The sequence below is a fragment of the Paroedura picta genome, unplaced genomic scaffold (genome assembly GCF_049243985.1).
Source record: "Paroedura picta isolate Pp20150507F unplaced genomic scaffold, Ppicta_v3.0 Ppicta_v3_sca21, whole genome shotgun sequence".
In the NCBI taxonomy this organism is placed as follows: domain Eukaryota; kingdom Metazoa; phylum Chordata; class Lepidosauria; order Squamata; family Gekkonidae; genus Paroedura; species Paroedura picta.
In genome coordinates, this window is record NW_027518618.1 from 2265078 (window position 1) to 2380833 (window position 115756).

Below are 115756 nucleotides of genomic sequence, written 5' to 3' on the forward strand. Positions count from 1 at the left end.
TCCCAAGCCAAAGGGCCTCCTCCTCAGCTGGATTCAGCTTCAGTCCATTCCACTGGAGCCAGTCCTCTCCAGCTTCCAGGAGAGAGTGGGGGTGTGTGTGGGGGTGTCAGCGGATGGCCATCCATCAGCATAGAATCATAGAATTATAGACTAATAGAGTTGGAAGGGACCTTATGGGTCATCAAGTCCAACCCCCTGCGCTATGCAGGACACTCACAATCCTATTGCTCATCTACTGTCACCTGCCACCCCTTTGCCTTCACAGAATCAGCCTCTCTGTCAGATGGCTCTCCAGCCTCTGTTTAAAAAATCTCCAAAGCATATACAGCTGGGTGTGAGCGTATTGATGAGCCCAGAGCTCCGGATTAGCTGGGCAAGAGGCACACATGGATGTTAAACAAGGTCAGGGAGAAAACTGCTCCCTGCAGAACTCTCCCACTCATCCACACATCATTCTGCCTCTGCGGATGAAGGCCCATGATCGTCTTCGTTTGCCCTGGTGATGCTGTTGAGACCACGCAGCAATTCGAAACGTCGTTTTAAGGAAAAGGCCAAATTGATGAGAAGGTCAGAAAAATGCCTCAAATGCCCGACTGTAAAGTGACTCTTCTGCAGGAAGATTCGGAAGAGGTCAGGGTCCCCATCAAGTTCCAGCAGTTTCCGGATGCTATACTTCATCCTGTCCAGTTCCCAAGCGTGGGCCTCGTAAACATGCAGTAACCCTCTGCTGTTCCTCTCTGACGTTTCCCCCTGTGAGCATCCTTGTGCATTTCCTGCGCTGCCCCGCAAGGCCTGCCTCTGGCTTCCTTCCAGTCTTCTTCTCTGGTGGTCGTCCTCAACACATTGGAGAATCCAGCTCAGACGGCAAGGCCAACAATTGGCAAGGACTACCCAGTCGATCAGCTGTTCGATGATCTGTTTCTCACCTTCCCCAGTGGTTTTGTGCTCTCCTTTGGGCCGAAATCCCATTTTGATCATGGTCCATGTAGTCAGCACCGTGTTCACGACCCTCTTCATCTGGACAGAATTCCCTGGGAAGTAGGCATCAAAATCCCCATTGCGTAGGTAGTCACCGATTTCCTCAACTTCCGTTCTTGTTAATGCCCTACCCGTGTTCTTCTTGGCGCTTTCTGCATGATAAAAGTTACTGAGATTGATAGCGGAACCCTCTTTCGGCTGGTTTTTCAGAATCCGCTCGAGTAACCGTGACTTGGCCGTTGGACTCATCTGCGGCAGAGAGAAGGGCAAGGAAACAATTCGGTCCAAATACAGGTAGCCGTTGCTGCAGGTATTACTTGACCACTGAATGCATTCCACAAGGATACTGGGGTCGGCAGCCAGGATGGAGATGAAGGGAGCGTTTGGGTCACAAAGAAGAATGTTGATGGCATCAAGAACCGCCACCACCTTGTCCGGTGCGCATAAATCCAAGCTGGTGATCTTTAAGACCACCCGGACCTCCCTGTCCTCTTTGAGCGCCATGAAGCGGAGGAAGTTGACGGTGGTTTTGACCTCCTCCTTGACAGAGTGCATGAAGCCCAGTTGCGCGCTGAGATCCTTTCTGTCCATATCTGTCTGGAGCTTCTTTTTCATTGTGAAATGGAAATTCTTGGCTACCAAAATAAAAGGAAGACCAGATACGGCAGCTGACACTACTAGGGTCATGTACCCCATACTCTTCCATAACTCATTCTCCATAAGTTCCTTCAGCACCACCGTACACAGAGTTAAACCAACACAAATGCCCGAGAAACCCCAAAGAAAGAGGTGAGTCCATCTTTTAGGGACCCATTTCTTTCCCTGTGTCACGGACCCCTCAACGGATTCCCCGCCAAAGGCCCTAACAACGCTGAAGAGGATTTTATGCTTCTCTTCGATTTCGTCCAGCAGAGTCGTCACCAGACCGGCCCAGGTATGGTCACTTCCGACGTACTCCCAGGCATCGAAACTTATGAAGAGGTATCGGGGCCTTTGGGATGACGTTGAATTGAAGGCAGGGAGATAGAAAATGACGTGCCAGATGAGGGAAAGCAGAGAAGTCCCGTTTCTTCTGCCACCTTCCTCGTCCGTCTCCTGTTCAGTTCTGCTGGTCAGGGCCTCTGCAACAGAAAAATCAGAGTCAAACATAACACGTCTGAGAAGGTACCTTATGGCCCATCGAGATACAGCTATTGTGGCAAAGGCAAAATGCGGAAATCCTTGTTGAGGGACTTGGTTGTCAAAACACTGTTCAAACGTTTTAATAAAACCTTTTATTAGTTTCCTGATGCTGGTCAGTGACCGTCAATAAATAAATGAAAAGAAGGACTCATCAAGATGACCTGTCAAGGCACGCAGGTTGGGGTGACAGGAGCACGATATGTGATGGGCGTCGGCTATAAAATGGGACGGGACGTTATGACCCAAGCAGAAGGCCTGCCCCTCATTTACTGCATGGCTAGGTGGATTCTCCACCCTCCTTTATTACAGGCAGAAGCATTGACAGGATTTCCCACCTGCAGCCAATCTGGCTGGATTTTTCATTGCCACAGACTGATATCGCCTGCCTGCCTGCCTGCCTGCCTGCCTGTCTATTTTGCAATTTATATACGACTACTCACAACAAGTCACCTCATGGTAGTTCACAAAATATCGATAAAATACAATGAAATCCCCATAAAACCCCAGCAACTTCAACAACAATGACAACAGATGGAGGATCACTTCAATAATCTGTCCCCAAATACTTCCAGTTAAGTCGCTTTGGTTAAGTGACTTCTCAGCGGTTTCTCAGTGGAACAGGCTTCCTCGGGAGGTGGTGGGTTGTCCGTCTTTGGAGAGTTTTAGATAGAGGCTGGAGAGCCATCTGGTGGAGAGGCTATTTCTGTGAAGGTTCAAGGGGGTGGCAGGTGACAGTGGATGAGCGATAGGTTTGTGGGTAGGGTTGGGTGCTTCGGTGTCCAAAGCAGCTAATGGTGGTGGTGGGGAGGCGCAGGCGCTGGCCACGGTGGCCTAGATGACCCAGGGGTTGGACTAGATGACCCAGGAGGTACCAACTTAGAATCGGAGTCCTTGCATTGATTCAGATCATCACAAATTGCCATAAGTGAACCATTTGGACCAAGATCCAGACTGCTGAGCGTAGCGACAGCAGGCCAGGGCCTACGGAAAGATTGTCACAGTCAACATACACAAACACCATCTTAATTTATTTATTTAGATTTAGATAATGGCAGTGGAAAGTTCTGTCGAGCCCCATCCAATGTATGGCAAGTCTGTGGGCTTCTCAAGGCAAGAGATGAACCAAGGTGGTTTGTCCTGCCTGCTTCTGTGTATGGACCGTGGACTTCTTTGGTGGTCTCCCATTAAGGTTGCTATCTGCAGGTGGGGGGATACCTGGAGATTTTGGTGGGCAGGGTTTGGGGGGGACGAGGGACTTCAGTGCCAGAGAGTCCACCTTCCAAAGGGGCCATCAGGGGAACTGATCTCTGGAGGCTAGTCGTAATAATGGGAGGTCTCCAGACGCCACCTGGAGGTTGGCAACCCACTCTCCCATCCAAGCACTCACCAGGGCTGGCTCTGCTTAGCTTCTGGGATCTGATGAGATCAGGCTAGCTAGCCTGGGCCATCCAGTTCAGGACAAAAAGTGGTTTCCTGTTGCTTTCCACAAGAGGTACTTTTCCTTTCCTTTCTGCTTAGAGACCCTGGACTTCTTTGAGGGCCTCCCATCCAAGGACTAAGCAGGGTGTATTTGATCAGGTTACTGTGGGTCATCAAAGTCAGGGCAAATAACCTTATTAGATATAGCCTAGTGTAGTTAATTTATGGAAGACCTTAAATAATCTCAATTAAATGATATGGCCTTCAAAGGTATCTAGAGGCGTTTTACCTTTACTGCCAGGATAATAGGTTATTGATTAACTGTACTAAAGGCAACATTTTAGTGTTTTCAGAAAGCTGGCACCCCTTGGAACGCAGCCATGGAACTGAGCAAGTCCTTTAAATCCTTTAAAATTGAATTATGTTCACCCATAATCTTTGTTGGGCAACACACAGAAATAAGGCATTCAATTTGGCCAGTGGCTTGGCTGCCCAAATTACACCGTTCTATTTTTCTCAGAGGTAATCAATGTATTCCTGTAGCTATCAAGATCTTTAAGGCCAAAACCTTCTCAAATGTTGTTTGGTATCCCTGTTTGGATTAAGGCCCTCAACAATTATATTGAGGGCATCCAAACTTCTTTCCTTTGCCAGATCCTGGGAGCCCCTAAATGTGTTTCTTATTTTTTCCATCAGTTCTGAATTGGGTCAAAACCAGGTGGGAACCAAAGCCTGACTCTTATCGTTGGAATCGTGGCCAAAAACACATTTCGGACCTAATCCCAACCAATATGTCATCCTTATTGATCTACTTGGCCCTCAGTAATTGAGTCCCAACCCAAACAAATTGGGATATGCCTGGATGCCTTATTACATCTTGACGAACCTTTTATTTCTCGCTCTATCAAACAGAGACTGTCAGGCCTTGAGCATCCCAAATTTCAGCCCGCAGTTGGTTTTGCTTCTAGAACTGGACTGCAAAAAAAATGGCCAATGACTTCCGTACATCAGATGCTTCCTCTCAAAGTCAGGCCTTTTTGCTAGATCGTACCAATCCCTTCTAAAGTTCTACTGGGAAGGTACCGCCACACCCCTTCGCACGAGAGGCCTAGTCCCTGTGGCTTGCCTGATACGATACAGCACCTAATCTTAGAATGCCTTCTTCACAAGTATCTCGCTGGAAATTCCTCTCAACCATTCTGCAGAACAAGAATAACGTAAACCAGTGGTTCTCCACCTTCCTAATGCCACGACCCTTTAATGCAGTTCCTCATGTTGTGGTGACCCCCAACCATAGAACTATGCAAGGGTTCGTTCACAGAAATTAGACCAAAACTGATCAATGGCTTGAAGATCCATTGTTCATGATTGTATATAAATTGGTTTTCTTCCGGGGTTTCTCAGTTCAGTTCTGCCTCTTGTCCCACCATGTTGATCTCGCTCTTTTCCACTGCTCCATACAGACAAACGTTCTATCTTGAGCTACACCACAAGGCTGTTGTGTAGATGGCCCCCCTCTGGCCAAGCTACTTGCCCTGCCGCAACCCCTGTGAAAGGGTCATTCAACCCCCAAAGGGGCCCCAACCCCCAGGCTGAGAACCACTGATGTAAACAAAGGTATCATGTGTTTATCTGTTTATCTGTTATTTTATACTGCTTGAGGCTGTGATTTTGTATTCGGTTTCCAATATACATTGTCTGTACATGCTTGACATGCCATTAAAGGTTTTGATTGATTGAATCAAATGAAATTGGAATCTAGCCCGCCCGCTGCTAACTGGATGGCAGGCCTCAGGTACATTTTATTCACATCTCTCTGTAAGTCAAGGGGTGGAGGGCTTTTCTGAGCTGAGCGCTTTAAACTTTTGAATGGGAGTCTCCGGCTGCAACTTGCTTCTTGCAGGGTTAAACCTCTGAGATCAGTTTCTTGCAAGAATCAACCAGATTGTCTTGCATGACCCAGAATACCAGGATCACACCTACGCTGCTGAAAACTCGTGGGAAATAGAATAAAGAAATTCCCCCGGCACTGCTGGCCAGTTATCGCGACAAGCCACTGTGCTTACCTTCGATTTTGCCTAGGAGACCTCTCTTGTTTCGCCCCCATGGGGCATAAAATCCCACCATCACGGGGAGGGCGATGTGATGCAGAGTTTCCGCCAAGGCTTCACAATAAATGTCTTCATTGGTGTTTTGGTCTTTCGTAGCCCAGAAGAAAAGATAAAGGAGAACAGGAAGAGGAGAAGAAAGGCAGGATTGAACTTAAGGGGCTCAACAAGCAGGAAGGTAAAACTGGAGAAGGCAGTAGAAGACCCACAATTGTTTCTCCCAAGAACATTTTTTTATTGCTGAATAGCAACCTGGTAGGGACCTGACTGGGCTTCCTGGTGGGACCGTTTTCTCAACCGTAAATGCCCTGCTGGAGAACATCAGAAGAGCCCAGCTGGATCAGACCAGTGATGGTCCAGCATCCTGTTTCACATTGGCCAACCAGCTCCGCTGGAGACTCAGCAACAGGGCACAGAGACCAAGAGGCCTTCCCCTGATAAGAACGTCTCTTTTTAAGAGAAAGTTACTCCCTTGCTAGATCAGGGGGATGCTCTGGACCAGGGGTAGTCAAACTGCGGCCCTCCAGATGTCCATGGACTACAATTCCCAGGAGCCCCTGCCAACATTCGCTGGCAGGGGCTCCTGGGAATTGTAGTCCATGGACATCTGGAGGGCCGCAGTTTGACTACCCCTGCTCTGGACATCGTTTGCCTTGAATTCAGTAAGGCTTTTGTAAGGTTCCTCATGAAATTCTTATTGACAAGTTGCTAAAATGCGGTATGGATCCTATTACTGTTAGGTGGATCGAGAACTGGTTGACGGATCGCACCCTAAGGGTGCTTGCAAATGGTTCGTCGTCTTCTCGGAGAGGAGTGACAAGTGGAGTGCCCCAGGGATTCTGTCCTGGGCCCTGTATTGTTCAACATATTTATAAATGATTTGGATGAAGGAATACAGGGGGTGATTATTAAATTTGCAGATGACACTAAACTGGGAGTAGCAAACACACCAGAAAACAGAATCTTGATAGGCTAGAAAACAGCTGAAATGAATAAAATGAATCTCAATAGTGCTAAAAGTAATTTTTTTCATTTAGGTAGGAAAAAGACTGGCAGGGGCTCATGGGAATTGTAGTCCATGGACATCTGGAGAGCCACAGTTTGGCTACCGCTGTGTTCTAGAGGCTGCATGCGGGCAGTTTGATTCACACCAGCACAGGGCCAGCCAAATAGGGGATGCTTGATTGGGGAGTTATTTTACAGACCTGCCTCCTTGTCTTCCCCCACCGTTGTCACCTGGAGTACAGAGTAGTTTGCCTTCCTCATTCTGGCGGCATAAAAATAGGCCAGGTTCTCCAGCTGCTGGGCTCTGCCAAAAATATATATAAATGAGCAACTCAATTCAATAGAGCAGGGGTAGTCAACCTGTGGTCCTCCAGATGTCCATGGACTACAATTCCCATGACCCCCTGCCAGCGAATGCTGGCAGGGGCTCATGGGAATTGTAGTCCATGGACATCTGGAGGACCACAGGTTGACTACCCCTGCCATAGAGGGCTGCTCCAAAGAAAGCGATGGGGGCAGCTGGACCAGGACTTTCCTGCAGCCGACTGGACACATTCTTCTCTGGCCCCCCGGAATAGCAATAGGGGTAGGGGACAGATGTTCTCCCAGGGGGGTTGGAGTCGCTCAAGGGACTCCCTAGACAGGTCACTAGACTGCCAAGGACACATGCCAAAGAGGAAATTCACAGGTTATGATGGAGGAACTCTCATCCCATGGGGGCAAACTAGACAAAGTTTGAGTTGAAGGGTTACCTTTCAGAGTAGGAAAGTTAAATTCTGGGTTGAAGCTTTCATCTGCAGGCACACCAAGTCATAGAACAAAGGGATAGGACAAAGTTTGAATCTAGTGGTATCCTTAAAACCAACAAAGCTTTATTCTGGGGAGAAGCTTTTGTGGGCATTGAAACAGAAGTCTAAAAGATTGGTCCCAGAGTGAGGAGCCCTGCGGGGGGCGTAAGGAGACAAGCACTCCCTCAGCTAGGCAGGGCCCAAGCCGCAAATGTCCTTAAAGGTTAAAGCCAAAACCTTGAACCTGATCTGGGACAGAACTGGCAACCAATGCAGCTGCCTCAGCACCAACTAGATATGGGCCTCCAAGATGTGTGTTTTGCACCAACTTCCAGGTCAAGGACAAGGGGACACCAGCATAGAACAAGTTACAGAAGTCCAGTCTGAAGGTGACCTTGGCCTGGATCACTGTGGCCAGACAGCCCAGGGGCAGGTAGGGCACTAGTAGCCACTCTTGGTGAAGGTGGGAAAATGCTATGCGTGCAATTTCTGTGACCTGGGCCTCCATCCAAAGGGAGGCATCCAAAATCACCCCCAAATGCCTCGCCATGGGTGAGATGTTAAGCCGAGCCCCATCAGAGGTGGGGAGACGTGGTTCCTGTCTTTCGTTACAGTCTTTAGTCCCAGTTGTCAAGGTTGGGGGGTTGTCTACACAACTATCTTGCAATCACTGCTTTCCCCTCTGATCTGATTTAGGTGCATTCCGTCCCCTTGGTCTTCCTGTCATTTAAACAGGTACAGGATGGTCAAAAATTCTCCAGCAACAGGTAAAGGTTTGCCCTGCTGAATTCCAAACAGGCACACAGCTGGTAAAGACACAGGAGAGTCGCTCAGAAAAATGGACCCTGCACAGTTCTTCAAATAGATTGATGACTGTGCTCTACCATGCAACCCTTGCCCTTGAAGTATAGAATTTGCATTGATCTGCAACACTTTCTGTGATATTCCTCGCGGCATCATTTAGAACATTAGGGAAGGGGCTATGGCTCAGGGGTAGAGCGTCCGCTTTGCATGCTGAAGGCCCCAGGTTCAAACCCCAGCGCTTGCAGTTAAAAGGACAAGGTGGCTGGTAATGAGAAAAAACCACTGCCTGTGGGTGGCCACAGTGAATGCTGGCAGGGGCTCATGGGAATTGTAGTCCATGGACATCTGGGGGTACAGCAGTTTGACTACCCCTGGAGTAGATGCTACTGACCATGGTGGACCAAGAGTCTGATTATACACGAGGCAGATTCATGAGCTTGACCAGGCAAGGGGGCCACTGCTGGCAGACTCTAGTTACTCTCATGTAGTTCTTAGGAGGTTAATCCCCCTGGGATGGACTTATATTTAGATAGACTCTCACCTTGTTCCCCAATCTAGACCATCCTGGATTCATAAATTCTCTAAAGAGGAAAGAGACGTTCTATCTAGCCGTCTCTCTGTCTGTCTATCATCATCATCATCATCATCATCAATCTATCATCAGACTATAATGTTTAGATATTTGTTTTACTTACACAGTGGACTTTGGCAGGACTCCTCTGCGTCTCTCATAGGGATGACCGACAGGAATTAGAGGCGAAGAGGAATAACTTTGGATATCAACTTCTGCTCACAACGGCGGGACACACAGAGGCTTCTGGGGCGTGGCCAGGTATCGCCTGGCCCTCTCAGCTAATCACCACCTACCCAGGATCTTACCAAGTGTCATTTTCTTTGGTTTACTCGTTTTCAAGAGAGCCAGTTCTCCGTGGCCGTGAGCAAAGGTCACTGCAGAGCCAACTAGGCAGCTCTGCTGAGAAGCTCTGTATGAATTTCCACGCAGCGTTGTTAAATCCTCATCCAAAAGCACACCATAAAATTCTCGTTTATCTTTATAGCAATCTACCTTGTGGATTTCATGGTTTGACTGCTGCAATTTTGCCGCCTCCAAAGGAAGCCGGTTTACTTTTTTCAGATATTTCCGCGTTCCTCCGTGTGTGTGTGTGAAGCGCCATCCAGTTCCTTCCCATTTGGGCAACCCTATGAACGAACGCCTTCAAAACATCTTCTTATGAACAGCCTTGCTCAGGTCTTGCAAACGGAGGGCCGTCGCTTGACAGCAAATGTTCAGGAGTGTGTTGTTTTATTGTTGATATATGAGACACACTATTCCCCCATCCAGAAAGAAGAAGCTGTTTGCTACAATGTGATGCAGCCTGAGTCGGAAGATAATCTTGTGCTCCAAAAGCCGTGTCGGGGAAGGCACCCCTTAAGATGGTGCTGTTAGTTGCTGGTACCCTAAGTCTTCCACCGTGCAATTTTCCATGGCCTGAGACGGGCACATCGCCGCATAGGATTGTACAGTGCTAGCCTTCATCACTGAGTGCTATAGGAGGGGTAGTCAAACTGCAGCCCTCCAGATGTCCATGGACTACAATTCCCAGGAGCCCCTGCCAGCATTCGCTGGCAGGGGCTCATGGGAATTGTAGTCCATGGACATCTGGAGGGCCGCAGTTTGACTACCCCTGCAATTATTTTGTCCCCCTAAGCTTGGGTAAGTTTTGGAGTTTTGGTGAAAGGTGCTGAGTTCTTAACGTATCCTTTCAGCTCTTTAGGTTTTGTTGATTTTTTAGACTCTGTATCCTGATCTTAGTTTACTGATCAGGGTTCCTGGCGCCCACCAATGTTTTAAGAAAGTGGGTTTTGACGGAATCCCGTTCATATGCTCTCATTCCTTTGCCATGTAATGCTGTTTATGTGTTTCCCTGTTCTTGCCATGATGACCTGTTTCCTTTGAATGGGAAGAAAGAGATGGGTCCATCTTTTAGGGACCCATTTCTTTCCCTGTGTCACGGACCCCTCAACGGATTCCCCGCCAAAGGCCCTGACGACGCTGAAGAGGATTTTGTGCTTCTCTTCGATTTCGTCCAGCAGAGTCGTCACCAGACCGGCCCAGGTAGGGTCACTTCCGACGTACTCCCAGGCATCGAAGCTTATGAAGAGGTATCGGGGCCTTTGGGATGACGTTGAATTGAAGGCAGGGAGATAGAAAATGACGTGCCAGGTGAGGGAAAGCAGAGAAGTCCCGTTTCTTCTGCCACCTTCCTCGTCCTTCTCCTGTTCAGTTCTGCTGGTCAGGGCCTCTGCAACAGAAAAATTCAGAGTCAAACATAACACGTCTGAGAAGGTACCTTACGACCCATCGAGATACAGCTATTTCTTATGCAGTGGCGAAGGCAAAATGCGCAAATCCTTGTTGAGGGACTTGGTTGTCAAAACACTGTTCAAACGTTTTCATGAAACGTTTGATTGATTTCCTGATGTTGGTCAGAAAGACCCATCAAGATGACCTGTCAAGGCGCATAGATTCGGATGACAGGAGCACGATATGTGATGGGCGTCGGCTATAAAAAGGGACGGGACGTTATGACTCAAGCAGAAGGCCTACCCCTCGTTTACTGCATGACAAGGTAGATTCTCCACCCTCCTTTATTACAGTCAGAAGCATTGACAGGATTAAATGCTTAATGCTTTCCTGCATTGTGCAGAGGGTTGGACTAGATGACCCTGGAGGTCCCTTCCAACTCTGTGATTCTATGATTTCCCACCTGCAGCCGATCTGGCCGGATTTTTCATTGCCACAGACTGACGTCACCCGCCTTTGGTTAAGTGACTTGGCTCCTGAGGCTGTGTTTCCATTTGTTCTGGGTTTGGTCTATTGGAAAGGCCACTCCTTCCTTACCAAGCCCAGTTTTCCGCGCTCTTTGGCTCGTGGAAAGCTCCGACCTGGCGTGACTGGAAGCGGCTGGCATGGGGGCCCCTCCCTCTCAAAAGTCCTCTCACTCCCCAGTCTTTTACTGGATGGAGTGGGGGCTGGGGAAAGGTACGCAGGTAGAGGAGGTGTCCGAAGATCCCTGGAAAGAGCTGTGTCCCTTTCCTGGCCCTCCCCCACTTCCGTGACAGGGCTGCCTCCCCCCCCCCCTCCATTAAAAGGCTGGTGATGAGAGGACTTTGTCCAGCATCTACATCCTCGGCCCCCACCCCCTCTTCTTTCTGCCTTCTGCAACTGCGGGGAGCATTTTATTTAGGAAACAGTGGAATTGCATTATCATTATTATTGTGTAATGGCTGTTTTTTTTAAAGCTCGTGCCTGGAATAACTCTTTGTTAAAGGGGCCATCGGACTCGGTTTTGTTGTGCCACTTCAAATCAACACAGCGACCCACTGGAATGAAGCAAAAAACGTTTTTCTTGGGAACAATCAAATCCCATAGAGGAGAAGGGCTGCTGCATTGCAAGCTGCCAGGAGAGGGTGCAGAAGAGATGCTGATGAAAGATCCCTTTGCACTCAGATATGGATTGATCTTAATAGTCTGCTTTATTTAAGAAGGGATTCTGAGGGCCTTTCCGCACAAGGACCAATGCTGCCAATTGGTCCCGCAAAGCGGAAACGCTATTAAAAGTGCGATCTCGGCGTTACGCATACCTGCTTTTTAAGTGGAATTCAGTAGTGTTTCATTCGTTTGCCACAGGTTTCCGGTCTCGCAAAAATCGCTAGGCAGGAAGCAATTTTTTCTGTGCTTTGTCCCGCCCCTGGTCGTCAATCAAACGTAGCCAATGGGCGGTTGTTATCATGCCCCGGGAAAGCCCCTTTCCCTTTAAGAACAGGTTAAAAAAAAAAAAACATGTTGCAACGAATATGCCTTGATTCCTCCTAACATAGAGACCCATCTAGCTGGCAGCTGGCGTGTGAGCTGGCGATTCATCGTTACGACGCTTCCCCGAGTGAAAAGAAAAATCCCCCCCCCCAACGGGCGTGATTTTCGGCCGAAAATAAAGGGAACTTGCAAACGGGGCTGTGTTGTGCTTGGTGACTGAGGGGAGCTTTAAAGCCCTTCTGTGGAGGGACTGTGGCCAGAGAAGCCTCGCTGGGTGAATGAAGCCTCGCTGGTTCGTTGCTTTCTGCTCACTTCGAGAAAAAAAAAATGGCGATCGCTTCGCCGGAAGTTCGGAGGAGAGAGCCAGGGGGAGGGACTTTGCTGGAACCGCAACAATGGAAAAACATAGGTCTTTTTCGCTAGTGTTGCAAATTGTTTGCAGGAGTGTAGCGCTTTTCGGAGGGTGAATCCACTTTTCCCGATTTCCCTTTAAGTGCTACAACAAATCGCTTTTTGCCGGACTGTTTCAGGAGTGTGGCAGATTGTGTGCGACGTTTTGCGGAACTGCAAATTAGTAGCGTTTACAATTTGCAAGCCTTCTGCTACATTAAAGTCGTGCGGAATGGCCCTGAGTGTTGTTTGAAGATGGTGATGGCGGAGTGAAATATATGGAGTGGAAACTCAAGACAAAGGGGATTGATTGATTGGATTTATTACTTGCCGCTATCGAGGAACCGTCTTGCAGCGGGTTGCAATCAAAAATTAAAATCTCACAAAATAGAAGTATTAAAACCACAACCACTATAAATACTCAAAAGCTTATCTCCTCAACCCCCCATTTTATCTAGAAAGCTAGCATTGTTTATTAAATACGGCATAATGCCATTCACAATAAAAGGATACAGAACACAAAACTAGAAAGCTAGATAGAAAGCTCCTTTAGGCTTTCTTACTCTTACCTGGACGGCCCAAACTAGCCCCACCTCATCACACCCCAGAAGCTCAGCAGGGTTGGCCCTGGCAGGTATTTGGATGGGGCACCAGACGCAGGCAGTGGCCAGCTACCTCTGAACACCTTAATGCCTTGAAATATCCATGAGGTTGCCAGAACTCAGCAGAAACTTGATGGTGCGTTCCACCGCCAAATTGAAGTGTGGGTTTTTTAAAATAAAGAGCATCCATTTATTTCTTATAGCCACAAGCAATTTTATTCTACAACAGTATTTAGCTCTTCTCCAACATTTCTTTACTTTCAAAGTCCCAGGGGATTGGCAGAATTTATTCCGCCGTGCATATCGATTTTTCTGATATCTAGCCGGTACCATCTTACATGTAGTTTAAGCTCATCCAGGAACCTTTCCCTGCCCTCCTCCAAGTGACAGCCTTTCAGGTGCTTCAAGAGAGCCATCCTGCCCCCTCTCAGCCTCCTTTTCTCCAGGCTGAACATTCCCAAGTCCCTCAAAGGCTTGGTCCCTTGGCCCCAGATCATCTTCGTCGCTCTCCTCTGCACCCTCTCCATTTTGCCCACGGCCTTTTTGAACGGAGGCCTCCAGTACTGCACAGGGGACTCCAGGTGGGGTCTGACCAATGCAGTATACAGCGGGACTAGGACAAGCTTAATTACACTGTTAAGATATTTTCTGTGATGTTAGGCAATTTCTCCTCTTTTTTTCAACCCCCATTTTGTGAAAGCATCTTTAAACCGAGCAGTATAAATAAAAGAGTAAGCCCTAAGGGGGAAGGAGAAAGGACAGGCCCTGTCCATATAAAAACTCGCAGGGCCCAATCAGGAACCGCAAAGCGGCTCCTGATTGGGCCTTCCAAGTGTTACTCCAGGTCCAAGCAGCCAATGCGGAGCTGCGCAAAGTGCGGCTTCCCGTTGGCTGCTTGGCCCGGCCTGGGGACTCGCCACACACAAGGAGAAGCAGCCTTCTCCGACGGCGAGTCCTCCCACCGACTTCCCCTCGTCCTTGGGAAAGGAGCAGGGATGCCGCGTCAAAGACACGTCGGCCCTGCTCCTTTCCCGCCTCTCCCCCACCAGCTGCCTTTGGCAGGGAATGTGGGGCCATGGCCCTCCCTTCTCATCCAGCAGCCACCGCCCAGGCCCATGCAGCCCACGTGGAGCCTCTCGCCGCGCCACACCAGCCACCCGGAGGCTTCCTGGGGCCTGGTGTGCCTCCGAGAGAGGCTCCATGCGGCCTGCGCGTGCCTGGCCCACAGCTACTGGCAGGGAAACAAGCCCCAAGCTCCGTGTGTCCCGGCGAAGGCAGCTGGTGGGGGGGCCAAGGCTTCGCCGGGGACAGCGCCTACCGGTGAGGCCCACCAACGCCGCCCAAAGCCTCCTGCCACCCCAGCAAGGCTTCGCTGGGGAGGGGGCCTAGCGCCCATTTTATTTTAAAATGAAATGGGCTTTCCCCCTAGTTTCAAATAAAACAGTCAAGCCAAGTGCCTGCCAACTGGGCATGAATTGAGGCTTAATTGGCAGCTATGAAAAACTCCAAAGGGGGGAAAAAAGGCATCAGCCACAAAAATCTGAGCCAAAGGATCCCATGTTGGCTTTTCTTACATTACAAAACTGCAAATATTTGGTCTTCAGGCCCTCTAGCTAAAATACACATCCAAACACACGCTCAGCGCAGGTCTCATTCATAAAGTGAGTCATGACGAGGACGGAATTACATCTGAGGTGCTGCTAATCACCATCCCTCAGAACTGCACAAAGATGTGTGCCAAGCATCTAGCTGGCTTACATAATTTTGTACCATTCAGATGCCGTGTTTGCTTTTCTAAATTGTGAGCTTTAAAAAAGAAGATATTTCAATTGGATCTGAAGAAGAAAAACTGGGTTTTTGTATCCCAATTTTCACTGTCCGAAGGATTATCAAAGCCGCTTCCAATCGCCTTCCCTTCCTCTCCCCATAACTGTCCCACTCTGTCTGTTTACAAGAGACAGCCACAAACTGTTTGTTTACAGTTGTTGCTCGTGGGGACAGGCAGAATGGGTCGAATGGTCTCTTTATAGATATGCAGATGTGTTTATCAGGAGCCATTGCCTCATCCTTGTTAAGACTTTAGGCAGATGATCAGATGCATCTTGAATCTTCATCATGTAACAGCGAAGGCAGGGGTAGTGAACCTGTGGTCCTCCAGATGTCTATGGACTACAATTCCCATGAGCCCCTTCCAGCATTTTCTGGCAGGGGCTCATGGGAATCGTAGTCTATGAACATCTGGAGGACCACAGGTTGACTACCTCTGAGCTAAGATGTAGAACTGCTGAAATGAGCTATAGGAAGCTATGCATTTTCTTGTTTTGTCTTCCTGTTTAGCCAGTAAAAACAGTGTATACCTGTCTTGGCTGGTCTCATCATTTATACATTAACTCTGCTATTTTTTATTACATTAACACAGACAGCTATATATATATATATATATATTTTCCCCAACAGTAACAGACACTCTGTGACATGGTAGTGAGAGAGGTCTGAGAGAGAACTGGAGACCACCCAGCTGGCTGCATGTGGAGGTGCAGGGAATCAAACCCGGTTCTCCAGATTAGAAACTGCCACTCTTAACCACCTCGCTACGGTGACTTTCCAGCTGCGCCTCAGAGACCAAAGAAAGAGAAGCCATCTAATGGCACCAAAATGCAAATTGCAATCTTATATGAGAAGGTGAAGAAGGTTGATTTTATACTCTGCTTTTCACTGCCCAAAGGAGTCTCAAACCGGCTTACAATCACCTTCCATTCCTCTCCCCACAATAAGACACACTGGGAGGGAGGTGAGGCTGAAAGAGCTCTGACGGAACTGCTCTAGGAGAACAGAACTTTCAGGACTGTGATGAGGCCAAGGTCATCCGTCTGGCTGCATGTGAAGGAGCAGGGAACAAACCCGACTCGCCAGATTAGAAGCCGCCACTCTTAAGCACTACACTAGGTGACTGCTGGAGATCTCGAAAATTACCGCAGGTCTCCAGACGACTGAGACCAGTTCTCCTGAAAGAAATGGCCGCTTTGGAATCGGCAACCCCACGCTTCATAGCCTTGCACGAAGGGAGCTTTGATCCCCAAAACCCCGTGTGCCAAAAGTGTGCTTGGTCTCTGAGGAGTGCCTGGACTCCAATTGAGCTGGAGACCAACACAGTGTCCCTCTGAGCAAACGATTCAAGGAGCAGCAGATTTAAAAGCCTCAGAGCTTTCCATTTGCCTACAGCCTGGCAGGATTAAATCGAAACGTACCCAGTTTATGTATCATGTGGATAAGACACGCCCCCAATGCGGGCCCTCCCGTTTCAGAAGGACGTGGAGGATTCCCACAGGCCCAGAGCTGCCCAGCTGTGCTCCGGGGACTGAGAGCATGCATTGAACCCCAATGCTCAGCCTGCCGGGCCACGGCTAAGACAACACCAGTGCTCGAATTCTGCAGCCCCAAGAAGCCCGATTCTCCCGTCCGCCTCGGCCGTCCATCCTGGCGCACACCCAGGGTCTTGGCCCCGAATCATCGGTGGAGATTTTCCTTGGAAATATTCAGGGACAAGCAGCTCCCTTGCAGCATGTTCTCGTGTAAGTCTAACCGGGTCTTCTCCTTGCTGGCCAGGGCCGGAGAAGCTGCGGCAGGGAAGAAGCCCTGCGGGACAGCCGCGCCAAAGAAATACACGCTGAAAGCCATCCATTCCCCCAGGCCCATCCCCAGCGCCTCCCGGATCTCGTTTCGGTCGCTGTAGACCAAGGCCCTGCCGCTCAGGTTGTGCTCCGTCAACCTGGCTTTGTACCGCTGGGCGTTTTCCTCCTTCAGGTCCAGTTTGTCCAGCTGCAAGAAGACCAAAAGCAAAAAGTGGGAAGAACAGACAGGCTACAACCAGCTTGCAAAAATGAATAAACATCTGTATCACCTCAGGCTAGGATGCCAGTCTCCAGCTGGGGCCTGGAGATCTCCCGGAGCTATGACAGATTCCCCAGACTACAGAGATCACATCCCCCCAGAGAAAAGGGCTGCTTCGGAGAGTGGGCTTGAGGGCATTCTCACCCCACTGAGGTTCCTCCCCAAATCACGCCCACATCAGCCTCCACCCCTCCAATTTATTTATTTGTTTATTTTGTGGTGTATATGCCGCCCGTCTCGGGATGGTTTACATAATCTAAAATCTCAAGCCATAATAATTCACATAGATAAAACCACATTAAGAGTTCTCTAAAACCACAATTCAACACGGTTATGTCAGTAAGTAGTTGCCAGCCAGAAGATAGCTTCTTGGGAGGGGACAGGGGAGGAAAGGAGGGCAGAGGGGGCAGGAGGAAGGCCCAGTATTTACCATAACTATTGTCTAGCTGGCCTCACCCATAGCCCCGGCGGAAGAGCTCCACCTTGCAGGCCCCGTAGAACCCGGATAGTTCTGGCAGGGTCCAGATCTTGCTCAGGAGCTCATTCCGCCAGGCAGGACCAGCGCTGAAAAGGCCCAGGCTCTGATTGAGGCCAGCCGTATTTCCCTCGGGGCCAGGGGTCCTCAGCTGGCTGGTATTGCTTGACTGGAGAGCTGCCTACAGCAGGGGTAGTCAATCTGTGGCCCTCCAGATGTTCACGGACTACAATTTGCATGAAAATTGTAGTCCATGAACATCTGGAGGACCACAGGTTGACTACCCCTGCCCTACAGAATCTCCAGGAATTTCCTAACCTGGTGTTGGCAACCTCAAACCCAGGAAGGGGCCGAGAGCCACAGCTGAGCACGTGGCGAGGCAGAGTCAAGGTCGCCATTTGAGACTTCCCTCTCCTCTTTTGCAAATGTAGCCCCCGGGATGGCTTTCTTCAGACAGAGACCAATCTGGGGGGCATTGACCCTTTATTCTCCCTGTCCTTTCCTTGCTGGGAAATTTAAAAAACATGCACCCCAATGCTGCTTTCATTCCTTCCTACTGGGGGAATCTGACAGGTCCCTGTAAAGCTGCCATTCTCAACAGGGGCCTTTTTTGGCTGAAGTCACCTCTCAAGCAGCCAGCCTACTGCAGGAGAGCGCCTGAAAGGAGCATGGCCACAAAAAGGTGGAGAATGGCTACTGCACAGTACCAACATACCTTATTGCAGGGGTAGTCAAACAGCGGCCCTCCAGAGGTCCATGGACTACAATTCCCATGAGCCCCTGCCAGCATTCGCTGGCAGGGGCTCCTGGGAATTGCAGTCCATGGACCTCTGGAGGGCCGCCGTTTGACTACCCCTGCCTTATGGTCTGCCTTCTCTCACCTGAACCTACCAAACACTCTTATCACTTTTAGAAGCCCACGATTGGAAGCCAGACGAGCAACAGCCTAGACAGGGCCTTCTTGGTCACAGCACCAGAATTTTGGGACTCCCTCCCCAGGTAGAGCTGTCCATCTCCTCTATTATCATCTTCCACCCATAGGTGAAGCCTCTTCCGTTTTGTCCGGCATACCCCCGTTTGCCTTGATTGGCCCTCATCCCCTAGCTCTGGTGTTATCTGTTTATGTGCTTTATTGAACCATTTTGTCATTTTAAAGGTTGCTTTTTTAATGGTTCAATGCCATGTTTAATGGTTCAATGCCATGTTTAATGGTTCAATGCCATGTTTAATGGTTCAATGCCATGTTTTTATATGCACTGCCTCAGGGACCCCCGGCAGACCACAAGGCTCCCAGACCCCGGCCCCGAGAGACACGATCCTGCGTCTGCCTACCTCCCAGCAGACCTCTTCCACCGACATCTTCATGAGCGTGCACGTGGGGAGCCTCGCCGACTTCTCCGTTCGCTTCAGGGTGCGGCTGCCTCGCAGTAGCTCCATGTGCCTCTTCAAGGACGAGTCCAGGTTGACCGTGAAGGGCAGGAAGAAGAGGGCGTCCTTCACCTGGAACCGGCCGCAGAGGAAGCTCTGGAAGAGCTCGGGGTCCCCGTCCAGCTCCAGCAGCTTCTCCAGCGGGGCTTTGAACATGTCGAGCTCCTCCACGTACTTCTCGTACACCTCCCACAGGAAGAGGCTGGGAGGCAGGGGGCACGTGTGGGGCAAGCCCAAGTGGCTCATCTGCTCGTCGTCCTCGATGCACTGCATGATCCAGCTCAAGCGGCAGGGCCACTGGTTGACCAAGAGGACCCAGGCTGCCGCCTTCCGCGGGCACAGCTTCTCCCGGGGGACTTCCGTCGCCATGAGTCTGACCGTGACGGAGACGGTGTTGACGATCCTTTTCATCTGCACCAGGTTGTCGGTCATGTATTCCTTCATGCTTTCGTCCTGGAGGAACGCCAAAGCCTCCCGGATCAGGTCCTTGGCTTTGAAGCCTTTCCCGCATCTCACTCTTGGCGGCTCTTGCCCTTTGGGAACGGCCACCAGAGGGATCTCAGCATCATCTTTGGCCAGCCTGGGTCCTATGCAGTCCACAGAATCTCTACAGGGGCACAAGGCTGATCCTGGAGGAGGCCCCGACTGGTTTCCCCGCTGGTTTCCGTGCTGGGAATCCGCTCCCGGTTCTTCCTCATCTTCGAAGCTCTTCTCCAGCTCTTCTCTCCAGTCCACGATGTTTTTAATCATCTGCATCTTGGTCTCGCAGTCCATCTTGGGAACCGAGAAGGGCAGAGTGATGATGCGGTTCAAGAAATCGTAGCCGTTGTTGGCCATGCCTTTCATGTACAGGGAGCTCTCCACACAGGCCACAATCACGCTCGGGTCCACCGCCAGGATGGAGACGAAGGGGGCCTCGTAGTCCGAGAGAAGGATGTTCATGGCATCCAGGACACCCACCACTTTGTCAGGGCTGCATCGGTCCAAGCTGGAGATCACGAGCACCACGCGGAGCTTCCTCCGCTGGAAGATCTCCATGAACTGGAGGAACTTGGCAACGACCTTGACTTCCCTCTTGACGTTGCTCATGAAACCCAGCTGGGCACTCAGGTCCGTCCGGTTCATCTGCCTCTCCAGCTGGGCCTTCTGAGTGACGATCACGTTCCTCGCCACCACGACAGCCATCCTGATCCCTGCCGCGACGGTGAAGCCGACCGCCGTGGCGCCAATGCCCTCGACGAGAGCGATGGCATCTCCTGAAGCGTCACCAACAGGGACCCCAAAAACAAGGATGAGGACGGCCACGCCAATGGCCACCCCGGAAACCAGGAGCACCGCAGCCCACAATGGAAGGCAGAGGTATTTCTTGCTGACCCATTCTTTATCGAGAGGGGCCTGAAGGATGCCGCATTTCCTGCCGACGGCCCGGTAGAGACTCATGGGGGCAAGGCCAAAATAGCCCTCGATGCCATCACACAGAGCAGTAATCAGGCCTGCCCACAGCTGATCGCTGCCCGCAAATTCCCAGGCGCTGAAATGGATAAAGAGGTGCCGCACGTTCTTCCTTTGCTTGTGCCGGGGGGTCAGGACGGGACGGAAGAAGATCATCAGGAAGGCAAGGGAGACCAGAGCCCAGCCCGAGGTCTCACGCTGTTTCGCCCCTGTCCGCTGAAACTCCTGCTGGTCCTTTTTCAGCGACTGAAGACGCATGTACTCTGGGGTGAAAAGGAAAAGATTTGGATCACAGATCTTGCCAATTATAGAATCATAGAATCCTAGAGTTGGAAGGGACCTCATGGGTCATCTAGTCCAACCCCCTGCACTACGCAGGACACTCACAACCCTCTCGCTCATCCACTGTCACCTGCCACCTCCTTGAACCTTCACAGAATCAGCCTCTCTGTCAGATGGCTCTCCAGCCTCTGCTTAAAAATCTCCAAAGATGGAGAGCCCACCACCTCCCAAGGAAGCCTGTTCCACTGAGGAACCGCTCTGACTGTCAGGAATTTCTTCCGGATGTTTAGACGGAATTTCTTTTGAATTAATCATAAGCCTGTTTTGACACCTGTTCATTGTATAACACTTTGATCTATGAACGCACTTTAGAACTGACCAATTTTATTAGACCCGGCTGTTCAGCTGGATGCTAAGAGTCCTGGGGCCCTGCCAAATTTTTTGTTTGTTTATTCCCTTCATTTATAGATTGCCTTTCTCAGCGAAGGCAGGTTACATAGCATGAAGCAGTGTAATCGAATAGCACGAGAGATCTAATAAGCAATGCAATAGAATTGGGATTACAAAAACGAGAAAGCGCAAGAACAAATAAGTACCAGGGAAGTGATGTAGAAAACGGAATTCAAATGGAAACAGATTAGCCCTCCATGGTCTCCCCCATCAAGGAAACGGGCAGGAGATGGAGGACCAAAAGGGAAGGTTCCCCAAATTGTGGATGAGGGCCACAACAGGAGCGGTGTTTGGGGGAGGGTTTCCATTTCATTGGGTACTGGGGACCTCCTTTGCCAACGTTGGGCAGGAGAGCTCCACCCACGAATTGCTACCTCAAATTATTTCCTTTTCTGTGCCTGCCCCCGTGTGGGGCTGGGGAGTTGGGAGCTCTGGGGACTGCACTGGCTCAGCTGGCTGCATCCAACCCCATGAGAAAAGGATGCCCCTCTGGTGGTTTTTACACTAAGAAACTCGTCCTCTGCTCTCTTCTTTCAACTCACTCTTTCTAATGCAGCCTCTCCAGCTCGGCTGATCATAGAATCACAGAATCACAGAGTTGGAAGGGGCCACACAGGCCATCTAGTCCAACCCCCTGCTCAACGCAGGATCAGCCCTAAGCATCCTAAAGCATCCAAGAAAAGTGTGTATCCAACCTTTGCTTGAAGACTGCCAGTGAGGGGGAGCTCACCACCTCCTTAGGCAGCCTATTCCACTGCTGAACTACTCTGACTGTGAAAAACTTTTTCCTGATATCTAGCCTATATCATTTTACTTGAAGTTTAAACCCATTACTGCATGTCCTCTCCTCTGCAGCCAGCAGAAACAGCATCCTGCCCTCCTCCAAGTGACAACCTTTCAAATACTTAAAGAGGGCTGCCATGTCAGCCATTGCCTCGTCCAACAGAAATGTGTACCCTAGCCTATGGAATTCCCTTCCCCTGGACAAGGCCCGTCCTCGTCTTCCTCTCTGCGGCCGAGTGCGAGGACTCACCTTGGATCCTGCCCAAGAGGAAGCTTGTGCAGTGTCCCCACGGGGCGTAGAACCCCACGGTCACAGGAGTGGAGACGCTGTAGAGGGCCTTAGCCAGGGAGAAGCAGTAGGCGTCATCTTTGTTCTGGAACTCTGCGGGTGGAGCCAGGTGGGTGAGGACAAAAGACAAACCCGCGTTAACAAGCGAGATCGAATAAGCACGAGAGATCGAATAATATTAGGAGTACAAAAACGAGATTAGGATTACAAATAAGTATCGGATAAAGGATGCAGGATATGGAATTTAAATGGAAACAGATTAGCTCTCTGTGGTCTCCCCCAACAAGAAAAAGCACAAAGGGCAAGTTTTCCAAACTGTTAACACTAGGCAGGGAGTGGTGTGGAATAACACTATGGGGCTATTTTTAGTGGAGGTGTTAATGAGGGTAACATTTACACTTCAGATGGCTGCTTCAGGCTGGAATGGCCACTTCAGCAGCCAAAGCACACAGCCCTGACATGTTGAAGTTGCAAGAACATCTTACAGAACTCAGTTAGGAGACTATGTGATGGTGGTGAAGTCGGGAAAATGCAAATTTTAATCGCCCACAGTCGTGGCTGCTAACTCAGGCCCAGCACAATTATGTAGGAAAGCTGGAGGGAGGGTGCCAAAATAACGACCAATTGGACATCAGGCTGAGAGGCATTTGTCGTTTTGAAGACCAAATCTTGACACTCTGCCACGACCTCCCTCCAACTTCAGACACAGAAAGTGAACTAGAGGCCCCTCGGCCGTCTTTGGAGAGAACACTGAGTCACTTCAGATGACTCATGACGACTTTAGCGGACAAGATGCTGAAGGCAGGGAAGCCGACCACTTGCCCTTTAGACCCATGTCCATCGTGGCTGCTAAAAACAATTGGTAGAAGAGTAGCAGCCCCCCCTCTAGGAAATAATCAACCTCTCCCTCTCAGCAGGAGAATTCCTGGAAGGGCAAAGAGGCAGAGGTTTACCTGCTGCTCAAAAACCCATCTCTGGACCCTGCAACAGCTTATTAACTTGTACTTGTGCTTCTGGGAAGATTCTTGAAAGGGCTGTCGTGGAGCCACTGTCAGCATTCTTGGTCTTAGACCCATCCCAGTCTGGTTTCCAGCCTGGCCATGGGGTAGAGGCAGCGCCAGTCACCCTGGCCCTACCCCATGGCCAGACCTCCATCGCCAGTTGGGCCAGGGTGAATTAGCACTGCTTGTATTACTAGGCCTCTCAGCAGCATTTGGTACAGTTGATCATGAGCTTCTAGCTCGCCGAGGCTGGGATTAGACGGACTGCCCTTCAGTGGCTGATCTCCTTTCTCCGGGATCACGGTAACAATAGGAGAGAGTGCGTCAAAATGCCACCAGCTTGCATGTGGAGTCCCTCAGGGAGCAGTTCTCTCCCCAGTCCTATTCAATATCTTTATGCGCCCTCTTGCTCAACTGGCATGGAGGTTTGGGCTGGGCTGTTGTTACCAATAAGCTGATGACACCCAGCTCTTCCTCCTGATGGAGCCACAGTTTGGCCACCCCTGCTATATAGTCTATAGCAGGGGTAGTCAAACTGCGGCCCTCCAGATGTCCATGGACTACAATTCCCAGAAGCCCCTGCCAGCAAATGCTGGCAGGGGCTTCTGGGAATTGTAGTCCATGGACATCTGGAGGGCCGCAGTTTGACTACCCCTGGTCTATAGTTTTATGGTTAATAAGTGTCTGGTGTGCAGTTGCTCCGTCTCAAAAACACGTATCTATTTTTGTAATCAGTTTACATCCAGTCTTTTTAATGCTCTTTCTATTAATTTTGTAATAATTTTACTATAGAGTCTTTACATGCATTAAATACAAAATTGTATTTTTATCGCTTCCCTGGGCAAAGCCTGCATGGTGAAATGCTTTGCAAACTAAATCTGTTGTTTATCACCTGGCATAATCTGCCAGGACAACAAGGGGACATGTCTGTCTCCCTCAAACAGGATACAAACATCATTCATTCATTCATTCATTCATTCATTCATTCATCCATCCATCCATCCATCCATCCATCCATCCATCCATCCATCCATCCATCCATCGGCTTCTCTGAGACGTCAGGCAGGTGCACGAAAGCCCAGTTGCCCCTTCAGTTACCTCTGGGCAGGGAGGCCATCATCGATAGCCGCTACGGAGCACTGAAGATCATCGGATGTTGGCAGCTGAAAGAAGAAAGAGGAGACGGAAGCGTCAGCCCAGGGTGAGGCAGGGGGACAGTATCTCTGGGGAACATGCTTCACACCCATAACCAACGCAGGTGAGTCCCTGCAGCAAAGAGGGTCTCAGAGATTGCCTTGAAAGGGGACTGGTGGGAGAGTGAACTGGGATTCTGGCTATGGCCCTCGTCACCTTAGAGCAGGGGTAGTCAAACTGCGGCCCTCCAGATGTCCATGGACTACAATTCCCAGGAGCCCCTGCCAGTGTTCGCTGGCAGGGGCTCCTGGGAATTGTAGTCCATGGACATCTGGAGGGCCGCAGTTTGACTACCCCTGCCTTAGGGAGTGTTAGGCTATTGTTGCCAGCTCCAGGCTGTGTGACCCTGGAGATTTGGGGGTGGAGCCCAGGGTATAATGCCACGGAGTCTACCCTCCAGAGCAGCTGCTTTTTCCTGGAGGGACATCTTTGTTGTCTGGAGATCGATTATAATTTGTATTTATTTGTGCAACTTTTTGGCCGCCTCCCCTCCAAATTCTGGGAAATCTCCAGGCGCCAGCTGGAGGCTGGCAACCCTAGACAATGCCTTGCTCCATATTCTACCTCCCCAAGAGGGAAGCAGCGTGAGGGTTCCTCTCCTCCTTCTCTTCCCCTCCCTTCTCTCTTGTCTCTACCTTCATTTTCCGCCACGGGAGCCGTAATGGACGGTGCAGGTCCAGAGGACTGGCAGTCCAGAGGACTGGCAGGTCCAGAAGACTGGCAGTCTTCAAGCAAAGGTTGGATACACAATTTTCTTGGATGCTTCAGGATGCTTAGGGCTGATCCTGCGTTGAGCAGGGGGTTGGACTAGATGGCCTGTATGGCCCCTTCCAACTCTATGATTCTATGATTCTAGGATATGCCTGTTGCCTCCCACATTAATGCACGCACAAGCACTCCCTTGTCACCTCCTTCCTAGTCCCTGGGGTGGCTCACTTGGAAGACCAGCCCTGCTTTGACAAATTTGACACTCGTTTGATGAAGATTTTAAACGAGTTGCAATCCAGTTGGGAGAGAAGGGCCGGGATTCTGAACTCTTTGGTTTTTCACCATTTTGGAGAACAGAAACCTCCCCGCCCAAGTCGCTTTTCGCCCCACAAGCGAGGAAGCACACAACCACAATGCAAACTGGCCGTCTGATACAGCTCAGTCTGGCTCCTGAGGCTGCTTTCGGTACAGGGAACACCATGTGTTTTTGCTGAACAGGGACCGTAAGTCCAACGTAAGTCCTCCTCCGGCTCTGAGGCCCATTCAGAGACACAAGGGCCGCCTTCTCTGCACTCACAGCGACCATACCGCTCCCGTCAAAGAGCTGAAGGACAACTTAACGCCTCTCCCGTGATTTAAGAAACTGAATCAAAAGCAGGACTATGGGACAGATTCAGAAGTTACCAGCTGGCTCGGAGCAAACCTCTGCCTAGTCCAGCAAATGGCTCTGCGTGCAGTTCTGTGTTTGCTTACTTGCAAGGAAGCCGACTGGAAACCAGCGAGATTTGCTCCCGAGTAAACACTCCTCGTGTTTTTCCAGCGAGGGAGCCATGATTGCCCTGGGGACCGTCAACGAAACAGAGGTCTGGTGGCACCTTGAAGCCCGGACAGACTTTAGACCACGGAAACAAGCCTGAGGCCAGAATAAATTTTGTGAAGTCTTTGAGGAGGATTCGTTTTGTCACCCATCGAGCCAGCCTGGGAATGAAGGGTGCGTGTTCTCCTGCCTGGACTTTGAACCACAACAAACCCTGATGGTTCAGGATCCGGCGTCTGCTTGGGCAGAGGTGGGTGGGACGAAGAACAGCCTCAGCAGAGCCACACCTGTAACCCCCCCCCCCAAAACAGCAGGAACAGGACTGAGAAGGAAGGATGGTCTACTTACGGGCAGGAAGGATGCAGGCAGCACAGTGCCCGGTTCCGGCTCAGGTGCGAAGTTCGCCCACTTCCGTGCCAGATAGCGTTATCAGATTCAAACATACTTTTTGCAGGTTTGGTTGGGCAAGGCTGAGAGGGCCGGCGTATTTCAAGGGCGAGGCTGGGCAGGAAAGCAGAGCACTCCCGTTGCTATGATTGAGAGCCTTAAAGAAAGCAGAGGACCAAAAAGCTCCGGGGGGGGGGGGCAGGGGGAGCATGGGCTCCGGCATCTCTGGTTCACTCATGGCACTTCCAGGAACGGTGCAAGGGACCCTTTGTCATCTCAGCAGGTGCTCCACCACGGGTAAAAAAGCATGCCACAAGAAATTTGCAGAGTGATCGGCCTTCCTAATAATTAGGGGATCTTGGCTCCAGATTTCCCCCCACTTCCTTACTGAGAGGGATTCAGATGCGGGAGGCTGCCAGAGGAATAAACAGCCTGAAAGCGACATTAAGGAGGATAGAGTGGCTGCTAGCCATGGGGATTGAGGGGAGCCTCCACATTCAGAGGCAGTCAGCCTAAATCCCAGAGCCCAGAGGCAACATCAGGGGAAGGCCTCAGCCTCTATGCCCACTTGTTGATTGACCCCTGTGTGAGCCAGGATGCTGGATTAGATGGACCAATGACTTGATCCAGCAGGGCTCTTCTGAGGTTCTTATCAGGGGAGGCCTCGGCCTCCCTGCCCTGTGGCTGTCCCTACAGAGGAACTGGCTGCCCCTGGGTGAGACGGGAGGGTGGACTGGATGGGCCCTCCCTGGTCTGACCCAGCAGGGCTCCCCTGATGTCCTTAGGAAGGCCTCAGCCTCCCTGCCCTGTGGGTGGCCCTGCAGAGGAACTGGCTGGCCCCTGGATGAGATGGGAGGCTGGACTGGATGGGCCCTCCCTGGTCTGACCCAGCAGGGCTCCCCTGATGTCCTTAGGAAGGCCTCAGCCTCCCTGCCCTGTGGGTGGCCCTCCAGAGGAACTGGCTGGCCCCTGGATGAGATGGGAGGCTGGACTGGATGGGCCCTCCCTGGTCTGACCCAGCAGGGCTCCCCTGATGTCCTTAGGAAGGCCTCAGCCTCCCTGCCCTGTGGCTGGCCCTGCAGAGGAACTGGCTGGCCCCTGGATGAGATGGGAGGCTGGACTGGATGGACCCTCCCTGGTCTCACCCAGCAGGGCTCCCCTGATGTCCTTAGGAAGGCCTCGGCCTGCCTGACCTGTGGCTGGACCTCCAGAGGAACTGGCTGGCCCCTGGGTGAGACGGGAGGCTGGACTGGATGGGCCCTCCCTGGTCTGACCTAGCAGGGCTCCCCTGATGTCCTTCTGAAGGCCTCGGCCTCCTTGCCCTGTGGCTGGCCCTCCAGAGGAACTGGCTGGCCCCTGGGTGAGACGGGAGGCTGAACTGGATGGGCCCTCCATGGTCTGACCCAGCAGGGCTCCCCTGATGTCCTTAGGAAGGCCTCGGCCTCCCTGCCCTGTGGCTGGCCCTCCAGAGGTGGGTGTGACGGGAGGCTGGACTGGATGGGCCCTCCCTGGTCTGACCCTGCAGGGCTCTTCTGAAGCTGAACTAGATGAACCATTTGTCTGATACAGCAAAGCTCCTCTGTTATCAATGGCTGCTAGCCAAGGCGGTTGAGGGGAACCTCCACATTCAGAGGCACCAGTTCCCTGAATCTCAGAGTCAGGAGGCAACATGAAGGGACACCAAACTGGCTCTCTAGAAACAGGAAGCCCCCTCCCCCTCCGTGCGTATTGGGTTGCAGGCATTCTGCTATTATAGTTATCATTTTCAGCAAGTGTTAAGATTGTAAAAAAAATGACAATGGATTTTTAAAAGCAATAGATAATCCATTTATTGGCAGGAAACGGCACATCAAATACATTTTCTGGTATGGGGGGGGGGAGTTAGGATAACCATTGAGTGTCCAAGGTGGCTGTGTGAGTCTGGCTGTAGCAGGAGAAAAGAGGCAGAATCCCAGATCACCTTAGAGATTAACTATATTGGTGGCCTTTTTTGGGCACGGAGCAGGGGTCACTGGGGGAGAGGCAGTTGTGAATTCCCCGCATTGCATGGGGGGGGGGGTTGGACTAGATGACCCTCAAGGTCCATTCCATCCAACCCTTTAAGATTTTAATGGGCAAGGATGCACCCTCTGCCTATGACAGGTAAATCACACCTGCAAAGTCAACACTGGTGAAGATAAAGTTATCGTGGCAAGTAGCTCTTCCACATAAGAAGCGCTCAGGTCACTCCTTTTTACTGTTGAGAAACCCCTGTGGAACATGCTTCAGGCTTCGAGACCCTCCAGAAATGGGCGATGCTGCAGAACAGGGTTGGGAAGCAGAGCCGTGGACACGCCCACCCAAGCCCCTCCCCTTCCCACCCACCCCAGACCCATCATTGGCCAGTTTGAGAGGAGGTGGGTGGGAATTAATTTTTAAAAATTTGTTAAACATTTATCAGATGACATATGGTCATGCCACCTGATAAATGTTTAACAAATTACAAATATATACTAAACATTAATTCCCACCCATTCGAGGAACCCTTCCAGGGCCATCAAGGAACCCCAGGGATTCCAGAAACTCTGCCTTGGAGAAACATGCCTGTTTCAGCTATTTGCACTGCAGCCTGGCTGGGGCACCCAAAAAACCAAATGCCTGTGGGCCCACACAGCTCAGACCCCGCTGAGAGGTCATCTGTGAGAAGCACTGGTGGGCTCTCATCTATCACCTTTTCTCCCCCTCTTCCTGCTAAGAGCTCAGGGCCATGAACGTTGTTCTCTCAGCTTCACAACAGCCTTGCGAGGAAGGCTACGCCAAGCACCACTGCCATACCTGGGGGGGGGAAGTGGGGGGAGCCTCTGGTGCAGGCAACAAGGGGGGGGTCACAATAATTTCAGTTTCCCCCCTCCACACACACACCCTGGCTTGAAAGAACAGGAGGCTAATTAGGGTGGGGTGCACAGGGGTCAACAGGCTGAGGGGATTACCTTAGAGTAGCGATCCCCAACCTGTGGGCCGTGGACCACATGTGGTCCTTCAACTAATTGGAGGTGGGCCGCGAAGGACGCCTTCTCCCCCCCCCCCGGCCCTTTACTTCGTCCCCCCCGGCCCTTTACAACACACTTTGGGTGTCCTTGTCTCCCATCACTCCCAGATGGGACTATCTCGTTGCAGAGAAACAAGCTCAGGGTTCCCGTTGATTTGTCATTGTCACGAGTTAAAATTTCCATGAAAATAAAATGTTCCTTATGTTCATTGTTGTGGGGTGTCTGTATCTTATTTTGAAGGGATGTTTAAACATTACCATAGCGATCAGAGAGCGTTAGGGCAGTGGTTGAGAGTAGAGGAGTAAACTACCCCCCCCCCCACTGGGCCTCAGTAAAAGCGTTGAGTGGTCCCCGGTGTTAAAAAGGTTGGGGACCACTGCCTTAGAGCAAGGATCGCCAAACTGTGGCTCTCATGGTATTCATGGTATTTGTAGTCCATGGACATTTGGAGAGCCAGCTTGGCCACCCTCGCTTTAGGAGTGGCCAGATTGTGGCTCTCACGGGGGTTGTCGTCCACAGACATCTGGAGAGCCAGTTTGGCCACCCGACTGACACATTTGTGGGAATCGACCAGATGGAAGTCAGACCGGCTATCTCTGATCCCTTTCCCAGGGAAGTGAGGAGGTGGGAGGAAGTCCCAGGCATCAGCTTGCGTCTGACAAAATGTGCTTTGAAAAAGAGCTGGGCTTTCTTGCCCTGCTTCTCACTAGCTGAGAAGAGGTTGACAAACACCTCTCCCTTCAGTTCCCCACAACAGACCTCTAGGGCAGGTAGGGCCAAGAGAGCTCTGAGAGAACTGCTCTGCAAGAACAGCTCTGAGAGGACTGCATCTAGCCCAAGGACAACCAGCAAGCTGCATGTGGAGGAAGAGGGGGGAATCAAACCTGGTTCTCTAGAGAATAGATAATTCGATTCCTCTGTTTTTTTTTAACTGCTCCACCACGCTGGCTCTTGAAAGATCCCCCCTTGTTGATCTCTAAAGTGCTCCTTGATTGGAACGGCTGTGAAATTCCAACACAGCAACTGGCTCAGTTTGAAAAAAACATTTGGCACCTGACCCCTCCCCCTACATCATCCAATTTAAGGCTGTAAACCAGGGGGAGTCAAACCGGCCCTCCAGATGTCCATGGATTACAATTCCCAGAAGCCCCTGCCAGCGAATGCTGGCAGGGGCTTCTGGGAATTGTAGTTCATGGACATCTGGAGGGCCACAGTTTGACTACCCCTGGCTTAAGGTGCCTCTAATGCCCCCTTCACCCAGTAAAGCCAAGGGTTTAATCGGGTTGTGTGCTTTGTGTAAAGCCAGCCTTCTCTTGATAAGCCCATTTACCTCCTCCTCTCTGAGTAAATAAATCGGTGCTATGTGGCTCCTATTTTATGACACGGTTCTTGAACTGACATTTGCCTTCCCACCGCTGGAACTGGAGCAGGAGAGAAAAACTCACCTAACCCCTCATTCGCTGTGTTTATTCAGTGCCAGCCGGGTGGGCTGTACCAGGTCCCCCGACAGCTGGCTCCCGACCCAGAGAACAAAATCTGTACTAAAAGAACAAGGAGGAGCCAAGAGAAGAAATCAAGGCCTGGGAGAGGAATAGGGCAACTCACAGCCTCCTGCCAAGAAGCAGGGCTGGTGAAGCCGTAAAACAGTTGCCTCAGCTTCCCTTCACTCAGACAGTGGAGATCCTTGTGCAGGGATGCCAAATCAACATGTTTAAAAGATATATAACCAATTAAATTCCCGGTAGCCTGTCAGAAGCCTTGCTGGGTGACACCCCCACACTTTCTGAAAGCACAAAAGATGCAGGCGGCAGTCCTGCTGGTGGAGATCTCAGACAGGACCAAAGGAGACGGTTGAGAACTGTTTGCAGGTGAAATACACACACCTGTCAGGGGTGTGTGATTTTTAAATCGTCAAGGTGTGGGGCTGGACCTTTGGGGTCTCTTCCAGATCTGTGATTCTGACTCTGAGACCGTCCGGTTCAGTGAAACGATACGCTGCTAGGCCTCAGGCCCCCTCCCTTACAGCAGAGCAAGAGACACAGAACAAGCAGAGCACGCAAATAACTCCTGCGTGGAATGTATTTCTCCCCCCGCACTCCATTTTTAAAAATCTGTTAATTACCACATTGCATCAACCAACAGCACAAAACAATAAAATAATTCTTAAAACAATGGCAAAAAATAATACAACACAGTCACAGAAATGTCTTGGTTTAGATTTGCAGAAAGGAGACAGGATCGGCATCAACCTGGTTCGAAACGGATGCCGGGGCTGCTCTCCTGGGGGACTCTAAGAGGCACCCAGCTGCTGCCTGCACACTGCAGCGCCAGGGACACAGAGCTGCTCTGGGCGGGCGGCAGCTGAATTGGCATGAGAGATGCCCCTGGAGCGTAAAGCCTCGGTGGCTGCAACACCCGTCAACCAAAGCCAGCCACTTCTGGAACGGCTCGGCTGTGCCACCGGAAGCAACGGGAGAGCAGACCCCTGGCCAGGCCCTCCACCGATTGCTACTACGAAGGACAGTCACTCCAGTACTCTCTGCCTTACTAAACCGGCACAAAGAGGTGAGCACAAAAGAACAGACAGGGGGGTCTGGCGTCTTCATGGAACGGGACACGCACGGCCGGGGAGGGGAAAAGAGCAAGCCAACAAAAAGACAGCAGCCATCAGGTTTTCTGCCGCAGAAACACGGCGCACGGCGGCAGCAGGCCCCAGGAACGGCAGTCCAAAACGAGAGGGTGGCCGTCCCCTGCGGGTCCCTTCGCCTCCCCCCCTTCACATCTCATCGTCCAGCCCATAGGCCTCCTCCGGGAAATCTCCCACGGTGACGTGCTGCGGCTTCACAAAGGCGCCGTATTTCGGCTGGCACTCAAAGTAGCGCTTCCCGCCGACACTACAGGAGGAAAGAGACAAAGAATCAGGTGAGCGGTGGAAACCAGAGGATGCTCGCTGGACAATGTTCAAGAGTGTGTTTCCGTAAAATGGATGGCACCCAACAAACCTTGCAAAAATGAGATCCACTCAATTGCATGCAGCACTAAACTCAATACAAAGCTGGAGGGTAGGCCTGGAAATTTTAGAATCCAAAACAGAGAGAAATCTGATGGGTTTTCCAGTGGCATCATGCCTTCCCCTATGGAGGGAAGGTTTAAAAGCTCCTTGTCAAGGTTAGAACCTCAGGAGAGCCCTGCTGGGTCAGACCAGGGAGGGCCCATCCAGTCCGGCCTTCCAGCCAGTTCCTCTGCAGGGCCAGCCACAGGGCAGGGAGGCCGAGGCCTTCCTAAGGACATCAGGGGAGCCCTGCTGGGTCAGACCAGGGAGGGCAAATCCAGTCCAGCCTCCCATCTCACCCAGGGGCCAGCCAGTTCCTCTGGAGGGCCAGCCACAGGGCAGGGAGGCCATGGCCTTCCTAAGGACATCAGGAGAGCCCTGCTGGGTCCGGCCAGGGAGGGCCCATCCAGTCCAGCATCCCGTCTAACCCAGGGGCCAGCCAGTTCCTCTGCAGGGCCAGCCACAGGGCAGGGAGGCCGAGGCCTTCCTAAGGACATCAGGGGAGCCCTGCAGGGTCAGGCCAGGGAGGGCCCATCCAGTCCAGCCTCCCGTCTCACCCAGGGGCCAGCCAGTTCCTCTGCAGGGCCAGCCACAGGGCAGAGAGGCCGAGGCCTTCCTAAGGACATCAGGGGAACCCTGTTGGGTCTGACCAGGGAGGGTCCCTCCAGTCCAGCCTCCCGTCTCACCCAGGGGCCAGCCAGTTCCTCTGCAGGGCCAGCCACAGGGCAGGGAGGCCGAGGCCTTCCTAAGGACATCAGGGGAGCCCTGCAGGGTCAGGCCAGGGAGGACCCATCCAGTCCAGCCTCCCGTCTCACAGGAGGGGTTATATTCCTGCACAATATCAAATGGGCCACTAGAGGGGGCAAAACTGAACCTTCCCCAAGGAAGGAACAGAAGGGAAAATAAGAACAGAACAACTCTATTATATTTATCTCCTGCCGCTGCTGCTGCTGTGCTATGGCCGTGGTATTTTACAGCTTTCTACTTGCAATATGATTGTGTTTCCATTTGTACTGTCCTTATGTACACGTTCATTTCACTTTCAATGGTTTTAGGATCGATGCTCTGCATTTTAATGAAAAGAAACGCGTTTACCTGCCATCGTGCTTCCCCAAAGGCTCGTCGTACTTGATGCCGATCCAGTAGCCAGGCTTGAACTCTGCGACCCCTGCGGAAGGCAAAGAGCAGGCATCAGACGGGCCAGGACGCTCCCGAGCATTTGGTGCAGGTCAGCAGCAGCATCTCTCGGGCCCCAGAATTGATTCCCATTTGGGGAGACCCATTAATCCCCCCCCCCCCCGGGTAACTGTGATCTAACTAGTCCACATGGTCGTGGTCAAAATATTAAGGATACAGTTAAACAGAAATCAATCTAACATTCAACTGTTGTTGAGGTTGTTATTGTTGATGATGCAGTTACTGTTATCGTGTGTGTCACACCGTTTCACGTGTCTCTGAAAACCGCCCTGGAGCCACAAGGGAGGGCGGAATATAAAGAAGAAAATAAATAAAATCCAGGCCCAAGTATGCTCCTCCAAGCCCAGCCCCACCCAATCCAAGGGGACTCCTCCCTTAAGATGCACACCGAGAACTAGATCCTTAGTTTTGCCTTTCAGGGGCCAACTTGTTTTGCAGATGCAAGAGGAGCGCACTCCTCGTTCAAGCCCTGAATTCCAATTCTGCTGAAACCGGCCTTCAAGTCTGCGCTATCCAGAGAGCGTTCTTGACGATCTGCAGCAAAGTGGCTGGATTCGAATCCAGGATATCTTAGAGACCGACAAGATCTTGCGGGTGGAAGCCTTTGAGAGTCCAACGGCAAAAGCATCTTATGAGGGGAGCGTGGACTCTCTCTCAAGCTCAGCCCCCCAAAACCTTGTGGGTCCCCTCCAAGGTGTTACTGGATATGAGCCTAGTTGTGCTGCCTGAAGAAACACACTTCCAAGGTCAAAGAGAGCCAGGGCAAGGAACGGATACATTTCCCCTGCGGCATTCCACAGACTCTTTCCAAACGCCCCGCTCCTCCCCCCACCACGACGGGTACGGGTGTGGGGGGCCCCCCCAGCTGTACTCACCAACGTACATCACCGTCCCACGTTTGTTTGGCTGCCCTGCCACCCGCACCTCACACCTGGCGCCCACGGGGATGGCCTCCGACAGGGCCTTCTCCTCCGCCTGCTTCTCTTTCAGCTCCGCTTCTTTCTTCACCATCTCTTCCTCATTGTACTGCCCCAGTCTGTTGCGCTTCAAGAAGGAGCGGGCAGAATCTGCAGGCCAGACAGGATGCTTCTTAAACGGGCCCCGACTGTCAATCTGCACAGACCAGCAGCAGGGCTGATCTCTATCCTGAGAGGCGTTCACCTGGCCTCGACCAGGGTCAGGGCCTTGTTGGTCCTGGCCCCTACCAAGTGGAACGATCTCCCGGAGGAACTGTGGGCCCTACAGGAGCTTTCACAGTTCTGAAATCCAAAAGAGAGAGCTGCCCGTCCACAGGGACATGGCCGATATGCGCCTACCCCGATTAAAGTCCTCACACCCAGCCCTAAGATCTGCACAAATCCTGCAACCACAAAATTCTGATCAGGGAATGAATGGTGGCAAATACGGGTGAAACCAGGCCCATAACCTGATCCACGACCAACGAGAAGCCTGCAGGGTTGGACTTAGGCTCAGGAGCTTTGTGATCGCCGAAGTGCACCAAAGCCCCCAACCCTAGTCAGACTTGCCATGTTCAGTGTGAAGATGGCTGATGGAGCATGAACAGGCTTTGGCAGCTGGGCAGACCTGCTGTTTAAATGGAGCAAAGCCCCTGGTCCTGAAGGCTTTTAAAATGTATTTGCGATCACTCAAATGTTTCCACGTTTTTACGTGCGCCTCCCTGGAGACCCTGAGTGGGTGGGAAGGTGGCAGGAGAATGTTTCCGATCACTAAATCCAGGTTTGCCGGAGGACGTTCAATATCGTTGAGACATGGGGATCAGAAGCCTCACCGAAACCTAGGACGTATGCAGCAGCTCAGGAAGATGGAGCTGGAGAGGAAAAGAACCTCCTGTTTTGAACAGCTTCCCTTGAGTCGGTTTCGGACAGGATGAGATCCCCTGAGCAAATATATTTCAGGAACAAGGAATCCCAAGGCCTGATGGATGGACTGATGGACAACCCAAGTAACCCAACCCTTGCAGCTGCCCCCATTTTAAGAGGAAGAAATGCTTCCACAGTTGCTGAGGAATGCAGATCCATTGTGGAGGGTTCTCTCCAATCTCACCGGTTCTTTTCTCGTATTCGGAATCGGGAATCTGGAACTTTTCTACCCTCGAGACGTCTTCGTACTCCCCAAGCTGCGCACCGCTCCGGTCGATAACCTGCAGGGCCCAAAGCAAGGGAGCAGCCTCACCTTCCGGCCATTGCTGTTAGGGAGGTTGTCACAACAAGCTTTCCTGCTAGCTTTTGACGTCTGAGCTCGGGACCATGGCCGGGGAAAGAACAATTCCTGCCCGGCAGTTATGCTCTTCACTGGAGGCCCTGCTCCGCCTCCCTCTGAAGGAGGGAAGCCGGCAGTTACAAAAAAGAGCAGGGCCTTTTCAGTCCTGGCCCCACTAAATTGCAGGATGAGCTGTCCTCAGCCATTCCCCAGTCGCCATTGCTTGAACTTTCTGGACCAGGTGAAAACAGGATTCCCAGGGCCTGCTCCCACCCTCTGCTGTCTCCTCAAAGAAGACACTGGTTCCCCTGGTATGTCACATTACTGGCTGAACCTAGCTGCCATTCGCATTATGGCTGGCACCGCGACAGAGCAGCGACTATAGGCTGTGGTTTTAGGGAGCCGTAACCTCTGTCTCCACTCCCGCCTCAATGGTCCTTTGCTCCCAAGTCTCCCAGGGTGGCAGGCCACACGTACCCCACAGGGCTTAAGAGGACAATAAGAGGGATTACATTCATCAAGAGAACTCAGGAGCACACACTTATGCAACAGTGAAACCCTGCCTGAAAAAGCAACCTGGAATTAAAAGGTCACGTCTTCATCCATGTTTTGCTAATAATGGTTTTTAGCATTTTGTATCTAATTAATTACTGAGAATTCTTTTTTCCCCCTCCTTCTTAGCAACCTCTACTGCAGGGGTGGCCAAACTGGCTCTCCAGATGTCCATGGACTACAATTCCCATGAGCAGGTGCTGACATGGGCTCTTGGGAATTGTAGTCCATTGACATCTGGAGAGACACAGTTTGGCCATCCCTGCGGGTCCTATCTACTTTGATAATACTTACTATATGCCTAGAGCTACTGTATTTTGCCATCTACGTATGCCTGACCACTGAAGAAGGTTAATGTGCCAAAACATAATTGGTTTAGGTTATTGGTCCTCGTTTGGCCTTGTATGTACTGGCTTTGCACGTGAAACCGATTATCGAGGCCTCCTTGTGCTTATGGCTGCGTTCCGACACTCACGTGGATCCGGCACCCGTCATCGATGGGGTAAGAGCCCAGCAAGGCTTCGTCGCTGTCCAGTTTCATCATGAATTTGTCGTCGGGCGTGTAGAGTTCCAGGTCCATGCATGATGCCGGGCTCCCCACCACCAGCTCCAGTTTACACTGTGGACAGATGGGAACCCATCAAGAGTTGCACAAATTTCTCTCCTCTCTTGCATGTGAGAGCCCCGGGGCCAAAGGGGGCGCAGCTGGCAATCCAGGGGCAGCATTTGGACACCACAAGGTATCGGCTGAAAATCAGGGTGCCAGGACCCAGGAAGGACGATGAGGGAGAAGGTGGGGGCCTCTCCACCATCCAAATCCCATCTCTAATATTTTACCCTTGCTCCTCTCTACTGGGAGGAAATTAAGGTGGAAAAGACTGGGACAGTACTTGGCACAAAGCTATGTGCCGCAGGCAGGGCGGGGAGGCAGACTCAGGGAGAGGGAGCGAGAGAACGGCTTGGCAGGCTCACGCAACTGGACATCGGCCACAGCCAACAAGCCAGAATTAATCCTGGCCACAAAAGGGTTTTGTGCTTGCAGGGGGACTGCAGCTACAAATGAGGCCCAGCGAGGCATCGCCGTGCACAGAGAAAAGATGTGCAAGGCAAAACAAGCAGAAAACCAGAAGGGGAAACGCACATGCAATCGCACACATGAATGCCCAAAGAGATGAACACTCTTCCAGGAGGATGGATATACAGAGAAGCAAATCTCTAATTTGGAACAAGCGCAAGATGAGGGACGGCTAGTGGAAAGTTAGTACTCTCTGTACCAGGGGTTGTCAAACTGCGGCCCTCCAGATGTCCATGGACTAGTGTTCAGCATTTTCTGGCAGGGGCTCATGGTAATTGTAGTCCATGGACATCTGGAGGGCCGCAGTTTGACTACCCCTGCTCTACACAGCAGAAAGGAAAGCGGATCCAACAGGGCGGGCCATTTGCAGGGATGTCCTGCGAGTGTCACAGAGCTGCATGGCCCCCAGTGTGCCACATCGTTCTCAAGCTAGCCGTTCTGCACACAAACTCAATCTGTGTCCTGACATGAAAGCCTGGGGCGTGTGTGTCCCCCTGCCCCACCAAGGGACACCTTCTGTTTAGTGCTGGATGGACAATGTGGAAATCAACCTGCATGGACATGACACACAAAAGCAGCCACCGGTAGTGAAAGGGGGCAGGCTTCTGCTTGGGCGGATGACGGTTTACAGACACCTTTGCCAGCATCTTTGGGGTTGCTTTTGCCACACTGTGGGCAGGACCCCGTGGAAAGGAAGCCTGAAACTTAAGCAGTGCCAATGTTCAGGACTGGAATCCAAGCCCCGCTTAGATTTCAAACTCAGCAGCAGAGTCATACTGCCTGGAAGGGACCCAATGACCAAAACCAAGACTGTGTGCATGCCGCACAGCCAGAGTACCAGCTCAGTACCAGCCATTTAGCTTTTAAGGTAAACTCAGCAATCTTCTAGTCCTCATGGCTACAAAAGCAGAAATCCTACTTGGAGAACCAGGGCAGACTGATGCCCGAGAATCCCCCACCCAAAGCAGCCATTTTCTTTGGGGAGCTTTAATTCTAGAGGACCCCAGGTCCCTCCTGGAGGCTGGCATCCCAGAACCTATGAGGTCCAAAGCCTTAAGAGTCCAAAGCATCCATCTTCTCCAGAGGAACCAATCTCTGCAGTCTGGAAGACAAGCAACCATCCCTGGGGATCCCCTGGACCCACCTGGAGGTTGGCATCCCTAGTCACAAATCCTGCCTGGCCTACCTCGCAGGTTTGTCCTTCCGAGAACACAAGTTATGCTTTTCCTGCAGGTTGAATTCCAAGATGTTTATTTAAGGAGGGAGGGAGAAGAAAAAAAAGGGCAGAACACATGTGCACACAAACATATCTCCAGGAGTGTCCGAACTGTGGCTCTCCAAGGACTACAATTCCCATGATCCCTTACAAACTGGCAGTGCTGGCAGGGCCTCATGGGAATTGTAGTCCATGGACTTTAAACCCACCACCCACTGTAGCCCCCTCACCCCACCAGCCAGGAAAGAGGCGGGGGCAGCACCCATTTTAGGAGGGAGGGGGTGGGGGGGTCCCACTGGGGGGCTCGTTGGCCCCGCCCCCTGGCGCCTGGGCCCCGCCCCCATCCGGGTACCTTGAACTCGGCGATGGTGAGGCCGCGGGCGTAGCGCTTCAAGACGCGGAAGGCGTTGAGGCTGCTGCTGATGGAGACCGAGACCACCGCGGGGGTCCCCACCACGCTCATCGCGCCGCTCCCGCAGGCGACCCCGGACATTCGCCTCGCAAGGCCTCACGCCGGACGCTGCACCGCGCGGCCAATCCGACGCCGGCTTATCCCCGCCGCCGCCCAATCGCGACGCGCCTCCGCCCCGGCCCGCCCCTCCGCTGGCTTCCCGACCAATCACGTGATGCTGCACCAGGAGGCGGGGGGGAAACACGCTTCACCGCTAGATCGCCTTTGCGCCGTTCCCCCCTCCCGTCCGCGAAGCCTTTTAGGGGCGCGGACCAATGGCAAGCAGCGGCGGGTCGCGCTCCAGGCGAGTGCCCCAATGGCGACGCGCGATGTAGAGGAAGAACCAGGGCGGAAGCACAGAGGAGGGAGGGCAAGCTTCAGAGCGGGAGGTCACGCATGCGTACAACTGCTGACGCCTCAGGATGCGGCGGTCCTTGCAAATAAGCCTAAAGGCGGTTTCTCGTGGGGTTGCCAACTTTGGGTTGGGAAATGGAGATTGAAGGGTGGGGGTCGAAGGAGGGGAGGGATCACATAAATAAATCACACAATAATAAAGCACCTCTTTTTCTCCCGTTGTTTATGTAGTCCGGGCATCAGTTGTAATTCCGGGAGATCTCCAGCCCCCACCTGGAGGATGTTTCAAAGACTTGTCTCCTGCCTTTCTTGAGGCGCCGGCCTCCAGGTGGGACCTGGGAATCCCGCAGAACGATGCTCCTCTCCAGCAGGAGGCCAAACCACTTTCCAAACTGCTCCCCATCCTCTGGGACAGGGATAGTCAAACTGCGGCCCTCCAGATGTCCATGGACTACAATTCCCAGGAGCCCTTGCCAGCATTCGCTGGCGAATGCTGGCAAGGGCTCCTGGGAATTGTAGTCCATGGACATCTGGAGGGCCGCAGTTTGACTACCCCTGCTCTGGGACGTCTCGTGGTCCTCAGCTCAGAACGCCCCACTGTCGCCGGGTCGAAAAAGCCAGCTGGAGAGAACGCTCTTTTGAAGTGGCTTTCATTGTACTTTTCCAGGAGCTGCTTATTGTTCAGTCTTCTCCGGTTCTTTGCCAATTTGTACTTGCTGTTAATGGCCATCATACTCTGCTGTGGCCTTACATCTCATATTCCAGGCTGCCCCTGCCCGATCTCCAGGGATGCCCCAATTTGGAGCTGGCCCCCAGATGCCTGCCTGGCACAGAATGGCCTCCCACAAGGAGTCGCACAGCAAGCCTGACCCTTCGTCCATCTCAGAACTAGGGTTGGGAATACCTTTGGGGGTTTGGGGAGGGGAGGACTTCAATGGGGCAAAGTGACATATTGGTTGTTAGATCCATGGTGGACCTGGATTCCTGCATCTGCCACAGCCACGGTCCGTGGCCCCTCCCCAAATCTACCTGCCTGTAATGATAAATAATCGCCCACTTTGTGTGTGAAGGGGAGGGAGAGTGAGCCAGAAATAAGATTGCCAAGAATGGCAGAGGACGGAATCAAAGCAACCAAGGTCAGATCCCTGCCCTTGAAGGATTATCCCTTACGATGATTCTGGCTTTGTACAGCAGGATGTGGTGCCAACTATGGGGATTCCACATCCAAAGGAGTGCACTGTGTGTTTCAAGCAGGGCCGGTGAGGAAATGGGTCGAGAGGTGGTCATTCCAGGCCCTTCCTACCACGCCCAGAAGTGGGTGCATTGACGACAGCGGCTCCAAATGGTGGGATCTCATGCTTCCTGCTTTCAGCCCGGCTTAATCCGGATGGATTCCTTGTAGGGATGCCAGTCTTTTGCAGGCCCTCATCAGAAATATCCATGCCAAAGCTGTTAAATGGCTTGAATGTGTTTGGGGCAGTTTCTGGATGGAAAATAAACTATAAGGAGACAAAATTATAATGTATGGGCAAGATAAAAAAGAGCAGACATTAAATACTAAAAGAAATTTGCTGGAGGAATTCGGTTATCCCCAAGTAAAAGTTCAAATAATTACACAATAAATGGGCATTTTAAGTAGCCAGCTTGACAATGATTTACTGAAAAATGTGACAAATCTTCATAGCCATCAGGAAAGAGCTGTCAATGATGAGAGATGAAGACTCTTAGGAATCATAGAGTTGGAAGGGACCTCCAGAGTCACCTAGTCCAACCCCCTGCAGAATGCAAGAAACTCAAAACCACTCGCCAACCCACATTGACCCCAGTTCCATGCCCAGATGATGTCCACCAACCCCCCCCCCAAAAAAAAAAACACCCTGAATCCCCGGCCAGTCTTGTCTGGATGAATTTCCCCTCCTGACCCCAAAGTGGTGAGTGGTATTTCCCTGGGCCTGCAAGAAAGGGCCACAAGAACCAAGCTCAGATACACTCCCTTCCTGCACAGCCACTCACAATCTGCCTAAATTCACAGAATCAGCATTTCTGTTTAGATGGCTACCTAAACATTTCCAAAGAAGGGGAACTCACCACCTCCCAAGGAAGCCTGTTCTACAGAAGTTCCTCCTTTCTCACTGTCAGGAACTTCTGGATGTTTAACTGAAAATTCTTTTAAATTAATTTCAGCCCATTGGTTCTGGGGCAACAGAAAACAACTCTGCTCCATCCTCTATGTCAGTGGTCCCCAACCTTTTTATCACCGGGGACCGGTCAACGCTTGACAATTTTACTGAGGCCTGGGGGGGGGTAGTCTTTTGCCGAGGGATGTCGCCGCTGTCACCTGAGCCCCTGCTCCACTTGTTTTCCTGCCGGTGCTTCCCGACGCCCACTGGGGGTCGCTGCCAGCAGCAGCTGCGCAGGGCCACACTGAAGGGGAGCCCCAGTCACGGTGGCCCGTGGAGAGCATCAAAAGTGAGGTGGCGGCTGAGTGGCAGGGCAGCCCCTGAGGCAGCAGCTGGGGAGGAGGACGAGGAAGAGCCGCGGCCCGGTACAAACTGATCTACGAACCAGTCCCGGTCCCCGGACCGGGTGTTGAGGACCACTGCTCTATGTGACAGCCATTCCAATACTTTCCTCATACAACTTGGTCTGCAAACTCCTCCCCATCTTCATTGCCCTGCTCTGGACACACTCCAGTTTCTCTACACCCTTCTTCATTTGTGGTGCCCAATATCACTATTTAAATCAATTTTATTCATTTTAGCTGAGTTTTCCAGCTTGTCAAGATCATCCTGTATCCTATGATTTAGCACGGGTTTCTCAAGAACAAGTCATGTCAGACTAACCTTATCTTTCTTTTTTGAGAAGGTTAGTCCCTTGCTGGATCATGGGAATGCTGTGGACATAGTTTACCTTGATTTCAGTAAGGTTTTTGACAAGGTTCCACATGATATTCTTGTTGGCAAGTTGGTAAAATGTTGGTATTACTGTTAGGTGGATTGAGAACTGGTTGACAAATCGCATGTTCTTGGAGAGGAGTGACAAGTGGGGTGCCTCAGGGATTCTGTCCTGGGCCCTGTGTTGTTCAACATATTCATATTGATTTGGATGAAGTCATAGAGGAGGTCCTTATTATATTTGCAGATGACACTAAACTGGAAGGGGAGCAAACATACCAGAAGACAGAATCGGGATACAGGATGATCTTGACAGGCTGGAAAACTGGGCTAAAATGAATTTCAATAGTGATAAAGGTAAAGTTCTTCATTTAGGTACGAAAAATCAAATGCATGACTATAGGATTTGTCTTGGCAGTAATCTGTGTGAAAAGAATCTGGGGGTCTTCGTAGACCAGTTTGGTGTAGTGGTTAGGAGTGCGGACTTCTAATCTGGCATTCCGGGTTCAATTCTGCAGTCCCCCACATGCAGCCAGCTGGGTGACCTTGGGCTCGACACGGCACTGATAAAACTGTTCTGACCGAGCAGTGATATCAGGGCTCTCTCAGCCTCACCCACCCCACAGGGTGTCTCTTGTGGGGAGAGGAATGGAAAGGCTTTATGTGATTCCCCAACTACTGCTTTGAGCCTCCTTTGGGTAGAGAAAAGCGGCATATAAGAATCAACTTTTTAAAAAAAGATATAGAACATGTGATTCAGTGGCTAAAAAGGCAAACGGGATTTTGGGCTGTATTAAAAGTATACTATCCAGATCATACAATGTGATATTACCGTTTTACTTTGCTCTTGTAAGACCTAATTTCAAGTACTGTGTTTGGTTTTGGGGACCACAACTGAAGAAAGATGTAGAGAAACTGAAAGTAATGTCCCAGCTCCTGTTTGGATGCCCCTTATGGGTTCCTGCCTTTAATAAATCTATTGAGGGTGTTCAATCTGCTTTCTATAGGCAAATTGCAGGGGTTCCCAACTGTGTCTCCTACCATGCCATTTGCGCAGAATTTGGCCAAATTAGGGTAGAGACAAGGGCCTGGATAGCTACTTTTAAATTTTGGGTCAGACTGTTTTTTAGAATAGAAACTGGCAGCCTTTTAACTTGTCTAAAAAGTGACCCTCTTAAATTTCAATGGTTCCAGGCTATTGAACAAAAATTAGTCTCCATTGGCATCGATCTGAACTCCCTACTACCTCTGGAAGAAAAATGTATCTTCCGGATTATTAAACAGAGAATATTAGACCATGAGCAGCAGGAACTCATACCTACCCAGCCTCGAGTCTGCTCACCAGCATTCTTTGGCATTATTATGCAGAGAAATATTATGCCTACATATTTGCATCTCCTTGATGTCCCACCCCTGAGAAGAGCTTTTCTCCTGGCACGAATGAATGCTTTCCCCTCAAAGGTCTTAGAGGGAAGATTCCACCATATCCCATACCATGCGAGACTCTGTCCGTGTGGTTCTGGTTGCCCTGACTCTGTCTCACACATTTTGTTAGATTGCCCCTTATATGAGCAGTGTCGGGATGACAGCTTTGTTGCTTTGCTGGGAAACAAGCCTTCTGTAAGTAAATCTATGACCTTGCAATTTCTGCTCTCTGACAAAGACCCAGAGATAACCATTTTAGTTGCCAGAGTTTTAACTAAGATGCTTTTATAATATGCTGCCTACCTTGTATTTTAACTTTTATAGTTTATTTAATCATTTTAAGATCTGTTTGGTTATGTAACCCCATTTTATTATTTTGTTGAAATTTTAAACCCTATTTTTATATGTCTTATACATTTTATGCCAATAAAAGGTTACTGACTGACTGACTGAGAAACTGGAGAGTGTCCAGACAAGGGTTACGAAGATGGTGAGGGGTTTGGAGACCAAGTCCTATGAGGAAAGGTTGAGGGAGTTTGGTCTGTTCAGCCTGGAGAGGAGGTGACAAAGAGATGATATGAAAACCATCTTCAAATACTTGAAAAGCTATCATATAGAAGATGGAGCAGAGTTATTTTCTGTTGCCCCAGAGGGTCAGACAAGAACCAATGTGTTGAAATTAAGTTTTAAAAATTTCAGCTAAACATCCGGAAGAAGTTCCTGAAAGAGCTAGAACAGGCTTCCTGGGGAGGTGGTGGGTTCTCCTCTTTTGGAAGTTTTTAAGCAGAAGCTAGATCAGACACAAATGCTGATTTTAAGGACTCAGGCAGATGGTGAGTGGGTGGGCAGGAAGGGGTGTGCCAGTGTTTGTCTCTTGTGGCCCTTCCTTGCATACCCAGGGAATTGCTGATGGCCCCTGCAGGATGGTAAGTGAATTCCGAAGATTAGGATCTGGATTCTGGAGATTTTTGGTGGGGGGATCACTTGGGCATGAAATTGGGGTTACTGTGGGTGGGCAGGTAGTTGTGAGTTTACTGCATTCCGCAGGGAGTTGGACTAGATGACCCTGGAGGTCCCTTTCATCTCTATGGTTCTATTACTCTATGATTCAGTGACTGATTTATGATGCATGCTTACGTTGGTTTTAGCACCCAGGACGGGCAATGATTCCACGTACAAGCAGTGGTCTTCCCAGATTCCAGAATCCTGAGGCCCTCCATCGCCATAACCGGATCGAAGTGGGTGGGTGTGAGGTTCCAAGTGTCTTGGTTGCAGCACTTTCCTGCTTAGTCACAGATTTACCAAGGAGGGCATTCTGTCCTTGCATATCTGTCACCCAGAGGCTAGTAATTTTATGAGTGGCATGGGCACACCTGCCAGTCTCCAAGGTGGCAAAGAAGTGCATTAGCCAAAGATAGTAATCCTATGAAGAACCTCCATATTCAAACGCAATCTACCTTTCGCTGCCTGCTGTTAGGGGACGCATCCTGTGTAGGGTATCTAGATGGCCACTGGGGGGTCTGACGCCAAAAAGAGAAAAGGGACTAGACTTCTTCAGGCTAATAATAATTTTTAAAACCTTTGGAATTGGAGGAAAGGGGGAAAACGCGGTTGAAACAATTTCGACTCCTGGTGGCTTCCGTAGGCGAGGAAAAAAATGCGCCCGGCCACCAGACGGCGCGCCTGCGCAGTTGGGGAAATAACGGGCCCCCTAGATGTGCGCGTGCGCAGTGTGGGGGCGTCGCATTTTGCGCGTGATTCTCCCGCGACTCCGCGGTTGCCATGGATTCGGAAGGGGCCTACGAGCCGGGCTTCGTGGGGATCCGTTTCTGCCAGGAATGGTGAGGCGGCGAGCCCCTTCGCCCCCCTCCCTCCCACGGGGGCTCCCTTCCCCGAAATGTCCCCCCCTGGGCCCTCCCCTGCAAATGAGCCCCATAAAGCGCTGCTGGAGGAGGAGGGGCGCCCTGCGTCTGTGGCTGCCAACCTCCAGGCGAGGGCTGGCGTCCTCCCCCCCCCCCATTGCAACTGATGTCCAGCCTCGGAGGGCCAAGCCTGTGGGAGGCCTCAGATGAGGGGGGCCCCACCGACGGTTTTCCTGGACCCCTGGCAAGATGGCTGTTCGTGTTGTATTTAAGGCCACTCTGACATTGGGGGGTTGGCTCCCCTCTTGCAAAAGCCATTTAAGTGACTGTGTCACTGGCCTTTTTTAGGAGTACAAAGGTGCCCCCTTCAGGGGTAGTCGAACTGCGGCCCTCCAGATGTCCATGGACTACAATTCCCATGAGCCCCTGCCATGTTCGCTGGCAGGGGCTCATGGGAATTGTAGTCCATGGACATCTGGAGGGCTGCAGTTTGGCTACCCCTGCACTGGGTGAAATCTTATTATCTTGCCTATTTTTTTTTGTGATGCTTACTGTTGTGGTTATTGTCCTCTTACTTTAGTTTCTTTTAAAAATTTTATAAGGATGTTGGGGCTTACAGCTACAGCCTCTGATAATCACACAATGCTGGGTGAACTCCATCCCTGGAGTCTCCCCCTCCACCAGGAAATCCAGGGGAGGTACAGCCCTGACCTGGACAGCTCATCCCTGCTCCAAGTGTTGCAAGTTGTTAAGGTGCTACAGCCCTCTGGCTCTTTTCTGCAAGATCCCACATTCATCCCAGATATGAAGAGAGGGTGTCCCAAGTCCAGGCAGTTCTGGAGTCAGAGGCTACATTTGCCGCATGAATCTGTCCGTGTTGCACATGGCTGTAAGGAAATCCTCCTGTCCTCAAGCAGGCCCCGGCTCTTGCCTGCTGGAATGAGGTCCCAAGAGAGTTCTGACAGGCCCGCACAGACACAGCTCTTCTGCCGGGCCTATGGTTGAGGCTGGCTGGATAATAAATAAAATTATAACCAAATTTTCGGCCACCTTCCTGTCCTCTACTTCGATTCCTCTAATTTAATATCTAACTGGCTACAAGCCATTTACTGTTTGCTGATGAGACAGTGATTTTAAATTGTGGTTTTAAATTGTTTTAAACTGTTCAGTATCTTGATTGTCAGCCTCTTGTGGCGCAGAGTGGTAAGCAGCAGACATGCAATCTGAAGCTCTGCCCATGAGGCTGGGAGTTCAATCCCAGCAGCCGGCTCAAGGTTGACTCAGCCTTCCATCCTTCCGAGGTCGGTAAAATGACTACCCAGCTTGCTGGGGTATAAATGGTAATGACTGGGGAAGGCACTGGCAAACCATCCTGTATTGAGTCTGCCATGAAAACGCTAGAGGGCGTCACCCCAAGGGTCAGACATGGCCCGGTGCTTGCACTGGGGATGCTTTGACCTTTACCTTTATCTTGATTGTCAATTGTATTGGTTTATTGAATTTGATATTATGTAAACTGCCCTAGACAGTATCATTGAGAGGGGTGGTATATAAATCTCCAAATAAAGAAATAAACATCCTTATTGGTGTATTAAGCTCATCTGCTGTTTCTTGGTCCCTTTTAACAGCAACAACATGTTGTATCCCAAGGAAGACAAGGAGAACAGAATCCTCCTGTACGCTGTGAGTATATAAATGGTCAAAGAGCTGGTCTTCCTTGTAGGAATTGCCACTGTGAGATGGTAGGTGAATTCCCTTCAGACCAGGTGGGATTCTGCAGTTTTTTGGTGGGAGGATCACTTGGGCATGAAATAGGGGTCACTGTGGGTGGGCAGGTAGTTGTGAGTGTCCTGCATAGTGCAGGAAGTTGGACTAGATGGCCCTGGGGATCCATTCCAACTCTGTGATTCTATGATGTTGCTTAACCTCTGAGATCTGATATGAATGGGCAAGCCAAGGCCATGCTTGTCAGGGCAGAGGCAAGCAGTATTCCGTTGTGTTCTGTTCTTGCCTGCCTCTGCTTTGCATCCCTCGGCTTCCTCGGTTGGCCTCCCCTCCAAATGCTAAGTAGGGCTGACCCTGATTCACTTCTGAGGTCTGACAAGATCAAGCTAACCAGGGCTATCCTCGTCAGGACCGGATCCGCTGACAGCCTTCTTTTTCTTCCCTGCCCCGCAGTGCCGGAACTGCGACTACCAACAGGAAGCCGACAACAGCTGCATTTATGTCAACAAGATCACACACGAAGTTGAGTGAGTATTGCCACTGCTGGATGGGGCTGTTGCAGTCCTCTGGAGAAAGGGACTGCCAGGTTTTCTCAGTTGCCACCACAGTTTGCACCGTAAGCTCTGGGTAATCTACCAGACACCACTTGCCATCCCTTGTTGTATGTAAACCCTGGTGCGTCTGCATCTTGCCCTTTTGCCTGCCTCCCTGCAGGGAAGACTTTCCTGCCTGCCCTGCAATGTCTCTGGGCCGGTAAGCTCTGGATTGCAAATTTGGATAACCCCAGTGAAGTGCAAACTTTGGCATACGAACCAGCCACATGCCATAGTTTGTCGTCCTGGTGAAGCCAGCATGGTGCAGTGGTTAAGAGCGGCAGCCTCTGATCTGGAGAACCGGGTTTGATTTCCCTCTCCTCCTCAGCATGTAGCCTACTGGGTGACTTTAAGCCAGCCACAGTTCTCTCAGAGCTCCCTGAGTCCCATCTGCCTTACAAGGTGCCCGTGGTGGGGAGAGGAAGGGAAAGGCCAGTGTAATCTGTTTTGAGACTCCTTGAAGGTTGCAAAAAACGGGATCCAAGAACCCAGCTCCCCTTGTTTGGTTCCACCCTTTCTATGTTCAGCCATTGCAGCTAACCAGGATTTGAACAAGCCCTAGTTTATCAGGATGCCTCCAGGGCGGATTGCCAGTTGTGAGTTGGGGAAATTCCTGGAGATTTCAGAGGTGGAGCCTGCAGAGGGAGGGTGGAGTTTGGGGGGGGAGGGGCTTCCGTGGGGTGCCAGGCCACAGAGTCCACCTTCCAAAGCCGCCATTTTGTTTGCTGCCAGGAAATCAGTGGCGATGCCAGGAGATCTCGAGCCACAACCCTGTGCCAACCCCCCACGTGCCCCTTTCAGCTCGGTCTGTGTGGGTGGGTGGGGAGCACTGAGAATGGGCAGACGGAGAGGAGGCTCCAGTGGAGCGTCTGGATCCAGCCCGGGTGTTAGCTCATGCTGAGGGTGGAGCTCTTGGTTCCACCAGCACCTCCGGCCACCACCACCAGCGTGCCCATATTTGGGCTGGTGTCGTTTCCCTAACATTCCAGATGCTGGTCCCTGTGCACTTGAGCTGCACATTCTCCCAGCATGCCCTTGTGGTGATAAGATCTCCTCCGCAGACTCAAGAGCTTCTCAGGTCAGCTTCTGCCAAGCAAGGCTGTGTCTTGCCCATCGGAGACTCAGCTGGCTGGGCAGTTTCTTATAGACGTGGCTTTGACAGCAGCACAAGACTCTTCACGGTGTGAGCTATGGCAGCCATTTTGTGGCTTCACCCATCACACTGTCAGAATTCCAAAGGCTCCTGCCACTTCAGAATGGCTGGGGAGCCCCCACTGCAGGCCCTTGAGTCTGTGGAGAAGATGGGCCTGGGCCGGGACCCAAAGCGAGTGAGGCTGTGAGAATATTGCTCAGTCGTTGCTTCCCAAGCCGTAGTGCTCCTTTCCCCCTCGCGGCCTGCTGGCTCCTGGGGTGCTTTCCAGAAGTCTTCTGTGAACTATTAATGCACAAAGGGTAATGATTTTGCATCCCAAAGTAACAAGGTGCCCTGTAGCAGCAACCGTCAGCGAGTTCTCTTATCCCAGGAGCAGTGTGTACAGGATAAGATGGGATGGGTCTAGACCAAATGTGCAAAGAACCATCAGAGGCAGGAGGGTAGGGAGTTGGGGAGGCCTCCTGGGGGAAGGAGAGAAGGGCAAGGAAGGGCGCTTAGAGAAAGGGAGCCACGTTGACAGAAGCCAGGCTGTCCAGGCCGGAAAGCACAGAGGCAGCTTCTACTTGCCAGGGATTGGCTTTTCTCGGGGGCTTCAGCCATAGCCTTTACTTGTGCATGGGTTTGTGCAGTAGCTGGCCCCAGGGCAGGCTGCCTAAATGTCAGATTTTATTCATATTTTGCCCTCCCCTGAAGGCTCACGGCAGGTAAATACAGCAGTATAACAATGGAAATAGTACAGTAGCCATGAAATGAACAGTGATTAATATGAAAACCCTAAAATATAGTTTGCATTCGGTGTATTCTAAAGTGCTACCTCCTTCTCTCCGGTGAGAGGAGTCATATAAGCCTGTTCCATGGTCAGTAGGGGAGTAACTCAGCTGATGTTTTGGGCAGAGAATTTCGGTATCATTTCAGGCCTGGTGAGAGAATTTTGTTTTACAGAACCTGATCTCTCCAGGCAGAGCACTTCACTGGGGTGGGGCCTGAGCTGAAAAGGTCCTGGCCCGGTTGAGGCCAGTTTTGATTCTTTGGGGCCCGGGATCTTCTCCACAGGGACTAAGGTCCCAGGCTGTTCAGGGCTTTGAAGGTGGGAACCCAAACCTTGGACCTGATTCGGTCCTGCATCTGGAGTCGGCTTGTGCGCTTCGGCGCTGGCCACCTCGGGCTTGAATGGCTGCCGAAGCACATAAATCTAATCTGGAGCCAGGGCTGTGGGGGGAGAGCGCCGGTGGGAGGTGTGCTCTCCTGCAGGTCCTGGGGGGGGGAACCTGCCCTGTTGTCTCCTGGGCCAGCTGAAGCGAAAGAAATAAAATGGAATCCTTAAAAGTCACTTCTTTGATTTCAGTGAATTGACCCAGATCATTGCTGACGTTTCCCAGGATCCGACTCTGCCCCGAACGGAGGACCACCCCTGTCAGAAGTGAGTTCCGAGCCCTGTCTGGTTGCTAACAGGCACCGGGAGGCGTTTTGCGCGGCCCAGCCTGAAACTCTGTTTAAATAATGCTTTTGGGGATGCAAATGCAGCCCTGGCTTCTCCCATTCCCCTTCTCCGTTGATCGGGTTCCTGTGTTCTGAATTCCAGGTGTGGCCACAAGGAAGCTGTGTTTTTCCAGTCGCACAGCGCCAGGGCTGAGGTGAGGAGAAGCACAGAATCCACAGAGCACCCAAAAGCTTGTAATTGCCGGTGACAGTCCCTCTGAAGGGTTAAAACATAAAGACAATAGACTCCTTGTGCTGGAAAGGCCATAGGGACCAACCAGTCCAATGCAGGACCAGCCTCAAGCACCCCCGGCAAGAGTTCGTCCAGCCACTGCCTGAAGACTGCCCAGAAGGGGGAGCCCACTGCCTCCCTCAGCAGCCCATCCCACCACAGACCTTGTCTGACTTTAAATCCTGCCCAAATGTCCAGCCACCACCAGCCTTTCCCAATGTTTGTACCATTGAGAACCCCCTAAAAAGTGATTCAGCCTTCAAGAAGCCCCAGAAGTGGCGCAATCGTGCAGGATGTGGTTGGGAGGCAGAGCTGTGGACATGCCACCCGGGGCCCCTCCCCTTCCCACCCTCTCCAGGTCCATCACTGGCCATTTGGGGAGGGCAGAGTGGGTCGACATGACCATACATGGTCATTTCACCGAATAAACGTTATAACATTTTTAAAACGTATTTTAAATTAATGAACTTCCATCCATTTGGGAAATCCTTCTGGGGCAGTCAAGAATGCCCAGGGTTTCACGAAACTCTGGTTGAGAAAGTTCCAAATGTGTCAAGGAGCTGGGAGACCCCGGGACTAGGAGGATTCTTAGGAACTCTACCCCCCCCTCCCCCAGTATCATGACTTCATTGTTCTCGCCCCTTTGTGTTTCAGGACGCCATGCGGCTCTATTACGTCTGCACAGCTCCACACTGCGGCCACCGCTGGACTGAGTAGAGGTCCATGGTCGCCAGCCCTCCACCAGCCAAGCCTCAAGCCTTTTGACTCAGAAAAGTGCTGTGTTCCAGAAGCTCCTCCTCTTTGTGTTGCTAGGCTCTGTGAGCTGCCGTGTAGATTGTTAATAAAACTGTTTTTATTTTTTAAAAGAAGAAATCACCGGCACCTTGCCAGGACATTCTGCCTACATGTTATCAGTGTCTTGCCAGGCTTCAGGTTTGTGTGTTATTACCACCGACTCGTGGCTTTAAGAAAGGAAGGACTCAGGGTGGTTGTAGTGGGTGGATTGCTTGTGGCAGCCTGCTCAGCCTGAAAGGCAGGACTGCCAGGGAGAACTGAGCAGCTTCTGGGAAGAAAGTAGGAGTCCTGGTGCCTTGGGAGCAGAAAGAGGCTCAAGCATTTCTCCAGGCTGCTTGGGCAACAGGGAACCCACCAATTGCACAGGCCTGAGCGTTCAGTAGCCAGAGAATCGTGGCCTGCCAGTGTGGCACATCGTGCTTAGTGCCCTTTCCTGGTCCCCTTCAAGTGTTTTTAGAAATAGCCGTGCTCTGGGGCTTCTTTTTGTGCGGGGGCTCTGCTGGTTGTTCCCACCACCCTGTATCAGAACCCCAAAGGGGCCCACAGGCTCAGAAAGGCCGGGGCCTCCAGAGTTAGAGTGCTGAAGCTGCGGGGCTTGGGTTTGAATCACTGCTCTGCCGTGGGATCTCCCTGGCTGGCCTCGAGGCCAGTGGAACCCTCTCAGCTTAGCCTTCCGCACAGAGTAGCTGCAAGAATGAAACGGAGGAGAAGAGAGAGATGCCAGCTGCTCTGGAGGAAAAGAGAACAAAAGACCCTCAAAGAAGCTGAGCGAAGAAGAAAGTGACAAGGCGTCAAAAGCGAACCAAAGAATCCTGCTTTATTGTTTATAAAGTATCAGCCAGGTTTGATTCCCTGATCCTCCACTTGCAGCCAGCTGGGTGACCCTGGGCTAGTCACAGTCCTGACAGTGCTGATCTCACAGGGCAGTATTATCAAGGCTGTCTCAGCCCCTCTTCTCTTCTCCTACCAGTAAAGTAAGTTTCTAAAAATTACATCTTTTACTAAAGGAAACTTTGGCACCAGAGAAGCGGTTTTGAAACAGACACGTCCTCAGTGGACTTGTCAGAAGGCGAGTGCCTCCTCCCAAGAAAACACAACCCTGCTTAGGGCATTCTCAGTTGATGCTTTGTAAGAACACGAGGTATTTAGAAGATCCTAGAAGTGAATAAGTGCAAGGCACATGGCTTCTGGCTGGAGCGGAAAATGTACATTCTAGAACGGGGAGTCAAACTGCGGCCCTCCAGATGCCCATGGACTACAATTCCCAGGAGCCCCTGCCAGCGAATGCTGGCAGGGGCTTCTGGGAATTGTGGTCCATGGGCATCTGGAGGGCCGCAGTTTGACTACTCCTGGGTGACAGCATCCAACCAGGCTCTGGGAGTCCCGAATTCGAATGTAATGTATTCCCCAGATCCTCCCCTGGGGCTCCCTGCAGGGCCACCAAAAGCAAACGAGAGAACAGCTTGATGCAGTGCTTAAAAGTGGCGGGTTCTAATCTGGTGAACCATATTTAATTCCCCACTCCTCCCCCACAAGCAGCCAGCTGGGTGACCTCGGGCTCATCACAACACTGATAGAGCTGTTCTCAACAAGCAGTTCTCTCAGAGTTCTCTCAGTCCCACATACCTCTCAGGGTGTCTGTTTCGGGAAAGGGTGCTTGCACTCGAAAGCTCACGCCCTGAATAAATCTTTGTTGGTCTTAAAGATGCTGCTGTTGGCCTTCCAGGTGCCCCTGGCCTCAAGCACTATCCTGCTGCTACAGACCAACACGGCCACCCACCTGAATCTTGTTTTATGTAAACTGGTCAACTCCTAGATCAGGATCCCCAACTGTCTTGAGCTTGTGGGCACCTTTGGAATTTTGAGAGGGGGGTGGTGAATGCCAGGCCAAAATGGCTGTCAGAAAAAGGCAGAGCCAAGGGTAAAATGGCTGCCTCCAGAGGCGGCACCAAAAGGGGGAATGGAGCCAAGCACTGACTAAGGAAAGCAAGATGCTTATCCTAGTCTTCCTCAGCCACCAGTGGAAAACCCTTTCATTTGATTGGGGGCAAAGCCAGTAACAAGTACCGCCTTACAAGGACTCCAGCTGCATTCTGAAAAGCTTGGTGGGCGCCATCGGTGCCCAGGGGCCCCGCCTTGGGTAAGCCCGGTCCTGGGTTTCTGATTGTTCTCAGCCAAGGGGGTTGAAACCTTCACAAACGTTTTTTGAAGCCGAGCTTCGTCATCCGCAGTAGGGAGAAGGGTAGAAGGCGTGGAGGTCGTTCTGGAGGGTGGTGGTTGTGGCCTTGCCCATGAGGCTGCCGGCAGGGTGGCACTGGTGCACATGACGGTAGTAATCCTCGCTGGTGCCAGAGGTGAAGCCGCAGTCCTCACAGACGAAGAGCTTGGAGCGGCGCTGGCGGTAGGCATAGTGCTGCTGGAGCCCGTGGATCTTCCCCAGGTGGGACTCTAGGGAGCAGCGCTGGGTGAAGGCCTTGTCACAGGCCAAGCAGCGGAAGGGGCGAATGCCTGTGGGAGGGACAGGGAGGGACGGGTTGGAGCTCACCCCAAGCGAAGGGGCTCTCTGGTGGTCGAGATGCACCTGATGGGCCTCAATCTGACAGCCGGCTTGTGTGGGGCCTGGGGACCCACTGGCCCATCCCACCTCGGTAACCGAGCTTCCAAAGGGCAGCCTGAAGGTGAGCCTCCCGCCCCCCTCAAACTGCAGCCCCCCGTCCGCTACTAGCACAGCTGCAGATCACAGTCCAATTTGAGAGCAAGAAAGTCAGATTGCGGGTAGAGGTTTTATGCACACATAACGTAAAGCCAGAATGAAACTTGTTTGTTTTTCAAGGGGCCCCTGGACTCAGACCAGCATGCCCTCCCACATGAGTCGGTCAGAACAAAGTTTGACTTCAGGGGCCCCTTGAAAACCAACAAAGCTTGATTCGGGGTATTTGCTTTTGTGTTCGTGCATACTTCTTTGGGTGCGCGTGCGCCAAAGCATACCCAGAATTAAACTTTATTGGCCTTCACCTTATTCAGCTGTTTCAGATCAACGTGCCCTCCCACCTGAGGCCATCCGGCCAACTTTCAGACCCACCAAGTTGAAATCCGGATGGAAACACTTCTGTGCATCAGACAGACGCGAACATGTTTACTTCCTTGGTCGGACTCAAAGTTTGTTCTGTCATTTCAGACCAGTGTGGAGACCTCCCACCCGACCTGAATCCACAAGCAGAAGGGTGAGGGATGTGAGAGACTTAGCAGGACTGTGGCTCAGGGGAAGGGCCTCTGCTTTGCACACAGAAGGTCCCCGGTTTGATCCCCGGCATTTGGCCCATGGAAAGGAGCCCAAGGGACACCACTCACGATCTTCCTAAATGGTATTGCAGAAAGGGGGAAGGTCAAGAAGATTTCTCCTTTTAAGACCATCACTACCGTTGGGTGGGAAAAAAGCGGGGTATAAAAAACAGCTCTTTTGTGTGGCAGGATAGATTCCCCCCCTTCTCTCCTGCTAGGGAAGGAACAGGCCTTGGCGTCTGCTGCACTTCTAGTTGGGACCTGATTGTGATCGGCTCCAGTGAGCTTATTCCGAATTTATGTTTCAATTCAAGTTAAAATGCACACCTGCTAAGCTGGAGTCTACTAGGTGAGCAGAATGTGTGGGGGAGCCTTCAAAGAACTTTGGCAGCCCCCCTCCCTCAGCTTTGCTCTGTGCCACCATCTCCTCCCCCCTTCTGCTGCCCCTTGCACGTTCCTTCTCCCACCTGGAGGGCTGGCCGTACCTGTGTGCGTCCTCAGGTGCCTCTTGAGGTCAAAGGTGTCGTTGAAGCCCTTGGAGCAGTACCTGCACACGTGCTTCTTGACGGAGTTGTGGCACTTGAGGTGGCGGTTCAGCATGCGCTGCAAGGGGAACCTCTTGCTGCAGACGGAGCACAGGAAGGCGGCCTGCGAACTCCTGCCCTGCGGGAGGCAAGGAGGAGGGTGAAGGCCAAGGGCTGGGAGCCCTCGGAGGAGAAGGCGGCACGAGCAAAGAGAGGGGAGCTAAGTCAGGGACCCCTGGCCTCTGGGAGCCCCGGGAGGCCTTCAGGAGTCCCATGGTGGTGGGCGCAGCTGCAAGGTGGCTGCTGCGAGGGACCAGCCCGCCAGCCACAAGGTGACAGGGAGCAAGGTGATGCATAGCTCTCAAGGCCTCAACACTGAGGCTAAAGCCCCTACCTTGCCAGCTTTCTAAGGATACTGATGGGCACTGGGAGAGGTATTTGTGGCCACCGCCCTGGGTTGGATCCAGATAGCAGTTGGGCTCCCATCTCGGGCTCCTTCCCCTCCTCCCTCCATCCCTGCCCTTTTCACCAGCTGGGTAGATCCGACCCACCGAGATATAATGTCATAAAATGCTGGAATCTGCCTCATCCGCAGTCAGAGCCTCGGTCCGTCAAGGACAGTATTGCTTAGTCAGACTGGCAGCGACTCTCAAGGATTTGAGGCTGAGGTCTTCCACGTCACTTCCTACCTGAGTCTTTTAACAGGGGATGCTGCTGGGGACTGGACTTGGGACCGTCTGCATGCGGAGCAGGCCCTCCAGACATGGGCACAAGTGATGCCGCCTTACCCTGAGCTGGATGACTGGTCCGTCAAGGCCAGCATTCCCTACTCAGGCCGGCAGCAACTCTGCTCTCTTCCACTGCCTCCTGCCTGGTGCTTTCAAATGAGAGATGCCGGGGACTAAACCCAGGGCCTTCTGCATGCCAAGGAGAGGCTCTTCCCCTGTGCCACGACCCCTCCGCCTTGTAAAATGCCTTGAACCATTCCACGTCAAATGAGCACATTTGGGCAGGTGTCAAAAGCCTCTCCGAGAGAGCCCCCAAGAACCTTAAGGGTCCCAAAGGACATGGCAGGGCTGATGGAGAAGGCGCCCACCCCTCGGGCCCCGTACTCTGTCACTCCGCGGGTGTCTTCCCACGGCGTCCTGTGGAGAATCAAGCGGGCTTGGGGGGTCATCGTGGCTCCTGTCCCACGCAGCCGCGTCCCGGAGGAGCCTGGGGCCTGGACGGTTTTTCACCAGGCTGCTTTCTGGAAAAACCAAATAGCCCAAAGTAGGGTCCTGTTCGCAAGCTTAGCATAAAAGGCAAAAAGGAGAAGGAGCGTTTTTTGGGGGAGGGGGTGAGGTCACTGGATCCCGCCCCCCCCAGCCACTGGTGGGGGGTAGGGTTGCCACGTAGAGTTGGGGAACAACTAGAGATTTGGGGTAGAGCCGGGGGGGGGGCAGGGACTTCAGTGGGATATGACACCCCAGACTCCACCCTCCAAACCAGCAATTTTCTCCAGGGGAACCGATCTCTGAGAGGGAAGAAAGCTTTTCAAAACATAAGTTCAATAGTGCTGGGCAGGGGGATTTATTGGCACTGAAGAAGAAGGAGGAGGAGGAGGAGGAGGAAGAAGAAGAAGAAGAAGAAGAAGAAGAAGAAGAAGAAGAAGAAGAAGAAGAAGAAGAAGAAGAAGAAGAAGAAGAAGAAGAAGAAGAAGAAGAAGAAGAAGAAGAAGAAGAGGAAGAAGAAGACGAAGAGGAAGAAGGAAGAAGGAAGAAGAAGAAGAAGAAGAAGAAGGAGGAGGAGGAGGAGGGAGGAGGAGGAAGAAGAAGAAGAAGACGAAGAGGAAAAAGGAAGAAGAAGAACAAAGAGTTGGTTCTTATATGCCGCTTTTCCCTACCCAAAGGAGGCTCAAAGCGGCTTACAGTCGCCTCTTCCCTTTCCTCTCCCCACAACAGACACCCTGTGGGGTGGGTGAGGCTGAGAGAGCCCTGAGATTCCTGCCTGGTCAGAACAGTTTTATCAGCACTGTGGTGAGCCCAAGGTCACCCAGCTGGCTGCATGTGGGGGAGCGCAGAATCGAACCCGGCATGCCAGATTAGAAGTCCGCACTCCTAACCACTACACCAAACTGGCTCTCTCCAGATCCTCTGCAGGGCCAGCCACAGGGCAGGGAGGCCGAGGCCTTCCTAAGGACATCAGGGGAGCCCTGCTCGGTCAGACCAGGGAGGGCCCTTCCAGTCCAGCCTCCCGTCTCACCCAGGGGCCAGCCAGTTCCTCTGGAGGGCCAGCCACAGGGCAGGGAGGCCGAGGCCTTCCTAAGGACATCAGGGGACCTCTGCTGGGTCAGACCAGGGAGGGCCCATCCAGTCCAGCCTCCCGTCTCACCCAGGGGCCAGCCAGTTCCTCTGCAGGGCCAGCCACAGGGCAGGGAGGCCGAGGCATTCCTAAGGACATCAGGAGAGCCCTGCTGGGTCAGACGAGGGAGGGCCCATCCAGTCCAGCCTCCCATCTCACCCAGGGGCCAGCCAGTTCCTCTGCAGGGCCAGCCACAGGGCAGAGAGGCCGAGGCCTTCCTAAGGACATCAGGGGAGCCCTGCTGGGTCAGACCAGGGAGGGCCCATCCAGTTCAGCCTCCCATCTCACACAGGGGCCAGCCAGTTCCTCTGGAGGGCCAGCCACAGGGCAGGGAGGCCGAGGCCTTCATAAGGACATCAGGAGAGCCCTGCTGGGTCAGACCAGGGAGGGCCCATCCAGTTCAGCCTCCCATCTCACACAGGGGCCAGCCAGTTCCTCTGGAGGGCCAGCCACAGGGCAGGGAGGCCGAGGCCTTCATAAGGACATCAGGAGAGCCCTGCTGGGTCAGACCAGGGAGGGCCCATCCAGTTCAGCCTCCCATCTCACACAGGGGCCAGCCAGTTCCTCTGGAGGGCCAGCCACAGGGCAGGGAGGCCGAGGCCTTCCTAAGGACACCAGGGGAGCCCTGCTGGGTCAGACCAGGGAGGGCCCATCCAGTCCAGCCTCCCGTCTCACCCAGGGGCCAGCCAGTTCCTCTGGAGGGCCAGCCACAGGGCAGGGAGGCCGAGGCCTTCATAAGGACATCAGGAGAGCCCTGCTGGGTCAGACCAGGGAGGGTCCATCCAGTCCAGCCTCCCGCCTCACCCAGTGGCCAGCCAGTTCCTCCGGAGGGCCAGCCACAGGGCAGGGAGGCCAAGGCCTTCCTAAGGACATCAGGGGAGCCATGTTGGGTCAGGCCAGGGAGGGCCCATCCAGTCCAGCCTCCCGTCTCACACAGGGGCCAGCCAGTTCCTCTGGAGGGCCAGCAATGAGGACATTCGCTTGGCTTTGACCAGGGCCAGGGTCTTTTTGGCCCTGGCCCCAGCCTGGTGGAATGAACTCCCAGAAGAGCTAAGGGCCCTCCCAGAGTTATCAGCTTTCCGCAGGGCATGCAAGACGGAGCTCTTTCGCCACACTTTTGGTTGAGGCCAGGCTGAGGTCCTGGAGTTACCATCAGTGGATCCCCTAGAATTAGAGAGATCAGGACCCTCAGCTCCTAAGGAAAGAGCTCCTGACTGCAGCTGGACAGGGGAGGGGAGATGGGGAGTTAACTCCAATGGAAGAGCCATCTTTTACTGTACTGGGGGTTTTATGGGTTGGGTTGTTTTATTGTAACCGCTGCGAGTCGTTGAGAGCAGTGGTAGATAAGTTAAAATTTGATAGACAGACAGACAGACAGACAGACAGACAGACAGACAGACAGACAGACAGAAGAAAGAGATGGGCTAGGCAGAGACCAGAGACCTACCGGGAATGTACGAATCTCCACGGAGCTGGTCCGAGAGTTCTCCCCAGTCGGGAGCTTCCCGTTGTGCCGATCTGCGGCTCTTCACCAGGAAGGATTTGGGCATGGCTGGCGCCCCGGCACTCTTGACGTTCCCAGATGACCTTTCACTAGTTGCTCTGCTTGGATCTCCCTGTCTTGAGGAGAGGCCTCGGAATTCAGCCCTTGAGCTTCAGAAGGAAGCAGCTGGGCTCAAAGCTGGAGATGCGGTTTTGAATCCTCACTCTTCTCTGTTGGTGATTTCTGGGATCGGGGGACGGAATCCAAGAAGTGCCCGGCTGTGGGCCATCCTGCACCACGTTCGATTCTGCTGCCTCTTGTATACAGGTAGATTAAAGCCCAGGATCTAAGCTGCCTGCCAAAGATGACTGAAAGATTTGATTAAAAGTTTGAAAAATGAGAATTAAGCACTGTTAGACATCTCTAAGTGGCAAACCTGCCTACTCTTCTTTTTAAAAGCAGATCCAGTCGAACACCCACCCACCCTTCAGTAAGGGCTGAATTGGGTTCCAAAATCTCAGCTCCCACCAAGGGTGGGTGGGGGAATAAATCTCAGCTGGAACCTGCTCAAAGCCAGAAATTCTGGAGATGATCACAAAAGCGTGTCTGCTATTTAAATCGGCTGGATCTCCTGGCAATTTGAATCATCCTGAGTGGAGGGGGGGGGGTCTGAAAGAGCTGCCCCCCTCCTTTGCATACCTTGTGCTCATAACTGCAAAGGAAACAAAGGCTCTCCATCCGCCCTATGCAAATCCCACGCGTGAATACAGAGAGGAGAGCAGACAACGGTTACCTGGTTGGTCTCTCTGGCCCACCAGCTGCACAGCCTAGAGACGCACCACATCTTCGACTGAGAGACGAGAATCAGGTCCAAAAGCCATAGGTGGAAGCAAAAGCAGGTCAAACAGGATGTGATAAGAACCTAAGAAGTCCCTCTGGAGGGCCATCAAGCTCACCTGCTTTTGCAGATGCACTGATTTCATGGCCACACAGCAGAATTTCATGGCAGCCTGAGGGAAGGGGACTATTATCTGATAAATGGACATTTCCCATCCGATCCTTGAGCCAGTTTGGTGGAGTGGTTAGGAGTGCGGACTTCTAATCTGGCACGCCGGGTTCGATTCTGCACTCCCCCACATGCAACCAGCTGGGTGACCTTGGGCTCGCCACGGCACTGATAAAACTGTTCTGACGGGCAGTGATATCAGGGCTCTCTCAGCCTCACCCACCCCACAGGGTGTCTGTTGTGGGGAGAGGAATGGGAAGGCGACTGTGAGCCGCTTTGAGCCTCCTTCGGGCAGGGGAAAGCGGCATATAAGAACCAACTCTTCTTCTTCTTCTTCATGTGTACGTCAAAAATTAGACCTGTGAAGAAGCCCCAGTGTAGGTTGAAATGCATCAGGTCTCAGGCCTAAGATTTTATGGTGTGTATGATAGTTTTGGCCTATGGACATTATGCATGTTTTTAACCTTAATTAGAAAAAGATCTGCACACAATAAATGTTTATACAACTTTATAACCTTTTCTACAGACATCCAGCCTCCCAGGACCCAGCTAATTCCAGTGAGGTGTTTTGCTTTCTGTCTCATGCAGCATTTCCCCCCTCCTTGTGCTTTGTTTCCATCCCCAAATCTCCAGAAGTTTCTCAGCCAGCAACCATGACCCCCCCAGCCCCTGCCAGTAGCCTGGGGGGGAACCTGACAAGGACCCCACAGTCAGAAGATCCATGTGCGGGGACTGAAGCTGTCGCCAAAGTAACATTTAAAAAAACCTGACCAGCCAATCCAATCTACAAAGGTGGATAGCCCCTCCCCCTGGAACCCCCCCCCCCCCCGGTTTCTCAGGGCCCTTTGGTAGAGAAAACATTTATTTCCGTTCCTTGGTGAGAAAAATGGCTGCTCTGGAAGGGGAACTGTGTGGCCTTATGCTCTAACAAGGCCCTCCCCCTCCACAGGTGCCCAGGTATTTCCACACCTGTGGTTGGCACCCTGTGTACATGGTCTCCATTTGTTTTTGGTTTTCGAACGGCTTGGGATCCTTAATGGCAACTTTTAAAAGTTTGAGAAGACGGGAGGATGAGCTGGAAGGGCCAGAATTGTGCCAAGCCTGGCAGTCACTGTGCCCCCTCAGCGGGGTTACCACCGAGACATGCATTGCCCCCCCCCCCCCCCGCAGGCCCTCTGCTTGGGCATTCTTTGCTTGCTGGGTTTTTTCCACCTCTCCCAGCGGGTGCTTCAAAGCAAACAATCTCCCTTTTCAACGGGCATTTCCATGTCTCGCTTGTGGCTCGCATTTGAATAAACCTGTTTCTCCTGACAGCTTACTGAGCGGTTTGATTTTTTAGGCAGGCACGGTCTCTTTTTGGTTAACAAATCACACAGGAGGGGAGGTCAGCTGAGGTTCTTCTCTGTCCAAGCAGCCAACTCGGGGCGGGGTAGGGAGGCCAGCCTGCAGAGGGGGCTTGGGGATCCCCTGGCATGACAGCTCAGGTCCAGCCTGGAGAAAGGGGCTGCTTGGAAGGGGGAATTCCACTGAGGGGGTCCCTGCCGTCCCAGGCTTCATCCCCAAACCCCCAGGTGTTTCCCAACCTGGAGCTGGCAACCTGACCTCCCAGTCTCACAGCAGTGGGGCGGGGGGCTGCTAACCCTCTTGGGGGGGGTCTCCAGATCCGTTCATCAGTCAACAGATGGTGCCTGATGCATTGTGGGAAATTCCCTGGCCTGAAATGAAAACTCTAATGACATGTCGATTTCACTGTTCAAAAACTAAAGCTAGAAAGAGAAAGCAAACACAGTGCTTGAGACCGGGTGTCGCTCGCCAACTAAGACTGCCAGCTGGAAGGCCCCAAGTTCAAATCTTGCTCCAGGTGGGCCCGCCCAGGCCAACTGAAGGCTACACCAAATCTGGCAAACAGATGAGCTCTTGCCAAGCAGGGTTGAAAATGATCTGAAATGCTGGGGACAAAACATCATGGACACCATAATTACTATAAGGGCAATTCTTGTGCCTTTCGATCGCCAGTCCTTGAAACAAGGCTTGTCAATTCCCATATCCTTATCCATCCATGGTTTCTTTATATATTTGTGAAACAGCCTGGGGGGTGGAATGTGTCCGGCTGTCCAAGTTGGAATAGGGCCCCTGCAGCTCCCACCCTCCATCCCTGGACTCTAGCCTCCTTGCTCTCAGACGCTCCTCAGTGCCTGGAGCCAGCACCAGGTAAGGGCAGAGGGCCCTGGGCAAAGGTTCGTGGAGGAGGGCTAACGAGGGCCTCCCTGCCTGCTGACTGCCTCCTAAAGAGTTCTGTCCCGGGCCTGTGGCTGCCAGCTGCGGCCCAAAGCCACTTGAAGCTGCCTGGCCGGGGGCCAGGGGAAGGGACCCTTTCAAGGCCCATTCTTAGGAACGGGCTTTGAAGCTAGTACACTATAATTCCCTTGCCTCTCTCAGCAAAAGAGTCAAGCTAGGTATTGAGTTAGGAACATCAGGAGAGCCCTGCTGGATCAGACCAGGGGGTCCATCTAGTCCAGCCTCCCGTCTCCCACATGGGCCACCCAGTTCCTCTGGAGGGCAAAGCCTTCCCCTGATGCTGCTTCCTGGCCCTGGGAGACAGAGGTTTCATGCCTCTCCCGCCGCCACTGATAGACTTCTCCTCCATCAACCTATTCCGTTTTGAAGTTGTTTATTCCTGGCACTATCCCGACATCCTCTGGCAGCAAATTCATTTCCTCAGCCTTGGACTTCCGCTTCTCCCCGAAAGAAGTCTCTTTCAAGTCTGCTCCCTGGGATTACTTTGCTGGAGATGGCCTGTGGAACAGTTGCCGATCAAGTCCATCCCTCTGCATGCGCTCCCGTCCCACCTGAGGCCGTGCCCTTTCAGAGTGAAGCAGAAGCAGCCGAGCATCTCCACTAGAAGAAGGCGACTCAGGCTGCAGCAGCCACTGAAGGTTTATTGTCCCCTGAGGCAAGCCCCACTCCCGGTTTCCCCCTCGGATCTGGCCCCCCTGCTGCTTCCGTTCATTCTGATTTCCACACCTGCGCCTTCAGTTTCTGCTTTGCTTTCACTCCCTACACCCATTCTCTTGAGACCACTTTGACCCCAATCTTTCCCAGGAAGCCAATTTTGAGTCGCCTTTTTCCTGGTGCTTTATGTTTCTTCCTGTTGTCCTGCCCACTCCCAGCCACCTCCAGCCCACTTTTCGAAGCTGACTGTTGTCATCGTCAAACTTATCCTGCTCCCTCCCTGCAGTGAACAACAAAGACAAACGAGAGCGCGTAAAGGCCGATCTGCCACTGGAAGGCGGAGGGGGCAGCGGAAGGGGCCCAGCCCTGGTTCAAAGGGAAGCCCCGATGCCTCCCCCGCTCGAGTGCTGAAGGTTGTTGCCAGTGAGGCCCCCTGGTCTTTACAAGGCAGGAACTTTTTATTATTATTCTTCCAAAGGAACACTTCTTTTTTTGGCAAAAATGAAACAGTCCATCGCGTACCCCCACTTTCAGAAGCTTGAGATTTCTGTGACTGCACCCGCTTAACTCATTTTCCCACAGAATGCTTTTAACAAAATCGGGCCCTTTCTAAAAAGCTCAGGCGGGGGGAAACGGTTGCTTTGGGAGGGGGAGAAAAAACCCTAAAACATTTACACCCAGAGAGATGCTGGTGAGGACCACTCAAGAGTCTTTTCCCTCAGGAGTTCCACAGAAGCATGCATCTCTCAAGGAAGGGGCCTTTTTACACGGGGGGGGGGGGTGTCTCTCAGGTGACCTCTGGGTTGTTCCTTTCATCCAGCTTCTTCTCCACCATTTTCAGCAGGGAGTCAGAGTAGTGCTGCAGAAGGGACTGGGTCTTGTCATCGCGGAGATGCCTCAGGCCCGGGCTGGGGCTGTCCGTAGCCGTGGCCACATCCAGGCGGTCCTTCTTCACCACTCTTGAGTCCAGCTCCTTTCTCATCCAGCAGGCGGCGCTGAACAGCAGCCCCCTGACCCGGAGGAGCTCTTCCCGGCCGGAGTCTTGGCAGGACGTCACCTACAGAGGACAGGAAATCAGCACCAATGCTTTTCTTCTGCTTCCAGGGGCTGCCTTCCCTTGCTAGGAGCTGTGAACCTAATCCAGATGTGGTGAAGCAGCTCTAGAGCAGGGGTAGTCAAACTGCGGCCCTCCAGATGTCCAAGGACTACAATTCCCAGAAGCCCCTGCCAGGAAAGGTTGGCAGGGGCTCCTGGGAATTGTAGTCCATGGACATCTGGAGGGCCGCAGTTTGACTACCCCTGCTCTAGAGAGTCTGAATGTGCACCTCCTCGACAGCAAGCAGGCCCGTGCCATAGCCAGGGGAGGGCCACAGTGGCCCAGCCTGTGTGGGAAGTGAGGCATCCATTCCTGGGATATCCATACCTGCTTCTCTGGGATGAGGAGGGGAAACAGACAGAGGTGGGTGGCCCACAAGCCAATAAGGGCAGAGGGGGCTCCTCCAGCCAAGAACCACCACCGAGCTGCTGGGTACCAAAATGGGGTTTGTGTGTGTTAGTGTGTGCTTATGCGTGTGTATTCTCATCCAATTTAGGAATCTAAGCAAGGTTGGCCCATCCAGAGGTGGGCCATGGGAAACGACCTGTGTTGGTCTGTCCTGCTCTGAATGGCCCAGGCTAGCCTGATCTTGTCAAATCTGGAAAGCTAAGCAGAGTCCGCCCTGGTCAGCCCTTGGATTAGAGACCAACCGAAGAAGTCCAAGATGACTATGCAGGCAATGGCCAGCCGCCACTGAATGTCTCTTGCCTGGAAGACCCTACGAGCTGCTGCAAGTCAGCTGGGACCTGACGGCACTTTCCACTGTCCCAAGGGAAGGCAGGAGATTCTGGGGGAAGACCCCACAGCCCCCAGTGGAGTGACCCAAGCCACAAGTGCGCAGTGTCAAAGCAGTAGTCGCGCTGCTCCCCCCCTTCCCCAACACCACTGCACATCTTTTGTTCTTCGCCAGACTTAATGCTTCCAGTGACAAAACACAACCAGCGCTCCACTGCATCAAAGCTAGGGCTGCCCTGCCACAAAGCTCACCGCCAACAAAGCCAACAGGACACGAAAGAGGCGTTGGAACAACAGCTAGCCCAGAGGAGTAGTGCTTCAGCTTCCCGGGTGGTTTCCAGATGGGCAACCCATATTTCAAGAAAGAGGCCGCCAGGCTGCTGCCCGCCTGGTGTCTTACCTTATCATAAAGCTGCAAAGTCTCTTGAAATCCGGAGCGCAGGGACTGCAGGCTCACTTCAAAGCTTTCGACGAGAACCTGAGAACCTGAGGGCAGAAAAGAGGAGTCGTTTTATCTTTTTAAAAAATCAGCAGTTATATCCCGCTGTCTATATCAAAGAGCAGCTGGGGATTCATTGACAATTGCAACCATCACCAACAATTGCAACCACTAGCAAAGATTTTTATAAACACAACACATCAGCCACGCAAAACGCGTAACAGCAAGACTCATGCCAGATCAAAGGCCTGACGGTGCCGCTAAAGTCTTCCGATTTCACTGATGGGTAGGAGGGACGAGGCCAACCTCCGAGGTGTGCTCCCCTTTGGGAAGCCACAGTGGAGAAAGAAGGTCCTGGCCTGCACACCCACCAACTTTATCTCACGTATAGAGGGTGTACAAAGCCCCCCCTCTGCCCACCAATCCTGGACTCAGAGGGGTAGAGAAACTGGCAATTGTGGGTTAATACGTCTCAAGATCATTCGCGTGATTTGTAAACTGTCTAGAGATGAGTGACTTTCCATGGGATGCAGCTCTGAATCAAGTCTGAGAGCTCTGAGAGGCATTTAGCTGCACTGGATGAGTTCAAATCCCCTGGTCCGGATGAAATGCACCCAAGAGTGCTCAAAGAACTTTCCGGAGAACTTGCACAGCCCTTGTCCATCATCTTCGGGACCTCTTTAAGGACTGGAGATGTCCCGGAGGACTGGAAGAGAGCAAATGTTATTCTGATCTTCAAAAAAGGGAGGAAGGATGACCCGGGAAACTACAGACCAGTGAGTCTGACCTCTGTTGTGGGGAAGATAATGGAGCAGATATTAAAGGGAGCGATCTGCAAACATCTGGAGGACAATTTGGTGATCCAAGAAAGTCAGCATGGATTTGTCTCCAACAGGTCCTGCCAGACCAACCTAGTTTCCTTTTTTGACCAAGTAACAGGTTTGCTGGATCGTGGAAATTCGGTTGATGTCATTTACTTGGATTTTAGTAAAGCTTTTGACAAGGTTCCCCATGATGTTCTGATGGATAAGTTGAAGGACTGCAATCTGGATTTTCAGATCGTTAGGTGGATAGGGAATTGGTTAGAGAACCGCACTCAAAGAGTTGTTGTCAATGGTGTTTCATCAGACTGGAGAGAGGTGAGTAGCGGGGTACCTCAGGGCTCGGTGCTCTGCCCGGTACATTTTAACATATTTATTAATGATCTAGATCAGTGGTCCCCAACCTTTTTGAGGCTGGGGACTGGCAGGGCAACTGCCGGTCTCATTGCAGGGGAGGTTTTCTTGAACATGTTTTGTGAAGCTGCTTTAATTGGTGGCTTATGGACTTAGGTCTTCCTTTAATATTTCTAGCAAAACCCAGGAAGGACTCCGTAGTCCGAAACGGAGGGCTGACTTGTTCATCGACTTGCTTTTTGCCGCATTATATGACCAAGAGACTTTTTGCGTGCAAATACTGTTTGTGTGTCCTTGGGGATATTATGCAAGAAGATTCAATCGCCATCTCATGTGAGATGGAGATATTCTTGTTGGGAACCTGGGCCTCCATCGAAAGAGAGGCAGCCAGGATCACTCCCAAATTCCTGGCCAAGATGTTGAGCTGCACCCCAGCCACGGTGAGGAGGCATGCTTCCCGATCTGCCACCTTCCTGCCCAGCCCCAGGACCCCCATCTTGGAGGGGTTGAGTTTCAAGCACCTCTGCTCTAATCATCCAACCACTGCTTACAAACATCTGGCAAATGTATCTGGGGGGGGTGTCCATCATCAGGAGATATAAAAATTAAATTACTACTACTACTACTACTACTACTACTGGGCCTGAAACAGAGGGGAAGCCAGCGGAATTGACTTTTGTTATGTGCCCACTGACATTTCTGGACATTTCTCAAGGCAGCACCACCAAGGAGTGCAGGAGTGGAAGCTGCTGCATCCTTTCAACCCCGGAGGGATGCCGGAAGAACGAGGAGTGGCATTTCAGTTAGAGGGCAGAAGTCAGTGGCAGCACCAACTCAATCCTCACTTTAGATAACCTACAGGCACTACAGAGATGGAAGTTTCTGCTTATACAAGGTGGCACAAACCGCTAACCCCTGGCCAGGGTCTTACCAGAAGCGCGGCACGTTTCACCACCCGGCTTGTCTTCCAGCAGAAGTCCCTCGGACAATTTCTGGAACGGATTATTACACAAGTTATAAATCAAACCTCAAGAGGTCTGACTTCTACATTAATATTTGAAGAAGAACATCCTCAGCCATTTCTTTACAGAATGCAACCTTATTTCCATGCAAGCACATTCATGCCCTCTGGCACACTCCAGAGATGCTGGGGATCTGTGACCAAGATGCCTTACACAAAAGATTGGGTTTTATTCCCCGCTTTTCACTGCCAAAGGAGTCTCAAAGCGGCTTCCAATTGCCTTCCCTTCCTCTCCCCACAACAGACACCCTGTGAGGCAGGTGGGGCTGAGAGAGCCCTGGTATCACTACTCTATGAAAACAGCACTATAAAGACTGTGACGAGCCCAAGGTCACCCAGTGGGCTGCATGTGGAGGAGGAGGGAATCAAACCTGGCTCTCCAGATTACAAGCTGCCACTCTTAAGCACGACACCACGCTATAATTCCCAGAAGTCTGTGGTGGAAGCAGCTCACCTGTTTGCATTCCTCCAGTTTGTGATGTAGTTGGACCTCTCCCCACTACGGGAGAGACTTCCTGCTGTGGCCTGATGCCGAGTCAGACTGTCCTCGACCTGTCCCAATGGCAGCAGTTCCCCAGGGTCTGCCCTGGTCCCAGAAGAGCCCCTCCTGTCTGGCCCTTCAGGACTCAGCAGCTCAGTGCCACTCACTCAGTGATGCTCTTTGACACGCCACCCATGGCTCTTCTGAGACCTGTTCCCCAATGTGCCCCTGCAGGCCTTGGGGTCAGCGGGTGGTTTCCGCCTGGAAACAGCCACCACTGGAGGAACAGGTAAGCCGAGAGCCTCCCACAGGGGCAGGCCTCAGGCGGGGGGAGTCAACGGGGCTTTCTGGGAGCTACAGAGCTGCAAGCGCTCCACCTGCCTCTGCCGCCTTGGGCTCTCTAGGCATCGGACTCTCTTCCTTCACCTGGTCTGCAACACCCACAGTGGACAGAGCTGGCTGACGCAGCCTTGGAAACCTGGGCAAAAACGAGCTCAGTATTAACACGGGTTTTCAAGTCAGTTAATCTCTTTAAGTCGTTGTTACACCCTGCATTTCTCCCCAGTGCTGCTTATATAGCATTCCCCTCTCCTCCCATATTCATCCTCACAACCACCCTGTGAGGTAGGTTAGGCTCAGATGTTGTGGCTGGCCCACGATCACTCAGAGACCTTCCGGGGCACAAGTGGGGATTTTAACCCAGATCTCCCAGATACTCTTCCGGCACTCCTAACCGTTGGCAGAGTTTAAACCTGCAAAGAGGAGCCCAGCACCAGGCCAGTTAACAGACCATCACAGTTTTAAATGTGAGGAGGAACAACTATGTGGAGAGGAGAGTGAGACCTAGCCAACGGCTCCATTCTGTGTCTTCATTCTGTTTGACTGCTGTTCTGGAGGCAAGCTGGGAGGAAGTGTGCTCAAAGGAGCAGGAAGCTTCCCATGGAGCCAATCAGAAGGAGATTATTTGAAAACTATCAGGAAGTTTCTGACTTAACAGTCAGTCAGTTGTTTATGCCGGTCCTTGACCAATACAATGTACAGCAACAATCGTAGTCCCCAATCTAACTATGCTAAAGACACATCACCTCTGATGCCCCCTGTGGGGCACTCTCCATATGCTGTTCTATCATGCACACTGGAGATCTTGCCTTTTCCAACACTAACCACCACACCACACTGTATCTCCACTACTGTATATAGTTTACTAATTATTTTTGTAAAAATAGAGTTCCCGACCTGCAGCGTGAAAGAAATCTGGCCGAGATGCTCAGGCGAGGGTTGAGGAACAGGGCAGCCTCCTCGTCTTCGTCTTCAGGCGGCTTCAAGTCCTTGAGGGTGGCGTCAAACTTTTCTGCGTCAGAAAAGGAGAAAGAGAAAGCTTTCTGTAGTTCACAAAAGAGGTAGGTGGGCAGCCGCTTGGCCTCAGCCTTCAGACCTGGGGAGGGGCTCCCTTGCCAAGAAGGTGGGGACCATGGAGGTGCCCTTCTCAACAGGCCCTTCAGGGTGGAATAGGGCTAGACAAAGGGCTTCTTCTTGGGGGGGGCACTGACTCCTTCAAGCAACCCCCCAGGGGCCACCATAAACTGTGCTTTGGCAGACAGCTTGAGTTCATCCTGTGCGGGAGCTTTGCAGCAGGCTGCCGGTGACTTCCGCAGGCCATGTGCAGGACATGGTACCTTCACTGTGAGCATCAGCCAGAGTCTCAAAATGGTGCTTGAGGTATTTCTCTTGCTCTGGGGTTTGGGGCAAAGAGCCGGTTTTCTCCTCCAGGTCGGTCAGTTCTGCTTCAACTTCAGAAACCAGAGACTCTTGGTCTAAAACCAAAGAAAGAGAGCGGCTCGGGGATTAGTGCAGAATGCCCCCCCCCTCCCCCAAGGGCTGAGAGGCCAAGTCCTGCCAGTGCTGCTCAGACTATTCCATGACCCCCTTCAGTGTCTCTTCCTCTTTCCTCAATCCGCTTTCGGCTACTGCACACCTCATCAGTTTGGGATGATTGGAGCAAACCTTCTGGCAAACTTTGCCAGAAAAACAAGACTCTACGAAAGACCAAGATGGCCCCGGATAAAAACAAGATATTCATATTGAGCACATGAAGTGGCCTTCTACTGAACCAGACCCCTGGTCTGTCCAGGGCAGTACTGTCTGCTCAGACTGGCAGCGACTGTCCAGGTTCTCAGGTGGAGACTATCACGGACATTTGATCCGTGGAGACGGAACCTGGGACCTTCTGCATGCAATGCCGATGCTCTGCCGCGGAACCACAGATTGTAAATAAGGGTGGAGTGGCATATAAAACAGCACAGCATGTCAGGCTTCGAGAGAGAAAGGGAGGGACAGATAGACAAACAAGCCAATAGCTCTTTTCCTCCAGGATGCCAAAAAACAAAAAGACTTCTGGGGGACAAACTTACTGCCATACAGCCCAAGCCTAATCAATGGTTATGATATAGATCAGCGGAGTCCCAACGCAGATGAGAAGTCTACCTAAAAATCTCCCAGCATCCAGAAGATCCACAGCTTCTCCTTTGCTCCTTGGCTAGTCCACCCATGCCCATCCCCATGATTAGGGAGCAGGACAAGCACTATAAGGGTTAGGATTACTCTGCCAAGAGATTTATGGCCACCAGCATACAAATTAACCCTCCTCTGGCAGAGGGGAGTCTGGCAAATGTGCTCTGGGGAATCAAGCCAGCCTCTGCCCAAACTCCCACTGCTGGCTGTCCTTTGGTCACAGGAATCCACCAGGGGCAGAGGAGAACGCCCCCGGGGTTAGCCAGGCCTCCTCCGGAACCTTACCCTCCTTTGGCTGGCCAAACAGGGACGCCTCCAAGTCCAACGAAACAGCCGAGTACATTTTCTCCGGCTGCTTGTTTGCGGCTTCCGTCTGGAGAGACAGCTCAAGATGCGAGTCTTTCCCGGGCCTCCTTTCAAAGAAGAGAGGAAGTTCAAGGAGCTTGTTGGGCGATTGTTCATTTGTTGGCACAAGTTTACCGAACACAAGGGCTGAGATTTAGGGGGCAAAAGCAGCACAAGGGCTTTCTTTACTTATTAATTGCATCACTTGGATGACCAAACTGTGGCTCTCCAGATGCCCATGGACTACAGTACCCATGAGCCTCTGCAGCAGCATGGCTTCTAGGTCTCAAGACGGATTACACATCCATGCCATCGACAGGTCAGGGCATTCAACAAATGTGAATGAGGGTTGCAGAACTAACCGGAGGTCTAAAAGCAGGGCAGAAGCAAGGCCTAAATACTAGCATGGCACATGACATGCTGCAGGCACCGTAGAGTAAGCGCCTGGTTCCAGGAAGCCAGATAGTTGTACGCCCCACAGTCCCTGCTAATTCATCTAAATAACTATGTGGATCATTTTGTGCTGGGCAGCTCTCCTGCCAGCCCAGAAACCCCTCTTGAAAGGGTCTGTTTGGCATCCTTTGCAGGAAGCCCATAGGCCATTCGGTCAGGGGGGAGGAAGGGCACGGCAGAGAAGGCACACGTATGGGCAATGGTTGATTCTTGCCCACTTGCGGGGGGGGCCCTGCAGAAGGCCTCAGACCGATGAGCCAAGCTGTCCTGGCGGTGCACAGGGGGAGAGACTGTCATGCAAACACGAGGCTCTGAAGCCACGACAGTCAACTCCTTAAGTTAAGCCCGATAGCTGATGGGTAGACAGTGGAGTGACTGTAGAAGGGAGGCACTACGTGTGCTCCAGCCCGCTCTGGAGATTGACTGGTCTTCTGTAGAAGAGGCTCCCCTTGGGCTGGGGCCCACTGTAGTGTGTCTTAAATGTGTTGACTTGGGACAGGAAGGCCCACTTGACCTCAACCAGGGCCAGAGCCTTCTCTTTCCTGGCCCTTGCCTGGTGGAACGAGCTCCCAGAGAAGATCAGGGCCCTGACAGAGCTAAAACAGTTCTGCAGGGCCTGCAAAAGGGAGCTCTTCCGCCAGGCATTTGGTTGAGAACAGGCATAACGAACAACATCTGCAGGGCCCTTGGTCCCTCCCTCCCTCCAGAAATCCATCAATGCGTTCTGCTCCTGGACCTGTTTGTACTGTTGTACTGTTACCACTGTTACAATGATCAGTTAGTAGTATTAATGTTATGGTTATTTATATGTTATTGTTTCCTGTATAGTTTCTGTGTAAACCGCCCTGAGCCTCCGGGGAGGGTGGCATATAAAACAAACAAACAAACAAACAAACAAAGAAGTGGAAGTCGCTTCTGGGAGCTTTGGGCCGACGCCCCAGGCAATTCAGCACAGACTGACCTCTCGGCCTCCGAAGGACCGCTGCTCGTCTGCATGGACAGGCTGCTCCCGTCTGCTCGGAGGGATTCAAGCTCATGTGTGGCCTCATCTTCGGAAGTCAGGTCCGGCTCCTTGAAGTCTTCTGTTAGGTTGTCAGTGGAGCTCTCTGTCTGTAAGAGGTAGAAAGGAGCCCATTCAGGCAGCAAACAGCAGGGGACAAAACCCCCAGCTCTGCTTCATTCTTTTTTTTTGAGCTGGTGTTTTGGACTCCGCTTTTTACTACCCAAAGGAGTCCCAAAGCAGCTTCCAATTGCCTGCCCTTCCTCTCCCCAAAGCAGACAACTTGTGTGGTAGGTGAGGCTGAGAGGGCTCTGAGAGAACTGTGGTGGGCTCAAGGTCACCCAGCATGTGGAGGAGTAGGGGATCAAACCCTCCAGATTAGAGGCTACCACACTGGTTAAGAATGAAACAAATCCGCATCTGCTGCCCACGGGATATACACAGGACTCTAAGACATAGGGCAGGAAATGCAGGAACTTGGAGCCTGAAATAAGGCCTGCTAGAGAGGCATCCAAAATATGCCCATCGATTAACCCACTAGTGTTTTAATTGTGGGCTGTAAAAAGAAGCTCACGTGCCTTGGGAAGGGCAGGGGTGGGGCTAGAGGCAGAAAACCCTGGGCTCTCCCGTCACAGGACCTGACAGCAGATGATGCGCAAGACTCCTGTGTGAAGCCCTGGCGAGCCACTGTCAGTCAGAGCAGGCAATACCCACAGCCTGAATCAGTAAGGCAGCTTCAGTTGGCGGGAGGGCAGGAAGGCAGGAGGGGTTGCCTCACATGAAGAAGAGGCAGGAAGGCAGGGGGTGGAGCTGATCTAGTTTGGGGGGAAAGAGCCACAGCCATCCGAATGGGGGAGGGGTGGGGAGAACTGCACCCTCTTCACTGGACTTCCCCAGCAGTTGGGAGGTTCAGGCCCCTGTTGAGCAATGCAATTTCCATACATGCCGGGGGTCGTTCAACTGATGGATCCCAGTGCTGAAAACTGCCACAAGCCAGCCTTGGGGCTCTGCCTCTGAATTGAAAAGACTCCCAGGCCTGGTTCTCAGGGTGGGAAGCAATGCTGGACAGCTTTGAAATCATCCACGGACCCAGAAGTGGACGCTTCTCACCTGGGAGAACAGCTGATCCAGGTTCCGGGGCTCCAGCTCAACATCGCTCAGGTTGTCATTTTTGACAGGGGTGAAGTAATTCAGATCCGTGTCCAGCAGGGTTTTGATGGGCTCCTGGTCGGCACGCTCAGCCCATCGCCCTTGCGGCTGGTAACAAGCCCTGGAGGCCGAGGCCGCAATGTCCGAATTGTCCACCTCACCCAGCTAGAGAGAGAGAGAGAGGACAATGTCCAAGTTCTAAGTAGCTTGGATTAAAAAAAAATCAAGAAAGAAAAGCATCACATGCAGCATTTGGGTCAAGGGGGCATTTTACTATCAGCATATTTGCACCCACTCAGAGACCCCAAAGCGTTCTGGTTTTTTACATTCTGGGGGCTAACTCCCATGGTGTTTCCCTCTCTTCTGAATCTAAATTTCAGCTCACGTTCTCCCTGGTCATAGAATCATAGAGTCAGAAGAGGCCTCCAGAGTCATCTAGTCCAACCCCATGCAGAACGCAGGAAATTCATAACTACCTGCCCACCTACAGTGACCCCATTTCCATGCCCAGATGATGCCCCCTCACCCCCCCCAAAAAAAACCCAGAATCCCTGGCCACTAGCCTGAAATAAATTTGCTTACCCAAAGTGGCGCTTGGCATTTCCCTGGGCCACAAGAGCCAAACAAGAAAGAAAGGGCCACAAGAGCAAAGCTCAGACACACTCCCTTCTGCCCAGCCACTCACAATCTGCCTAAATTCACAGAATCAGCCTCTCCGTCAGATGGCTCTCCAGCCTCTGCTTAAGAACTTCCAAAGAAGGAGAACCCACCACCTCCCGAGGAAGCCTGTTCCACTGAGGGACTGCTCTAAGTGGCAGGAATATTTTCCGGATGTTAAGCCGAAAATTCTTTTGGATTAATTCCAACCCATTGGTTCTGGCCTGATCCTCTGGGGCAACAGTAAACAACTCTGCTCCATCCGCTACATCCCTTCTAAGGTGACCAGATTGTCCCACTTTTGGAGGGACATCTGGGGGTACCTGGCAAATTGAACTTAAGTTGAAATTAAAAATATATATATTACAATACTATTTTTGCGTTCTATGCGTTCTATGAAACATTTTGTTGCTCCATATAGACCAAATTTTTAATCAAGAACCCCCCCCCCCCAGTCAATGGTGTCCTGCTTTAAGGTAAAGGTATCCCCTGTGCAAGCACCGAGTCATGTCTGACCCTTGGGGTGACGCCCTCTAGCGTTTTCATGGCAGACTCAATACGGGGTGGTTTGCCAGTGCCTTCCCCAGTCATTACCGTTTACCCCCCAGCAAGCTGGGTCCTCATTTTACCGACCTCGGAAGGATGGGAGGCTGAGTCAACCTTGAGCCGGCTGCTGGGATCGAACTCCCAGCCTCATGGGCAGAGCTTTCAGGCTGCATGTCTGCTGCCTTACCACTCTGTGCCACAAGAGGCTCTTTGTCCTGCTTTACCAATGTTAAAATCTGGTCCCCTTAGGCTATCATGTCACCTCTTAGTCATCCTCTGCAGGCTGCTTCGAGGACCAGAAGCCAGATTGGTGTCCCAGCTGTGTCCCAGCTATTTTAAACTGCCCTGTGGGCCCAGGGACTGGCAGCCCGAGGATACGGACCCCAGCCATCTGGAAGCCATTTTAACCAGTCTGGCCTGCACAGTATCTTGGAATCTCCTTGGCCTTAGAGAGTCTCTTACTTACCAGTCTCTTTGCCCACATAGGCAGCCTGCCGTTGGTCAGGATACAAGGAGGACCTGGAGAGCGGCAGAAAACATCAGGAAGAGGAATCTGAAAGCCACGCTCAACATTTCACCCAGAAGGGTAAAAGATGGCAGCACACAGGGACAAGGAAGTCCTTTAAAACCATTTAATTAGGGCTCTTTTAATATAGGGAAGAGCTGAGTTATGTAAAAACATTTTTCCTTCCATGTTTTGTTTTTTTTAAGTATTCAAAGCTGAGCACAGACATTTGGCATTCCTGGCATGATTCAGCCGCTCTTCCTCCTCAAGCCTTGACCTACTGACTTCAGGCCAGGGGAGGGCAGAAAGCTGTCTTGGCCTTCCCGATCCAGGGCTGTTCTGGGAGGGCTTCCATTTCCATGTGCTTCCTCTCCAAAGCACGGCCTGCTCCCATTTTCTTCCCAGGGGAAGGGGGCAGAGGTAGTCAACCTGTGGTCCTCCAGATGTTAATGGACTACAATTCGCATGAGCCCCTGCCAGCGAACGCTGGCAGGGGCTCGTGGGAATTGTAGTCCATGGACATCTGGAGGACCACAGGTTGACTACCCCTGGCTTGGGGGATCAATGGGGGCTCCGGACCTGTATCCAAGTCATCTTTGGTGGGCGTCCGAAGGGATGCTTCCTCCTCCTCTCTCTCGTCCTCGGGGCTGGCTCCGGCCGGGAGATCCGCCCCAAAGGAAGTCCTTCTGCTTGGCAGGGTGATGTAGGCTTCCCGCCTGCAGGAGGTCAGAGACATCCCTCGTGTCATCATGGGACTACAGTTCAGTTACCCCAGTGGAAGAGAGGAAGGCATTCCGCCCCCTGCCCCACCCCCGGGCAAAGAGGGCCAGTTCTAGTCCAGTACCTGACCTGTGGAGACCAGGCCTGTTCTCTGGCTTTCTTCTGCAGCTGGGCTTGATCGAGCTCCATCAAGTGCTGCTTCATGCTGGCGGTGATTTCCGGGCTAAGGTGCCATATAAAGATACAGCTGGACAGTGGGAGGGAAGGACGAGGCTTACAAAGACGAAATCTGCTACCTCTCTCTGCTGCATCCTGCATGGAGCATTCTGGCTTCCATGAGGGGAAGAGCAACAGAAAGTTGAACTCTGTGGATAACCCCCAGATCAAGCATTCTACGATCCAAAAGCATGGCACATACTCCAAAGCCCCACCAGGAGACAGCCCTGGGCTCTTCCCCATAGGCCACTTAAATGGAAGCCCTTTCTTCCAAAGGCCATCCAAGAAAGTCATTTTCAGGCCTGCCCGCAATTCTCTCCTGTTGCTCCAGTGGCCCACCTGTCTCCCGAGACGGTGATCAAGTGTTTGCAGTCGTAGGTGAACTTCATTCCTGTGACCACCTCTGGAATGCAAAAAAAAGGAGATCGGCAGGCTTTTAGGAGCAAGGGCACAGGCATTCGTGCTTGCAAATGGGACGTCGACCCCCAAGCCTGAAGGACCAGAAACGGCACTGCTCCAACCTGCGTGGCCCCGGCTATCCTGACCGGGTCGCTGCTGAAGCAGAATCAGGGTTTGCCTGTGGATGGGAGGCCTCCATTCCCCCAGGAGAATTCAAAGCAGAAGCGTGAGAGTTGACAGGCAGCCAAGAGGAGACAAAGGGGAGAACAGCAGTGCTGCCAGACTCACCCGAATGCCCAAACATCTTGGCAATGCAGTCACCAGAGTGGAAGTCAATCACGGAAATGCTTTTGTCAGAACAGCTGGTAGCCAGGAATGTTCCGGAAGGATCCAACTGGACCTGCAAGAAGGGGAAGAATGCAGCGGCATTAGCATGCTTTCAAAATGCTCCATCCCAGCGTTCCCAGGGCGGCTTTGTGGGAACTGAGCTTCCCCCTCTCTCTCTCCACGAAGCTGGGCCAGGGGTGAGCCATGAAGGGCTCGGAGAGGGGCGATATATTTGCAACCCTGGCCGTTACTGCTCTACCTTCAGCAGTGATCCTTCGTCCCCCTGGGAGCCCTTGTAGCAGCACTTCTGCTTCCCACTGGCGGTGTTGTAGACCCTGGAGGAAGGTGGGAGAAGTTAACTTTGGGGTGAGGAGGATGCCTGTTGGCTGGATGCAGCCGAAGATGCCGGGCTCTCTTGCATTGTTTTGCTATGATTACTCTTAATTTAATTTCTATACTGACCCTCCCTGCAAGCGGGCTTAGGGGCAGTTTACAATAATAAAAACATTTTTTAAAGTTCCCCCAACCCTTTAAAACCCCCTCCACTGGCTAGCCGGACTGGGGATGGTATAAAATGAAGGCAGGCAGGCAGGAAGCCCACATGGTTGCAGACAGCCATGACCTCAGCCATAAGCCTGGTGGGAAGAGGGCCCTTTTGCAGGCCCCGCGGAACCTGGGCAGCTCCTTCATGGCCTGGATTTCAACTGACAACTCATGCCACCAGATTGGGGCCAGGGCCAAAAAGGCCCAGACCAGGCAAGAGTCTTTAAGGGTCAGGGATTAACGAACAGGGACACAAAAATGGGTGTTAGTAGAGTGCAGTGTTCTCCAGGGAGCCTGGGCACTTGCATTGTGTTGTCATGTCCCTGCATGCTTGCGTTGTATCTTCATGACCCTGTGTGCTTTCACTGTGTCTTTATGACGAGCCCTGAGTGGGAGAGGTGCCCTGGGACCCAGGTGGGACGACAAGGAAGATGGCGGTGACTTGTTTGAAGTTGCATTCCTGGAGTCTCGTGTCTTTATTCGTTTTGGGTTAGCCTCCAGCTTTGTGTCTTGCACGACTTAGCACGGAGCAATTGTTTTCTGGCTCATTCCCTTGAGCTTGAGCCTGAAGTTTCATCTCCCTAATTAAGAACTGAAGGAGGAGGATGGGCGGGGGAACACAGCACAGCCACAGGGGCTAGGCAAAAGGCACCAAAGCTTAGAGGTCTCAGGCAGGAGATAACAGAGTGGCAAAATGTTGTCTGCTTTTTTCCTTGTATAAGAAAAGTGGGAAAGATCCCAAAGCTTTTGTGGGCGATTGGCAATTCCCACTGCCCCATGGCACGCACTGGCAGAGCATGTGCCAAAGCCTGTTTTCATTCCTAAGCAAAGACGGCAGAACATTTCACCTGACGTTTCTGTCTTGACAGGCCACAGCGACATATCTCTGGGTTATATCGATATCCATGTCATACAAGGTTGTTTTCTCTGCCACGTGGTGGGTCCGGACAAAATGGACGCCGTCGGCAACCTGAGGGCACAGCAAACGGTGAGGATTGCCCCGTAGACACCACACACCACACAGACCCGTGATTTGTAGACATCCAAATTCTTTCATGGGAAAAACCAAAGCAATAGCATAGACAGTTCTTGCTTGACCGGGGGGGGGGGGGGATAGCCCCAGTCCAGGTCTTAAATACCTTTGGGGCAGTCTACCCCCTCTCCCCCACAAGATAACATTGCCTGGGATTGCAAGGGGTCAGCATGGCAATGACGTGCTGGTCACTCTCAGGAGACAGTAGCCCAGATGCTAGGCTAGCTTGGCGATATGAATTCGTAGGGCTTAACGGCTGCCCACTTGCAAAACCAAGCCACATATGGCAAATGCCACAGGGTCTTGACACAAATGAGGCCCTGAAGCGGTGCCGGCATCCTGGCCCAGTGCTGTCCACCGTTTCTAGGAAACCCATCTGGGGCACAAACAGAACGAGACTGCAGTGGATGCAAAACAGGGGCAGGGCGGGGGGGGGGGGAGGTCTTGCTGTCTTGCAAGTGGCTCAAGTTCACCTGTTGTGCACTGCGGAAATAGATGCTTTTGTCAGCTCCACAGCTGATCATTTGAGTGCCGCCATCGCCTGAAGGAGAAGAATCAAGAGGGGGAAATGGTCAGTAGCAGCAGCAGGACCACTTGGACTCCCCAGCACTGGGCATCATCAACACCAGGGGTAGTCAAACTGCGGCCCTCCAGATGTCCATGGACTACACTTCCCAAGAGCCAAGGGGGCTCTTGGGAATTGTAGTCCATGGACATCTGGAGGGCCGCAGTTTGACTACCCCTGATCAACACAGTAACTCCTGGACGAGTCCAAGGAAAATACACAAGGACACAGACAGGAAAATAGGGGCCTGATTCTGACTCGAGCCGATGGGATGCCCAAGGGCCCAGAGCTTTGTGTCAGACATTGTGGGGTGTAAAACTCCTTCAGTGATGCAGTGGCCTTCGCCCTCCCGGGAGGGAAATGGAACCTTCCTGGACTCCCAAGGACCGTTTACGCACTGGAGGTTTCATGCTGGGCTGCAGGCGTGGCAAGTTGTCCCACCTCTTCCTACACCCACATGGGGGAGCATTTGGCCCGGTGCACCTCACCTGCCCCCCGATCTGCGCTCCTGCATGGGAGGTGGGGCAGTGAAGTTCCCTGTGCGTAAACGGTCATCGCTGCACCAAAGGCAGGAGGCTCCAGAAAGCACAGGCATTCAATGCAGAGGTTCTGGAACCTTACCAGCAAACTTCACGGCAGTAATGGCTGAGGAGTGGTCTGCTAAGGTCTGCTCTAGTTTATAGTTTTTTCCCACATTTAACACGTGGATCAGCCGGTCTCTGCTTGCTGAGGCCAGAAGGGCCATCCCTACAAAGAGGAGAAAAAGGAGACCTAAGTGGCACGCTGGTTTCCAAGATCCGAAAGCCATTTAGCAACAGGCTGGTCCCCGAGGTCAGTGGAGGGCGAGCAGCTCTTCCCCGGTCCACCCCACAGGCTTGTCTGAAGTCAGCCGTTCCAATGGACTAGGTGGAGGGGCCATAGGAGGATGTCCCAAATTCAATCCCCAGCCTACACAGGAGGACCAGGTGGTGTGTCTGTGTAAAGTGCCGCCATGTCACAGCCAACTCAGGGCAACCCCTCGCAGGGTTTCCAAGGCAAGAGATGTTCAGAGGTGGTTTGCCATTGCCTGTCTCTGTGCAGCAGCCCTGGGATTCCTCATGGCCTCCCATCCAAGCACTAACCGGGGCCGACCCTGCTTATTTTCCAAGACCTGACAGGATCAGGTCACGGCAAAGACCCAGCAGTGGGTGATATGAAGACACGTCTGCCTGAGATCCTGGAGCGCTACCACCTCTCTCTTAGTGAGCAACACTGACCGTGATGGGCTGATAGACCAGTTCATTACAAGGCGGCTTCCTGTGTTTATGGGCTCAAATGCACAGATTGCATGACGATTTACCAGTTTCCGGCTTAGAGTACTCCAAGCAGAGGACTTCTGAGTCGTGGGCTTCAACTTTCATCACCTCCTCCATGCAGCTCAGCTCATGTATCCTGTAAAAACCCAACACACACACTGAACTTGTCTCTCTTTGGAAATTAACTTCATAACTTACAAGTTAGCTAATTAATATACGTCTAACTTGCATATATCTCAGGTGGGTCGCCATCTTGGTCTGAAGCCGGAGAACAAAGTTTGAGTCCAAGGGCACCTTGAAGACCGACAAAATTTCATTCCAGGTAGAATCTTGGGTATGTATGCGCACATCTTCGGGAGAAGTGTGTTCGCACAGAAAGTTTCCACCTGGAATGGAACTTTGTCAGTAGTAAAGGTGCCCTTGGACTCAAGGTTACTTATTTAACTTAATTAACACACTTACATTCCTTCTGAAATCAATTATCTGTTCAGATGGCATTCCCTGAAAGCTAGCTTGGTTTGTAAACCCAAAGGCAAGAATCCACAAGGATGTGTCAGAGTTTTAGTGTCAATCAGGTGGCCCAAAATGTGTCAGCAGAGTGAAAGGAGATGCTCCTCCCAGCTTCAGGAGCCAGAGCCAGCATTTAAGTGTAATGTGGTGCTTAATAAAAGTCAACATGGATTTCTCATGGATAAGTCCTACCAGACAAATTGTATTTCTTTTTTGATAGAGTGACTAGTTCAGTAGATGCGAGAAATGCAGTGGATACAGTATGTCTTGATTTTACTGAGGCCTTTGATAAGGTCCCCCAGGATATTCTTGTGAGAAAATGAATAAAACCAGGGATGGACAAGGTCACAACCAAAGGTCACAAATGGCTGATAGAGCCCAAAGGGTGCTCATTAATGCTTCATCTTCATCTTGGAAGGGAGTGACCCGTGGTGTGCCGCTGGGTTCTGTGCTGGGGCGGATATTGTTTAACATTTTCATTAACGATCTGGAGGAGGGTACATTGTAGAGGGTACATTGATCAGATTTGCAGGTTACACTAATTGGGTGGGGTGGATAATCTCCAGAGGAAAGGACTACTATCTGGATAGATTGGGAAAATGGGCTATAGACAATAAAGTTTATTTTAATAGGGAGAGGTGTAAAGTATAACATTTGGTTAATAAAAATGTGATGCATAACTATAAGATGGGGAACACTTGCCTTGATATTAGTACATCTGAAAGGGGAGTTCTGGTGGACAATGAGTCAAATATGAGCCAACAGTGTAAGAAGGCTACTGTGGCATTAATCTGCTTTGCTAGGAGCCTAGAACCTAGAGCAAAGGAAGTCATGCTTAGACCTCATTTGGAATATTGTGTCCAGTTCTGGGCACTGCAGTCCAAGAAGGATATTGAGAAGTTGGAACGTGTTAGAGAAGGACAACCAGGACCATTGAGGGATGGGAATCCCTGCCTTACAAGGAGAGGTAGAGGGAGCCAGATCTGTGTAGCCTGGAGGAAGGCAAAGGGGGATAGGAGAGCTGTGTTGACCTACATAGAAGGCAGACACGTGGACGAGGGAGACAACTTATTTATGGCTGCTATAGAGATAAGGACCAAGATGGGAGCGGAGGTTCCACTTAAATATTTGGAAGCATGTTCTGATGATGAGGGATGTTTGCAGTTGGAATATGCTGCCTTAGAGGGTAGTGGAGTCTCCACAGAAAGTTTTCAGGAGGAGACTGGATGCGCACCTTTCAGGGGGGCATGATTTTTAAGTCCCCGAGAAGATGCTGACCCTCTGCAGTCTCTCCCAGCTCAGATTCTGAAGGCATCGGTTCCTAATGACAGCACTGGGGAGCTTTGCTCCAAGGCACAACCGGACTGAGCATCCAAGGAGAGGTGGCAGAAGCAGCAGGTACGAGGGAAAACCCACCTCAGATTTCCAACTCTGTCCCCAGAAGCCAGATGCCGGCCATCTGGGCTGACCTGCAGGACACGGACACCCGACTTCAGGCATCCCAGGTTTTCACCCCGGTCTGGCACGTTGGTTGAATCTTGCAGGTACTGGGTGTTGTTTTCCACATAGACAACCTTCAGCAAGTTCTTTAAAAGGGGGGAGAACAGCCACAGGTTCATTACACATCACTCAAGGAGAAGGTTTCTAACAGGAAAATTAAGGGACAGGTAAACAGGGAGAGCTCCATACTAAGCCCAAATTGACCACATTTTCACCTTGCTCTTCCTCCTTCCTCCAAGGAGTTCGGGGGGGGTGTGTATAAAACTTTATTATTTATTTAGTGCTGGGATAGGATTTTTTTGTGTCACCTCTTTTGATTCCTGTGCAAGACAGCTTGCCATTGAAACGACATGCTGGGACAAAAAGCAACCCCTGCAAAATGAACCATTTGACACGGACAACACTAAAACTGCCCATAGAACAGAAGACCACTTAAAAAAAGGCCGTGGCTGAGCGGCAGGGCCCCTGCTTGGCATACAGAAGGTTCCGGGTTCAACCCTCAGCATCTTCAGCTTGAAATTTTGGAGAGCTGCTGCCTGTTTCAGTGGACAATACCAACCGTGTTGGACCGAGAGTCTGATTCACTTGAAGGCAGCTTCACGTTTGCTTCTGGACATCAACTAATTCAAAACCTAGGTGAAAAGACATCTTCTGGCCAGCAAACTAAAAGTATGTCATGTTGTCAGGTGGCTTCCGCCTTATTGCACCTGAGTTGAACAAAAAAAGCCTCCCCGGTGGTACTCCAGCACTCTAACCCTGACCCCAGGCCTGGCTCTCTGCAATGCTTACGTCACTGTACGCGTTCTTTGGAACGCCAGCCTGGACACTGCTCTCCAAGCTCCAGCACCGAATCGTATTGTCCGATGAGCACGTCAGAAAGGATCCCGGGGGCAAACAGCCTCTGTGGTCCTCAAACTCGGGGTAGACCTAAGATGGAGGCAGGCGGCAGGATGAGAAGCAGAAAAGCAGTGGACAAAACCCCAAGCAGTAGGGCAGGTCAAGCTGGTTCTCATTGGGCCATGTGAGCAAAACTGCCTTTAGAGGCACACTTCTCAGAGTCAGATGCTCAAGCCTTAAGGGGGAGGGGAATTATTTACCCCATTTCATTCTGGCTTCACCCTTAAAACAGAGAGTGATTGAAATGTGGATGTCAGTGCCAGAGAACAGGGGATTAGAGGGATTTATGGAAGAGAAGTCTATCAATGGCACCCAGCCTTAGTGACTATGGGGAAGCTCCACATTCACAGGCACTATGCCTTCCAGAGCCAGGAGGCAACATCAGGGGAAGGCCTCAGCCTCTCTGCTCTGTTGTTGACCCTCCAGAGGAACTGGCTGGCCCCTGGGTGAGACAGGAGGCTGTACTAGATGGGCCCTCCCTGGCCTGACCCAGCAGGGCTCCCCTGATGTCCTTAGGAAGGCCTCAGCCTCCCTGCCCTGTGGCTGGCCCTCCAGGGGAACTGGCTGGCCCCTGGGTGAGACGGGAGGCTGGACTGGATGGACCCTCCCTGGCCTGACCCAGCAGGGCTCCCCTGATGTCCTTAGGAAGGCCTCGGCCTCCCTGCCCTGTGGCTGGCCCTGCAGAGGAACTGGCTGGCCCCTGAGTGAGACCTGGACTGGATGGGTCCTCCCTGGTCTGACCCAGCAGGGCTCCCCTGATGTCCTTAGGAAGGCCTTAGCCTCCCTGCCCTGTGGCTGGCCCTGCAGAGGATCTGGCTGGCCCCTGGGTGAGACGGGAGGCTGGACTGGATGGGCCCTCCTTGGTCTGACCCAGCAGGGCTCTCCTGATGTTCTTAGAAAGGCCTCAGCCTCCCTGTCCTGTGGCTGGCCCTCCAGGGGAACTGGCTGGCCTCTGAGTGAGATGGGAGACTGGGCTAGATGGAGCACCGGTCTGATCCAGCAGGGCTCTCCTGATGTTCTTCAACCAGGTCATTGTCAAAAGGTTCTGATGAACCTTTATATTGTTACTGAGCGGAAGCATCCCTCACCTCGACGTTCCACACAAAGGAGCTATGGAAGAGGTCAGACCACACTTTCTTAACGTGACTGGTGTTCTTCACATCCCAAATATACATGCTGTGGTCCTTGTAGACGCAGGAGAGCCAGTGATGGCTCGGGTCAAAGGCCAAGGCAATGGTGTCGGGCCAGATGGCATCTGCCGTTCTTGAGAAAGCCAATGGGGAGATATTAGTTCCTCTCCAACAAAGCACAGACAGAGGGCACATGGAAGGACTGAAGTACAGTCCAGGGTGAGTCAGCAGAGCCCCACAGACACTGGAGGCCTGCCAGCCTGTGCACAGAAGCCACCAAGCATCTACTCCCCGCATGCACTGTGGCAGCCCCTCCCCCCGGCTCATGCTGAGCTTGAAGCAGCAAGGCTCGCCACAGCTAGATGGCATCCTTGACGGGCATTTAAAGCTTGCTCACCAATATGTATCCCTCCGTTCAGCCCTAGCCCTGACCCAGATGGCTCAGGCCAGCTGGGACTCAGTAGCTAGACAGGATTGGCCCTGGTTGGTGCCTGGATGGGAGACCTCTGAGGAGGTCCAGGGTTAACATCAAGAGGCAGGCAACAGCAACCCCCCTCTGACAGGCTCTTGCCTTGAACGCCCCATAAGGGGTCACCATAAGTCAGCTGCGACTTAACTGCGCTTTCTACCACCGCCACCAGCTGCCCTGCCCAAGAAATTTCCTCATGGTACAATCTGCAGGCAGGCTGGGCAAATTCTTCTGCCCCAGGGTTGCCCTTCCCAGCTTGGCCTCCTGGGCTCAGTACCTGGGCGTGTCTTCTTTGGCTACATCGATGCCCAAGTAGTGGGGCTTCGGCAAGTTGGTGAGGTACAGCAGATTGTACGCCTGGAAGATCCGCACAATCCCGCTGGCGCAGCCGCAGAAGATGAAGCTTTCGCTCACGCAGATGCAGTTGGCGAGAGGGACCTGAGGGAAGAGGGCAGAGAGACGGCCCGTCGGTTTGGGAGGTGGCAGGAGCCGCGGCCCGGGAAGCGCAAAGGAGCCTCTTACCTTCAGGTCGATCCATTTCTCCAGCACGCGCTTCTCGTTAAACTGGCACAGGAGCCCCGAGTAAGAAATGCAGAAAGTGTTGCCTGACATTTTCCCCTGCCCGCAGGCCACATCGCAGAAGATGTTGTTGTGAAGCTCTCCAAGAACCCCGGAGCGGCCAATGAGCGGCACCGTCTCTTTAATCTGCAGGAGCACAACATTTCAGGCCCAAGAATCATTTTATTTATTTATTTAGACTTCTATACCGCCCATTTCTTTGCAGCTCTGGGCAGTTAAATTAAAATTTTAAATTGAATTAAATTTTTACAAAATTAAAAAGAGAAAATACTTTAGGACAGGGGCGGCCAAATAGTGGCTCTCCAGAGGCCCAGGGACTACAATTACCATGAGCCCCTGCCAGCTGGGATAACAACTGTTTTTCTCTCCAAGTTTTAAGCTCTCAAGAAAACGCGAAGAAACATCTCTGCATGCCTGTGTAGTTGATTCTTGGTTTATTATATTTTCAAATAGAAGACACTGACGACGAGGTGGGTGATGTGTTTGGTAAGTAAGACCAAAGAACTGAAACAGCAGTAAGTCAGAGACACATCTGGAATGCCATGATCCATCCAAAAGAGAAGGGAGAAATCAGAGGTTGAAAGGGAGACTCTCGGGCTTTGTAAGAATGCTCCAAAATTAAGAAGGTAAAAAAGAGTTGATTTTCATATCCTACTTGAAAGAACCCCAGACCAGGTTAAGATCACCTTCCTTTCCTCTCCCCACAACAGACATGGTGTAGGGTAGGTGGGGTGGAGAGAGCTCTGAGAGAACTGCATCTGGCCCAAGGTCCTCCAGCTGGCTGCATGCGGAGGAGCAGGGAATCAAACTCAGCTTGCCAGATTAGAAGCCACTGCTCTTAACCACTACAACAAACAATCCCTTGGAATAACCTGCAAAAGTCCGTGGCACAAATCAGAAAAATCTACTCACTACCTATGAAGAGTACATTAAAACTCTACTTTGAAAAACACATACAGATACATAGAAAAACATATACAACTGCTTCTTTACTTTCTTGTACTGTAACATAAGGCTTCACTCCTACATCCAGTTGGAGAATCTGGCCCAAACCATTTTAAACTGTTAGTCAAAACCAGAACAAAGTTTCAGTCCAATAGCACTTTTAACACACACAAAGACCCATCCACTCATTCCATATACGTATGGCTGAAGAATTGTTTTTTCAGAAAGAAAGAAAGAAAGAAAGAAAGAAAGAAAGAAAGAAAGAAAGAAAGAAAGAAAGAAAGAAAGAAAGAAAGAAAGAAAGAAAATATTGTATCTGAAGAAGTGTGTATGAACACAAAAGCTTTATCTTGAATAAAAGTTTGTTGTTCTCCTGGACTCAGACTTTGTTCTGATCACATTACAGTGCGTAATACTTTAAAAGCTAAGCCAGGTTTCAGGTTTTCGTCTCACTGTTTTTAGGGGTGGCCACATGCCCAGGAAACTCACCTAATTTCGCCTTGTGTTCTGTGGGACCTGTCTTGGCTCTGCAAGGCCTGCAGGACGGAGCTATTTCTCCAGGCGACTTCAGCAATCTTGCTCAACCTAGTAGCAGCTTCCCTGATCGTTATGCCGAAATGCCACTGAATTTACTCTGTGTTATCGAGAGCCAGTTTGGTACTGCGATTAATTGGATTTGACTCCCCACTCCTCCACATGCAGCCAGTTGGGTGACCTACGGCCTGTCACAGTTCTCTGAGAGCTTTCTCAGCCCCACCTACCTCACAGGGTGTCTGCTGTGGGGAAAGGAAGGCAATTGCAAGCCACTAAGACTCCTTTGAGTAGGGGTACAAAGTGGGGTACAAAGAGACAGCTCTTCTTCTTTGTAAACAGTGGCAGACTCTAATCTGGAGAACTGGGTTTGATTCCCCACTCCTCTTCCACATCCAGCCAGTTGGGTGACCTTAGGCAGTCAAAGTTCTCTTACAGCTGTTCTTGCAGAGCAGGATTCTCTCAGTCCCACCTACCTCACAGTTGTCTGTTGTAAGGAGAGGAAGGGAAAGGTGTTCATAAGCTGCTTTGGGAGTCCTTCAGGTAGTGAAAAGTATAAAAAACAGCTTCTTCCAGTTCTTATATCTGTCAGATTCATGTGTTTACTATCTAGATAAATGACCCATCTTTGGAAGTTCTCCTTCCTTGGAAGTTTTTAAGCAGAAGCTAGAGAGTCATCGGTAGAGGACAGGAAGGCATGGAGGATCATTATCCATGGGGTTGCAATGGGTTGGACACGACTTTGCACCTAACAACAACAAGAGAGTCATCTGACAGAAATGCTGATTTTATGGACTCAGACAGATTATGAGTGGGTGGGCAGGAAGGGATGTGCCAGGGTTTGTCTCTTGTGGCCCTTCCTTGCATACCCAGGGAATTGCTGATCATCACTGTGGGATGGGAAGTGAATTCCCTCCAGGCCAGGCTAAATTCTGGAGATTTTTGGTGGGGGATCACTTGGGCATGAAATTGGGGTCACTATGGGTGGGCAGGTAATTGTGAATGTCCTGCACTGTGCAGGGGATTGGACTAGATGACCCTGGAGGTCCCTTCCAACTCTATGATTCTAGGATCAGTTTTCTGGTTATGGAACTTGGCCTCTTGCAAAGAAACTTAATTAGCTTTAAAAAAATTCCAGCTTATTAAGGTAGGAATTAATGAACCAGAAGAACCAGAATATAAACCAGGAGCTGATTTTAAAAGTTTCTTTCTTAACACGTGGATATCCTCACCTTCGCTTCCTTGGACGTCTCCAAGAACCAGAACTTGACGTGGCGGTGGCCGACTGTCACAAAGTAGCTGTCCTCCGAAAAGGAGATGGCCATAACCTTACAAGACACTTTGTTGGATGCGACAAGCGTATCCTTCTGCAAGGCAGAAAATAACCATCCACCAGTAATCTCTGCAGCAGGCTCCAAAGCAATGCAAAACCAGAACCCGTCAGAAAGACAGAACGGCTTCCACCTTGTCCTTTTGGTGGGGTTTAAACTTCAATGGCACACCAAATTCTGTTCTCTGGTTTTGGGTTCCCCATTAAAGATTTGTAAACGCCATCTAGGTCTTTAGGCCCAAGAGTTTTGATGCTACACTCCAAACCCGTGGATAAATATCTGCAGGGACGCCTCTGTAAGGCCGTTTCTTACCTTCCAGTCCCACACGTTGACAATCATGTCATGTTGATACCCAACTGAGACGATGTATTTCATATTGGGAGAGAATGCCACGCAGGCCACACCATGCTTGTGGCCATGCAGCTCCGTCACCTGCGTTGTCTCATCGACGTCCCAAACTCGGACTGCCGGTCTGTGTCCATTCTACGGGAGCAAATCGCAGAACAGAAATGAGTCCTGGACTTCATTTGGCCTGATGCCAACACAAGTGTCTGGCTCGCAGTACCTCTTAGTATATCCAGCTCAAGCATAGAAGAACTGCCTTTTATACCCCATTTGTCACTACCCAAAGGAGACCCAGAGCAGCTTACAAACACTTTTTCCTTCCACTCCCCACAACAATCACCCTGGGAGGTAGATGGGGCTGAGAGAGCTCTAAAAGAATTGCTCTGCAAGAACAGCCCTAAGAGAAGTGTGACAAGCCCAAGCTCACCCAGCTGGCTCTACGTGGAGGAGTGGGGAATCCAGATTACAGTCCACTACTCTTCCACCACGACACCACGCCAGCTCTCTCATATTAATGACAAAGAGGAAAGAACCAGTCCAGGGGGCTTGAATTCCAGTCAGATTTGTTTTAAAAAGACTGGCTTCTCTCCCCCGACCCCCGGTCCAGTTTCCCTTTCTTGCTTTCCCTACCTCCACCCTCATCCAACATTACATATTTTTAAAAAATAAATAAATAAATTGTAGTAAGAGAAGCCACACCATGAGTGTAGGTGCAAGAATGAACAAATGCCACAACCTGTGCCTCTTACAGCAAGCCGAGGGCAGGTGATGTGGAAAGAAGCCTCCCAGGAGACTGCTAAAACAAGCCAGGTAAATGACATGTTTGTTAGTTTCAAAAAATGGTTAATTAAGTCAGCACAATGACCTCCCCCCAAACATCTTAAACCAGGGGTAGTCAAACCACGGCCCTCCAGATGTCCATGGACTACAATTCCCAGGAGCCCCTGCCAGCATTCGCTGGCAGGGGCTCCTGGGAATTGTAGTCCATGGACATCTGGAGGGCCGCAGTTTGACTACCCCTGTCTTAAACCAACATCCCAATCCTAAATTCTCTTGTTTTATTTTTTTTCAATGTCTTTAAAGCTGCCTTTCTCCTTACGGAGCTCAAGTCAGCTTACAATGTAAATAAAATACATAACGTTACTTACGTAAAAATACATAAAGCCAAACTTTTAAATCATTAATAACTAATACTTCAGATGCCTCCTAGAGATCCAAAGTGCACCTCCCTGGGGAGGCTGTTCCATAGTCACACCAGAACGGCCCTCTCTCTTGTGTGCTGGCAGACAAGCTTCTTCAGCTGGCGGGGCAGTCAGGAGGACCTTTCCCTGCAATCTCAATTCATGGACAGGAGCAGACAAGGAAGTGTTAATGGTCTTTGTCAGTCTTGCATAATGAAAACCCTGGAGCAGCTCACCTCACCGGTTACGATAAACTTCCCATCAGGAGAGAAAGACAGAGCGCTCACTGTTTTCCTGAAAGAGAAAGGAAAAAAGAGTATCTTCTGTAAGTAGCAGTAGGCACACCCCACTGGTGTGGCAGCCAGAGAGAGAACCTTGTGGTATGCTGAAGACCAACAGCTGTGGCCCAACAGAAGCATCGCAAGTCATCACGACAGAACACACACCCAATTGGGAGTACGGCAGCCATGAGGCCTTTCTGGAATATAATCTGCTTGTCTCCGTGGGGAAAAGCAGCAAGCAGCTGGGCAGGGAGAAGGTGAAACAGCCATCTCAGGAGCTACTGGTGAGTGTTGCATTCTTACTTTGTGAGGGTATATAGGATGCAGGAGAGTGGGTGATGTTTGTGTGTGTTTTGGTCTGTTTCTTGCCTGTGTGGTGAGGGACTACAGCTAATCACATCATCTGATTTGCATTAGGTGGCAGTGTTGCTTGGGGCTGACTGCTAGTTATACCCTCTGTGGAGTGGGCCTTTGTACGCTAAGGCAGTGGTCCCCAACCTTTTTATCCCCGGGGACCACCCAGTACAAGAAAACAGTGGACAGAAGAATGTTACCCAGAGGTGTCAAAAAATAGGGAGACATTCTGCCCCTCTAATACTCAGAAATCATTTCCAGGATCTCCTTATAGATAGTGGCTCTGGACCACAGGAACAAGGGCTGTTCCCCCAGCTCCCCCAAAGCTCAGAAGATCTTTCACAGGCCCCTGGGGATGAGAGGACCAGTTCTTGTGCTCCCAGTGGGTTAGGACAGAGATGCATGCTGATTCCCTATTGAGAGGAGTAGAAGCCAAAGTGTGTCGACCGGACTTCTTGTCTCGGGAGGTCTGCTGTCTACCTGGCGCAAGAATCAAGGATGTCACGGAAAGGGTGGGAAGATGCCAGCAATAAGATGCCCAAGCAATGGAAATAAAAACTCAAAAAGCACAAAGGACTTCCTCTGGTGGCTCCATTCCCCATCACCTAACTTTACTTTCTTTAAAGCATCGGACCAAAACCATCTTTTTACCCAGGCTTCTCATTAGGGATTTTTATCTAAGCAGCGCTTCAATGGTCTGCTTATTTTTTATGGATAGTTTTTATGCTACTTAAGTCCACTGTGGTAATTTTATTTGTAAACCTTTTCGAGCATAGGCACCGCATAGCAATATCCTAAATAAATGAATGTATGAGTCCATGCTTATTTAGGCCTATTAACTCATTAGACATGGAGCCTCTTGTGGCGCAGAGTGGTAAGGCAGCCGTCTGAAAGCTTTGCCCATAAGGCTGGGAGTTCAATCCCAGCAGCCGGCTCAAGGTTGACTCAGCCTTCCATCCTTCCGAGGTCGGTAAAATGAGTACCCAGCTTGCTGGGGGGTAAACGGTAATGACTGGGGAAGGCACTGGCAAACCACCCCGTATTGAGTCTGCCATGAAAACGCTAGAGGGCGTCACCCCAAGGGTCAGACATGACTCGGTGCTTGCACAGGGGATACCTTTACCTTTACCTTTAACTCATTAGACAGGAGGGAAGACAGCAAGGCAGCATGGGACAGCCCAATCTCATCATATCTGGGAAGCTAAGCAGGATCAACATTTGAATGAAAGACCCCCAAGGAAGGCTCTGCAGAGGACGGCCAGGGCCAACAACCTCTGCTTGTCATTTACCTTGAAAGCCTCTTGCAGGGGGGGGGCATCAGTCGGCTGTGACTTGACAGCACTTTACACACAGACAACTCATTAGGTATCTTTTAATTGACAAATCACAAGGACTTTCACCAAACACCTCAGACAAGCCCTCTACTGCCTGGGCAATTGCTGCCCACACTTTATCAGAGGCCCATGAGTCCAGAAGCTACTTTTAGGGCTCACAGATTCCAAAGATGCTGACTCCCGTCCATAAAACCTCTGGATTGACACCTCATTAGGCAGGGCTCATGGGAATTATAATCCATGGATATCAGTTTGACTACCCCTGTCATTAGGCGTTAAGATGCCATGGATAGCTCAAGACCATTTGGATAGCTCAAGACCATTCGTGGTTAAGAAAGTGAAAATACCTTGAAGTATTGAAGATATGCCTTTGCTTGTTCTTCCAGGGATTAAAAATAACGATGACGCATCTGGAAAGGAAGAAAGAGAGAGCTATTTTACAAAAGCATTAGAATCCCCCTGATCAGAAGAGGGAAAACAGCAGGAGTCTCCATAACCTGGGAATGCTGACAGAAGGGGGGAACAGACCTATAGCAGGGGTGGCCAAACTGTGGCTTTCCAGATGTCTATGGACTACAATTCCCATGAGCCCCTGCCCTGCTGGTCATACAAAATGACACATCTCCACATCTTACTGTATCCCTTCCTTCTGGGAGATATTTGGATGCTAAGACATGCAAAGAACCCTAACACTCCTAGCAGAGTCTAACCCTGGCTGCATTTCAGACTCCACAGGCATTTTACCCAGTTTGCTTCTCTCCCCTCCCCAGGTTCATTGCAATGCCTGCTTGAATAATGTATTTTATGGGCCTTATCAAGGAATCAGATTTCTAGTTGCTCTTACAACAGCCAAGGACTTACCCCGTTGGATATGCTATGTATCCCGTGTTCGGATCGCAAGTTAAAGAGCTGCTGGTTTGCGTGCTTATTCCCAGCACTTTTTCCAGCATAACCTGCCATGAGGAAGAGAAACAAGCAGTAAAGTCTCTTGGTGTAAATACAATGGCGTGGCCTTCCCTGCGTAATGTGACCCAGAGGTCCGCTTCTGACCAGCTGACCTGTCCCTACTCACTCCCCGGGCAGATTTCCCTCCACAGGCATTCTCGTGGTTTTGTTTTTCTGAGCTGCAGCAAGAAACCTTACATTTAAGCGGAGGCGTTCTTTCATTGCTTTCTTACTTCTCTAGATGGCAGTCACATGAATCTGACAGATATACTATAAGAGCTGGAAGAAACTGGTTTTTTAATACTCTGCTTTTCACTGCCTGAAGAAGCCCCAAAGCAGTTCAAACTCTTTTTCCTTCCTCTCCCTACAAACACCTGTGAGGTAGGTGGGACTGAGAGAATCCTAAGCTCTGCAAGAACAGCTGTAAGAGAATTGTGACTGGCCTAAGGTCACCCAACTGACTGGATGTGGAAGAGGAATGGGGAATCAAACCCTGTTCTCCATATTAAAGTCTGCCACTCTTTAAAAAGAAGAGCTATCTCTTTGTACCCCTACTCAAAGGAGTCTTAAAGTGGCTTGAAATGGCCTTCCCTTCTTTGCCCCACAGCAGATATCCTGTGAGGTACATGAGGCTGAGAGGCAGATTAAATGTGGGAAAGACTTTACCTGTAGAATTTCTGATTGTCTCAGAATCAGGATTGGAAGGGACCTCCAGGGTCATCTAGTCCAACCCCCTGCATAATGCAGGAACTCACAACTACCTGCCTACCCACAATGACTCCAATTTCATGCCCAAGTGACACCCCCCACCAAAAATCTCTAGAATCCAGCCTGGGAGGGAATTCACATCCCATCCCACAGTGATGATCAGCAATTCCCTGGGTATGCAAGGAAGGTTCACAAGAGACAAACACTGGCACATCCCTTCCTGCCTACCCAGTCATTAGCTTCCTACGTTCATAAAATCAACATTTCTGTCAGGTGACTGACTAGCCTCTGCTTAAAAACATCCAAAGGAGAACCCACCACCTCCTGAGGAAGCCTGTTCCACTGAGGAACCGGTCTAACTGTCAGAAACTTCTTCGGGATGTTTAGCTGAAAATTCTTTTGAATCAATTTCAAACCTTTCCTCATATGACTTGGTCTTTCTGCTGTTAATAATCTAGTGACCACTGTGGATCTTTCACAGCTTTAAAATGCTTTGTTTGTATGGTTGTTATGGCTTCAGTTTCATTCATTCATTCATTCATTCCTTTAAACCCCAATGTGAAGCTCCCTTATACCTTAATCCCAGTTTTATCTACCTTTGGAAAAGCTGTTTTATTTAAATTTATTTAAATGCAGCAGCCAGGATCCTCACGGCAACACCGTGGAGGTCCCATATCCGGCCTATTCTCCATCAGCTGCAATGGTTACCAGTTGAATTCCGGATCAGACTAAAGGTTCTGGTAATTACCTTCAAGGCCATACGCGGTCAGGGCCCAGTGTACCTGAGGGACCGCCTCCCCGCCTATGCCCCCAAAAGAGCTCTGCGCTCTACTGCCTCCAATCAGCTAAGGATCCCTGGCCCTAAAGAAGTCCGTCTGGTCTCGACCAGGGCCAGAGCATTCTCTGTTCTGGCCCCCACCTGGTGGAACGAGCTCCCAGAGGAGATCAGGGCCCTGACGGAGCTTAAACAGTTCCGCAGGGCCTGCAAAAAGGAGCTCCTCCACCAGGCATTTGGCCGAGACCAGATGTAATCTACAGCGACCAAGGGCCCCTGCTCCCCCCCCCACCCCCCTCAGAATTCAATCAATAAGCCACCCCCCTCAGAATCCCATCAACAAGCCCTGGACCTGTTTGTGTTATGATTGTTTATTGTTATACTGTGTTGTGTTTGGTTGCAATTGTTGGTTATTGGTGTACATGTTCTACAGACTGTTTTATGTATGGTTCTCTGTTATAATGTAAACCGCCCTGAGCCTCCGGGGAGGGCGGTATAAAAGTATGATAAATAAATAAATAAATAAATAAATAAAATAAATAAATTAGTTAAGTTAGTTTTCACTTTGTGAAAGTGTTTCTTTTTAAAAGAACCAAAGAATAAAAACACAATAAGCATAGTTTAAAACAATGGTTTAAAACAAACAAACATCAATACACACCAGGATTTTATGAGAACATAAGAAAAGCCCTGCTGGATCACACCAGTGAAGGTCCATCTAGTCCAGTATCCTGTCTCACCTAACAGCCAGCCAGTTCCTCTGGAGGAGCAGCCACGGGGCTGAGAGATCGCGGCCTTCATAAGAACTCAAGAAGAGCCCTGCTGGGTCAGACCAATGGTCCATTCATTCCAGTATCTTGTTTTACAGTGTGACTGAGTAGTTCCTTTAGAGGGCCAAGGACAGGGCAGAGAGACCAAGGCCTTCCCTGAGGTTTCCTTCTGGCTCTGGGACTCTGAATGTGGAAGTTCCCTTAGCCATTGATATCTTTATCCTCCATGAATGTATCTAATTGCCATTTCAAGCAATTTATTCTCTGGCAATGAATTCGATATTTGAATCACTCTCTGTGTATTGTGGATTTTTCTTTTGTCTGATCAGTTGATCAGTTTCATTGGGTTGTCATTTTGTGTTAATGCCACACTGTTTGCACAAGTGTGCTGACAGCGGGCTTTGGTGGGAGGGGGCTCAACATGGGCTTTGGTGAGAGTTAAGCCACCCAAGTTAGATGCCTTCATCCACTCCGGTCACCATCCTGGGAGGTCCTCAGGCAGCACATATTCCCTACCAACGCACTGCTTCTTTAAGTACTACTGGTTATTGAATGGCTTTTTTAATATTGATGTAAGCAGCTTTTCCCCCTTCAAGGATCGCTGCCTTGTTGTGGCAAGGGGGCTTGCGTAGTTCAGTGAAGCTATGAGCTATGCCAGGGGTCCTCAAACTTTTAAAACAGGGGGCCAGTTCACTGTCCCTCAGACCATTGGAGGGCCGGACTATCGTTTTTAAAAAAAAAAAACTGAACAATTTCCTATGTATACTGCACATATCTTATTTTGAAGATAAAATGAAGAAGCCTCACCAGTGCCCATATTGGTGGAACTCCACTTTTATTTCAGGCTCAAACTGGTGTGGTGTGGGAACCGGCACAATTACAGAGTCGGTCCCTCCACCACCATTCCAGTTCACACTACCCTGTGCAAACTGCACTGCGATTTGTGAACTCGCATAGGAATCTGATTGCATAGGTGAGATTAAGACCCATGCAATCAGATTCCACTGCAGGAAAAAAGAAGGCACATATGCCTTTTTTCTTCCAAATTTAATGTGAGTTCAGCCATACAAGCACATGGCTGAACTCGCACTGCTCAGAGATCACAACAGTGTGAACCAGGGCTTACACAGCACACAGCATACAACATCATACACAACTGAATAGCAATCAGAATATAAATGCAGTTTGGTGTAGTGGTTAGGAGTGTGGACTTCTAATCTGGCATGCCAGGTTCAATTCTGCACTCCCCACATGCAGCCAGCCACCTTGGGCTCACCACAGCACTGATAAAGGCTGATCTGACCGAGCATGAATCTCAGGGCTCTCTCAGTCTCACCCACCTCACAGGGTGTCTGTTGTGGGGAGAGGAAAGGGAAGGCGGCCGTAAGCCACTTTGAGTCTCCTTCGGGTAGAGAAAAGCGGCATATAAGAACCAACTCTTCTTCTCCTTCAGTAATCTCAGGGCTCTCTCATCCTCCCCTCCCTCACAGGGTGTCTGTTGTGGGGAGAGGAAAGGGAAGGCGGCCGTAAGCCACTTTGAGTCTCCTTCGGGTAGAGAAAAGCGGCATATAAGAACCCGCTCTTCTTCTCCTTCAGTAATATCAGGGCTCTCTCATCATCCCCTCCCTCACAGGGTGTCTGTTGTGGGAAGAGGAAAGGGAAGGTGACTGTAAGCCACTTTGAGCCTCCTTTGGGTAGAGAAAAGCAGCATAGAAGAACCAACTCTTCTTCTTCAGTAATCTCAGGGCTCTCTCAGCCTCACCTCCCTCACAGGGTGTCTGTTGTGGGGAAGGGAAGGGGATTGTAAGCCGCTTCAGATTCCTTCAGGTAAAGAAAAGCGGCATATAAGAGCCAACTCTTCTTCTTCTTCTACTGTCAATTAAATTGGGTTTCCTACTCCTTCGCTGTCTGCAGAGCTGGATTAAGTTCCCATGCAATAACACTGAGCACTGACCATTTGCATTTCCTCTGAGCACTGACAATTTGCATTATCATTGTTATGCCACCCACCTAGAAACCACCCCAACCAACTAACCAACTTCAAAAAAAGGCTCTCCTTATGTTAAAAAAAAATCCTAATTGTTTTAACGTGGTGGGGGGGGGCGGGTCTCTCTTCGGAGGAAGGCAGCAAAAAGAGCTTGGCAAAAGAGATCCGACGGGAAGGTAGGGGGGGGGTAAAGATTAAAATCCTTGCAAGAGCAGTTTTTCTAAGGCAGCCGCTGTGCGCTGCAGACCCTGCGCTGCTTTGTAAACCTCATTTTCCTGTTGCTACTCTAAGCTCAAGCCAACTAACCAACTTAAGAAAAAAGGCTCTCCTAACGTTAAAAAAAAATCCTAGCTTGTTTTTAACCTCGATCAGGCAGCCGCTGGCTTTCCACAGGCACACTCGTTATCCCTCCAATCACGCCAGAGACAGAGGAAGAATGAAGAGACGGAGAAAAGGCGGGACTCAGAGAGTGCAGCTCAAATTTCACACATGCGCACCGCAGGGAGTCGGCTGCTGACAGGCGGCTGGAGGGAAAAACACCCGGCGGGCCAGATAAAAATCGTCCGGGGGCCGGATTTGGCCCGCGGGCCGTAGTTTGAGGACCCCTGAGCTATGCCGTGCAGGGCCACCCAAGACGGACAGGTCATAGCTGAGAGCTCTGACAAAAGGTGATCCACTGGAGAAGGCAATGGCAAACCACTCCAGTATCTTTGCCATGAAAACTCTATGGACAGTTCCAAGAGGCATAACGATATGACGCCGGAAGATGAGCCCCTCAGGTCGGAAGGTGTCCAATATGCTACTGAGGATGAGCAGACGGCTAGTACAAGTAGCGCCAGAATGAATGAAGCGGCTGGGCCAAAGCCGAAAGGACGCTCAGTTGTGGAAGTAACTGGTGGCGAAAAGACAGTCCGATGCTGTAAAGATTTTTATTCCATAGGAACCTGGAACGTCAGATCCATGAATCAAGGCAAGCTGGACGTGGTTAAACAAGAAATGAGAAGACTGAACATCGACATTTTAGGAATCAGTGAACTAAAATGGACAGGAATGGGTGAATTTAATTCAGATGACCATCAGGTATACTACTGTGGACAAGAATCTCGCAGAAGAAATGGAGTAGCCTTCATAATCAATAAGAGAGTAGGAAAAGCAGTCTTGGGATACAATCCCCAAAATGACAGAATGATCTCAGTTCGAATCCAAGGCAAACCATTCAACATCACAGTGATCCAGGTCTACGCCCCAACCAATGCTGCTGAAGAGGATGAAGTTGATCAGTTCTATGAAGCCCTACAACACCTTCTAGAAGCAACGCCCAAAAATGATGTGCTTATCATCATGGGGGATTGGAATGCTAAAGTAGGAAGCCAAAAGATAACCGGGATAACAGGCAAGTTTGGCCTTGGAGTACAAAATGAAGCAGGGCACAGGCTGGTAGAATTTTGTCAAGAGAATACAATGGTCATAGCAAACACTCTTTTCCAGCAACCCAAGAGACGACTCTACACATGGACATCACCAGACGGTCAACACAGAAATCAGATTGACTATGTGCTCTGCAGCCAAAGATGGAAAAGTTCTATCCAGTCAGTAAAAACAAGACCAGGAGCTGATTGTGGTTCAGATCATGAGCTTCTTGTTGCAAAATTTAGGCTTAAATTGAAGAAAGTAGGGAAAAGCACTAGGCCACTCAGGTATGAACTAAATCATATCCCCGACGAATACACAGTGGAGGTGACAAATAGATTTAAGGAATTAGATCTGATAGACAGAGTGCCTGAAGAACTATGGACAGAGGTTCGCAACATTGTACAAGAGGTAGCAACTAAAACCATCCCAAAGAAAAAGAAATGCAAGAAATCAAAATGGCTGTCTGAGGAAGCTTTACAAATAGCTAAGGAGAGAAGGGAAGTGAAAGGCAAGGGAGAAAGAGAAAGATACACCCAATTGAATGCAGAATTCCAGAGAAAAGCTAGAAGAGATAAGAATGCCTTCTTAAATGAACAGTGCAAACAAATAGAAGAAAACAATAGAATGGGGAGGACCAGAGATCTTTTCAAGAAAATTGGAGATATGAAGAGAACGTTTCATGCAAAGATGGGTATGATAAGGGACCAAAATGGTAGGGACCTCACAGAAGCAGAAGAGATCAAACAAAGGTGGCAAAATTATACAGAAGAACTATACAAGAGCGAGCTTAACATCCCTGATGACCACAATGGGGTAGTTACTGACCTGGAGCCAGACATCCTGGAATGTGAAGTCAAATGGGCCTTTGGAAGTCTGAGCAACAATAAAGCTAGTGGTAGTGACAGCATTCCAGTTGAACTATTCAAAATCTTAAAGGACGATGCAGTAAAAGTGCTACACTCAATATGCCAGCAAATTTGGAAAACTCAACAATGGCCACAGGATTGGAAAAGGTCAGTTTACATTCCAATCCCAAAGAAGGGCAATGCCAAAGAATGTTCAAACTACCGCACCATTGCACTAATTTCTCATGCTAGCAAAGTTATGCTCAAAATCCTACAAGCTAGGCTCCAGCAATATGTGGACCGAGAACTTCCAGAAGTACAGGCAGGATTTCGAAGAGGCAGAGGAACTAGAGATCAAATTGCCAACATATGCTGGATCATGGAGAAAGCTAGGGAGTACCAGAAGAAAGGAGTTCGGCAAGGCTGTATACTGTCGCCTTGCCTATTTAACTTGTATGCAGAGCACATCATGAGAAATGCGGGATTAGAGGAGTCACAAATTGGGATCAAGATTGCAGGGAGAAATATCAACAACCTCAGATATGCAGATGATACCACTCTAATGGCAGAAAGTGAAGAGGAACTAAAGAGCCTGTTGATGCGGGTGAAGGAGGAGAGTGCAAAAGTTGGCTTGAAACTCAACATCAAGAAAACAAAGATCATGGCATCCGGCCCTCTCAATTCCTGGCAAATAGAAGGGGAAGAAATGGAGATAGTGACAGATTTTATTTTCCTGGGCTCCAAGATCACTGCAGATGGGGACTGCAGCAAAGAAATTAAAAGACGCTTGCTCCTGGGGAGGAAAGCTATGGCAAATCTAGACAGCATCCTAAAAAGCAGAGACATCACCCTGCCAACAAAAGTGCGTTTAGTCAAGGCTATGGTCTTCCCAGTTGCAATGTATGACTGCGAAAGTTGGACCATAAGGAAGGCCGAGCGTCAAAGAATTGAGGCTTTTGAACTCTGGTGCTGGAGAAGACTCTTGCGAGTCCCTTGGACTGCAAGGCGAACAAACCAGTCAGTCCTCGAGGAGATCAGCCCTGACTGCTCTTTAGAAGGCCAGATCCTGAAGATGAAACTCAAATATTTTGGCCACCTCATGAGAAGGAAGGACTCCCTGGAGAAGAGCCTAATGCTGGGAGAGATCAAGGGCAAAAGAAGAAGGGGACGACAGAGAATGAGGTGGATGGATGGAGTCACTGAAGCAGTAGGTGCAAACTTAAATGGACTCCGGGGAATGGTAGAGGACAGGAAGGCCTGGAGGATCATTGTTCATGGGGTCGCGATGGGTCGGACACGACTTTGCACATAACAACAACAAGCAGCTTTTACGAAGCAAGGTATGAATATCTGTAAAAGGCAAATATACATGATCTACACACACATGTATACACAAGCATAGGTACTGTCAACTTGCCAAGGTACAACCTGACTTGGTGGGGGAGACAAGGGATTCTTGCTACATGAAATCAACTGATGAAGATAGGTATAGGAGACAAGGCATCCCAGAAGCTTCCCTGGAATTCAGGATCATTTATCATCCCTGAATTGCTGGGAAAATAAAGGGGGGTGCACTACTAACTGGGCTAGCATATAAAAGAGACCATAGCTCTAGTAACAAAATTCAGATATTTACTTATTAACGTCATTTATATCCTGCCTTTCTCCCAAGCAGCTTACAATATTAAGAACATAAGAGAAGCCATCTTGGATCAGGGCAGTGGCCCGTCCAGTCCAACACTCTGTGTCACACAGAGTGGCCAAATCCCAGGGGCCATCAAGAGGTCCAACAGCAGGCCCAGAACTTCATAAGTCCTCCCACTCTTGCTCCCCAAGAAGACAGAGCATCCCTGCCCCAGACAGAGTCCTCCATCTATACCTTGTGGCTGACAGCCACTCATGGATCTTTGCTCCAAATGTTTTTCCTCAAGAACCTGTGTTGGATCAAGCCAATGGCCCCTCCAGTCCAACACTCACATAGTGGCCAAACCCAGGGGCCTTCAGGAGGCCCACCAGTTGCCAGGACTCCCACTGTGACGATACAGAGCATCACGGCCCCATCACTGCTTGCATCTCTGCCTTGTGACTAATAGCACTGATGGACTGCTGCTGCAGATGTTTATCCAATCCCCCCTGGAAGCTGTTGAGTCCACATTGGGAATCCTCTCCTCCACTGTATTGCACAGCCCTCATTTATTTTAATTTAAATCATCTAATTTATTTAATTTGCCTATACCTCTCCTTTCTCCCCAGGGGGGACCCAAAGCAGCTTACAACCCCTTCTCCTCACCCCAATTTATCCTCACAACAAGCCTGTGAAGTATGAGTATCTCCACCTGCCAAAATATCACAGCACTTTACTCCCCCTTCCTGTCAACCCTGGTTTAAAAAATATCAACAGGATTTTAATATTTAAATGTTTTAAATTTGATTTATTGTATGCATGTGTTGTGATCCGCTCTGAGCTCTTGGGGAAAGGCGGCATATTAAATGTGAAAATAAAGTTTTAACTATAATATTTAGCCTCCTGTATTTTATCATGGAGCAATTTAATAGACTTGAATCTGTATTACTTTACTATGATGTAAACCACCCTGAGTGCCTTGAAAGGGCAGTATGACAATGCAAAAATTAATTATCCCTGTAGTAATTAATTACATGATTAATTAATTACTACGGGGATAATTAATTTTGCGTTTTAATTAATTGCATTTTAATTAATTGGGTAGTTTTCCTCCATGACGCTCAGGGTGGCATGAAACAGGCTCCAGTTTATCCTCAGTACCACTCCTGCGGGAGGATCTGAACCCGGATCCGAAATTGAGGGTTCCCCCCCCCCCTTATTAGTGACTTGGCCCCGCCTACAGACAGGAGCCTGCCTGGCCACGCCCACTTCGTCCCCGTCCCGGCAGCCCTCGACCACGCCCCCGGCTTCGCTTGGCCACGCCCCCTCACCGCCTCCTCCGGCCCCGGCTGCTTCGACCGTCGCCTCAGGCTGAGGAGAGGCGGCGAGTCCGCCCCGGAGCCTGTCGCGGTCGCGTAGAAGCCTCCCCCTCCTCCGGGGCCTGCCCCGCCACCGGCCATCGCTCCGGCGAGGCCCCTCCGCGCAGCGCCGCCACCCTCCCCTCAGCCGCCGGCGCCGCTAACCGTCCAAACTGCGCGCGGAAAACCGCCACTCTCCTCCCATTGGGCCGCGGCCGCGTCAGTTAGGCTCCCGCGCAGCCAATGAGAACGGGCTGCTCTGGCAACGCCCGCCACCCCGGTTTCCCCGGCCCGTCAGCTGTCGGGGTCGCGAGTTCGAGTCACTCCTGGAGACCGGATGCTTTCTCATAGCCTCGCGCCGTGCCTCGTTGCTTTATGGTTTTGAGGAGTCGCCGGGAACAAAACATGGATGTTTACGGGAATGATCTCATTTTTTTGCAAAATATCATAGTGTAACATTCACAATTATAATTAATTATATAGCCCCCGCTCCCCCCCCCGCTCCTCCCCCTCCCCCCCCTCCCCCCCTCTCCCCCCTTCCTCCCAGAACTCCACCAGAGCGCTTTGGACCTGCTGTGGTATTGCACTGTTCCATCGTTATATTATTTTATTATATTGTTATACTGTTACATTCTGTTATATGGTTACAACCACTGTTATTAATTACTGTATGTTTTAACGAAGACTGTTTCATGTATCGTTGACTAGTTTTAGTGTAAACCGCCCTGAGCCTTCGGGGAGGGCGGTATATAAATCTAAATAAATAAATAAATAATAGGTAAATACACTGAATGAATGAAGACTCCATACTTTTGACATTTTTTTCTGGAGGGAGGGCAGTGTAATCTCAAGGGCAGCGATACAATGCTTATTATTATTTATTAGATGTATTACTTGCCGCTCTCATAAGTCTCGTGGTGGGTTACCCCACATCAAAATAAAACATTAAAAACATTAACATTACAAAACAGCCCCTGTAGCAGCAAAAAAATCAAACTCATCCTCTATCTCCCCTCCCCTTCAGTCAACCTCCACTCTCTCTGAGCCTCAGGGTGTAGGTTTCCAGGGGTTTATCATAATTCCTACTGTTAAGATGGTCGGTTCATCGTCTGACAAAGAGTGCTTGCACTCGAAAGCTCCCGCCTTGAATAAATCTCTGTTGGTCTTAAAGGTGCTACTGGATTTTGATTTTATTGAATAAACAAGTAACTCGTATTGCAGCTGATTTGGAAGTGTACTGTTTTCCAATCTTGGTTTGATTCAAAAGGGTCCCCGTGTTGGTCTGAAGTAGCACAATAAAATCAGAGTCCAGGAGCACCTTCAAGACCAACAAAGTTTTATTCAAGGCGGGAGCTTTCGAGTGCAAGCACTGTGACACAGTTTACTAATGTAACAGGATTAACTTTTGCTTATATATTCCCACTGTCGTGATGGTCAGTTCATAGTCTGACGAAGGGTGCAAGCCAGGGGTAGTCAAACTGCGGCCCTCCAGATGTCCATGGACTACAATTCCCAGGAGCCCCTGCCAGCGAATGCTGGCAGGGGCTCATGGGAATTGTAGTCCATGGACATCTGGAGCGAATGCTGGCAGGGGCTCATGGGAATTGTAGTCCATGGACATCTGGAGGGCCGCAGTTTGACTACCCCTGGTGCAAGCACTCGAAAGCTCCCGCCTTGAATAAACCTTTGCTGGTCTTAAAGGTGCTCCTGCACTCTGATTTTATTGTCCAATCTTGGTTTGTTCGTCATGCTCCTGTGGGCCTCCCTTTGTCAGCCTCTTTGTGGGGCTGGAATTGCAGCTGATCTCCAGCCTAGAGAGAGATCAGTTCCCTGGACAAAATCTCCAGGCCTTTCCCGACCTGGATCTGGCATCCCATTCCCCACCGGGGGCCAGGAGGGACCAGGCAGCTCTGATGACGCAGAGTTTGCCCTCGGAAGCTGCCATTTCCTTTAGGGCACCTGGAAATCAATTATTGTTCCAGAAGTATTCCCGGCCCGACCGGGAAGTTGGCAAGCCCCTGGCATCCTCCGGGCCTCCCACCCTATCCGTCTCTGCTGTCTCCTGTTGCTATAGAGACAACCGCGCTAAACTTCCACCCAGGCCGCGGTCCCAAATCCCGGATGTTGCCCTCCTGACCTGTCCTGCGCGTGCGCAGAGGGGAGGGACGGGCGGCCCGCGACCGGCGGGGCGGAAGCGGAAGTGCTGACGTCATGACGTAAACAAACGGCCGCGGGAGGGAAGCCGGGTGGGCAGGCGCGGGAAGGAGAGGAGGCGGCCGGGCGACGATGACCAAGTACTGCCGGGCGACCAGCTGCTCCAACTCGGCGGGACAGCCGCGGCCGGACAACCAGCGCCTCAGTTTTTACAAGTCAGTCCACTTCCGGGGTGGGGGGGGAGGGAGGGGTGACGTCACAAGGGCTCTGGTGACGCGTTGGCCGCCGGCCTTGCTTGGCCTGGGGCCGCCTGGTGGGTGCCCAGAGAGAGGCGGGAGGGAAGGGTTACCTGGTTGGTTGGGGGGGGGGGGCTTAATGGCTGCGTGTAGTCCATGGACTACAATACCCATGATCCCCTGTCCATGGACATTGGACAGCCCCAGTTTGGCCACCCTTACAATCATGGGAGATTTCCAGGGGCCACCTGGAGGTTGGCAGCCCAATGGGGGTTGGGAGTACGGAGCAGACATTTGTAATCATAGAAAAGGGCAGGTGGGAGAGATCTCTCCCCGCCTGGCACAAAGGTAGGTGACCTTTCTGCAGACTTCTGAGCCCGGCACAGGTTTGGATTTGGACAGAAGCCCGCCCTTGGACAAAGTTTGACTCCAGGGGCACCTTTAAGATCAAGCTTTATTCAAGGAGTAAGCTTTCGATGGAGTCACTGAAGCAGTTGGTGCAAACTTAAATGGACTCCGGGGAATGGTAGAAGACAGGAAGGCCTGGAGGATCATTGTCCGTGGGGTCGCGATGGGTCGGACACGACTTCGCACCTAACAACAACAACAAAGCTTTCGTGTCCATGCACACTTTTTAAAGGTAAAATGAAATGGGAATTATCAGTCCATACATACAGGTAAAGAGTGAGCAATAAATTAACACACAGAACAATGAAGATCTTGAAGAAGAAGTTGGTTTTTATATCCTGCCGTTCACTATGTGAAGAAGTCTCAAAACAGCTTCCAATTTCCTGTCCTTCTCTCCATAACAGACACCCTGCGAAGTAGGTGGGGCTGAGAGAGCTCTAACAGGAGTGTGACTAACCCAAGGTCACCCAAATGGCTGCGTGTGGAGGAGGAATGGGGAATCAAGCCTGGTTCTCCAGATTAGGAAGTCGCCACTCCACCAAGCAGGCTCCCAGATTAGGGACTAAGCAGAAATAACAAGTTTATACAGTTATAATTTGTTTGCAATAAATTCTAAGGGGAAACACAGTGAAGGAAATATGTGTCCAGATTGGAGAGTAATGGGCAGATGATTCCCTAATTGAGGAATGCTGAGAGTAATTAACTGAGGCCCTGCCCTAATGCTCATCCGTCTCCTCTCAAGCGTGGAAGTACCTTTACAGCATCTTCTTCACAGCAGGGCGATGATTTCTCCCTAAGCAAGAGAAATACGTTCTAGTCTACCATCCCAAATTACAATAATTTCTGCTATTCATTATAATACATTACAATCTACTTTTCAAATGTATTCTTTCAAATCCGAATAAGAAATAAAATAAAGAGGATGTACAGTCCTTCTGGGGGATTGTTAGGAATGCAGAGGTAAGGGCTGAATAAGGTTAGCATATGAAGGGGAGATAAGAAACTGATATCCCTGTTAAGTCCCGAGGATTCCATTCTTTTGAGCATTACAGTACTTTGTATACTTGTTTGTTCTGAAGCCTCCAGTTCCAACATGCTTAGCTGGCAGCAAGTCCCAGGACTGTCTCAAGGTCTCTGCTTTCTTAAATTTTTATTGCAGTGTGATACTGAGGTTGCTCCTTGGGTGAACAAAGCTGTGTGGAAACTCCCTGTCTCAAAATCCCATTTGTGGGCGTGAGTGTGTTACATGCCATCAATTTGCTCCTGACTTATGATGAAACTATTAACAACCCCCAAAACGCCCTAGGGAGGGAAGGCAGGGTGGTACAGTCCACTTTTGGAAGTTAAACAGGGCCCCTTGGCTTCTCCCTTGCCTTGGAAGCCCCATGGAATGCCAAAAGTTGGCTGCAATTTGGTGATTTTGTGATTTATATATCACCCATCTCGGTTGCCTAACAGGGTGGATTATAGTCTAAAACCTCAGTAAAACCACGATTAACCGATAAAATCAGGTTAAAAGTTCTATAAAGCCTCAATTTAACACTGTGGCGTCAGTCTTAATTACTGAGATCAAGTTGTAGCCAGCAAGTTGATAGCTTATTGGGAAGGGATGAGGGCGGAAAGGAGGGCAGAGGGGGCAGGAGGAAGGCATAAGATTCAATATTTATTTACTTAATCTCCATCCTGCCTTTCATTCCAGCAGGGACCCAAGCCGGGTCAACCTCTCCTCTCCCTGTGAGGTAGGCCAAGCTAAAAGTTTGTGACTGGCCCAAAGTCCCCCAGCATGCAGGGATTCAAATTGGGGCTCCCAGAGCCTGGTTGGATACTGTCACCCAGGAGTAGTCACACTGCGGCCCTCCAGATGTCCATGGACTACAATTCCCACGAGCCCCTGCCAGCATAGCTAGTCCGTGGGCATCTGGAGGGCCGCAGTTTGACTACCCCTAGGACTCCTAGCAATTGATGCCTGGTCTGGTCTCCCCTCAGGTTTCCTCTGCACAACCCCGAGCGGCTCCAGCAATGGCTCTCGCAGCTGAAGCAAGAGCAGTGGGTCCCTACGAAGCACCAGCACTTGTGCAGCGAGCATTTTGCGGCATCCTGTTTTGAGTATCGTTGGGGCGTGCGCTACCTGAAGCCCGACGCTGTTCCCACCATCTTCCAGACCTCCGAGACCCCACCCGTGAGTTTTGGCCCCCGGCAGGAGAGCAAAATAGGCATCTTTAAAACAGTTGGGAGCCCAGAGCTCTCCTGTAGAAGCCCACTTCTTCAGACACAGCGAAAGAGAAGTTTCCGGTCCATGCTTAGAGGTCGAGGGTAAATTAGCAGTGGCTTAGTAATCAGCACAATGAAGAGGTTTGACTGATTCAGGGACCAAGCAGGAATAACAGGCCTGGCATATAAGGCTAGCATTTATTTGGGCTCAATTCAGGAGGGGGTGGGGCACAAATAAATCCATCAGAAATGCCCATTTATCCCCAGTTTTGACAGATTTCAGTCCTTTGCTATGTTTTCATCTGGAATTTGTAGCCACACAAACGGTAATCTTATATGGTTGAGCCGGGGGGGGGGGTGTTGTACTATTTAGGCTTGGGATAGAGGTCCATTGCTCTTAAATGGTGAATGAACTCGAGTTCAGCAACCTCCCATTGTAATCTCCCCTTGAAGCTTTTTTGCTTGAGCATTGCAACTTTTAGGTCAACAGTGGAATGGCACAGAAGATCAAAACGTTCTCCTGCTGGTTTTTGAGTGCTGCAGTTTCTAACATTTGAGTCCAGTGGCACCCTTAAGACCAACCAAGTTTTACTCAAGTTGTAAGCTTTTATGTACAAGAACATTCTTTACACAAAGCCTTATATGTCCGGAGCAGAGATCAGTGTGTGGCTGTTAGCCACACGGTATAGATCAGCGTTTCCCAACCAGGGTTAAACATAACCCAGGTATATTATTATTATTATTATTATTATTATTATTATTATTATTATTATTATTATTATTGTATTTATATCCCGCCTCCCCCTGAAGGCTCGAGGCGGCTTACATAACCCCATCCCCTAAAAACCATAAGGTAACAATAAGTTCCAATAAATTTACAATAGTTGGTGACCAATTGGTCACAGTGGCTACAATGATGGCTTATACACAGGTTATACTGGTTGGGAGTGTGTGTTAAAAGTTACATTTTTAAAATTCATCTGGGGTGGTTTTCTCCTTATTTGGGCAGGTTGATCTGCCCCTTCCCCAAATGACCCGTGATGGGCCTGGAGGGCGTGGGAGTTAGAGGGGCGGCCGAGATGCCTCTCCCATGGTCAACCTGTTGGTGGGGCGGGAGTCCAGCTGGGGAAATCCACTTGGGGTTGGTTGGGGGGGGGGAGGTATTTTGTTGTTGAAGTCTGGGTAGGTGGGAGGGTGGGTGAGGTTTATTCCAGTGCAGCAGAGCTCTAGGCAGCTTCGGGGCTTGGGGGTGGGTGGGAACAGCGGCCGAGCTTCCATCTGCTGCTGCAGCTGGATTTCAGTCCTGGTCGCAGGTTGAGTAGGACATGGGGCAGCTTTGAGGATGGGGTGGGTGAATGGGAACGGGGGACCAGCTCCCGCCTGACACCACAGGCTGGGATCAGCTCTGGCAGTGTTCACGAGCTTTCCCCCAAGCTCTTCCACCTGAAATATTTCCCAGTGAACCCAGTCATTTAATTAATGGTGGCTCTAAACCGAAACATGGTCTCTTCCCCCAAATTGAAGGAGCGAAATAGACTTTTGGACCTCTCCTGGAAGGCGCTTCCAAAGAGAGGAGCTATCGTCCTGGGAGCCCCTTTGCTCCTGTGGATTGCGCTTCCCGAGTGAAAAGGTTGGTCAGTGAAGCCCAGTGGGGAGCCCCTTCTAGGTGTAGAGATCGGGGGAGCTGTAATGCACCATTTTTAAGCTGGCCGCCATATCCTTTTTGTGTTTCCTGCAGAAGAGGGAGAACGCGGCCAGGCCTCCTTCGGAAGTGCCGGCCAAGAAACTGATCCTTGAACACCTTGGCGAGGGGAGCTTGCCGGGGATGCAGGCCGTGAATCTCCAAGAGCCGGAAGCCTTGGAAACGCTGGCCATAGCCCTCGACCCTGGCATGGCTGCGGCCCCTATCTATGTAGAAACGCAGCCCTCAGCCTCCGATCTAGACCTCCGTGCCCTCTCAGCCCCCCTTGTCAACCTGGTGCCCCTCGTCCAGATTGTGGAGCCCCTCAAGGCCGTGACGCTGACGGTGGCTTCCCCGGCGGAGGCCGTCCCTGGCCAGCCTTCGTCAGACCCGTTGGAGCAGCGGCTGGTAGACTTTGTGGCGTCCCTCCCTCCGGAAGCCATCCCAAGCTCTTCTCTGGGGGTCTCAGAGCAGCTTTGCGCGGAAGCAGCAGCCGAGCCATCCCTGCAAGCCGTGGAGACGGAGCAGGGCGCCCTGGTGATCGAGAACGTCTCCATCGAGCCCTTTCTGGAGTCTGACTCCTCGACCGCCGCCCTCCTGAGCTCCCTGCAGGCCTCGTCCGCAGAAATGGTGGCTTACTTCGAGACCATCCCCACTGCCCCTGCGGCAGCGTCTTCCGGCGTGACTCCGCCTGAGACGGTGCTCTCCTCCGCCCTGAGCCTCCCCATCGTCTCCACTCTCCCCATCGTCTCTAACCAAGCCTCCCCTGAGGCCTCTGCAGCCGAGGAGTCGCCGCTGGAGGAGCCCATCCCGGACAAGCCCTCGGAAGAGCAGCTGGAGGAGCACCGCTACCACCGGGAAGAGGTGACGACGGCGGAGCTGGTGGAGGTGGTCATGGGCCTCCAGAAGAAGGTGAAGGTGCTTCAGCAGCGCCACCGCCGGCACTGCGCCAAGCTGGAAGCCATGGAGGGCGTGGTGGAGCAGCTGCGGAAGGAGAACTTGGTCTCCGAGGAGAAGCTGAAACTCCTGGAGATGGTAAGTCGGGGGGGGATATCAGGGTCTTCTCCGTGAGAATTTCATCTCGGTCTTGGAATTGGGATGCCTAAATATGTATAGGAGCAGAGACAACCCATCAGCCGAAGATGAATAAACGAAAAGAAATTTCCAAGCTGGCGATGGCAAAAAGCTTTATTCAGAACGGGTTCCTAGGGATAAAACCTCGTTTTCGTATTTTACTTCCTCAGTAAACTTGCTTCTTAATTGGGTTTTTTTTTTTTTCAGGGATACAAAGTCTTCAACCCACTACCTTATATTTTATATACCTTATACTTTATATTTTAAGCCGTATAACTTGGGACTATTAATATCAAAGGTGCATGAAGGTAACTACCGTATAAATGACCCCTTTACTGAGGAAGTAAGGTTTTATACCTAGGAACCTGTTCTGCATAAAGCTTTTTGCCATCGACAGCTTGGAAATTTCTTTCTGTTTATAAAATATGTATAGGAAGCTGCCTTAGTCCATCAAAAGTATTTTCTACTCAGCCTGGCAGCCGCTCTCCATGATTTCAGATATTGCCTACTCAGGCTGGCAGCCGCTCTCCATGATTTCAGATATTGCCTACTCAGGCTGGCAGCCGCTCTCCATGATTTCAGATATTGCCTACTCAGGCTGGCAGCCGCTCTCCATGATTTCAGATATTGCCTACTCAGGCTGGCAGCTGCTCTCCATGATTTCAGATATTGCCTACTCAGGCTGGCAGCTGCTCTCCATGATTTCAGATATTGCCTACTCAGGCTGGCAGCCGCTCTCCATGATTTCAGATATTGCCTACTCAGGCTGGCAGCTGCTCTCAAGGGCCTCAGGTATTGTCTGCCCAGGCTGGCAGCTGCTCTCCAGGTTTTTGTGAGGATTGCACTCGGTAGACACTGAGCCTTGTGACTTCATATCAGACTTCTTTATTCGGTGGTATTGGAGCAGCAACGTACACACACTTAGCTAGACCTGGGGATGGGCCCCCAGCTCGGGTGCTGTATTGTTTTTTTGATTGCCGGCCCCCACTCCCCCATGAGGGAATGCTTTGCCTTGTCAGTGGTTGGCATGGGGATGGTAGGGGCTGGTGGAATAGATTGTCAGGAGTGTGAAAAGAACAACCCAGGTGCTGGGTAGGCCCGGGGGGCGGGGGGAGACGTGAATGACAAGGAGTGTGAAAGGCAACGGACCCCAGCCAGGGGGCCAGAGAACTGACCAGGACATTTGAGGTACAGGTAGGAATTAGGATTGTGCACTTCGGCGGCCAAAGTGCACAACCCTCGTAGGAATCTCAGGACTGAATGGCTTCCAGATTACTTTAAAGCAGGGGTAGTCAAACTGCGGTCCTCCAGATGTCCATGGACTACAATTCCCAGGAGCCCCTGCCAGCGTTCGCTGGCAGGGGCTCCTGGGAATTGTGGTCCATGGACATCTGGAGGGCCGCAGTTTGACTACCCCTGCTTTAAACCAAAGGGGTTTGAACACTGCAACGGGCATTGCAACGTGGTACTCGCTGTAGAGGAATCAAATGAAATCAAACAGAATTACATTAGACATGGCGGATCCCACGGGGCTTTGACGTTCTCTCTTCCTGTCACCCTGGGGCCAGCTTGTTGGGGTTATGTTGATGGAAAGCCTTAACCAATGGAGGGGCCTGGACATGCCCGGCCCCCACCCAATCTCATTCTTCCCCAGGGAGGTCTCTGCAATCAACAAAATACTGCAGCTTCCCCAGGTGGTGGTTGGGAGTCCAGGATGTCCTTGAACTCACAGTGGGTGTGTTCATCAACAAAAGTGGGAATGGGGTCGTCAGGAGCCAGGTGCCATTGGTCTGGGGTTAGGGCTTTTTCCAGCAGGCTGGTCACAGTTCTCTTACAGCTGTTCTCACAAAGTAGTTCTCTCAGAGCTCTCTCAGCCAGGGTGTCTGTTGTGCGGAGAGGGAAAGGTTTTTGTTTGCTACTTCAGAACTCCTTTTGGTAGTGAAACCAGCTCTTCTTCTGAACAATGTTCTGTGACCTTCAGTGGGACTTTCTCCCAGGGTGCATAGGAGTACCACCTGTGGCTCTGTCCCTGCCGTTCAATACACGTGTAGTCCTTTGGCAGCGTCCCTTGAGACATTGACTGTTCTCTCTTCTCCCCCCCCCCCCAGGCCTGTTTGCAGACCAGCACTCTTGTGCCCGAGAATGGTGGCACGGTAGCCATTATCTGCCAAGACAGTGACCAAGCCCTGCTCTACGCCGTGCCCCAGCTGGCGGAGGAAAGCAACGAGACAGTCATCCACGTGGAGCAGCAGTAACTTGGAAACAGGCAGCGGCAGTGGGGAGCCCCCTGCTGGGCCCAAGGAGCATATTGGGGGACCCTCTGGGGGCCGCCCCATCCCACTGCAGGGACCGCATCCCCCTTGCTAATTTCGGACGAGTGTTTGGTGGCCTTGATGCTCCAGCACCCGCATTTTCACGGGAAAAGGAGAAAGGTCCTTCCGGATCGCTTGTGTTTCTTATTCTGTCCAAAATGATTGTATGTAAAATTGTCTTGTTGGCAGAGCAAACGACGACCTGTTCTCCTTTGCCATGGCTGGGTAACGCAATCAGCGGAGGGGAATGGTTCGCAGTCCCCATTTGGTTGCGAGCCAGTGGTAGAGAATTTCCTGCTCAAGAGCCATTGTCGTGGGAAGCCTTGAGCTCCTGTCTCAGGACGGCCCTGATTCTTGCACTATGCTTCCTTGGCTTCCTCTGCAGCGTCCCTTGGAGACTGGCCCTCTGGTCTTTTTTCTACTTGTCCACCAGGTCTGGCAGCACCTCAGCATCTTCCCTACAAAGTCAGGGATGGATTTGGGGTCAGTATCCCTACTGCAGATCCCGTATACCCAAGCAAGCATATGGGGTGGTGGTGAGGGAGGTTGCAGTGGCTCAGGTTCTGGTGAACAAGGAGCCCGGAAGTACAGGTCTCCATGCAGCAGCAGCAAAAATAGAATTTCCACGGCCCCTTTCTCTCTGAAATGTATTGTGGGAGTCGTTCTCAGGGAGCTGCTGTTTCTGAAAGCCTCTACGGAACCCGCTGCCAGCTGCCCAGCGTTGAAACAGGATTTCAGCGGCTCAGCCCAGAGACCTGACGGTTTCTTGCACGCCGTCTCTAGTAGCTGGTCCTTGTGTAGGTGATGGAGACATCAGACGGGGGGTGGGGGCATCTTTGGCTTTTGCTCAGCAACAACCGCTAAGTCTCCATAACGTCACCATAGAGCAGGGGTAGTCAAACTGCGGCCCTCCAGATGTCCATGGACTACAATTCCCAGGAGCCCCTGCCAGCGAATGCTGGCATTCGCTGGCAGGGGCTCCTGGGAATTGTAGTCCTTGGACATCTGGAGGGCCGCAGTTTGACTACCCCTGCCATAGAGGCATTTCTGTGGTGGGTGGGGGTAATTCTCAATCCCCCCCACCCCTTTCCTCCTGGGTTTTCCACTTCTGCCATGCAGCCAGCCTTAGGGCTTCACCTCACCCTGCTGTCTTCTGGCTAGCCAGACTTCCCAGGTGGCCACTGAAATAAGAGCCTTGGTTCTGGATGAGAGCACAGGCGGAGGAGGAGGAGGACTAAGAATGCTCTTCCTTCCTTTCTAACATGGGTTCTCGATTGCAAACTAATTTGGGAATTCAAAGGTGGAGCTAATGACATTGTGATTGTGTTAGATGTTGGTGGGGGGCAGGGTAGAGGGGCGGAAACTGCTCTCCCCCTCCCCCTGCAATGTGGGCCTTTCTACCAATCCTATAATAAAGTATGGGGAAAAACCAAGATAGTTGAGAGTCTTTACTTAGGGGGAGGGCTTGGCACTGTTTGTTTTGAACACAAGTTTTGTTTTGGTCTGATGTGCTTGGACACGCATATGAAGCTGCCTTATACTGGGTCAGACTCTCAGCCCGTCAAAGTCAGTGTTGTCTGCTCAGACCGGCAGCAGCTCTCCAGGGTCTCGGGCAGGGGTCTTTCCCATCCCCTCCTGCCTATGCTTTTTAGCTGGAGATGCCGGGGATTGAACCTGGGGACTTCTGCCTGCCAAGCAGGGGCTCTGCCACTTCCTCTCCCCACAATTATTGCAAATATTAGTTTCAAAGACACTCAAGCACATGAAGATGAATTGGAGCCTCAGTCCACCAAGGTCATTACTGCCTACTCAGGCAGGTAGGGGCTTGCCATGGCCTCAGGCAGAGAGGTCTGTTACTCCACCTCCTTTTCACTGGAGATGCTGGGGATTGAACTGGAGACCTTCTGTGCATCAAGCTGACACTCCATCACTGAACAGTGACCCTTCCCGTAACATTTGAAACTGCCTTGGTGTTGTGCTTAAGAGCAGTGGCTCCTAATCTGGAGAGCCAGTTTGATTCCCCACTCCTCTTTCACGTGCAGCCAGCTGGGTGACCTTGGGCCAGTCACAGTTCTCTTGGAGCTGTTCTCACAGCAGTTCTGTCATGGCTCTCTCAGGGTGTCGGGGGAGGAAGGGGAAAGGTCTTTGTAAACTGCTTTGAGACTTCTTCAGGCAGTGAAATACGGGGTATAAAGCTCTTATACAGGATCAGGCTAAACTACTCCGTGAGGGCTCTGTGAAGTGGAGCTACCTTTCCCATATAAGAGCACTATGAAAGGCAATACTAGCTGTGTAATTTAAAACATTTTTAAAAATTTTAAATCCTTTTTTTTGCATATTTTTAGAATGTATGTATTTTATTGACCTTGTAATTCATCCCAAGTCTTTTTGAGAAAGAGCGGAATAAAAATCAAAACGGCCGGCAGCCGCTCTCCAGGGTCTCGGGCAGGTCTTTTGTATCTCCTCCTGCTGAGCTTTTTAATTGGAGATGCCGGGGATTGAACCTGGGACCTTCTGCCCACCAAGCAGGGGCTCTGCCACTGAGCCACAACTCCCCTCAGTGCTACTCCACACGGGCTGAGTGTTGTACCATCATTTTGCACAACCCGCTGCAGGTATGTTGCTGGAATCTGCTGTGCTGGTGTATCGATTCCTGAGAGCCCATTTATCCTGTATCGATTGCCTTTGGCCGTGGCCCAACTCGCTTAGAAAGCCAGCCTTGGTCCCTGAACGGGCGCATGAACAAGCCTCCCATCCATTCTGCATGCCATCCCGACCCTAATTGCTACTGCACCGATATCAGGGGGAAGGGTTAGTGTTGAAGCTTCGAACAGAGATTTGTAGTAATGGGTTCTGTCTGCCGCTCTGACGAGGTTTGGGCTGGCTGGAAGCCTGGCAAAGCCACCTGCCTGGGCCCACATATACTTGAAAGGCTCTCGTATAGAACAGAGGTGGTCAGCCTGTGGTCCTCCAGATGTCCGTGGACTACAATTCCCATGAGCCCCTGAAAATGCTGGCAGGGGCTCATAGGAATTGTAGTCCATGGACATCTGGAGGACCACAGGTTGACTACCACTGGTATGGAAGATGGAGCAGAGTGGTTTTCTGTTGCCCCAGAACCAGTGGGTTGAAATTAATGCAAAAGAATTTTCATCTAAACTTCCGTAAGAAGTTCCTCACAGTGAGATTGGTTCCTCAGTGGAACAGGCTTCCTCGGGAGGTGGTGGGTTCTCCTTTGGAAATTTTTAAGCAGAGGCTAGAGAGCCATCTGACAAAGATGCTGATTCTGTGAACTTAGGCAGATGCTGAGTGGCTGGGCAGGAAGGGATGTGCCAGGGTTTGTCTCCTGTGGCCCTTCCTTGCCTGCCCAGGGAAATACCAATCGCCATTCTGGGGTCAGGAAGTGAATTTCCTCCAGGCCAGACTGGCCAGGGATTCTTTTTTACTTTTTTGGGGGCGGGCATCATCTGGGCATTGAACTGGGGTCACTGTGGGTGGGCAGGTAGTTGTGAG

The 115756-nt window shown here is 51.2% G+C and overlaps 7 protein-coding genes across 13 annotated transcripts; 2 read left to right on the plus strand and 5 right to left on the minus strand.

The window, feature by feature from the left end:
- Positions 1-450: 450 nt before the first annotated feature.
- On the minus strand, positions 451-11256 carry LOC143828340 (NTPase KAP family P-loop domain-containing protein 1-like). The gene is made up of 5 exons (XM_077318705.1): positions 11187-11256; positions 10302-10587; positions 7170-7345; positions 5646-5777; positions 451-2099 (listed from the first exon to the last, which is right to left on the minus strand). Exons 1-5 carry the CDS (start codon positions 11254-11256, stop codon positions 451-453), a joined length of 2313 nt encoding a protein of 770 aa, XP_077174820.1.
- A 1621-nt stretch (positions 11257-12877) lies between these two features.
- LOC143828333 (NTPase KAP family P-loop domain-containing protein 1-like) lies at positions 12878-26328 on the minus strand. 3 transcript variants are annotated; one of them, XR_013227578.1, is made up of 6 exons: positions 26212-26328; positions 24243-24307; positions 22105-22236; positions 18792-20602; positions 15355-16912; positions 12878-15237 (listed from the first exon to the last, which is right to left on the minus strand). XR_013227578.1 is itself a non-coding variant. In XM_077318698.1 (5 exons), exons 2-5 carry the CDS (start codon positions 24262-24264, stop codon positions 16601-16603), a joined length of 2277 nt encoding a protein of 758 aa, XP_077174813.1. In that variant the 5' UTR covers positions 24265-24307; positions 26212-26328; the 3' UTR covers positions 12878-16600. The 3 variants fall into 3 exon arrangements, 2 of the variants coding, with proteins under 2 accessions (XP_077174813.1, XP_077174814.1); XM_077318698.1 differs by having other exon boundaries at positions 12878-16912; XM_077318699.1 differs by lacking the exon at positions 26212-26328 and having other exon boundaries at positions 12878-16912; positions 24243-24317.
- Positions 26329-31340: 5012 nt separating this feature from the next.
- Positions 31341-39175, minus strand: TBCB (tubulin folding cofactor B). The gene is made up of 6 exons (XM_077318474.1): positions 38944-39175; positions 36776-36919; positions 35593-35689; positions 34404-34595; positions 33427-33499; positions 31341-32173 (listed from the first exon to the last, which is right to left on the minus strand). Exons 1-6 carry the CDS (start codon positions 39082-39084, stop codon positions 32056-32058), a joined length of 765 nt encoding a protein of 254 aa, XP_077174589.1. The 5' UTR covers positions 39085-39175; the 3' UTR covers positions 31341-32055.
- Positions 39176-45415: 6240 nt separating this feature from the next.
- Positions 45416-51632, plus strand: POLR2I (RNA polymerase II subunit I). Its single transcript, XM_077318540.1, has 6 exons — positions 45416-45556; positions 47206-47260; positions 47756-47829; positions 50394-50468; positions 50631-50682; positions 51414-51632. The coding sequence occupies exons 1-6, from the start codon at positions 45498-45500 to the stop codon at positions 51474-51476; spliced, it is 378 nt and encodes a 125-aa protein (XP_077174655.1). The 5' UTR covers positions 45416-45497; the 3' UTR covers positions 51477-51632.
- A 2140-nt stretch (positions 51633-53772) lies between these two features.
- Positions 53773-59543, minus strand: OVOL3 (ovo like zinc finger 3). Its single transcript, XM_077318706.1, has 4 exons — positions 59151-59543; positions 56473-56609; positions 55322-55499; positions 53773-54062 (listed from the first exon to the last, which is right to left on the minus strand). The coding sequence occupies exons 1-4, from the start codon at positions 59251-59253 to the stop codon at positions 53776-53778; spliced, it is 705 nt and encodes a 234-aa protein (XP_077174821.1). The 5' UTR covers positions 59254-59543; the 3' UTR covers positions 53773-53775.
- Positions 59544-63583: 4040 nt separating this feature from the next.
- Positions 63584-104431, minus strand: WDR62 (WD repeat domain 62). Of its 5 annotated transcripts, none has more exons than XM_077318459.1 (30): positions 104305-104431; positions 92604-92695; positions 92090-92152; positions 90010-90067; positions 88560-88730; positions 88149-88283; positions 85384-85566; positions 85139-85299; positions 84351-84525; positions 83155-83292; positions 82282-82451; positions 80400-80491; positions 79682-79807; positions 78969-79036; positions 78311-78432; positions 77179-77254; positions 76881-76992; positions 76533-76596; positions 76102-76224; positions 75837-75973; positions 75219-75271; positions 73511-73714; positions 72362-72510; positions 70888-71015; positions 69768-69905; positions 69328-69442; positions 68473-68569; positions 67521-67581; positions 65376-65461; positions 63584-64201 (listed from the first exon to the last, which is right to left on the minus strand). In XM_077318459.1, exons 2-30 carry the CDS (start codon positions 92690-92692, stop codon positions 63932-63934), a joined length of 3564 nt encoding a protein of 1187 aa, XP_077174574.1. In that variant the 5' UTR covers positions 92693-92695; positions 104305-104431; the 3' UTR covers positions 63584-63931. The 5 variants fall into 5 exon arrangements, 4 of the variants coding, with proteins under 4 accessions (XP_077174574.1, XP_077174573.1, XP_077174572.1 ...); XM_077318458.1 differs by lacking the exon at positions 104305-104431 and adding an exon at positions 102141-102357 and having other exon boundaries at positions 68518-68569; XM_077318457.1 differs by lacking the exon at positions 104305-104431 and adding an exon at positions 102141-102357.
- On the plus strand, positions 104375-113676 carry THAP8 (THAP domain containing 8). The gene is made up of 4 exons (XM_077318461.1): positions 104375-104536; positions 106952-107144; positions 108915-109892; positions 112040-113676. Exons 1-4 carry the CDS (start codon positions 104454-104456, stop codon positions 112184-112186), a joined length of 1401 nt encoding a protein of 466 aa, XP_077174576.1. The 5' UTR covers positions 104375-104453; the 3' UTR covers positions 112187-113676.
- The last annotated feature ends 2080 nt before the right edge of the window (positions 113677-115756 follow it).

Coding starts and splice junctions, on each gene's coding strand:
- POLR2I (XM_077318540.1), top strand. CDS start 45,498: ATGGATTCGGAAGGGGCCTACGAGCCGGGCTTCGTGGGGATCCGTTTC. Junction 45,557..47,205: donor ATCCGTTTCTGCCAGGAATG/GTGAGGCGGCGA, acceptor CCCTTTTAACAG/CAACAACATGTTGTATCCCA. Junction 50,683..51,413: donor CGCACAGCGCCAGGGCTGAG/GTGAGGAGAAGC, acceptor TTTGTGTTTCAG/GACGCCATGCGGCTCTATTA.
- LOC143828340 (XM_077318705.1), bottom strand. CDS start 11,256: ATGCCAGCCGCTTCCAGTCACGCCAGGTCGGAGCTTTCCACGAGCCAA. Junction 10,588..11,186: donor AGCGCGGAAAACTGGGCTTG/GTAAGGAAGGAG, acceptor TTTCTGTTGCAG/AGGCCCTGACCAGCAGAACT. Junction 5,778..7,169: donor AGCAGCCCTCTATGGCAGGG/GTAGTCAACCTG, acceptor GGGCTACGAAAG/ACCAAAACACCAATGAAGAC.
- LOC143828333 (XM_077318698.1), bottom strand. CDS start 24,264: ATGATGGCCTCCCTGCCCAGAG. Junction 22,237..24,242: donor GATGGCCTCCCTGCCCAGAG/GTAACTGAAGGG, acceptor CTCCACCCGCAG/AGTTCCAGAACAAAGATGAC. Junction 20,603..22,104: donor CCTCTTGGGCAGGATCCAAG/GTGAGTCCTCGC, acceptor TTTTCACCCCAG/AGTACATGCGTCTTCAGTCG.
- OVOL3 (XM_077318706.1), bottom strand. CDS start 59,253: ATGCCCAAATCCTTCCTGGTGAAGAGCCGCAGATCGGCACAACGGGAA. Junction 56,610..59,150: donor TGGAGATTCGTACATTCCCG/GTAGGTCTCTGG, acceptor TGGTTTTTCCAG/AAAGCAGCCTGGTGAAAAAC. Junction 55,500..56,472: donor GACACCCGCGGAGTGACAGA/GTACGGGGCCCG, acceptor TGCCTCCCGCAG/GGCAGGAGTTCGCAGGCCGC.
- TBCB (XM_077318474.1), bottom strand. CDS start 39,084: ATGTCCGGGGTCGCCTGCGGGAGCGGCGCGATGAGCGTGGTGGGGACC. Junction 36,920..38,943: donor TCACCATCGCCGAGTTCAAG/GTACCCGGATGG, acceptor ATCTGTCCACAG/TGTAAACTGGAGCTGGTGGT. Junction 35,690..36,775: donor ATGACGGGTGCCGGATCCAC/GTGAGTGTCGGA, acceptor TGGGCCCTGCAG/GTTATCGACCGGAGCGGTGC.
- THAP8 (XM_077318461.1), top strand. CDS start 104,454: ATGACCAAGTACTGCCGGGCGACCAGCTGCTCCAACTCGGCGGGACAG. Junction 104,537..106,951: donor CAGCGCCTCAGTTTTTACAA/GTCAGTCCACTT, acceptor GTCTCCCCTCAG/GTTTCCTCTGCACAACCCCG. Junction 109,893..112,039: donor AGCTGAAACTCCTGGAGATG/GTAAGTCGGGGG, acceptor CCCCCCCCCCAG/GCCTGTTTGCAGACCAGCAC.
- WDR62 (XM_077318457.1), bottom strand. CDS start 102,269: ATGGCCGGTGGCGGGGCAGGCCCCGGAGGAGGGGGAGGCTTCTACGCG. Junction 68,570..69,327: donor AGATTTCTTTCACGCTGCAG/GTCGGGAACTCT, acceptor GTTTTTGCCCAG/GTTTCCAAGGCTGCGTCAGC. Junction 64,202..65,375: donor CTTTGCAGCTTTATGATAAG/GTAAGACACCAG, acceptor TGTCCTCTGTAG/GTGACGTCCTGCCAAGACTC.